Source organism: Canis lupus, chromosome 38, assembly GCF_011100685.1.
Source record: "Canis lupus familiaris isolate Mischka breed German Shepherd chromosome 38, alternate assembly UU_Cfam_GSD_1.0, whole genome shotgun sequence".
Taxonomy (NCBI): Eukaryota; Metazoa; Chordata; class Mammalia; order Carnivora; family Canidae; genus Canis; species Canis lupus.
Genome location: NC_049259.1, coordinates 16,845,333 through 16,989,511, shown reverse-complemented (window position 1 = coordinate 16,989,511; position 144,179 = coordinate 16,845,333). Strand labels below are relative to the sequence as shown.

General features: G+C 43.0%; 1 protein-coding gene and 2 long non-coding RNA genes across 4 annotated transcripts; 1 reads left to right on the top strand and 2 right to left on the bottom strand.

Moving 5' to 3' along the window:
* Positions 1-55,536: 55,536 nt before the first annotated feature.
* Positions 55,537-61,246, bottom strand: LOC119868049. The gene is made up of 3 exons (XR_005385727.1): positions 60,901-61,246; positions 59,970-60,098; positions 55,537-57,414 (listed from the first exon to the last, which is right to left on the bottom strand). It is a non-coding gene; the product is annotated as an uncharacterized LOC119868049 (long non-coding RNA).
* A 165-nt stretch (positions 61,247-61,411) lies between these two features.
* Positions 61,412-99,559, top strand: DUSP10 (dual specificity phosphatase 10). The gene is made up of 4 exons (XM_038586188.1): positions 61,412-61,570; positions 63,808-64,658; positions 94,178-94,549; positions 98,256-99,559. Exons 2-4 carry the CDS (start codon positions 63,848-63,850, stop codon positions 98,519-98,521), a joined length of 1,449 nt encoding a protein of 482 aa, XP_038442116.1. The 5' UTR covers positions 61,412-61,570; positions 63,808-63,847; the 3' UTR covers positions 98,522-99,559.
* Positions 96,348-105,428, bottom strand: LOC111094505. 2 transcript variants are annotated; one of them, XR_005385729.1, is made up of 3 exons: positions 105,170-105,428; positions 97,182-97,276; positions 96,348-96,552 (listed from the first exon to the last, which is right to left on the bottom strand). It is a non-coding gene; the product is annotated as an uncharacterized LOC111094505 (long non-coding RNA). The 2 variants fall into 2 exon arrangements; XR_005385728.1 differs by lacking the exons at positions 96,348-96,552; positions 97,182-97,276 and adding exons at positions 103,425-103,905; positions 104,282-104,355.
* Between the last annotated feature and the right edge of the window lie 38,751 nt (positions 105,429-144,179).

Sequence of the window (144,179 nt, the reverse complement as noted above, 5' to 3'; positions counted from 1 at the left end):
TGAAGCTTGTTAACACACTTAATCATTGTGTATCACCTCTCAATAGAAAAGCTTTTATTTGAAAGAAAGTTGATTTGATTATGACTTTTTTCTAGAGCAAGAGATAGAAAATTGAGCACTTAATGCCAATTTCTGTGTCTAATAATCAATTAAACTTAGCTAATATTCCAGCTCTGTTTCTTTGAATTTAAAGTATTAAATGGAATCATCCTAGTTATTTTTTGAGTATATCAATAAATCATTGAAAATTACTGGTGTTGGGGTATCTGGTGTCTTAGTCTGCTGAGCATCCGACTCTATCTCAGCTCAGCTCTTGATCTGAGAGTCATTATTTCAAGCCCCACCCAGTGTGAAACCTACTTAGAAAAGAAAGAAAAAAAGGAAGGAAGGAAGGAAGGAAGGAAGGAAGGAAGGAAGGAAGGAAGGAAGGAAGAAGGAAGGAAGGAAGGAAGGAAGGAAGGAAGGAAGGAAGGAAGGAAGGAAGGAAGGAAGGAAGGAAGGAAAGAAAGAAAGAGAAAGAAGAAAGAAAGAAAGAAAGAAAGAAAGAAAGAAAGAAAGAAAGAAAGAAAGAAAGAAAGAATCTACTAGTGTGCACATTTGTGTTTATCACTGAAGATCAGTGTAGGCAGCCTTTTTTAGCCCTTGGCCTTTTTAGCCAGACCAGACTTGTAACTTGACTTTCCAGCTGAAAATAATCGTAAACCAGCATTATCAAATAATGTTAGAGAATAGTTCACAACAACAAAGATGTTTTCCAATATTACCAGACTCTACCAATCATTATTGCATTCACTTCACATTTGAGGGATGGTTATTTCAGATACAGTGTTATCTCAATTATTCTTTGCTTAGTCCTCCCATGAAGTCAGGCCCTATAATACTTGGAAAGAAAGGCAGAGAACACAGAAAAGTGTCAGCAGTATGGGGGTTAGGGAATGGAGGGGAAAAAATCCCAGCAGTTTATTGCTGTTGCTACAAATTACCTGAGTCATCTTTTCTGAATCATTCCTACCTCCTGGGAAGAGGCTCTGGGAGTACCAAGCCCCAGCATCCAAAGACTGTTTACAGCCAGGCAGTTCTTAAATGAGACAGTGTTGGAACCATGTCACCCAAACCCTTAATTACAGGTGTCTGCAGTTAAAATTTGGAGCTCATCAATCTCAGAGATGTTATGAGTCTATGTTTACTAATTTCTGAATCAGTTTTGATACCCAGCAGCCTTCCTTCCTGAACACACAGTATTCTGCATTTAAATGGGCACCATTCACTTTCCTCCATACCAATACATTCTCCTCACTACACCCTCCTGCCACCTCCTCATTACTGCTGTCTTCTGCTCCTGCTCCCCATCTGGCCTGGCAAAATGAGCATAGTCTCTAAGGCATCATTAGCATTTTTTTTTTTTTTACAGAAGCAAATCCCTAGAACAACTAGAGAAAAAGGAAATGTCTATTTTTTCCCCAGATATTTGGATTGGGAAAGAGGCGAAACAGAGCTCTGTTATTGCATGCTTAAAAGATGTGAGCTCTGTGCTGGAAACTTTACTTTTATAATATTGTTTAACCAAAGCAACAATACTACATAGCATTCCGTGCTAACTCAGGAAACTGAGACTAAAGTAGGCTGAGCTGTGGTCCCAAGTCATAAACTAGTCAATGAAATAACAAGGAGGAATTTGTTAATCCAGGCCTGTCTGATTGGAAAGTTGGCCCACACAGCTCCAGACTCAGCATGAACAAATATGTGGCTGATGGAAGCCATGAGGATGAATTGCATGGTTATTATTATGCACCATGTACAGCAAATTAAGTAATGCATTTGGAAGGGTTGTGTTACCATAAAGTGCTGTACAGATGTTAGTACCATTATTATGGGCATATTTATTACCACTTTTCTAGGGGTGGGATATCCTCGAACAGCCAAAGATTCAGAATCATCAGTCCCCAGTGAAGTGGGGTTAAGATTGTGACAAGCTTCCTTCTCAATGGAACAGAGACATGCCCCAGAGCACAGTACAACTTCTTGAAGGTAAGTATGAGCTACATGTTAACTAGAATATTTATTTTTTTGTTGCCCCTCACATCTTTAATTTCTCCTCCTCTCTCCCACTTAGCTAAAGGAGGGCCACTGAATTTGATTCATAGTCCAGACTAGCAAGTCAGTTTAAGGGCAAATGCCATCAAAGAATATGACCGTTTATGGTAAAATGTTACTTTAAAATAACATCACACAACTTTAAAACTTAGAACTTTTTTTAAAGAAAAATGGAAACATTTAAATGATATATATGTTTGGATAAATCAGGGTGGTGCTATATACTATGAAACGTATACATACAGTTATGGAAAATTATCCAGAACTCATTGATATGTGAAAAAAAGCCACTTGCAAAATTAGAAGTATGATATAATCCTATTCATATATTTTAAATAATCCCCTCAAAAAATATATAGACTATATACATATGTACATACAAATGTATACTTATATACATGTAAAAAGAACAGTGATTGAAAGATGTACAGCTTAATCTTAGCTATAGTTCTTTTAGGGAGAGTAGGAATGTAGGCAGGAGGGAGGAAGACTTACAGCTTGTATATTTCTGTGTTGTTTAAAAGATGTGCAAGATGAAAAATGCATGTATTACTTATGTAATAAAAAATAGCAGTAAATTTTATTTTATTTTATTTTATTTCTTATTTATTTTATTTTTCAGCAGTAAATTTTAAAATCACAAACTTTCTAGTTATAAAAAATCTAATTAAAATATATGCTATATTCATTGTTCAAATTGGGAAAGATTTTTTAAACAAAAGGGAATAAATTACCAGAGATACACTATTAAAAAAAAAATCAAAACTAAAGAACATAGATTTCAATAATGAAAGGGCCCACCAAGTAACTAGCTAAATGAATGAATGAATTAATTAATTAATTAGTTAACAAACGTGTGAATTAATAGATAAATCACCATAAGGCAGGTTGTCATGAAATTTCAAAATGCCATCAATAAGGGAAAGATTCCAAAAACTTCCAAAGAAGGGAATAAATGTGACATGTGTAAATTCTGGGATTAGAATGGCATTGGAGTACTTAAAAGCAAAAAGAGAAGCTAGAAGACAGCGGAGCAACTTCTTAAAAGTCATGAAGGATTTTCAACATACAATGCTATACCCAGCTAAACTATCAATCATGCCAGTGATAAAAAAACCAAGACATCTCACATGTACCAAGGCTCAAAATTCTACCTTTCATTCACTTTTTCTCAGCAAGCTGCTGGAGGATATGCTTCCTCTAAACGAAGGAGTAAAACAAAAAAGAGTAAGTCATGGAAACCAAAAATAGATACATAAGTATATAAACACATAAATAAATACATAGGTAAAAAAATAAAAGTAAATAATAAGTAAACAAACAAGAGATAATAGAACACAAGAGAGGCAAAGGGCACTCCCAGGATGAGTGCAATGATAAATATCTTAATAACAGTTGGGCTCCTGGCCTATAAAGCAATCTGTGACATTAGAACAAGATAATAAAGGGCTCCAGGATGTTTTCAGGGGAAACAAACAGAACTCATAGAGTATTTGATGTATTTAACCGTGTTGGAAGTTGCAGGCAAGTTTGGGAAGAAAACATGATATGTCCATAGAAAATTGAGCAAACAACAAAACCAAAATACCTGATTAGCAAGCATATAAAAATAAAATATATATAGAAAAATTAAATTTAATCATAGTGTATTACTTGTCTCAGCAGAGAATAATATTTTTATAATCATAATATCCATGTTGACTCTTGATTTAAGCAAAAATTGTGATTTTATCCTAATGGGAAAATTGCAAGAGGAGAGATGGTGGAAGCCATGGCAGTAAGAGTGTTAAATCCTCAGCTGCCCTCATACATGTTCACCTATTTGGCCAAAAAGCTGATCAATCGAGAGTGAGTAAAGAAGCACATAATTTTGAAGCTTTGAGATCATCACATAAGAAAACAGTCAAAGGTCAGAAATGTGTCTAAACAGTAGGGCTCTAGAGTCAGGAAGGAAGGGAAGGGGTCTGCTGTCTTTTCCTAAAAGTTTAGTGTTTAACCTTTAATTTTTTATATATATGGTTGTATTAGTTTGATAAAAAATAGAAGTTAATTTGAAGCAATTGGCATCACAAATAACAACAATAAAATTCTACTCTAAAAATCATAGTACAAAGTATATTTGGCATATGGTCCCCACTAAAAAACAAAACAAAACAAAACAAAACAAAAAAACTGGAAAAGAATACATATAACCAGTGATTAGTTCTCAGGGTGGGATGATAAGCAATTATTATCTTATTGTCTACATTCTCCTTTATTTCCAAGTGTTTATACAACAAGCACATGTTTACGTTCATGAAGATTTAAGAGTTTTATTTTTTTTTAATTTTTTAAGAGTTTTCTTAAAGCATATTGTGACACATCATCATGTAAATGCCTATTCTGCCATAACTAGATCAACTATAACCAGTCTAAAGAAGTGAGTTCAAAGTGCAGGAGGGGAGATTCCAATTTGATATAAAAAAACCAAGTATCACAAAATTCTCTAATTGGCTAGCTGGCGAGGTCAGAACAAATATTTTAAAACAAGACAGGCAACTATCTTTCCTGCCGCTGGAGGGGAAACACCAAGATGACCACGCTAATTCTCTGTAGATGAGGGAATTGAATGTCATAGAGTTTATGTGGCTGACTGAATGTCACAAAGCTGCCCGGAGGCTGAAGCATGGGGGTGGGGGTGGGGGGTGGAACACCAGCCTGTGGACACAGCTCCATGTCCTTTCCAGTCCAACTATATGCCTGACCTCCACCAAACAGCTTCGATGTAATTTAAAGGTCTGGGACTGGGCTCTGTAAATCTTAGTTCTTCAAGCCTGTTTTTGTTTCATTTGTACCATAGCTCTTCTCTCCTTTCTTTCCTGGCCTCACCTTCGAATGCTATAGCATAAAAATACAGGACATTGTCTACTAGTGTGTCTTCATTATTTTATTTTATTTTGTTTTGTTTTATTTATTTCTTTGAAAGAGAAAGAGCATGAGTGTGAGGAAAGAGTAGAGGGAGAGGGAGAAACAGACTTCCCACTGAGCAAGGAGCCCAATGCAGGGCTCCATCCCAAGAGGTTGGGATCATGACCTGAGCCAAAGGCAGACGCTTAACCCACTGAGCCACCCAGGTGCCCCTAAGAGTGTGTCTTTTTTGCCTTCCTGTGCAGCTGTGTCTTGCAGTTGTCTTCTCTTTGCATGACATCTTCCTCAGGCAACCACTGCCAGCTTCTGCAAGCAGGGGGTGCTCAGCATATGCTGTGGACCAACGTTCTCTCTCTCCACACACACCTCACACGCTTTTAAAAATCAAATCAGTCAAACAAATTTTAATTCTGTTTTGCCTTATTCTGTTTGAATGATTGAATGTAAGTGCAAGTTTCCACCTATGTGCTTTCCACCTAACTAGTGATTCTGTTGGAACACAATCTGGTTTTTAGCTTTGTAAAACTGGCTCAGGTTTGGGAAAGGACATTAGAACAGCTCACTGGTCAAATGATATTTGGTCCAAGCAGTGGCTGGGGGAATTTATGAACAAAGTGCTGAATGAGTGGCTTTCCTTGCTCTTACTCCATTAGTTTGGTCTCAGGGAGCCCTGACCACAGACTTGGACTGGTGTGCAAATGGTAGAAGCAAGAGGCTCCTTAATATGGGCAGAGCCAAGCTGGTGTTAAAAGTCAAGTGTAAAAAAAAAAAAAAAAGTCAAGTGTATTGGCTCCTGAAGGTACACACCAAGGATCACATCTCCCTTCGTTCTCTTCCCTTCCTTAGTCCCTCTCATTCATCAGTAAAAAGCAATTTATTTCGTGTCTGCTGTACCAGACAGGACAATGCACTCAGGCAACAATGAAACACATACGCAGTGTATATAAGAAGACAATTCCCTTGTTCTTAGGGTGCTTCCATTCCTTTATGGTTCATTTCAGGACCCTAACCCTCTACATGGTAGGTGCCTGACAACGTAGTTAGTAGTAATGGTTTCCTGATCATATATATGTGTGTGTGTTTGTACATGTGTGCATATATGTGTGTGTGTATATATTCATATATGCACCTGTCCTATCCTGTTCTACCAGAACACAGGCAATCAGACCATAAATGTAAGACAGGGCACAACCAGCAGGCAAGCAGAGTGTGCAGTTGACAAGGTCTATGAGCAGAGACAGTGGGGGCTGTGGTAGGGAAGACAGTGGGGGCTAGAGTGCTGTAATAAAATTTTGGTGAGGCAAAAGATGACTTGATGAGGCATATATTTTTTAAAAAAGTACAAAGAACTAAAATATGGTAGCGTGACTATATTCTAAAAGTGAACTTCCCTTATTTTCTTAATTTCTATAATAATAAAAGTAGTTCTGCTATGACAGCCATCTTACATAAAACACAATATGGGCTAATAAAATATCATATTTTGATCTTTGAAGCAGAGCTGACGTCTGATACAAGACAGAATGGGGAAAAAGGAAGCCGGCTTCTGGGTGGCATGTGGGCGGACAAGGAGGTCATAATGCTTCTGGCTAAAAACTCTGATGTATTTATTTGTCACCAGATCACTGAAGAGTTTCTGAGAGGTTAGAGCTGAGGGCACTGTGGCTATGCTAACACCTCCTAGGAGGACGCAGGCTGGACCCTAGTAGTTTTTGCATGTGATATGATCTTTTTTTCATACATTTGTTTCTGGCATGAATCAAAAGTCACTGGTGATTTTGTTAAATAGCATCTCATTGGTGCTGACTCTTCATCCTGGAAAGGATTAGTTATTCCCCCTGGCAGAGGGAATAAGGGGTGCATTGATTGGATGGATACTGAGAAGATATCTTGACCCCTAAAAAATGCCAGCTTTAGCATCCCAGCCCCTTCCACATATAAGGCTAGGGAATGAAAAGTAACATATCAAAAGAACACCTAGTTTACAACGGGCAAATGGGGTCTCTGGAGGTCCTTTGAGCTGACAAGTCTCCTTTCCTGTGTTCCTAGATAGAATCTACAAAAGCATCTGTCACAGATAAGAAGCTGTGGAGACTGCGCATAACAGGACAAATAGTACTTCCTGCTCGAGTTTATGGAGTACTAGCAGGTAAGGATGTAAAGGTCCTGGAAGTATGCCTGGTAACTAGAAGGTGCCCAATAAATGACTCCTGCCAGAGTAGTAAAATTAAATGTGGCAACAATACTAATATTACTAGTAAGTACTAGTACCAGCAGCAGTAGTAGAAGTAACAGGGTTGGCATTATCTAATGCCAGATATACGACTTACTTATTTGCTAAGTTGATCAATGCTCAATGTAGTAATTAGGCAGCAAATCTATTTGTTTAAAACAACTCAAGTGGTTTCTTGACTGGATGAATGTGATATCTGACTTAGTCCAATGGGCCCTTTGAATAAAGGAGGATTCCTCCATCGCACATTGACTCCTTGTTTCCTTCCTACCAGCTGCGAGACTAAGAACCATAAATAACTTGCACGTGGGCAGCAGGGAGTGGAAGGCCTTTACTCCTCTTGGGGCACCTGCCCCGTGACATGCACAGCCAGCCCCCAGGAAGCCCTGCTCATCTGATTAACAGGCTGGTCCTCAGGACAACCTTCTTCCCCACGGCTTCAACCTACATGCCTTCCCTCTGCTCTCCCTCCTCTCCTCTCCTGCCGTCCAGAGCACAGCATCCCACCATCCAAGACCTCTCCTAGGCTCATCAGTGTCCCCCCTCTGAGCCTGGCTCTCTCATCCTATCTGCTCTGAGCAAGCACACTCTGCCCTGGGCTAGCCACTGCCTACCAGAGGTCCCCCTCTGGTTCTTCCCTAGGGTGAGATCTGTGCAGCCTGTCTCCTCACCCCCAACAGGACTCCCTAGTTCTACTCTCCTTATTGTAGGCCCCTCTGCCTCATGACTGCTATGCAGAATCATGTCTTCCCTCCAGCTTCCACCTGACTGCAGGGCCTAAGTGGCCCTGCCCCATCCCCACCCCTGCCCCTGTCCCTGCGGTTGGAAGGACCTGGGTTTGGAGCCTGGGAAGTATCAGTTGGAGCCCTGAATCTGCTGGGTGACCTTAGGGGAGTCTCTTGTGTGTCATCCTGGGTGGTTTTAACGATAGAAAGAAATAATGCCAATAGCGAGCACAGCTTTTGGTACAGAAGAGGCTAGTTTCCTTTCTGGTCCCACATAGTCCACGTCTCACTTTGGTCTCGAAGGCTTCACCACCACTGTTGCTTTTACCTCTTTTCTTCCATCCATAAACTTCTAACAGCTTCCTGGTGCTATTCTGTTTTCTGAACGAACTGTAAGATTTTGGTTGTATATGTAATCTATCCATTTTCCCTATCATTGTGTTTTGTTTCCTTGTCATCTAGTTTAACTTAGGAGTTCCAGAGGCAATTGTGTTTACTTCTTCAATATATACAATAGTTTATTTATTCTGTGTTTATCCTCTGCAAAATACTATGGGAGATAAAAGACTAAAGATAAAATCTCAACTAGCCCTGTGTCAATGAGCGGTTGAGTTCAGAAGTCGAGACCAATGTGTTCACATTTAATGGCCTTACAAGGAAGGATAAGTCCTATCTGGGTGCTGTAGGGAGTCAGGGGAGGGCAAGATAATCTGCTTTGGGGACAAGGTAACAGACCAGTGGTCCTGGAAATTTAGGGAAGCAGGAGTATCAGGATCTGAAGCTGGATTTTCTTTTTAAAAAGTCACAGGAATAAGTTGACATGAGACATGTTCAAAGAATAACTACTGATCCTTGATGGCCAGGGTAAAGGATTGTGGACCAGAGTGGTAGGAAATGTGTCTGGAAAGCTGGGCTGGGGGTAGGCTGTCAGTCATGGATGCCAACAGAAGCAGAAAGAGCTGTGTCCTGCAGGTGAGTGCAAGGATTATATGATGATACAAGATTTCCCCTTATGATAGTCAATCTCTCTGCCTTTAGCTGACAACTAGGATGGAAAAGGAGAGCTCCAGGCAGGGTGGAAACTATTTGGAACACAGCACTGGGGTTGGGGACCTGATAGCCTGCAGTTGAAAATGCTTCTGACTCCCCGAAAGCTTAAGCACCAATAGCCTACTATTGACCGGAAACCTTCTTGATGACAGAAAGAGTTGATGAACACATATTTTTGTACGTTGTATGTATTCTGTACTATTTTCTTATAATAAACTAAGCTAGAGAAAAGAAAATGTCTTTTAAGAAACTCATAAGGAAACTACGTTTACAGTATTGTACTGTATTTATCAAAAAATTGGTGCGTAAGTGGTTTCACTGTTCAAACCCGTGTTGTTCAAAGGTCAGCTGCACTGTGGAAATGGTCTCTTATTAGGGCGGTGGGAGCAGAACCAGGGCACCAGCAATGACATGGAAAGGAAGCGAAGGGAGGGATCATCTCAGACGTCGCTGTGGATGGACCAACAGAATTCAGCAACTGACTTGTTTGGGAGAAGGTGTGTTTGTATCATCCATGCAAGGTGTCTATAAACTTTCAGCTCAAGTCCCTTCCCTAACCCATTATTACTGAGTGGGGGTGGGGCTCAGTGCCAGGCATCCCCTCTGTCTCCACACATGTAAGTACCTGAAACAAAAACTTGTCACTTGATGTGACATGGTTAGCTCACAGCACGTGGGTTATTCCTCTGTCACTAGCATGGCATCAGACTTTTCTGAACGTGGTTATGATAGTGTGAAACTCCCCGCAAAGGACTCATGTTAAACACCCTGAACCCTGGCACGTTTCCTTGGAGCCAGGAACCTAGAGCCTAATCAGTGCAGCAAAGGGTTTGAACTGATAGACAGGCTTCCTGTCCTTTCTGCACCTGCTGGAGTATGCATGTGGTGGGAGGCAGGGGTGTGTGTGTGTGTGTGTGTGTGTGAATAACCAAAGAAAGCCTGGTAACCTTTTCCAGATGCAAGGTAGAACCCGTATTCCAGCCTGACACATTTGGGGAAGTGGTTCCTTGATGGTGCACGATAGAAAGCAGCCTCTACTCACTTTTCGGAGCTCCCCCCACTCCCCAGGCACAGATCCTGTGTGGGTTAGTGCTAGAAAGAAAGGACAGAAAATGACGTAACAGGGAGAGAAAAAGAGAGAAGAAAAGGAGGAAGATAGAGGCTTAGGGGGCCCAGGAGGAGGGATGGAGAAGACAGAGGGAGGGAAGACAAGCAGAGGAGGAAAAGGCAAAAATGCCTGCGTCACCAGCAGAGGAATGGACCATGTTTGGAGTAGAGAAGCTGCTTTGGAAGGAAAAGTCCTGAGACTTAGACCCGACCTTCAGATGACCTTAGTCCTGACCTTAGAGATGATCTTACACCTAACTTTAGAGATGGTCTTAGACCTGACCTTGGAGATGACCATTTCCTGTTACCCCCATGCCCTGGGTGGTGCGCCTCTGCCTTCTTTTGTATTTCCCCTCCATGACTGCTCTGTTCCTTTCTTATTTCTCCCTGTTCTCTTTGCCCTCTTCTGTTCTTTCTCTTTACCCATGATTTTGTCCTATGAATTCCAGGCCTTTTTTGCTTGATCTATGACTTGAGATTTGAAACAAAATTATTCCTGTTGCATGGGGATCCCTGGGTGGTTCAGCGGTTTAGCATCTGCCTTTGGCTCAGGGCACGATCCTGGAGTCCCGGGATCAAGTCCTATGTCAGGCTCCCGGCATGGGCCTGCTTCTCCCTCCTCCTGTGTCTCTGCCTCTCTCTCTCTCTCTCTATGTCTATCATAAATAAATAAATCTTTAAAAAAATTATTCCTGGACAATGTACTAATGGATGTGCCCAAAGAACATGCCCAACAGCCTGGGGGACACACACACACACACACACACACACACACACGAAGTATTTTTCTCCAGTGCTGATTCTCTTTGATACACGTGCCTTGAGACATACTGCTGGGAGGTAACCGCTGCCACCCCCCCACCCCCCCACCCCTGGCAAACATCAGAGCTACCTTGACTATTCTCTTACTTGCCTCTGACTCGCACACAGCCCCAGGCATCACTTCCCCCAAAAACGTCCCAGTATGGTCTCTCTGTCACTTCTAGACCTCTTTCTTCTGGTACAGCAACCAGTCTCTCAGGAAAAACACAATTCTTCTGCTGTCTTTACGGGTCAGGTTTAAGAAGTAACAGGCTCATGTTGGTGAGTGGGGGGACAGTGAACAGCAGGCTTTGAGCAGAGGACTCTCACTCATTTCCACATTTATTGTGAAGTCTATGTTTGCTCCACACACAAAGGTCTCCTGGAAGATAGTGTTAGCGGGAGTAAGGAGATAGGGAGGGTTTTGCTAGGAAGGAAAGTGCTTTACACCAATCCAACATACCTTTATGGCTCGTTTATTTGTTGAGCATCCAGTGAGTACCTGATATGTACCAGCCTATATGCCAGACCTGGTGAATATGAAAAGAAATTCAGGAGGGCCTGGGTGATACAGTTTGTCAAGAATCCAACTCTTAGTTTCAGCTCAGGTCACGATCTCATGGTTGTAAGATGGTCTCCATGCTCAGTGCAGACTTTGGTTGAGATTCTCTTTCTCCCTCTTCCTCTGCCCCTCCCACTTATGTTCTCTCTCTGTCTCTCTAGAATAAATAAATAAATAATCTTAAAAAAAAGAAATTTATATAGACTCTGCCTGTCCTCAAGAGATGTACAACCAGGATAGACAGATGTGAACACAAATCACTAAAATACAATGTAGGGGAAAGAGACAGCTATGAAGTCTAGAATATACAGGGGTTGGATCTTGAAGGAAGTTGGCTCCTCACTTCGTATGAAGAAGAGGACTCCAGGTAGAGAAAGCAGAATACAATGCACCAGTGTAAGAAAGAGCCCAGTCTATTTACAGATGAAGGATAAAGTCACTGTGGTTCTGTCACAAGTGTTTGTGTGTGGGTGGTGGGGAAGAGACAAGAGCAGAGGATGGAAATCCAGTTAGGGGTCAAGTTATGAAAGGCCCTGTATGATGAATTCCCCTGGGATGTGGACTGAAGACGAATGGCTGGCGAGTCACTGAAGAATTAAGAAATACTAGGTTGTAACATAAGCAAATCTCGAGTCTGGAAATCACAACTAAAGGAAACTATTTCTTTACTCCAATACTCCTGACACTAAATGGGGGAGATATTTTCCCCCCATATCAACCAATTTTCTGACCCTCCAGACACTGATGAAGTGTCTTAAAATTTAACTCATTTCTGGTAGCTAAGTATCAGTATTAGTGTTAAGATCCACAAGTTTAAAGACTCGGCCCCATAAGACCACCCTCCCTTCAGATGCCAGTCACAAGTAATGGGTCCCCAGGCTACCTGCACTTCTTTTCTTCTTGGCTACAAAGTCAAAGGCTCCCAAAACAGTCCCCATCTCCTTTAGATAATTTCCTAGAATGGCTCACAAAATCTGGGAAACATTTGCTTTTGCTTAGTAGTTTATAGAGGGTATTATAAAGAATATAGATGAACAACCAGATGAAAAGATACAGAAGATGAGATCCAGAAGGGTCTCACATATGGAAACTTCTGTCCCTATGAAGTTAGGGTGTGCCACACTCCCATCACATAGATGTATTCACCAACCTGGAAGCTCTGAATCTTATACTGTAGGGATTTTTGTGGGGGCTTCATCATGTAGACATGACTAATTAAGTTAATCACCAGCCCCTCTTCTCTTAATAGAGGATGGGAGGTGTAGCTACAAGTTCCAAGCTTTTAATCACAGCTTGGTCTTTCTGAAGCTCTTCAGAAGCCTATTAAGCATCTCTTCATTAGAACAAAGGATGTTCCTATTATTCAGAAAATTATAAGGGTTTTGGGAGTTTGGTGTCAGGAACTGGGGACAGAGACCAAACATATATTCCTTATAATGTCACAACAACAGTTCAAGCAACAGAAATAGAAAAAAGTAAGTTTATAGCTGGAGATAGCAACCTATGGCAATAAAGGGCCAGATCACAAAAATCCTAGATTTTGTGGGCCAGTTAGTGTCTATAATTATTACTCATATCTACCATTGTAGTGTGAAGGCAACTAGAGACAGACATACAAACAAAAGAGCATGGCTGTATTTCAATAAAACTTTACTTACAGAAACAGACTGTGGGCTGGATTTGACTTCTGGGCCATAGTTTGCTGACCCATGAAGTAGAGAAACCTTTCAAAACAAGAGTTATAAAGACTTACAGGTGTTGCCCTGGTATGTGAAGATGTAAGTGTTTTGAGCTCTTTCCCCAACCTGGATGGGAGTTTGTGTTATTGTCCTGGCCCTGGGGGACTTCCTCTGTGTTCCTGGCTTCCTCAGGGCTGTCAGAGTGGGGCCAGCCCTACTGTTGATTGGAGCAGACTTCTGAGACCTATTGCTGTTGACACGTATCCTCTCAAAGTAGAAATGTTGGAGACACAAGTATGTAATGGTGAATAGCATAGGCTCCCGAGTCAGAAGGACCCTGTCTTGGATCTGATGTGAATTTAGGGGAGTTACTTAACCTTTTTGACTTTCAGGTGCCTCATTTATAAATTGAAGATTTGGAAGGAACCTCCTCATGTGATATAAAGATGAAATGAGATGCTATTTGAAAATCGTCTAACACAGAATCCAACTTATATTAAGTGCTCCATAAACATGAGTAATTGGCATTACTTTTTACTAGGTTATGAGATCCCTGGCTCCTGGAGGTAAATGGGTTCTGGCACTCTCAGAAACCACGAATAAGACCAGGGAGACACTGCTAATAGCTCATAGGGCCTGATATCATTCTCGGGAAACCATCTGATCATGTCCATCTGGGGGCTTGGTACTTTATATGCCTTCTCTCACTTCATATTCAACAGAGTCCTAGGGAAAAAGGTGTTTTTTCCCTCCACTTCTACTTACGGGAACCCAGAGCTGAACTATGTTGGGGAACTTGCTGCGGTTCATGGCTCATCACGGCTACCCTGTGGCCCGAGTCTATGTCTGCTGCACAGAACAAGTTTCCTCTTGGTTTCTATTTCATCATGTAGTTGTCATTTTTTATGCACAGGGCCCAGTACAGTTACATCCTATTGGTACAAGTCATTCCCTAGAGTCTATAAAGCTACTAGAAGGCAGTGACCCTTGCAAACATTTCTCTATCTCTCATATATCCAGTAGAGTGCCTTAGGTATGGTAGAGATTCTTGTAGTTTTTTGAATAAATTAATCTGTATTCTACCCATTTCTCCTTACATTCTTCCTCCCTCCACACACAATCTCCTCCACTGTGGGATTCTGAAGAGGCCAATGGTAAGTTGAGGCATGATAGCTGTAGCCTCAATGGGTCCACAAGTAGGGTTGAGGGGATCCTGTGTGATGGGGGATCGAGAACTGGAACCCAAGTCTCAACTTCTACCTCTGCATCTGCCCTGCTGGGGAAGAGTATCCCAGCACCCGCTCTTTGCTTTTCCCTTTCTCTACTTTTTGGGAGAAAGGCTTCCTGGAATCACCAGAAATCCTTTTGCTCTAATTCTCTGGTCTGACATGAAGTGGGTGAATGGCTGTCACTGAGGAAAAATGGTATTTGTAGTCATGAGTGTCTGATGCTCTGTTCTCATGAGGTCCACTAATTGGGTTTCTTGATTAGGTCATCTGATAAAATTTTGATGAACTCTCAACATTTTTGCATGTTTATCCAGACCTCTGAACTATTACATCTTCTTTCATTGTAACTTACCACGAAGAAAGAAATATATGACTGTATAAGGAAGGTATTTTCACTTAGAAAATAAAGTTCAGTTAAGTGGCCATGATTTCCCTGAGCTCAGCTTCTATTTTAAAACAAACTATCTTTGGTAGAATAACAAGAAAAGCATGCTTAGATTTAACATACTCCCCCTTCCCCCTTCTCTTCCTTTGGTTACATTGGTTTAGCTACCACCCAAGTGGCCTGGGCAGAGCTTGAAGGCCTCAAGATGAATGCATCCAAATGATTCTCCTTGCAGTTTATCTGAGGCTGTGGTGAGGCCCCTTCACAGCAAAGGAGGTGCACAGGATATTTCCAGAGACTTTAAAGATAATGCCTTCAACTGTGAGCTTACAACTAGGGCCTCTTTTAGTTAGTGTTTGAAGGTGTTCTGGGGTTTCCCCTGTAGAAATGTGTGTGCAGGTAGGAGGCCACAAAGCAGTGCAGGGCTATATAGCAGTGGGGAGGCACTGAGCTCTAGTGGGATCTCCTGCAAGCAGGTTAAGAGTCAATGATCAATTATGGTGCTCCAGGATACACGCCTACATAAACAGACCAATGGAGAAAGTTTTCACAACAGTTAACATTTCAACATGGACAAATTCAGGTTTTTGTTTGTGTTTTTAGGGGTGCTGGAGGATGAGTTGGAGGGGCATCAGCTGGAGAGGGTAGTGGGTGGGTGGGTTTGAGAGCAAAAGTAAAGTAAGCTGTACATCCAGGTCTGGGGGATCTTTAGTTTTCCCAACATGCAAACAGTGCACAGAAGGCCCATTTCACCACCATTCCTATTTTGCTGTTGTTTATTTGTTGACTTGTCAACTTTTGGAGGCTCTTGTGTGGACTGGATCCTGATTTCTAGACCTCAATATACAGGAAAGAAAATGGCCTATCCTCTTTGTGAGTGCGTAACTCCTTATAAATAAGTCTCAATTAACTACCATTCCTGTGACCTATAGGAAGCCCCTGCTGATCCTGGCTCTGTTAATAGAGCATGTGCCTGCGCTGGAAGTAATTAACTGGGCTGAGTGCAATTGTCAGAGCTCCAAGGGCCAAAATGCTATCTTTTGCCAAGGCAAGAGTAATAGCTCCTTTGTTGGGAACATAATGAAAGAGACAAGTGGGAAGAAAACCCATTGTCAGCATCACAGATAACTTTGGTGTACCTGGGATTTGTCATAAATGTATTTTGATGGCTTATTATGTCTGAAAGAATGTTGCCTTATCTTCAGGACTATTCAGCAGAACAGAGGAAATAATCCCAGTGTGACATTTATTTATCTAGATGTGGGTCCCTAATAGGAAAGATGGGAGTTCCATGCATACCACAGTGTTTCATTTACACAATTTTCTTCATCACTTTTCTAGCCTTGCTGAACAATCTATAAGGGTGGCTAGATGAGTCTGGTCATCACTGGATATCTTGCAAAAAGGCAGACCTGAGGCCTATCATCGAATACTGATCCTTCTCAGTCCTGAGGCTTTTAAAATGACTTTCACTTCAAAATGAAAGGGACAACCCCCACCCCCACTTTCCACTTGAGATGTAATGACAGGTAATGGGAAAATAATCCTCATGATAAAAGAAACTCTAGGGGTTTTTTCATAATTTTTTTCAAAAGGATTTTATTTATTTATTTGAAAGAGAGAGCACGAGTTCAGGGGGAGGGGCAGAGGGAGAGGGAGAAGCCCACTGCCCATTGAGCAGGGAGCCCGATGCAGGACTCCATCCCAGGACCCTGGGATCATGACCTGAGCTGCAGGCAGATGCTTAACGGACTAAGCCACCCAGGCTTCCCAAAGAAACTCTAGGTTTAACCAAGCCAAAAACTTCGATATCTGATGTGTGCTATCACTCTGCAAGAGGCCAGAGCATGCATGTGAGGAGGCCCTTTCCCAGACTTACTTGACTATGAGCCCTTTTTAAGGATGGAACTTCTGGCAAGACTAGTGTCCCAGGAGATAACACTTTGAAAAATGATGTTTGATACCAATCTATTTTTCCCCCATTGGTCTTTGCACATTTTTCTCAAAGCTGAACTTCTACCTTGACCACTTTTCTTTAAAAGTGAATTTTTAGAACTATCCAGAGATAGCCATGTGGGTTAAATGCCTAGGTCTCCAAAAGATTCCACCCTCTCTGTTGGCTAAAGACTAAAGATGGTTCATATTAATCACTGGTTTCATTTTCCTGTTCCTACCATCCTCTCAGGCTGTGGGATGAGAAACCTGGCTTCATCAGATGTATGTTATCCTAGTGGGGCACTGGGGTCTCAATGGTTCCTGTCATCGCCACCCTCAGAAGCTGAGAGGTGGTCTTTATCATGCTGTTGTGGTTTTAGTTAGGAAAATAAGATGCATGGGGAACACCCCAGGAAAGAATCGGTCCATTCTTCTTATTCTTTTTGAATTAAAAATTTTTCTTCTCTTTCTCTCTCTCTACATTAGGCTAAGTGTCATACTTAATATACAAAACTGTCATCTCCATATTAGTTCCTGTAGCTCTAGGAGAAATGTTCTTTAGCAATTTTAGATTCCTTCAATTCTCATGGATACTTGCTACATCCATGGGGGTTACATTTACATAAATGTAAAAGACAGTGGTTTGCCCAATGAAATGAGCTTCTAATGATGACTTATTACAAACAGTGACAACCTGATTAAGAGTCTTGGGGAAAATTCCTGTCTTCTGAACATCCTCAGTAGAGATGTGATGAGCACTTTCTTACCTGTGCATAAGGCTAACTCTGCATGTTAAATATCTTTGGGCATATGAATTACTTACACAACTGTTTAAGGCTAAGTAACAAACCACTCCAAAATTAGTGGCTTCAAGTGACAGTAATGTATTATTTCCCATGATTCTGGGGGTTGCCTGGGCTCAGCTAGGCAGCTCTTTTGCCCTGTGTGGTGCTGGCTGGAGCATTCATATGGCTATACTTAGGTATGCACTTGATTGGAGCTAGAACATCCAAGATGGCTTCATCTACATGTCTTCAGCTGATATTGGCCATTAACTGAGGTGCTTCAATTCACCCTTTGATGGTCTCTCTTCTTCCAGGATTTTAAACTGACTTCCTAAGAGCGTGAAGGGTAGGTTCTAAGAAAGCCAAAAATTGGGTTGCTTCCACCATACTTTCTTGGTCAAACAAGTTGTGAGGTCAGCCCAGATTCAAAGAGAGGAGGAATATTCCACCTCTTGGATGAGAGGAGCAACTTGGCGAGAGTAATTGTTGATGGCATCATTGAAGACTCCACCACAATGCCTCACCACAGATACTTGAGTTAACTCAGTGACTAGTTCATTAGAACAGTTCACGTCTGTTGCACCAACTTTGCTGAATTCCAGGGACAAGACTCCAGAGGTCAGACCCACAATTTTATTCTTTTATGAGGTCCTAGCCTATGGGTGTCTTGGAATGGGGTTGAAAATGCTTCATTTGAGAAGAAATGAGTTTCATTTCTCAAAGAATGAGATGGAAGCTCTTTGAATTAGGGCTAGGTCCACAATATGATATCCCCAAAGTTTTGTTCTGCCAGAGGCTTGGTGCCCAACATCACAATGCTTTGTAACGTCGATGTTGACAGGCTTTTTTTTCACTCTCCAGATGTTTGGAGCCCAGTAAATCCCAACTTAAAGCTCTTAGTTGCACCTGTGGACAGACTTAGGAATCTCCTCAGTGTTTCCCTGAAGCCTCAAGAGGAATCAAAGCTTAGAGGTTATGGCTAAAGATGTTGAAAACAGACTTCCTTCTGCCAGACACTCCCTAGCTCGAGTGCCGTTGTTTCATAGACAGAGTGTTATAGATTTAAAAGTGACATTTTGAGTAAAAAAATATATTCCAATATCAGTACCACTCCCATCCCTTTTGTATATACAATGCTCAGAAGTCAAGGATAGTTGTGATCCACTATGCTGTCACATGGAGCAAGATCACCTCCATTATTAAAAAGGAGATTTCAAATAGATACTAGGAAGATTCCAGCTGTTAAACTTAAGGACCAATGACAGCTATCTGGTCCAATTAGCAGTCTTCAGGATATAGGGGGTGATAGTTACCTAAGTTGGCTTGGTTGATAGACTGGCAGCAGTCAGAGGGAAGTATCTGCTGACCTTCTCAAATCATGTTCTGCTCTCTGAGACAGTTTCTGCATATAGTTAGTACATGCTTTCCTCCCACAACTTTCCTTAATCTGTGAGAAATAAGATATTCATATTTATTTGCATTTAAATCGCTTTCCCTTTTGAGTCTCTGTAACACTTGGGGCTTTATTAGTGAGCTCATTAGGAGTGGCTTACACGTGGAAGTGAGACTAGAACCAGAGGCAGGTCGCTCTGTGCACACTCCAAGCCTGCCCAAACACGAACCTGAAAGAGAGGACAGGCTTGAGAGTCTGGGTGGCTTTCTTCGGGAGAGTTTGTCTCTTCCCTGAGACAAACCTGCATCTCAAGCAATATTTTTGTGCATGGTCATAAAGGTAGACCCAGTGCTGAATGACTATATTAAACAAAGAAGAACATTCTGAATACTCAGTTCATTGGATTAAAAAGCTTTCTTGCAAATGGAAGCTTGGCTTCCACTTTTTTTTTTTTTTTTTTTTTTTTGGCCAGTTTAATCAAAATAGTTTCACTCATTTCCACTTAATGATTTGGCTTGCACGATGCTAGTTGTAAAGTTGTTATTTCTTTTTTTTTAATATTTTATTCATTACTCATGAGAGACATACACAGAGAGGCAGAGACACAGGAGAGGGAGAAGTAGGCTCCCTGGGAGCCCGATGCATGACTCGATCCCAGGACCCTGAGATCATGACCCAAGCGAAAGGCAGACCCTCAACCACTGAGCCGCCCAGATGCCACTTGTAAAGTTTGAATGGATTTTCCAGTCCACATCTTTTTGTCATGGCTTATGGCTGACAAAGCCTACAAGGGGTTTGATTTGGAGGACTCGTGTGCCATCGGCATTTTAGAATACCTACCATTATTTACCTTCTGGAAGACACCAGGACTTCTTAGGGTCCAGTCTCTCTTGCATGATCAGTGACACCTTTGGGGTCCTGAGCATTGTTTGTGGTCACTGCAAGCACATGATGTTCACAAAGTAGTCTCTCTACTCAGCTTAGGTCACAGTAGCCCAAGGGAGAACCACTCCGGCCTTGCCACTTTTGCTCGGTATAATAAATAAGACTTGAACCCATTATTTCCCAGGTCTCCATGAGCCATAAGGGACTGCCCAGGTAGTTCTATATTTTCCATGTCAAATACAACCACTTCCCTCTCAGACTCCTCCCTCTTACTCTCTTCCTTCAAAACTCTGTGACCAGTTTCTCAAATCCCTCTTGTTTTAAATATTTGGAGTGGGTTCTGTTTTCCTGGTTGGACTCCGACTGAGACAGGTACCCTGGAAAACACGCCACCTAGACCCCATTCCTGCCCTGGGCTGGGAATAGCTTTGTGCAGAACACTCAGGTGGAGTCTGGATGGAGGCTCTTGTCCAGCCCAGGAGCAGAAGACCAATTAAGCCATCTGGAACTCAGAAAGGCTGGCATTTATCTATCCTGAGTCCATTTTTCATCCTAGATTGGGTAATGCTGTCATTCATTCATTCAGCATATTTTAGAGACTCCTTCTGTCTGCAGAAAACATTTTCAGAGACCCAATTAGGGGGAAGCAGGATGTGGGCTATGAAAAGCACAGAAGCCTCCTTGGAGTCTCATGTCAAAATTTCTTGCCCCAGCTGTGTGGAGAGGCGTGAGATCTGGAGGCCATCAGGAGCTGGGGCTCTTCAGTGTAGCCAGTTGACTACAAGGGGTCAATTGCTCTGCTCAGGGGGTCAGGTAGGTTGCTAAAATATCCACTCCAGTACAGGGCCGGGGGAAAAAAATAGCATTCCACATTTGTCTGCTGCAAAGGGATTTTGCTCCGTTATCAACTCAGACGTGGCCTCTCCAGTCAATCAGCTGTGACCTCTCCAGCCCTCAGCATAAAATGGCCAGATGGCAAGTCAATTGTGGTGCACGACTAAAAGATTTTAGAAATTCCTATTTCTGAAAATGAAATAGAGCGGGGTGGGGGGGGGAATGCACACTTCCCCACAGAACGAGAATCTTCTTTATTTTTTTTAAAGATTTTATTTATTTATTCATGATAGTCACACACACACACAGAGAGGCAGAGACACAGGCAGAGGGAGAAGCAGGCTCCATGCACCGGGAGCCCAATGTGGGACTCGATCCCAGGTCTCCAGGATCACGCCCTGGGCCAAAGGCAGACGCCAAACCGCTGCGCCACCCAGGGATCCCGAGAATCTTCTTTATTTATGTCTCGTTAGTTACTGCTAGTTTTCAGCGTCTGTCATGAAGCCAGTGCCAGGCCAGGAGCTTGACACCTGTGGTCTCACGGTGCCCCTGCGACTCTACTGGGTCAACTTTTGTGTATCCCCAATTTATAGATGACAAGTCTAAACCAAGATAATTTTCTGTAATTTGACCCAGGACGAGCAGCTTCCAGCTAGCAGAGCTCTGAGCCACACCTAAACCCATCAGATTCTCTGGCTTGGGGTTGCTTTTGTGCACATTTTGAATTTTCACGTTAGCATCCTGGGTTTCTGGGTCCCTTACACACAGAGGAAGCGGAGGTGCCAGAGGCCCAACAAATGAGGAATGAGAAAATCCCTGCTGGAGAAAAAAACAATCAGTAGTAACAGGCCAATGCTGTGGGGTCCTCTGGCTTTGGGGCCACCTGACGCTGCTGCTCCCTTTGTAGGGACAATTATGAGTTCATGATGTGCCTGAGGGGAGCAGCAGGAGACAGGAGTGGCCTGTGTGGCATCTCAAAGGTCTCCTTTGTGGGCCTTCACATGACTGGTGAGCCTGTGCTGCTGGGAATCCACGTAATGGCAGGGAGGGTGGACTCGAGCTGAGCCCCGGCTCCGCTGCTCACCAGCTGTGTGACATTAGTCAAGCTACTAAACTCTCTGGGCCCCAGCTTCCAGCCTGCAAATAAGGATAGCAAGGATTCTTCCAACCCAGATCTGTTGTGGGGATCACATGAGGCCACATTTGTGCAGTGCTGGCACAGTGAAGGCTGGTTAAGTGTTAGCGGTTGGCCTTCTCATTTCTTCTGCTCTCAGGAGGCCAGAGAGTAGAGGCAGCCCCTCCTGTGGACAAGCTGTGGGTTCTTCAAACATGGTGAATCCATGATGACCCATGTGGGTCATCACCAGCCAGGATGTGCTGGACCTCTGCTCCATGCTGCAGGACTTGAACCAACGCTGGACCCCCTGGAGGAGGTGTTCCCAAAGCTGGACAGTCTTTAGGCCAAACACCATGATGGGACCTGAATGCACCCAGGGCAGCTTCTGACTTTGAACTCAAAATTGATGTCCATATCATCTTGAAATACCATGGCATGGGTGCACTTCACACCCCGAGTTTCTCATTCAAACCCTAGGGAGAGAAGAAACCCGGTTCTGGGAAAGAAGCTAGTGACAAGGGTGAGGACAGGTGGGGTGAGAGCTCACTGTGCTCCGTAGCACTTTGCTGTCACCTCCCCTCAGGACAGGCCCTGCTGCACACAGGGGCACCTCCTAGGCTCCCTCATGTCTAACGCCAGTGGCCATCTTCTTTCCCTTCTCTGACTTGCCATCTTTTTGCAATGTCAGGTGGTATCCAGACTTTTCACTGCTTCAGTTTACCTCTTGCCTTGCTATTATTTAACTGTAGATTAGAGTCAGCTCAAGAGAGCATTTTGGCAGGGGGTGGGGGGGCGGGAGAAGGAACTGGAATGAGAAAAATGTCTTGATACAAAATCCATTTTTCCATAATGTTTGGGGCTTTGGAGCTTCCACCTGAGGTTGGTATTTTCAGCTGTGCCTATGAGAACACCAGTAAGGAAATTAATGATGACACTGCATTTCTGAAGCCCTTTCACAAGACGGCTGAGGAGACGATTTATCATATTTATTTATTCCAATCTGGCAGCTGATGTCGGGACCTGTGTCAGGGCACACACTCTGGAGCTTGGCTCTGATTTTGAGGCCTCTGCCTTGCTTGCCTTTTCCCCTGGCTCCTCCTCCTGTTCTAGGGCCTCCATCAGGTGATGATCCCTCTGAGACCAAGTAACCATGAGAGACGGGTGGTCTGCAGCTGGGCAGCAGCCAGATGACATCATGCGGTTTCACTTCACTCTTTCCCCAAAGCAAACTGGGTCAAGTGTATTGAGGCAAAAAGGCCACGTGTGGCTCAATACTAGGCTATGGCCCTTGAAGCAGAAAGTAAGATCCAAGAGCAGGTCAGTCAGCCAAAGGGTTGAGCCCTTCCATATACGAAGCCCAGGAGGGGCTCCCCCATGAGCCTCAGCTTCCTTCTCTATAAAATGGACACAAGGAATATCCGGAAAAGGCAATCCTTTTCTACCCGCAGAGTGAATCTGCAAAGGGACTGAAAACTAGAGCAAATCCACACTGGAGGGTTCTGGGTCCTGGAAGCTCCTCCTCCTTCATGAGTATCCTCTTCATGCCAATTTGGCTTTGCCCAAAGGGATCCTCCCTAGTTATAGTCTAATTTCAGAACTCACATGAAAGGCCAGCATTTTACTCACAGCAAGACAGAGTCATAGGAGGGACAGAAATAGCAATGAAGTGATCACTAGCACATGGCTGGGATGGGGAAGAGGCATAGGGTTGTGGATTGTCTGTGAAATAGCAGGGAGTTCAAGAGGTGGCCCGGAGCACTGCCCCCGGGGAACTAAAGAAGATGTTGTATTAGTTATTTACTGCTGTGTAACAAGTAGCTCCCGCACTTAATGGCTTCAAATAAAATTATTACTTGTTTATCTCTCATGGTTGCTGTGAAGCAGGAGTTCATGAGCAGCTTGGCTGGTAGTTCTGGCTTGAGGTCTGTCATGAGGTCAAGGTCACAATCAGATATGAGACAGGCCGCAGTCATACAAAGGCTTGACTGGACCCATGGAATCCAAGAAGGTTCACTTCCACACTGGCAAGCCCATGCTGGCTGTGGCCGGAAGCTCAAGCTCCCCCCGCCCCACTGGGTCCCTCAGGAGGCTGCTGGAGTGTCCTCATGGCAAGGCAGCTGGGTTTCCTGAGAGTGATAGATCCAAGAGTAAAGGCAGAAGCTGTGGCACCTGCTCTGGTCCAGCTCAGGAGTCACTTCAGCCACACTCCTCTGTGGTCACATAGGTCACCCCGATCCAACGTGGAGGAAAACTGCACAAGGGTATGACTGTCAGGAAGGAGGAAATCAGGGAGACCAGCGTGGAAACTGGCTGCCTGGGCTTGGGGGGGATGCTATTTAGAAATTTTGGCCAACTGGTCCTGAGGATGGGAGAGGCAGGGAAAGGACAAAAGAGAGAAGACAGCCAGCAGACCAGGAACTTGGGGACCAGGAGCCCCAGCCACAGGCCAGCTTCTTCCACATGGTGCACAGAGTATGAATCAGTGCAGAGGAGACTCATCACCACAGAGAGCCTGTAAAGGAGCTGCTGTGACTCAGGTTGCAGCAGGGGCTGGAGGCTGGTTAGGTTCACAGGTTAACTGAGGGGGTGTTTGGGGCCAGGCAGGGTCCCTGTGCTCTCCCCTGGGTCTGGCTCATATAAGAAGATACAGAAAGGTTGTGGCTCCATGCAGACCCAAGGACAGGGCTGGGCCCTTCCCTCCTCAGGTCAGCAGTGGTCTTGAAGTAGAGTGGGCATCATGCAGGGTGAAGAAAGAATACAGAGGCTGGGAGGAAGGGTAGGAGCTGGTTGGGAGTAGGATGAGTGGTGGGCTCTGCCCCATACCCTGAGGGGGCACAGGGCTGCCAATGGCCAGCTTTGGTTTTCAATCGTATGAACAGACACATTAGCCCAGAAAGAGAACAGTGAGGGGATGTAGAGCAAGCTCAGAACCAGTCACCCCACATAACTTTGGATGCACCTCTCCCCCTCAGCGCATGGAATTGGTCTCAAAAACTGCCCCCTCTTACATTTCTACCCAAATCTCAACTTTCTAGAACCCTTTCAACAACATCACTTCCTTCAATCATCAGGGCACAAGCCAAGGCCGGAGACAAGCTGGCGTACTTAGCATCATTGATGCAAAAACAGAGGTGACAAGAGGCAAGACGAATTGCGAGCACCACCTGGCCAACAGCAGCACTCTGCCCTTGGTCCACATACACTTGGAGCATGAGGTCCACAGAGCAACCCCACCGAAGTGCTGTTGCCACATACCCCTGAAAAGAAGGCTCCATCTGGGGCCTCAAACAATGGGGAAAGAGCCCAACTCTTGCAAAGCAGGCATCAGGACTTCCAACCCTAGGTGAGCACATTTTATGATTATTCAACATGAACCACATCGTCCCTATATTGATATGCATCCTATATACAAGCTCCCTCTGCTCCTGGGTCTCAACACCAAGGGTCTCTGAGTGAGTTCCCTCTTAGTCCCCTGAATGGACCATTCCTTGTTGTTGAATTAACTACTATGTGCCCTGGACTTTTCTAGCAGTCACAAAGGCAGACTGGGACATTTATTGGATCTTAGGTCTCTTATTAGCCAAGGTCCTTTTCAGCCTAAGCTGTTGAACAAATCAGGTTACTACCTCAGCCAGACAGAAATGGTGAGAGCTTAGTGCAGGCAGAAATGTTAGTAGAAGTGCATACATTTCTGCCCTTAGCAGGATAGCACCAGCCTTCTCTCTGGGATGTGAAGTTTAGGAGTAGACAGAGGAGGTGAGAGCTGCTTCCTCCACCCCTGCAGGGAGGGTTGGAGAGCAATGACTCTCTGGTACTTACTCTCCTTGCAACGGCCTTGGGCTTCCTGGCTTCCTTCTGGCTTGGTTGCAGGGAAGATCATATCAGGGGGAGAAGAGTTAGCCTTGTTAGAATGCCTACCGGGTGTCAGACATGAAAACAGGTGCTCCCTTCAGACCACTTTTGTGGGGTGGACTTTTAGCACTGTGTACGGATGATGGGATGAAGTCCCTTGGAGGCAATATCATTTGCTCAGGACCCCACAACTCACCAGCTGCTGGAACTGGGGTTTGCACCCAAGCGTCTCTGATAGCCCAGTTCACTTTCTCCTACCACGTTTGACTTTGGGAAGGAGATCTGAAGTCTTCAAATGAAAGAATAGTTTTCTCCATATAGAAATCAATACGACAGTGCAGCAATTGAATGCTCTGGAAAGGAAATTTTGTCTAGCCAAGTTGCCCTGATGCCAAGAGCAGGAGAGGGAAGGGGAGTCTCCTGGCAGTGGTGGCCATACAGCCATACAAGGGACGATGTTTGCTGAAGGCATCAGCCCCTCAAGGTGGTCTAGTATTTCTCAGAGAGTGGCCTGAGAGTTGGCCTTTGTGGTGTGTGTGGATTTTTTAAATTATGAAAATGTGAGTATGTCTGGTTTCAGACTGACTTAGTAATTTGCTTATATAACCTCTGTGTCTCTTCTTGGTGGCCCAAAGGGCCCGGATTAAGAGTTTTATGAACATCCTGCTCTGTTTAGTCTGTTATACGTGAGAGTATCTATTTCACCAACCCAGATGGTGCCGTTACCACACATATATCCTGCAATGGCAGGGAATTGCATTAAGTATAACCAGTAAAACCACAGCATTTTGCTGTAGCAAAAGGGACTAGAACAGGAAGCAGGTAAATCCCCTCCTGCCCACACACCTACCATTCTCTCCGGGAGGACTTTTATGAAGTTAGTCTCGGACTTTGTGGCCATTGCATCCTTCTCTGCCTATGGGGGCCAAGTTGGGTTCTGGGGGAAACCACAGGCCTCATATTTATCTCAAAACACCCCTGGGCTGTATGTGGGCTCTATCGCTTCCTTGATGGTGGGAGCAGCCATCATTGCTCACTACTCTTCCTCTTTCCATTTTTCTCTTCTGTTTCTCTGTTGCTTCCTCTTCTTCAGAGAATCGTAGTTTCCCTGGATCACTCTTCCTAAGTGGGCTTCTGATGGCCAATTCTAGAATACATTCTTCACTAGACCTACGTTATGTTTCTGATAGTCTCTACTATAGCTCATGTGGTCCATTGATTTCCCCCGAGGCCAGCATAGTATTTCAAGTTTTTCTGTACTTCTGGCCCACTTTCCATCAGCCTCTATAAGCATGTAGTTCCCTACTGAGCACATCACAATCCCTGAAAACTAATTGAATAACATGTCTTTTTATTTTAATTTTTTTTCTTTTTCTAGAGTAAGCCATCGTGGGCAAAATGATTCTTTTCCTCCCAAATAAGTTGTGTGTTGACAGAAAAACTTAAACAAGCACAACCTCAGAAAGTCACAATTAGTTCACATCTCTCCTTCATGGGAGATCTTTTTAGGCACCAGAGAGGGAGGCCTACCATATGGTTCTCCTCCCTATGCTCTGAGGAAGAGGTTGTTAGCTCACTAGTCACTGGTGATGTCAGTGATAGCTGAACGAGTGGTGATAATACGACAAGGAAAATCAGGCTCTTGAGACTATGTTTGTGCACTATTTTGCATTTAAAGATGCTTGGTTACTATCTTATTTGGCATTCACATATACACCGAAAAAAAAAAAAACCAACTGTGAATTCGATGTGGCAAACATTTGTGCTCTTTTTTTACAAATGTAATTCTGAGATGTTTGGTGATTTGCTAAAGGTTGCACAGGTAGTGGCTGATAAAGCTGGGTCTGGCACCAGGGTGTCTTCTTCAGTAGGTGGATATCCTTTCCAGGATCCTTGCATATCTGCTTTTCTCTTATGAGAAGCTACATCAGCCACTTGTTTGAGGATAAAAAAATGGTTCTAGTGAAAAAAAATCTGTCTACAACAAAACAAAACAACCTGCAAATGAATGTTCATAGCAGCTTTATCCATAATAACTGAAAATAGGAAATGCCCCAAGTGTCCATCAGTAGACGAATGGATGAACAAAATGAGATACATCATTATTTGGCCATCAAGGAGAACAAAATACTGATACATGCTTAAAAAGGGATACATTCTGGGTTGCCTGGATAGCTCAGTGGGTTAAGCGTCCACTCTTGATTTCAGCTCAGATCATGATCTCAGTGTCCTGAGATTGAGACCCGCATAGGCCCCATGCTGCGCATGGAGTCCACTTAGGATTCTCTTTCTCTTTCTCCCTCTGCCTTTCTCTCCCACTTGTGCACTATCTTTCTCTTTCTTAAAAGAAAATTTAAAAAAAAAAAAGTATAAGCCCTGAGAACATGCTCAGTGAAAGAAACCAATCACAAAAGGCCACATATTACATGATGCCCTTGATATGAAAGGTCAGAATGGGCAAATTCATAGAGATGAAAAGCGGATTAGTGTTTGTCTAGGGCTGGGGGCTGGGATAGGGGCATTGAGAGGGATCTGCTAATGGGTACAGAATTTTTTCAGGAATGATGATAATGTCTTAAAATTCATTGGGTGGTGGTCATACACCTCTTTGAATATACAGAACCTATTGAATGCTTCACTTTAAAAAGGTAAATTGTATGGTATATATATTATGTCTCAGTAAGTTGTTACTATAAAACAAGAAACCGGTTTTGAGCACTGACTGTCCTAATCTTCCCCGGCCATGGCTTCCCCCAGGTCTCCATTACCCAAACCTGGCTACTCTGACTTTGTCTTAGGGTGAGAAACACCTCTCACTCTATCTACTCCAAGCTGTGGGGGGATATCAGGTACCTCCCTATTACCAAATACAAACAGCTAGAAGTGAAGTTCTGTCCTCAAACATGAACCTGCATTTGAATCACCTGGCAATCTTGTTAATATGCAGATTTTGGTCAAAGAGGTCCAGGACACAGCTGGACTCTGCATACTCAGGGTAGAGACTGCTACATTTGAAGAATCTGCATTTCTAACAAGGTCCCAAGGGGTGTCCATGCTATATTCTTTTTACTACACTTGGGGAAGCAAGGGTGTAAAACACATAGCCAGTTAGTGGAATCGTCTACTTTCCAACTGATGGTTTTGATTCCAAAATGCCAGTTTGTGCAGTTGAATAAAATGTCAGGATTTTTTAAACATATACCCTCAAACATATTTTCCCTAAAGTCCATCCAATTATTAGGTGCTAATAATGGAAGATTACAAACCATTGCCACCATCCAACTTGGTGAAATCCTTTGGTGCACATTAATCTTTGTGGAAAACACTGAACAGCTTGTTTGAACATCTTTTCTTTGAACTAACTGGATTGGCCATCTGTTTTTGCATCGTAGCGAAAACTTGGGAGTTGTCCTAAGTCTGCGCCTCTTTAATCATGACTCTATATTTTTAAAATACAAGATTTATTCTGCCTTCAAAACACCAAATGAAGTTCAGAAGCCCTCCTCCCATGGAAATAAAAAGCCAAAGGATTGTGAACCTTTCAGTGAGTTCAGAGCTTAATTTTCAACTACTAAGCCTCCATGATATGGCTGCAACATACAATACATGATACCTGTCCCTCCAGAAGGAGGTATATAAAGATCAAGAGGATATGGTGCCCTCAGATGGACCTGCATCCTAAGGGGAAACTGAGAAGTTCAAGAAAAGCAAGGAAAGAAAGTCAATCTTCTCTCCAGATTTTGCTGATGTTGTGAGAACACTCAAGAATCCTGGACACTCTCCTTAACCCAAATAAAACTTCCATTGACACAGGATTTGCTAAGGTATACAGGGAAATGGTAGGCTTAGCATTGAGCTCATGCAGCAGTTCTCAAAAGCAGCCCTTCATGGCTCCTGGGCAGGCTCTGCTTTTTGCCTACATGGCCCATTGGTAGGCTTTTGATGAATGAAGGTGACTGAGTTCTGAACCTCAGAAGAGCATCACATGTGGTACAAAAAATTTCAAGCTCAAATTTCATTTCTGCCAAGGGTTAGATGTCTGGCAGTCTTGCTTTTTACACCTGCTGGGGCTCATTTTCTTCATCTCTAATATCAAGAAGATTATTCTGACTTTTTTCCAGGGATAAAGCTGGGAGGAAATGAGCTGAAGTACACAGAAGGGCTTTGTGAACTGTGCTGCACTCCAGGCTGTAAGAGATAATGGCTATTTTTCTTACCCATATACTCTAGGCCTCCCCTCAGGTCCATCCACCCTTACCTGTCATCTAGCCATTGCTTAGGTGTTGGCTCAGAATGGTGTTTGATGCTCTAACGTGGGATCTTCCTGAAGGGATTGCATTGTGACCATGATCAGGAGACTGGAGTCTAAGCCCTGGGTGAATTTTCTAGGACTCCATTTCTGTAGCTCAAAAGCCAAGTTGTTGTTGACACTTTGAGATTCTCTCTCTGTCATAGAAATTCCCATGCCATAGCAGGCATGCCTAATATTTGGGCACCGTGTCTGTTTTCCATTTGGAGAAGACTCCGCAGTTCAGGTTCTCTTCCCTGTACTTTAAGTGTCAGTCCTTATTTTCCACTAGTGAGGGAACCAAAAGCATGAAAACAGCATGATAACTCCTCTTGGTTAATTGTTATCCTCTTTGCCTCATCCCCATTGGGCATGGGAGTTTGAACCAACTGCAAAGGCTATTCTAAACCCTCTGCTTCCTAAGAATGGCAGGGGCCACTTATCGGCCCCAACTGTTGGGCTTTCAAGCTAATCAATGACAATATCCTTTTTATTTTTTATTTTTTTTATTTTTTTTGACAATATCCTTTTTAAAAGTTAAATTTAATTCATTAATTTAGAGACAGAGAGTGTGCACACAAGCAGGGGACAGGCAGAGGGAGAGAAAGAGAGAGAGAATCTCAAGCAGTCTCTACCCTGAGTATGCAGAGTCCAATGTGGGGATCAATCTCATGACCCTGAGATCATGACGTAAGCCAAAATCAACAGTCAGACACTTAACTGACTGAACCACCCAGGTGTCCCTCAATGCCCATTTTCTAATTCCCACTACCCCTGTCTGAATGATAAGCCAGATACAGAATAAAGTTTTGATAGGAAAAATATTGCTTTTAAATATGATTAATAAAATAATAGCTGAGCCAACAGAACTTTTACTAGTAAAAGTAAAATTAGGAAAAGGCTAATTAGCATTTCCAGCAGGGCTGCCATTGAGGGGTGTGTGTGTGTGTGTGTGTGTGTGTGTGCACGTGCACACACGGAGAGTGTATGTGTGTTTAAACTCCACCATAATTAATTCCCAAACTTTGTATATAAATTCTTACCTCCAGGAGATGGGACAAATATGCATTATACGATATGCATGCATCTGTATGTGCAAATTCTTTCCAGGTCTCATTTGATGTATATAGGCTATAAATCCACACTCGGGATGATGAAATATTAATAATTACTTCCATAATGTTTAATATTTGCAGAGTGACTTGTCGTTATTTATTACATGGTTACTTTACATAGAACAGTATTTTCCCTAGCTCAAAAGATCAGGAAATGAAGAATGGACTGTGATTAAGGTTTAGAAAGATGTCTTTGCCGTCTTCTGTTGTGTATCCATTTTGGAGCTGTCTCTGAAAGATACCATGTTGTAAAGCCATATTCCCTTGGGTATCTCCGGCCAGGCACTCATGAAATGGGTAGAACAAGCTAGTGCTAAGTTTTCACTGCATAGCTATGAGCAAACTTTTCTTTCTTGACATAAGGCTATAATCATTTCACAGATGTCTTCTTTTCTATAAGGATGTCCTTAATTTATTGGAGGGCACAGATTTGGATATGAGGAGACCTAGGTCCCAGCTCTACTGCCTTACTAACTTGATCTTGGTCAAACCGTGTTGCTCTTTTTGGTCTCTGAGTTCTTCATTTGTCACACTGGAATGACAGCATCTCATGCATCAGGGTATAAGAATGTTTGCCATGAGAATAAAATAATGGGTACAAAGCTCTTTGAATATATTGAAAGTACATAAGGTGATGTTATTATCACTGTTCTTCAAAAAAAAAGCTTCTTTCCTTCCCACCCTATCTGAAATTGTAATTCCTTGGTCAGCCTCCCTGATCTAGATTTTAATCATGCGCTTTTGTCTTCCCACACTGTTTATAGGTTTCAACTTCTTTTGCCTTATACTGGGAGGCAAAATAGCATGGGGTTGAGACGACTAATTCTGGATTCAAATGGACAAGGATTTACATTCAAGGATTTAATCTAATCAAGACATCTAACTCTGGCCAGTCACCATTACTGGCCTTGTCTTCCTCCCATAAGTAAATACTAAGCAGGACAAAATATGTGAGACATTTTTTCAGCCATCAAGCAGTAGATAGGACCAGACTGTGATCCCTGAGGAAAGGGAAACTCACAACCCAGCTCTCTTCTTGTGGAAATGTCTCCATTGCAGCACAGAGAGCTGGAGTAAAAGCAGAAAGCCCAGGAATCTCTCAGCTAAGAATCAGTGTCTAAAGCTATTAAAGGGGCTAGGATCTGTCAGACAAAACCCAGGAGAGAAGAGAGCTATGAAGAGAGGGTCATACTCTCTGTGAGAGTCTCCTATGAGTTCTTGAGTGAAGAAGAGGCTGAGTTTGCACAGAAAGAGAGAAAAGAAGACTTATTAGATAGTAGCTGATGGAGGACTGTAAGCAGGACAGGCATCCTTGAGGTCTAGCAGTGCCGGCAGGTGTTAAAGTACCAGGTTAGGCTTTCATAAATTTCCTAGATACCCAGCTAAGATACTAGCAAAAACACCAGGGTAAGGGACACATCCTAGAGGAAGAACTACTGATATCACCCACACACATCTTAAAACCAAGCCTTGACAAGATCTGCATGGGAAGCAGAGTTAGCAGTTTGAAACACACCAAATTCAAAAAGCTTGGGAAACATCTTGATCTCTTCATAGACTTTCTCTCATCAAGCCTAAAATAAAGTCTAAACAAGTTCAAAGTGATTACCTCGTTGTTGAATGCCTGCCAGAAAAAAGCTCAACACTTTGGAGAATAACAGAATCCAGAGTCTCTACAATAGATAATCAACCATGTCTGGTCTACAGTAAAAAGTACTAAACATGAAAGGAAACAGGAAAATGTGATCTATAGTCCAGAAAAGAAGTCAGTAGAAACAACCATTAGGATGGCCCAGATTGTTGGATTTGCCAGTCAAATACTTCAAAGCTTTTACTTAAAACATACCAAGAATTAAAGGAAAATGTCTTAATGAGTAAACAGAAAATATTAGCAGAGAAAAGAACTACAAAATAGAAGAAAATACATTCATTTAGAGCTGAAAAGTGAAATAATTTAAATAAAAAGATTACCTAAAGTTCTTAACAAGAAATTAGTGGTAACAGAGAAAAGGGACTGAGTGGAAGAAATACTCCTAACTCTGGGAAACGAACTAGGGGTGGTGGAAAGGGAGGAGGGTGGGGGGTGGGGGTGACTGGATGGCTAGCACTGAAGTGGGCACTTGACGGGATGAGCACTGGGTGTTATTCTGTATGTTGGCAAATTGTACACCAATAAAAAATAATTTTTTATTAAAAAAAAGAAATACAGATGTAAATTATCAATCAGCATAAAAAAAGAGAGAAACAGGGAAAGAAAAATGAACAGAGCCTAGAACTCATAAGACAATATTAAATACTATAAAAGACATGTAATTGCAATTTCAGAAGAAAGCCATGATAAGTAGCAGAAAAAGCATATTTTAAGAGAGTGACTGGAAAACGTGCAAATCTAAAGAGAAATATCACTTATAAATCTTAGAAGCTTGAGAAGACTTAAGCCAAATTAGTACAAGGAAAACCACATCCAGGTACATCATAGTTACACTGCTGCAAGCCAAACCTACAGAGAGAATCTTTAAAGCAAGCAGAAAAAGAGAAAAGAAAAAAGAAGAGAAAACTATCAAGCCCTGAAAAGAAATGGAGGAAACTTAATGCATAAAGCTGAGAGAAATCAGTCTGAAAAGGCTGCATACTGTATGATTGTGCTAGAAAAGTAAAATCATACAGACAGTAAAAAAGACAAGTGATTGTCAAGGGTTTGAGGGGAGATAAGAAAGGATGGATGGGTGGAACATGGGATTTTTAAGGCAATGAACGTATTCTATATGGTACTGTAACAGTGGATACAGGATATCAGCATTTGTCAAAACACATCGAAAGTACAAAACAAGTAGTGAACTCTAATGTCAACTATGGACTTTAGTTAATAATAACGTGTCAGCATTGATTCATCAACTGCAATAATGTGTCACACCAAGCAAGATAGCAATAATGGGGAAAGTGTGAGCAGGGGAGGGAAGAGGTATCTGGGAACTCTCTGCACTATCTGCTCATTTTTATGTAAACTAAAGACCACTCTAAAAATTAAAGTCCATTAAATAAAAAAAGAAGACATGTTATATGCAAGAGAAAATAAGAAATTTAGACTATTTCTCATTAGAAACAATGGAGACCAGAAGGTATGGGAATAATGCTTTTAACTTGCTACAAGGAAAATAAAAAGCCTGTCAGCCAAGATTTCTATATCCCTAAGAAAAGTATCTTTCAAAAGGGAGGATTAAAAAAAAACGAAGATATTTTGTTTAAATAAATAAAAGCTGACACGCATACTAAGAAATTAATGTTGGAAATGCAGTAGAGTGTTGAAATTACTCAATTAATCCAAAACAAGTTTAAAAAATAGAGAAACAGAAGAACAAAAAGCAGAAGGAAAAATGGAAATCAAACAGCAAAATGGTAGATTAAACTCAATCATATCAATAATTTCATTCAATGTAAATAGATTGAACACTCTAATTAAAAGAGTTATTTCCAGACTGAATAGAAAAAGCAATACCCAATTATATGCTATTTAAATGCAAAGAAGTGTACAGTACAAACAGGATGCACAAAGAATTGTGTGTCTGTATTAATAACCAGACAAAGTAGATTTCAGACCAAGCACTAATATTAAAGAGAAACACTGCACAATAATAAAAGAGAAATTCATCAGGAAGAGGTAACAATTTAAATATGAATGTAACTAATAACTGGGTCTTAAAGGTATATAAGGCAAAAACTGATAGATTTAAAGGAAAAAATAGACAAATCCATCACACTACAGATTTTAACATACCCTGCATCAGCCAAGAATCTTCAAAGAAATAAAATGTGTGTGTGTGTGCGTGTGTGTGTCTGTGTGTGTGAAGTTTATTTCAAGAAGTTGGCTTGTGCAGCTGTGGGGGCTGGCAAGTCTGAAATCTATAGACCGCCATCAGGCTGGAAACTCAAGTAGTACTTTTTTTTTTTTTCTCTTATAATTTTTTTTTTATTGGTGTTCAATTTACTAACATACAGAATAACCCCCAGTGCCCGTCACACATTCACTCCCACCCCCCGCCCTCCTCCCCTTCCAACACCCCTAGTTCGTTTCCCAGAGTTAGCAGTCTTTATGTTCTGTCTCCCTTTCTGATATTTCTCACACATTTCTTCCCCCTTCCCTTCTATTCCTTTTCACCATTATTTATATTCCCCAAATGAATGAGAACATATAATGTTTGTCCTTCTCCGACTGGCTTACTTCACTCAGCATAATACCCTCCAGTTCCATCCACGTTGAAGCAAATGGTGGGTATTTGTCATTTCTAATAGCTGAGTAATATTCCATTGTATACATAAACCACATCTTCTTTATCCATTCATCTTTCGTTGGACACCGAGGCTCCTTCCACAGTTTGGCTATCGTGGCCATTGCTGCTATAAACATCGGGGTGCAGGTGTCCCGGCGTTTCACTGCATCTGTATCTTTGGGGTAAATCCCCAGCAGTGCAATTGCTGGGTCGTAGGGCAGGTATATTTTTAACTGTTTGAGGAACCTCCACACAGTTTTCCAGAGTGGCTGCACACAAAAACAGACACATAGATCAGTGGAACAGAATAGAGAATCCAGAAGTGGACCCTGAACTTTATGGGCAACTAATATTCGATAAAGGAGGAAAGACTATCCATTGGAAGAAAGACAGTCTCTTCAATAAATGGTGCTGGGAAAATTGGACATCCACATGCAGAAGAATGAAACTAGACCACTCTCTTTCACCATACACAAAGATAAACTCAAAATGGATGAAAGATCTAAATGTGAGACAAGTAGTACTTGATGTTGGAGTCTTGCTCTTGAAGGTGTTCAGCTGATTGACAGAGGCCCACCCATATTATCGAGGAAAATCTCTTTTACTTAAAGTAAAAGATAATAATTAATTGTATTCATTGATAATAAATAATTGTAGATGTTAACCCCATCTGTAAAACATCTTTACAGCGATATCTAGATTAGTATGGGATTAATAGTGGGGATTCTGGAGCCTAGCCAAGTTGGCACATAAAGCTGGCAGTTAAGCACCCCCTCTCAGTAATTGATAGAACATGCACATAGAAATTCAGTAATGATATTGAAGATCTGGAAGGCAGCATCAACTATCTTGACCTAATCGACAACTATAGAGCAGGACAGCTAACATCTTCAGAATATGAATATTTCTCAAGTGCCGATGGAACATCAATATAGGCATATGTTGTGCCATAAAATAAGTCTCAGTAAATTTCAAGACTACTTGATCTCTTAGTGGCTTAACCACTTACTGACTATACGAACTTGGGTCAGTTAATAGCCTTTCATAACTCCATTTTCCTCATCTGTAACATGGTCACGACAATAGATGCCACCATTATGGTTGTGCTGTTATGAAGTTTATGAGGATTAATTGAGTTAATTTATGAAAAGCCCTTTGCAGAATATCTAGATAATGCTTAATAAATAACAGCATTAAAAAGGCAATGATGATGATGAACTGACTCAAATTAAACAAAAAATCCAATGAGAGCCAGCTTACGATCAATTATTAATTATGGTAATAATTCATTTAATTAGAAAATACTATTGAAGTTTTAGTATATGCCAATATCGCTGCAAGGGAAAAGCAAAGGTGGTAAAAAGCAGTCCCTATCCCTGCTTTCTTGAAGTTTATCATGTGGTGGGGGAAACAAATAGTAATCAAATAATCACTTTGAGATGAGCATGTGAAGAAAAGGTTGGGATCCAATGCGGAGCAAAGGAGACTTAACATCATTGGAGATTAGAGGGTTGCAGAATAGGACAGAATGTGCAAAGGCTCATCTGACACAGTGAAAGAAGCCTAGTATGGTGAGGTCACCATGCATGGTGAGGCCACAGTGCATGGACTGCATCCTGGAGTATTTGTATCCTCCTGTCCACTCCAAGTGAATAACTGGGTGAAATGACTGGTTTGGCAATGTTCAGGAATAGTTAATAATTTCCTGACAGCTAGGTTTAATCAACCAGTAGATTTTTGTTCTTGTTACTCAGTAACACACCAGGAATCACAGAGGGAGCAATGATTTTGCCAAAAAACCAAACCAAACAGACACAAAACTTTAACAGAATATTTGATAACAGGACACCCACCCTGGTTTTCCCAAGTGAAACATATGTTTCACTTGTTTGCATCTGCTCTAAGTTCAGGGTCTGTTACAGATGCTTCTACCCGGAGAGCAACACTTCAGACTGGAACCACACTCTAGCTTTACCTTAGAAACTTCTCCCACCATCCTCCCAGGACAATTTTATTTACTGTTATCCTCATGAGCACTGCAGGAAAAGGAAATAGACTTTTCTTTGGGGGATGATATTGAAAACATTGTATGTTTGCACAGACATGCATGCGCGCACACACACAAACACACACATTTCTAAAAAAATGAAATGAAAGAAGGTTAAGAACTATTACTATGGATTATAAAACCAACCAAACAAGCAGTAACGCATATGCAAATCTGCAAATTTGAGTATTAAACAGTGGAGTCTTAAAAAGTGATATGGTACAAATTCGAAGAGGTGATATTATCATGGAAATCTACTCCGTGCTGCCTCTCCTCAGCGAGGAACAAAAGCGCAGCCACTAGCAGGTCAACAGGAAAAGCTGCAGAAGGCAACAGGGCTGTGGTGCGACATTACCAGGTGGTTAGAAAGTGGCTCGCATTGTATGCTATGAGAAGCTATATCTATTTATTTTTGTTTTTTTCAAATCTTTCCAGAGGATGAGAAAATGAATTTAAAATTACTTTGGAGGGATGCCTGGGTGGCTCAGCAGTTGAGTGTCTGCCTTCGGCTTAGGTCATGATCCTGGGGTCCAGGATCGAGTCCCACATCAGGCTCCCAGTAAGGAGCCTGCTTCTCCCTCTGCCTGTTTCTCTGCCTCTTTCTCTCTCTCTCTCTCTTTCTGTGTGTGTGTGTGTGTGTGTGTGTTTCTCATGAATGAATAAATAAATCTTTTAAAAAATTAAATAAATAAAACTACTTTGGAGAACCTAATTCTGTTCCAGGAGGAAGAATATGACAGTGGGGGAAATGAAGGGACTTGTGTAGAGAGTAGATCTTATCTTTGTAATGATCTATAAAGGAAACTCTGAGAAAATGCCATGTACCAACCTTAGATATTTGGAAATCAGTTTTTGAGAAGTTCAAAGAAAAGATGATTGTGATGTTACTGCCAGAGAAACTAAAGGGAAATCACCAGGGTGAGAGCCTTGATTATTGACAGTAGAGTCCTGGTGATAAGGAATAGGTGCAAGGTAGTTAGAGAAGTAAACTGCACTCTGAGGGTAGGACAGAGCATGATCTGTTACCTACGAGGGGACAGCGGTAATAGGGTGGGGGGATGAGGGGATATGGATGGAGAGGAGCCCATGGAAGCCACCCAGGAACACGGGAGGTGACAGTGCTGCAGGTTTTCAGGATAAGTTATTATCCTGAAGTTACAAGCTATTACAACTTATTTCAAGATAAGTCCTGGAAGTCTCTACAGCATAATGTCTGTAGCTAATGATACACCATTGTCTACTGAGAACCTCCTAATAGGGTAGATCTTATATTGTGCTCTTATCACACACTTATCATGGAAAGTGATAATAACGTGGACAGGGAAACTTTGGGAGGTAATGGATATTTCTATAGCCTTGATGGTAGTGATGGTTTCATGCATGTTTATGTATCTCTAAATTCATTAAGTTGTATACATCAAATAAGTCCAGCTTTTTATTATCAATAATACCTCAATGCAGTGGTTAAAAAAAAAAAGAAGAAAGCATGATAATTTTTTTTAAAAAAAGAACAATGCAGTCTGGTATAAAAGAAGAATGCCCATGTGGTATGAGAAATACTGTATAGTAGTAGGAGTAAACAATTGCCAAAAGATAGAAGTTAAAGTTGCAGGTATCTGGAGATGGAAGGTTCTAGAAGGCAGAGAGGCAGTTGGCAAATGAGGAGTTGGGGCAGTCCCCCAACACCTGGGTTAAGGCTGTGGGCAGGCCCACTGACTGGGAATCAGGGTTGAGAGCAACAGCTCTGGAGTCAGATGGGGCACCTCCAGATTTGTGGGTCTTAAAACTTATACAATTTGGGGATTCAATTTAAGAACAACAGTACATAATTGCACACACGAAATACACAAGTGATTTCATTTAGAATGAGAAAACCACAATGCCTTACATAATTGGGAAAGTGGGTTGTTCACAGATTTCACAAAATACAGAAAAATAATGCAATTTCACAACTGAACTTGACTCAACTCTACGACCTCCAAAGCAAATTGCCTGAGATCCATAATCTCTAAAATGCTTTCTTTTTATGTGTTTTGGCTACATATTCTTTGATCACCTTTTCATATTACAAGGACTTTACAATATTAGTTTCTATAGAGTGGAAAGATAATTCAGTCTTTCCTCTAAGATGTCTGATCAGACATTTTTTAAAATAAACTTTGTTTTTTGGAACAATTTCAGATTTGCAAAAAAAACTTGTGAAGACAGTAAGTTGTTCCCATATACATGATACCCACATCCCTCTTTTGGGAGCCTCTTGCTTTAATATGGTACATTTGTAACAATTAATGAAAGGATATTAATGCCTTGTTGTTAACTAAAGTCAATATGTTGCTCAGATTTCTTTGGTTTTTGCCAAACATTCTTTTTCTGTTCCAGGATCCCTTTCAGGACACCACATTACATGTAGCTGTCAGGTCTCCTTAGGTCTTGGCTGTGACAGTTTCTCAGATTCCCCTTGCTTTTGAGGACCAGTTTTGAGGGGGACTGATCAGGGGTTTTGTAGACTGTCCTTTCATCGTGTTTTACCTAATGTTTGTCTCATAATTAGACTTGAGGTTATAGGTTTTGAGGAGGAAAACCACAGAGACCAAGTGTCATTTTCATCACGTATTGTCAAAGGTACATATCCTCCCCTTCCCTCCCTGTCCTCATTCTATCCTCTTTGAAAGAAAATCACTATGTGTGGCCCCCCACTTAAGAAGCAGAGAGTTATGGGGTACCTGGATGGCTCAGTTGGTTAAGCATCTGACTCGGGATCTTAGCTCAGGTCTTGATCTCAGGGTCATGAATTCAAGCCCCATGTTGGGCTCCATGCTAGGTGCAGAGCTTACTTAAAAAGAGAGAGAAAAAAAAAAAAAAAAGAAAAAAAAAAAGAAAAAAAAAAAAAAAAAAAAAAAAAAAAAAAAGAGAGAGAAGAAGCAGGGAGTTACCCTCTACCTTGAGGGCAGGGCATCTACATAAATCATTTTGAAACCTTCAACATGAAAGATTCATCTCTTCTCCCCCGACTTATGTATTTATTCAATCATTTATTTGTGTCATCATAGGTATATGGTATTTATTTCAGACTTTGGACTATAATCCAATGCCATTTAATTTATATTTAATTTTTTTTCTTGCTAAGATTGTTCCCACTTCAACCATTAGAAGCTCTTTCAATTGGCTCCTATGCCTCTTTGAAATACCCCTGTCTTTATGATTATGATTAAATACTTTGTTACTTTCCGACACTGCAGAATGCTCCAGGATCATCTTGTATACATCCTTCCCCAGTCCTAGAAGAAGCTCTGGCTCCTTTTTTTTTTTTTTTTTAGACTGGTATTAGAAACCAAGATCGTAAGTACCAAGTGTACTCATTATTGCTAAGATGCACTTGCTCTAGGCTCTCAACTAACAAAATAAGGAAATACAGATGTACACACTAGCCTATATATATATATATATATATATATATATTTTTTTTTTTTTTTTATATATAACCAACTGTATCTGTATTAAGCTGAACATTGGTTTGTACTTATGTCTCCAACCCTAAACTATTGTCTCATGAATCATCATTCTAACCTCTTCTCCATACTTATGTAACCTCCCACATCAATAGTGAGAAAGCTGGCATCCACTATCCACCATCTTTTGCTTGCCTAACCAGTTCCAGATATGCAGAGAATTGTTACCACTTACCCCTGTGGGATACAACTTTATCAGAAAGGGAGACAGAACATAAAGACTCCTAACTCTGGGAAATGAACTAGGGGTGGTGGAAGGGGAGGAGGGCGGGGGGTGGGGGTGAATGGGTGATGGGCACTGAGGGGGGCACTTGATGGGATGAGCACTGTATGTTGGTAAATTGAACACCAATAAAAAATAAATTTATTAAAAAAACAACTTTATCAACTAGAGTATAGTGCTTATGTACAGCTTGATCTGGCCATGAGTCCCTCACACTCCACTTATTCCCAAAGTTCCTTAGGTCAGCGCCTTTTTCTTCCATCCCTTTCAAGATGGTTGTTTCATGCATTTTTAATGCAGTTAGATTGTTTTGTCATGTTCTGCATTCCATCCTAAGATCTCCCAGCCTCCTAAATGGTTTTTACAAATTTGTGTGTGTTAAAGTTCACTCTTTGTGCTGTGAAATGCATAGAGCAATGGATCCATGATTACAGGAACTTTGTTTTTGCCTAATGATGGTGCAGAGAAGTTTCTTTCAGATTTGTTACTTATTCTTAGCAATGTCAAATACATTTTTAGGATCATCATCAAAATTGGGAAAACTCTATTGAGGTTTCATAAATGAGCTATAAGATTTGGAAGGACTTTCCACGACTTCCATCTGGTGCCGTGCATTTCAAGCCCGGTTTCTTCACACCCACATATTTCTGATGCCGCAGCCCTCCCTATTTGTGTCACAACAGCAAGTGAGCCCACATAGTGGGCAGTGGAAGTATTCTTGGAAATCAGTCTTGCTTTGGAATAGCTCATAGTGTCTTAACTATACATGTAAGTATTTGGAACCACAGAGAACACTTGTGGTGTTCAATACATAACTTTTGCAAATTTGTCAAAAATATTTGACCATGTGGACATAATCCTATGCCCCTTAAAAAATGAGGGGCCCCAGAAATTAAATTTATTGGCTTCATGGCAAATCTACCTCTGAGTCAGATAGACCATTCATTCATTCAACAGATATTGACTGAGCACCTAATATGTAAAAAGCTGTGCATTCAATGACAAATGAGACAGAGTCCCTGCCCTTGTGCCCTCATCAAAAACTCATGCCAGTAGAAAGAAACAGTACAGACTATCAACAAATGAACAAGTGATTTCAAAATCTTATTTGCCAAGAACACAATTAACAAGGTGCTCTGATACAGAACAAGAAGAGTACCCAGTCTAGAAAAAATTTCTAGTGAGGTGACACTTAAGCTCAGACGTGAAAGAAGAAATGGAGTCCGAAATGCAAAAAAGCTGGGGAAGAGCCTTCGGGAGGAGAAATGGCAAGCTGAAATATGGAAGACTGGAAGGAGGTCAGGCTCCTCTGGGAAATGACGGGGCTGGAATTTAATGACAGAAGAGGAAGGACTATGATTGAGACTGCGCAGTGAGATGGGCCAGACTTACAGCACCTTGCTGTAGACCAAGAAAGATCAAGTTGTCTTCAAAAGGCAGACAGCACTGAAGTTGTTTAAACATGGGAGTGACTGATTGAGACTCTCTCTCTCTTTTTTTAAATTTTTTATTTTTTTAGAGAGGGGGAGAGAAAGAGAGAGAGAGAGAAAGAATCTTAAGCAGGTTCCAGGTCCAGCACAGAGCCCCACATGGAGCTTGAGCACATGACCCCAAGATTATGACTCAATCAATTGAACCACCCAGACACCCCGAGACTCTCTTCTATCAAAGAAGAGTTCAGTATGGGAGATAGATCATAGATGCAGAGAGGAAGTAAGAAAGGAAGCAGGGAGACCGGTTTTCTGGGTTGAGAGGTGGCTTCACGGTTCCCAGACCCTGGGTAAATTCTTTAACCTGAGACTCAGTGTCCTAATCTGTGAAACGGAAACACACAGTTCTAATGCCTCTCAGGATTCTTGTGAAGACTGAATGAAGCCACGTGAGGACAACATTTATATAACACCGTGGCTGGCATACTGTAAATGCTCAAAAATTGTTAGCTATTATCACCCTTGGTATTGTTATTGTTAGGAGCAAAACACGGCGTCGTGCTGGGAGAGGACTGGAAGTTGACAGAGCAAGGATTGAGAGAGAGATAAGGGGTCAGAGCCAAAGCCCAGTTGCATAGATGCAGCCTCTGTGGGGGCAGGAGCTGGACCCACTGTTCTGAGCAGCGTAGGTGATCCGGGGTGTGAGCAGGGTGGTATCTCCTGCTCCCGGTCAGAATGATGCTGGAAACCAGACTCACAGTAACACAGCAGACGGCCCAGGGGCTGAGGGTGGGTGCAGCAAGAATCCGGGTCTCTCAGTCTGTCCTCTGCCTGCCTACGGTGTTTCCTGATGAGACGCACACCACCTGTGACACAAAAGAGTGACCGGAACTTGGAGACCTGAGAGGGGCCAGTCTCAGGCCTGTTTTCAGGTTTTTTCTCACCACGCCAGGCACACCATTGAGTGGGCAAATGAGCTAGAGTCTAACACCCAAAATGATCTGAAGTTGAGGAAAATAAACATTTAACTTTTATTTATTTCTACTGCTGTCGTGTTCACAGCAAGAGCAGCCAAGCAAGGAAGTAACCACTTGAACCTCTTCAATAATCATTTCTAAGTCAGGCATTTGGAGTCCCATCTTGGGCAGAAGATGCTAAGAGACCCCGGGGTTCTTTACCTGCTGTCGGGTGTCCTCTCCAGGAGAGACTATGCCCCATACTGGGATACACCAATGAGCAAGACCATAGAGTTGCTACCGACACAGAGTTTACAGCCCAGTGGTGACAAATTATAAAATTACAAAACAAGAGAAAGGCTGTATGTTCTCACAGTCTGAGGGACGGATCCTTATCCAGGGGATGAGGAGGGCTGGTCAGGAAAGTTGCTTAAGACAAGCAGACTTCCCCCAAGCTCTCTTTCCTGAGAAGCTTAGGGGACTCTCCTCCTTTTTCTCCTCCAGGACCTCCTCTCCTATTCCAATTCCTCGTCCTACCTCCCTCCAAACCTGGCCAAACCCTGTCCTCCCTTTGCCTCCATCTCATCCAGTCCAGCCCAATCCTGAACCCACCCCTAGAATCTGTCTCCTTCTCATACGGATTATCTGACCCTCCCTCAACTTCTCTAATTTGTATCACCATCTTCTGGAAATAACATTTATTTTTCCCCCTCTCGTACCATAAAAAAAATGTGTTGAGTATTTAAAATAGGTACCATGCGTTGAGCAATGTTTCACATTTACTTTTCACTTCTACCTTATGAGATACGTTCTGATGTCTTTCTGACTTTGCAAATAAGAAAACTGAGCTGTAGGGAAATTAAGTAACTTGCCCAAGGTTACACAGGAAGTTGAAGTTGCCAGACTTGACAAGGAGTCGGTTGATTCCCAAGGCCATGTTCTTAACTATTATGCCATCCTGTCTCCAAGCGATTGCGATTCGCCCTATAACTCTGGATGACCTTCACCCAGGTAGAGGGCATTTCTGACCTCATAGGGGCCCCGGAGAGGGCAGCTCTGTTCCCTGCCACCATGGAAGGGGTGTTTTTTACACCTTAGAGGTAAATGGAGACGTTCAGCAGAAAGAAGAACAACTCCAAGAAGACCTAGAAGATGGTCCCGGGAGCTAGACTCACCCATCTGACCTGCTGAACTGGCGGGCTGGTTGCTCAGGTCAGGAGAAGCACTAGGCAAAGCCAGGTTGTCTTTGGTGCCAGGACAGCAGGGCAAGGGTGGGTTGTAGTTGTGTAGCCACACTCCTCACAAGGAGAAGGAACATCTGTGGAGGTGGATATTGTGACAGAGGTGAGCCAAGGCTAGAAATTCCCTTTCTGAACATTAATTTATTTACTTAGTCATGAAATATATATTGTGCTCCTCCTGTGTTCCAGGCTGAGTCTAAGTACTGGGCATCCGGGACTGAACAAAATAGACAAATGCCCCTGCCCTGGAGAGGTTTGCTTTGTGTGCCTCTTGTGGCAAAGTGAATGACTCTGTGACCAAAATGCATGTGATATGGGACACCAGCCCTGGAGATCTGGTGTTGTCAAGAGCTGAGCTGTCAAAAGAATGGATCAAGCAGCAAACATTCACTGTAGGAAGCTTCTTTGCTTCGTAGCAAAAGTCTGGAGTCTTTTCAAAGAGGCACTAGAGAGAGATCTCTGAGTATGTCTGTGCAAAGTAGAATCTAAATCATTGAAAGGACACTTATGCCCAACTTTTCAGAAATTCACCTTACATAGAGAGCAGGATGTTCCAATGAGCAGGTACTAATAAGGTGGCCTCATTTCTATGTCTGATGCTTTAATACCTAGTGGAGTAACTGGTTCCACGAGTTTGTTAGTAAGGCTAGTCCAAACGTTGCAATTAACGAACCATCTACTAATGACAACCAGAAACGATCGTCTTTATTTTATTTTTATAAGATTTTATTTACTTATTCATGAGAGACACAGAGAGAGGCAGAGACACAGGCAGAGGGAGAAGCAGGCTCACCATGTGGAATCTGATGTGGGACTCGATCTCAGGACTCCCGGGATCACGACTTGAGCCGAAGGCAGACACTCAACCACTGAGCCACCCAGGCATCCCAGTGATGGTCTTTAATATTAACTTTGTGACTCATCTTTGTGTGTGTGTGTGTGACCTTGAATAAGTCATTTCACTTTTGCAAATTCCACATTCCTTTCCTGAATAAAAGGGGAGGGGGTGCATTAAACCATTTCTAAGATTCCTTCCCACCCCAACAGAGTATTTCTGTAAGGTTTCATGACAAAAATCATTCCAGGGGATTAGGATGAATGGATGAAAAGCATGCCAGATGCAGAAGGGAAAAGCACCAAATCCACCAGAGGGTCCGCTCTGAGAGCCTGGATCTGGGCATCCTTCTGGACCAGGAGCATTGGACGAGTGATTATGGAGACTGGAGGCATTGCTCACTCTGGGGAGGTTTTGTTTTCCTCCCCGAGGTCGACTGACATGCTGTTGGTGATCATTTCTATAAATGCCCGAGGTAAAGCAGCAGCACACGTATGGGGCCCTTAGAGAATGAGGTAGTCTGCTAGAGCGAGGTCCCAGGAAGCCCAAGCTTATTTCTGCAGGCACCAACACTCTCTTCTAGCATCTCACCTCTTTTCCGCAGGGCCGGGATGAGGAATACCTACTACTGTTCTGTGTTGAGCTACAGCAATACTCTGAAGCTCGTTCACAGGGGGTAGGTCTGGGCCCCAGACAACCAGGCACTATTTATCTTTAAGGCTATTATGAGTTTGTTTGTTTGCTTGCTTGCTTATTTGGTTTTGTTCTTTGCTCTGCAATCCACTCTCTCATCACCCTTGCTTTTTTGTTTTGCTTTGCATTTATGTGTTTATTTTCCACCTAACTGCTTAGTTGAGGTCCCTGAAGGCACCCTGTGCTTCCTGAATGTGTGTTACCTGAGCTTCATCGCAGCGTGTTTTTCTCAGAATGAGGCTTTTTAAGCTTTCTATCAGGATGATCTACAAGGCTGATCTTCATGTGGTTACAGGGTATAAAAAAGTCTGTGTTTAGAGATCAAGACTTAATTCATGAAATAAATAACTGTCTGCTTTAATGAGTCTTTCAAAGAGGGAGCCCTGGGTGCTGGGGGGCAAGAACAGGAGGGAAAATCAGATGTTGTCCAGCCAGGAAGAGTTCTTGCTCTGTGAAATGTGAAAGGCTGCCTCCTTCCTTGAGCTTCCTGCTTTCTTATCTGTGAAATGGGAATAGGAACATGCACCTCAGAGCTGTTGGGAAGTTCAAATGTGATAAAGTATCTGAGAGTACTTTGCAAAGGTCAGCACGAAATAAAATTGTAACCATTATTATGAGACAGCAGTGCACTGTAGTTACTCGTGGGCGTATCTCATCCTGTAAACTATAAGCTATTTTAGGACAGAAAGTTTGCCTTATAACCAAGGGTGACCTTCAAAATATTTAACCACTGGTACAGCATCAGCCAATTAGACGCTGCCCATAAACAGCCCGAATGCTTAGGCTAATGTTTGGATCAGGCCCTACTCGAACACGTGGGAATCCCACAAAGGGACTGGTATAGCGCCTTGGCATAAGGGATGCTCAGTGAATGGATTTAAAATATTATTTGCTTTGTGAGACATCTCTCTCTCTGTTTCCACAGGTTTCTTAGGAGCGTGTGATCTATCTCTGCCCTACTTGACTCTCCAATAGAATTTTTTTTTTCCCAAGTTCGGTTCCAGGTACTAATCCCTGAACACCTGAAGCCTCCTTTCTTTTACTTGAGTTACAGATTCATTAACCCAGACTTTTTAGAAATGTTATTATTAGAACTTTAATCACCCATGTCCTCCTTTTAAGGTCTTTCTAAAATTACTTTCTGGCAATAATAATTATGTCAATCAGGGGCCAGCCAAATATAGCTGTGGCCCTTGAGCCAAATCAAGACGGGAGTTTCCAGCTATAATCTATTATTTGGCTCTAAACGCTTGTGCTAGTTTGCCCCCACTCCTTCTCTGTCCTAACCATCCTTGTTTCGGCACAAAGTGACAACACAACAACGTACCAAGTGGAGTCCTATTCTACCAGGGTAGAACGTCGACCTGAGTCTTTCTTACCATCTACTGCTATGTTGGAATCTGGGGCCAGATTCTGCAAGTCATAAGTTACAGGAATGTAAAGGAAACTATGAGACTTTAAGTAATAGGGCAAAGGCCAAAATGTTAGTGGGGTTGGGGGGTTTGGGGAGGTAGTGATATTTGGGGCGGAAGAGAAAGAAACCAGGAAGCTTAGAAATAAAAAGTAGCTGACAATATGCACAGGTAGTAGGAGTTTCAATCTGAAAGATGGTCTTGGCCGAAGCCTCTTTTGATAGGATCCAGGAGACCTTTCCAGATTCGGTGAGAGAGGCCACAGCCCGTGGAAGCACTTTAAGGACTGGCCTTCCTCGTTCCAGTGCCCACCCCTGTTGCTGGAGTTCTGTGACCCCATCTCCAGGCAGTATTTTATGACCTTGCTTCATCACCTCTGCTCAGTACGAGGTCAACTAAGTTGTCCCTTTCTGCCTTGACATCATTCATTCATTTAGGAGAGAGTGAGGATGGAGAGAAGAGTGGATGGGAGAGCTATATGTAGAAGGGAATATCCACCAGGCTGATGAAAGAATGGTCAAGTTTGGAGAGCAGGATGGGAGATAAAACACCCTCCCTGACATTTCTGGCTTGGAAGACTGAAGGGAGACACAGACTCCCTGAGGAAGGCAGCAAAGGAGCAGAAGCAAGTTTGGGAGTAAAGGTGATGAATTCAGCATGGTGAGAGGTGTCTGTCTGTGGGGTATTGGAGAGTAGGAGACTGTACAGATCAGTGGTTACCCCCAAAGTGCCTTCTCTGTGTGCCATGATGAGGAAAGGAGTCCTGCCAGAGGTAAATTAATGCTCTCCCTCTTTCAGATGGAGGAAAAAATTCAGTGGAACTAAACAGCGTGCTTAGCAATGTTGTTTGTTTGCATTCGGACACCAGCTCTTTCTCTGAATTTAGATCATCAGCAGACAGTGTGTGGTCCAGCACTGGTCTTCCAGAAGCCTGGGTCTGGGTTGTAAGCTCAGGAGAGCCTGGGCTGGACATCCAGCAGAACACCCGCACATGATGCCCTCCTCGCTCTCCCAGGGGGGCCTGCCTCCTTCTTCACTCTCAAACCCCCTCAACACAGAACTGAATGTTTATCACATTCCCACTTAATCTCAGAAGCTAAAGTGCCCCACTTCACTTTCTTGAAGCTGCCGATCGCCCCTGTTCTGCTGACCCAGTCATCCATCCTCCTGCAGGACTTAGGGGTCACAGTGGCTCTCCTCCCCTCTTGTACTGCCTGCACCTCATTTCAACCAGCAAGTCAGCTCAGCCTCCACTGGCTCACGTCTTCTGTCCTAAAACAGAACAAAGGAAAAGCCCCCTGGTGCTACTGCTTCCTCCATGGAGCTCCTGGCTCCCTCCTCTTCTTCCTCTTAATCCCCTGAAAGACCCTCCTCTTAATCACCTGAAAGACCTGAAAGACGAGTCCTTGACATTGTGTCCACTGCCTCACCTCCACGGCCCCGTGGCCTCCACCTTGCTGCCTCTCTGCGATCTGGTCCCAGGTGGCCCCTCACTTCTCCGATTGCTTTTCCACAAGCTCTTCTCTGTCCACTGGTGCATAATAGACAGGACCAGTGTCTTCCTTTCCAGAGGGACTATTGACAGTGTGTTCCTGGGTAAGTTGCATCAGCTCCGGCTTCCAGCATCTTCTGCAAATGAAGAGGTTTGCGCTAGGGCTCTTGCAAGGTCTGTCCCAGGTACTGTTTGATTCCAGAAATGTTTCCTGAATGCTTTTTATGTGGAAAGTATTGATTTAGGAAGCATCAAGAAGTTTGAACTGCATGCAGAGTCGAAGTTTACCAACCACGGGCAACGTGACAACAATTGAACCAGTTTCTGCAAGTGCTTTGTGGAACAATGGCAGTGTGCTGGGGGGTTCTCCAGAGACACAGAACCGACAGGACGTATTTAGATATATAGAAGAGGAGATTTACCATAGGGTTGGCTCACGGGGTTATGGAGGCCGAGAAGCCCCACAAAGTGTGAGGTGGAGACCCAGGAAAGCTGGTAATGAAATAAAATTCAGTCCAACTTCAAAAGCCTAAGAACCCACCTCGTGGTGGGATGGGGAGGTGGAGAAGTCATCCCTGGTGTAAGTCCTGGAGTCAGGAGGCCAGAGAACCAGAAGCTCTGATGTTTCAGGGCAGGGGGAGAGAGAAATTAGCTCTTTTCCACCTTTTGATTCTTTTTGGATCCTCAACAGATTGGATAATACACACCCCTGAGGGCTTTTTTCCTAGCTGCTGATTCAAATGCTAATCTCTTCTGAAAACATTGGTCACAAACCACACCCAGAAATAATGTTTATCTGCTATCTGGGTGTCCTGTCCCAGTCAAGTTGACACATAAACTTACCCATCAAAGGGCAGCATATAAATAAGCCAACAAATAAATATGATCCGGGCTGCTCGTTCTTATTTAGCCGGTGGGCAGCTGTTCACTGAGCACCTACTCTGTCGGGCATAATGCTCGCTGCACAAATGTCATCATTCTTTCTAATCCTCACAAACCCCTGGAAGCAAGTGCTTTTATTCCCACTCCAAAAACCAAACCAAGGCTCAGAAGGGATCAGGAGTGTTCACACGTGAAAACAGGAGATGCTGGGATTGTACTTTGTGGTCTATTTATTCATGTACTTTCTGGCTTAATGTCTGTTTTTTAAACTTTAAGCTCTTTAGGGAAGGGAAGGTGTTAACTTTTGTTCACCACTGAATCCCTAGCACCTAAACGACACAGAGTAGTTTATGGATTAAGTAATCAACACATTGATCAAATTAAAATCCAGGGTCTCTTGGTTCTAAAGCCCATGCTCTTTTTGCCAAGAGACTTGGTCCCTTATGAAGAATCTCTGTATGTCACAGGCTTTTTGGGGAACACAAGGGAACCCCATCAGTGAATTTTTGAGAAGGTTTCTATGTCATTTCGGGCTAGGCCTTGCCAGACAGCACACACCCTGACTGATAGGACCCAAGATGGCCAGGTAGTCAGATGACCCATCTTTAAGGGGTGGAAAGAGGGATGCAGAAACAAACACTACAGCAATGAGAGCCGTGGAGCTGGATTCAGGGGCACCTGAGTGGCTCCGTACGTTGAGCATCTGACTCTTGATTTTGGCTCAGCTTATGATATTGGGGTCATGGGATCTACCCTGTGTCCAGCTCTGTGCTGGGTGTGGTGCCTGCTTGGGCTTCTCTCTCTCCCTCTGCACCTCCCCCCTTTCCTTACCACCCTTATCCCACTCCTGCATTTTCTCTTCCTCTAAAACAAACAAAAAGATGAATTCAATGCCCGGTGAAAAAGAACCAAAAGAGTAGAGAATTCAGTCCCTTACAAAAACGTCTAGGGCAGGCTCTGTTGACCTGGAGCAGCACTCTCCAACAGACACTTAATGTCAGCCACAAATGCAAACAATATATGTAATTGGAAATTTTCTGGTAACTCCATTTAAAGAAAGTAATTGTAAGTGAAGAAAGTGAAAGTAATTGTAACGTATTTCATTTAGCTCCATATTTCTAAAGTGTTATTTCAACATGTGATCAGATGAAATTATTCAATTATTTTATGCCTTTTGTCCTGCCGAAATCTTCAAAACCTGGTATGTATTTTATACTTAAGAGTCAATGTTAGGAATCCCTGGGTGGCTCAGTGGTTTAGCGCCTGCCTTCGGCCCCGGGCGTGATCCTGGAGTCCCAGGATCGAGTCCCGCATCAGGCTCCCTGCATGGAGCCTGCTTCTCCCTCTGTCTGGGTCTCTGCTTCTCTCTCTATATATATCTCTCATGAATAAATAAATAAAATCCATTAAAAAAAGAGTCAATGTTAATGCAAACTAGCTCCAGTTGAAATGCTCAAACAGCCACACGTGGCTGGCGGCTACTGAATTGGGCAGTCTGGGTCCAGATGTGCGATCTGTGGACCGGCTCCATCAAAATCCCAGGGAAGTGTGTAGAGTGGCAGGTCCCACCCCTGACCCAGTATTTTAACAAGAAGCCCTGGTGATCCGCATAAACTTAGAGTTGGAGAAGCTCTGGTCTAGAGAAAGGCTTCCCAGTCTACTAGAAACTGGGGAGGATGAAGCGGAGTTGGTAGATTTGAGATCAAGCTCCTCACACATTCCTGTAAAGAGCCAGGGAAACAGAAAACACGACGCAGCTGCAGAAATAGAGCACACTTTTGTCTTCCATGTGGTTTCGTGAGCTGTGACGTCTTCATTTTGAGAAGTCCACTCTTCACGCCCTTACGCTGAGATCTTATAATGATCCAATTGCGCTTGTATTACCTTGGAAGCGCAAAAGTAACAAGAATTAAGTAACTGCAATATTAATTCTGTGATTTAAGATGGCTCTTTCTTAGTACATGATAGAAAATTGGGAAAGCAATCTGTACTTACTATGGAAACTCCTGACAGGCTCCAATTTCAGGATGTTTGGATAAAGATTAAATATGCATCTGGGGGAAAGCAAACATATTCATATCTTTCTTCCTTCGGGCTAAATGGACGCAAATCAGGGGATCAGAAACATTAACTTGGAGTTATTTTTATCTTTCCAATCTCTAGATTGCTTTAGACTCCCAAAGCCAGAAGCCACACTGGATTTTCTACATTTTCCTAACAAATTGTGGAGGGTGGGGCAGGGTGGGGTGGGATATTTGTTTTCCCTCTGCATCAGTTATCCTATCTTAGATTATTTTTTTTTTTAATTTTATTACTTATTCGAGAGAAAGAGAGAGAGAGAGAGAGAGGCAGAGACACAGGCAGAGGGAGAAGCAGGCTCCATGCAAGGAGCCCCATTTGGGACTTGATCCCAGGTCTCCAGGATCACATCCTGGGCCCAAGGCAGGTGCTAAACCACTGAGCCACCCAGGGATCCCCTTAGAATAAAATTTTAAAAAAGATTTTCTATCTTAGATTTATTGAGGGTGTCCTTATTACTTTTTCACTAGTTTTAAACTCTTGGACATTAAGGTACTCAGATGAAGATGCACTCAATTGTGTCTTTAGTAATTCAGGATAGGAAAGGAGATGTGTTAACATGTGACAAAATGTTCATTTCCCAGGCTTTCCTCTTCTTTGTCCATAAAAGGAAAGAAAGGTATATTGATCAGGGATGTTCAGAGAAATAGAATCAAAAGGTATATGTTTATATATATAGAGAGATTTATTTTAAGGAATTGACTCATGTGGTTAGGAAGGCTGGCAAGTCCAAAATCTGCAGGATGGGTTGGCAGACTGGAGACCTAGGAAGAGCCAACATTGCAGTTGAAGTGTGAAGGCCAGCTGTTGGTAGAATGCTCTCTCGCCTGAGGGAGATAAATCTTCATTCCATTAATGCCTTCAACTGATTGGATGAGGCCCGCCCACCTGCATTATGGGGAATAATCTGCTTTACACAAAGTCCATCAGTTTAAGTGTCAGTCTTGTCCCATCCACATAGAAACATCCAGAATCATGTTTGACTATCTTGGCACCAGAGCCCAGCCGAGTTGACACATGGAATTAATCATCAGAGGTGAAGATCACAGTAGCTTAAACACCAGAGGGAAAAAGCCTTGCATCCTCGTAGGACAGAGGCACGATCTGCTCCCTATACTTGGGATCAGGGAAACTTGTCTTTGGAGTTGTCCTGGGTTCAAATACAGTGGCTCTGGGCATGCACTTGAACATCGCAAAATGTCCCTTGGGTCAGCTTTCCCAGAGGGCAGGGACTAGCTGCTTACATTTTCTAGGCCCCTGGGCCGGGCACAGGAGCTGTGTGCTGCTGCCTGAGTCAGAGCTGTCCCTCGGAGATACCTCGAGACCCAGAGCCCTACCGCTTGCTTCCCACCCCAGGTGGGAGGGGACCCTGTATTGGCCGGGGACTACCAGATTCCACGTCAGTGCTCCCATGTTTTGGCTGCAAAACATTCAAAACTGCTTGCTATGGCCAGATTCTCTTGCTCATGAAAACAAAAATGCCTGGAATCAGCAACATTTCCTCTCCTTGTCCACTCTTTGCTCTCTCTCTGCCCAAGCACACACTCCCCAAACCTGCAGTCAAAAATACAAGCAAAAAAATGATAAACAAGACAAAAATCTCCAGCCATCTCTGTCTTCCTTTTGCCTTCTCTCCTTCCTTCTTTTGGTCCTTTTCCTCTTCCTTCCACAACTAATTCTGATGATTGGAGGGCAGGAAGTGGGGAAGCAGAAGTTTGACCTTCAGGAAAGGAGTCCAAAATGCTGGGCTGGCTGGAAGCAACCATCAGTGGAATATGCTGGGTGATCTGGACAGGTAAAATGTCTAAGTCTCCAATTTTTTCATCGAGGTTCTGGAGAACTCATGTATTACACGAGGCTTGGGACGATGCATGGAAAAGGAAATCAGAATCTGCTGGCTCATTTCTGTTCCGTGAAGAATATAGAGAAAACACTTCATTGGACTAATCCAATTTAAAGTGATCCTAGTTCCTAGGAATAGGCAGTGCAAAAGGAAGCATTGGTGGTGGCTAAAAATCCCCTGTGAATTGTGCATCTCACTGTGCTCCTTAGAAAGGGGACTCAGTTGCTCAGCCACACATGCCTGCTATGTCGCAGGCTCCGTGTGTTGGCAGATGAATGAAGCACAGTGCCACCTCTGGTGGCCACCTTCTGATCCAATCTATTTATCTTCTTTAAATTGTAAATTTTTTTGTGAACTGGAAGTTTATGGCATCAATATATTTTTCTTCCCTAAGATTCCTACTTGAACTACAAATGTAGCCAACACCAAGAGGGATTTTACTCTTACTTGTGAATAACTTGCAGTGACTCGGCCTGACCTGACCTGACCTGCATTCATTTGAGCATCTACTACAAGCCTGGGTGTTCCAGTGGGCTTAGTTCTCAGCCCACGGTGGACACTTCAATTCACCCAGAAGGGGACCCTTCTACCACATTTGTAACATTCTTAGTCCTTGCAGACCTAGAATGTAATTCTGAAGTGGTTGCTTTATCCATCACATAAATCAGGGGCAAAACTGAACATCCCCCATGGGGCACCCAAGGGGACATGAGCCACCTTCGCAGAACACTAGAAACAGGATTCCTCAGGTCATTGGTCCCCATCTAGTCCAGAACCGGAGCAGCAAGTTTTTTTTTTTTTAATATTTTATTTATTTATTCATGAGAGACAGAGAGAGAGAGAGAGAGAGAGAGAGAGAGGCAGAGACACGGCAGAGGGAGAAGCAGGCTCCATGCAGGGAGTCTGATGTGGGATTCGATCCCGGGGCTCCAGGATCATGCCCTGGGTCGAAGGCAGGCACTAAACCACTGAGCCACCCAGGGATCCCCGGAGCAGCAAGTTTTTAAGACCACATCACCCATTCCTGGCAGGATGAAGGACTTGTGGGCTTCCAGACACAGGTCTGGATGAAATGCCTCTTTCTGGAAAAAAGCTATCCATCAGCATCAGTGATATGCCGGAAAACAAACACTGGCTGAGCTGCCCCTCCCGGAGAGGAGCACATGGAAACGGATGCTGTTGAATGCTACAAAAAGGAAGATGTTGAAAGAGAAAAGGAACATGCCTTCGTTCTGCTGAAACTTGGTGAACAAGAAGGGGGAAATTTTCCAGAGCCTGGAAGACGATCCCAGTGCACAGAGTGCTGACAGATACAAAATTCGAGCACGATATGGATCATAATGAGATGGATGGTAACGAGAAAGATGTTATTTGCATTGAAGCCAGAAGAAAAAGAAATTGGAGTTAAACCATGAATGGGAGAATATGGCCAGCAGAGGGATGCGCAAGCAATGGGGCTCCATGGGGCTCCATTTACTTGGTAAATATCTGCATTAGTAATTCAGAAGAGGGCTGGATTTAGGGACTTTGGAGGGGCCTTAACTTCTCCCTGTGGCAGGAGGCCCAGATCAGTAGCTTCAAAGGCATCAGATGAGCCCTGGTGTGCAGGGAGAAACATAAGAAAAATGCGTAAGAAAAATGCTCAGTTCGTTCCTCTGATCGTTTATTCATTCACCGGGCACTTGCTGAGCTCACTTGTCCCAGGCGCTGGGAAGGGATGGTGAACGAGTTGAGGTCTGGGTAATGCAGCTGCCCTAGGCTCTTCCATGCTGCCTGCAGCAGTGACCAAAACACGGACCAAGTTTAGAGCACTACCTGGGAGCATTCTGGAAACAGGGGAGGTTTTGATCCCATCCCAAACGTGGAAGATCCAGCAGGGAGGGAGGCCATGTGAGGACCTAAAGGACTCCGAGAAGTTTCAGGAGAAAGCAGAGGAGAAAACCCCAGCAAATTCTCACAAAGAGGCAATTAAAAATATGCTGGCAGTCTGGAGGCGGAGGGGGATATGATAAAAGTTTATAAAATCACAGAGAGAGTGAATTAAATCACACAGAATGGTTAAAAGCAGATGTTCTGGCGCCGGATTGTCTGGGTTCAAATGTTGCCTCTGCTGCTTTGTAGCTGTGTGACCCGGGGCAGATTCCTAACCCGTCTGTATTTCTGTTTCCTCATCTTTCAATTAAGGCTAATAAAAGGAGGCTTTCTTACAAGCGGGGATGTGGGTGTGAAGCTTTAGATGAGTTAATGTGCATAGATCACTCAGGGCAGTGCTGGGCACAGAGCAAAACAAAACCTGGTACCTGTTATTACCACTTTCCCAAATACCAGATTTGTAAAGGTGGTTCAGGCCCTATTTAATTGTTATTTATTTATTTATTACTTATTTATTTATTATTTATTTTTAACTTAATTTATTTCTTTTTTCAGGCCCTGTTTAATTGTAAAGATAAGCACGGCACATGATGACACAGGGGGCAATGAGAAGGAGCGTGCTCCATCTGGGAGCAGCACAGGCATAACCCGCTAAAGGGTCCTGAGGATGTTAGGCTAATTCCTGGGCTTAGGTGTGAGACCTGACCCACGTCGGAGGGGCTTTACCTCTTGTCTCCGCGGCCCACCAGGTACCTTCACAGCTCTCAGTCACAGCCTCCTGCGGTTGTGCCACTGTGGGTCTGACGGCATTTGCTAATGAGAAAAGGATTGCTCAGCCTGGCAAAGGGGGAGATGTTAAGTCTTTGATGTAGCAACACGTGGTAATAAGAGGCCATCCATCGAAGAGCAACACCTTGCTGGAAACCAATCGCCAGTGAATTCTTTGGTATTTTTATAAAGAAGAGAAGCTTGTGTCAACGATCCACACACTCGGGGCCTAGCCAGAGTTGCCTTTTGACAAAAAGCAGGAGGCATTTCTGAGGTCACAAATGGAGGGGACGAAGAGCTAACTGCTTGGAAAGGGGATTGGTTCCCCTCAGTTGAGACAGGGAGTTTATTGATTTCCCAATGGGTCAGTCACTTCCTCTTCTGTAGATGCTACGCTGGGCCTTGACGTGAAGTGGTCAAGTCCTGAGGTCAAGCATGGCTTCTTTGGCCAGGTCATCTCCATTCCCTAGGCCTCAGATGGACTTACCCGTAAAATGGTGCATCGGGGTTAAAACAAAACAAAATAAAACACCAACCAGAATCCTTTCTTCAAAGGAAATCTTACCTCAGGGTCTCAGGAATAGAAGAATACATCTCAAGTCGGGGGTGAGGGGTGGGAGCATGGTCTCAGAGCTCCTCTAGCTCACCACCAGGACTCTTGTTTTACTCGTCCCCTGGCAATGGTGTCTCCACTCCCTGTGGCTCATCCTAACACAGTTTGAAAACTATTGGCCTAGATAAGCTCTAAGTCCCGTTCAGGTCTAACATTCTGTGGTTCTGGTGCCTTTGGCACCAAAGTGACCTCAAATCAAAGGAGCTCTAGAACAGCACTGCTCACAAAAATATGTAAAGTGCAGAAGCCTTTTCAAAGTTCCTAAAAGCCATAGTCTAAAAAGAAAAAAGAAACAGGTAAGATTAATTTCATTAACATATTTACCGGGACATATCCAAACAATTCAACATGTAATTGATGTAAACATAATTGAGATATTTCACATTTTTTTACATGAGGTTTTTAAAATCTCGTGTGCAGATTAAACCGACAGCACATTTCAGTTCCTATTTGCCACATTTCCAGTGTTCAGTAGTCAACACATGGCAAATGGCTACTGCACTGGAAAACACAGATACAGACCTTACGTGGCTCAGAGCCTTTTCTAGTCACAGGTGCAACCTACTCATGGCTTTAATGAGAAACATCTGCAGGCCCCCTGTTTCCAAACTCATGGATAGTGAGACAAGCAGATGGCCGGCTTCTGTCTCCACCACCCCACTAAACAGGGCAGTGTCACCTCTTTTTTTTTTTTTAAGATTTTATTTATTTATTCATGAGACACAGAGAGAGAGAGAGAGAGAGAGAGAGGCAGAGACACAGGCAGAGGGAGAAGAAGGCTCCATGCAGGGAGCCCAACGCAGGTCTCATCTCCGGGATCAGGCCCTGGGCTGAAGGCGGCGCTAAACCACAGAGCCACCCGGGCTGCCCCAGTGGTCACCTTTTTTTAATTAATTAATTAATTAATTAATTAATTAATTAATTAATTTATTTTTGGTCACCTCTTTTAAGGGATCTTTCTCACTAGGCTTTCTCTGGGCCTGGAAAGTGCTTTGGGATGTTTCCCCAGGCTGGCCTCAATGACCTCAGGTGCTCCACACGTCACTGTTCTATCCCTCAGCTCATGCCCCACTTCTTGTGGATTTATTATCACCTTTACAACCTGTGGTTTATTATTTCTAAGTTTCCTTTCAGCCTTTCTCTGCCTTAATTCTAGTACCTCCAAGAATCCACCTTGACCTTGAGGATTATTTTGAAAACCCAGCTCCCCTAGCCATCCTACCTTCTGCCATCATGCACGTGAAGGAAGTCATTTAATTAATATATTTCTCAATTGTTGGCCTAAATTATATCTTATATGTTGGCCTAAATTATCTTCATCTTTTGGATTTAACACATAGTGCGTTGCATCAAAACAGTATTTTCCTTAGGATGTTTGTTGGAACAAAGTTATGGCTCAGCATAATCATGATAGAACACTCAGATACAATGAAGATGCTTTGCTGTTTCTTCGGGACTAAAATTGAACATTAAGGCTTTGCTGGCTATTTGTAGAGAGATCAGGTTCATAGCCATTGGCTGGCTGGTATTACAAATTTCAATCTAAGGGCAGTACTTCAGATAGTGTTTTCACATTTATGACTCAAAAAAACAAAACAAAACAAAACAAAATCACCTCTTTTTGTACAAAAAAAGCTCAGAAGTGTAGCAACTGAAAAAAATATCCATCTGTAATTTGTTTTCTACCACTCTATGATTTGAACATAAGTTATACCTTTAGAGATGCTTAATTAACAAAAAATTACATGTTTATATATGTTAATGATCTGGTAATTTTTCCATGTTTCACGTTTGATAAATGATGAGGAATGTTGCCATTTTTCCTAATTTTTCAGCTTGGATGGCTTCGACTCTTAGTCAACTAAATTATGATAACCCACTAGCTTGAAAGCATAATAAAATAATCATCTCATTAAATGAGTTAAATTTGTTTCTCAAGTGACATTCCCCTCCTGGGTCTGTGGGAAAGCTGTTATAAACTCTTCTGCAATTGTATAAATCCCTACTTTGTTTGGGCTTAGATAGTGAAGCATTAGCCATGAATTCATAATCTAGAGATCACAAGTGCTTTTACACAGAGGCACCCAGTTTCTGGAAGCAAGGACAATGCTTTTTGACTGAATGCCTTTTATCAGCAGCGTCATCATGGTGTCCCCTCCCGACCCCCCCCCCCCCCCCACACACACACACACCAGGACTTTTCCCTTTTTCTTCTGGGCTGGGTGTTACCATTTTGCAGATAAATGAACAATGTCTCTGGATGAACAGACACTACAGATGAGAGTCAGAATCAGGATTTATCTCCAGAATTTTCTAATCCCGAATTAGTGAACATTTTTTCGATAATTTTCTATGGTTAGGGAAAGGCAAGCTATTAAAGCTCCAAATAGACCCAGGGTACACCCTCTGGGAACTTCTTTTCTGGTTTCTATGAAATTACTCAGATTCCAAATTATTCCTTGGCCAGGGCCTACTGATGATCCGCAAGGCATTTGGACCAAAGGCTGTGTCCTAAGTACTCATTAGTTATCATTAAGGAAGGGAACGTGGATGTGCATTGGTGTGTGAACGCAGAAGGGGCTCCCCAAAACCCTTTCCTTTTTTAAAGATGATTGTATGCATTTCCTGCACGTGGAAAACACGGGTGCGGAAGCTGAACTGTGTATGTGCATGCACATGTGTAAAAAAGTATACATACCCCCTCCCTCCCCAACAGAAGGGGATTTCTCTTAGTAGCTCTTTGAGCGTGGCCATCCTTTGGCAACTCCTGATTTCAGATCTGCACTTAAAGCAATTATACGAATATGTCGCTGCCACTTAGCTTACTTACTCAGACAGGCGTGGAGCCCGAAGCATGTCTCCAAACACCTTCAATCTAGTAAGAGAGAAAACTCATAGCCGAGTATCCTATAGTGCTCCTCATGTAAGACTCTACTGTCCTTATCAAACTCCTTTGCGCCTGCAGGCGAGGGAAGAGGAAAAAGCTCTTATTTCTTTAGGGTCCTTTGATGCAGGCTCCCCGCAGGTAGCATCTCCACCCCTCTGCGTACCCCAAGACAACTTTCCCGCAGTTTCTCTGAGATTTTCCAGGCGCAAGCCAGCCTGCCTCGCCCCCACCCCCGCCCCACCCCCAGGCTCTTCCTCGGGAAAAAAAAGTCTGGAAAACCCAGAGCGGCGGCGCCGCCCCGTCGACCTGGGCGGGTGGTTTACCCTCCGCTCCGGCTGCTTCTCCGCCCGCGGCGGTGTCCCAGGAGCGCGGGGCCCGCGGGCCTGCGTTCGCCCCGGGGCCGCGCTGGGGGGCGGGGACCCTGCGCGCACGGCGAGCCCCGCGACCGCCCGGCTACTGCGCGCGCTCCCTGCAGCTTCTGGCCGGGCCCCAGGCCGCCGCCTCTGAGCAGCCCTCCGGGCGGCGGGCCGAGCCCCGGGAGGCCGGCGGGGTCGGCGGGGGCGTGACCGCGCGCAGCTGCAGGCGGGCCGGAGCGCGCCGCTGCCGCGCGGGGTGGCACCCGGAGGGGCAGCGACATCTGCGGGCGGAGGACGCGGGGAGCAGCGCGGCTGGGCGGGCCCGGCTTCCCGGCCCCCGGCGCCCCCAGCGCGTGGTGGGCGCTCGCGGGGCCCCGGTGCAGGAGCGGCTCCCGGGCTGCGCGCTCCCGCCGCTCCCGCCGCTCCCGCCGCTCCCGCCGCTCCCGCCGCTCCCGCCGCTCCCGCCGCAGGCTGCCCGGCGACGGCCGCGGATCTCGGGTTAGGGTCTGTCGAAGCACCTGGAGCGCCTGGGCGAGCCGGCTCCCCGCCGGGGACGGAGACTGCTCGCGGGGCCCGCCCTCGGAAAGTTACTCCGACTCTTCCGATCCTTGGTCCCGAGTAGGAGGGAAAGAGAAGACGCGATCCGCACCCCCGGGGCAGGGGCACGCGGGGGGCTCCGGGCCCAGGGACCCAGCCGGTTTGAGCCGGAGCAGCGATCCGGCCCATTGACACTTCGGCCCCGGAAAGGGTTAACTGCATCCAGCCGGTTCGGTTTACATGTAAATAGAGAGCAGCTGCTCCGCGCGGGCCCCGGCTGGCCCTTTTAAGTTTTTGATTGGTTGCCAATGACATCACCGCCCGCGTTCTAACACCGAGGACCCGGAGCGGCGTCGGATAAGCCCTCCTTAAAGAGACGAGGCCCCGCCCCCGGCCCCGCCCCGCCCGCTGCCCATTGGCCGCGGGCCGCGGCGAGGTAGCGGTCGGCTTTCTCCGGCTTCCTATTGGCCCGACGTGCCGTCGCTCGGCAGCCGGCCCGCCCCCTCAGAACCTTACATTTACAGTGTAGCAAAAGAGAAAGTAACTATGTTGCTGCTGGAGATCAATGAAGCCAAGTGAATGGGGGCTGAATGGGCGAATCCTTAGCTGAAGCGGAGCGCCAGATGGTGGAGGGCTACACTTATTTATGAAGTAAGTGGAAGTCAGCGCGGCTCCTCTGGAGAGCCTGGGAGTGTAAGGCGGTGTGAGTGTGAGTGTGAGTGTGAGTGTGTGTGTGTGTGTGATGCGATGCTCACGGGGGAGCCGCAGCAGGTGAGGGTATAGGGTTCCTGCTGTTGGCTCACGCTGCCCTGTGCGTTGACTCTCTCCGCAGTCGACTTGGATTTGGGGAGAAGAAAGAAAATGAGGTTTGTTGGGATGCTTTGCGGCAGTTTTAAATGCCAGGGGCTTGTTAGTGCGCTGTGTTGCGAAGGGGGATGAGCGCCCAGGAGTGGGGAAGTAGCATTCTCTAACGACTTAATTTTCTTTCCAGCCCCTGCCTAAGAGGTGGAAGGACGGCCAGCAAGGGAGAGGGGGCAGCTTAGTGTTTCTCTGGGAGGTTTCCTGGGCCGGTCTGGATGCTTTCATGGGCAATATAGACGCCCGACCCTCTGCTGCAGGGATGCAGATCTCTTTCTACACTCCGGCGTGTGTGTGTGTGTGTGTGTGTGTGTGTGTGTGTGTGTGTGTGTGTGAGCCGCGCACTCCGCGTAGAGGTGGGGGTCCCAGCCTGTGTCTCCATGAACACGCTTATGCGTCCCTCACCAAGGAAATGGGCTGTTGATCCTGGGACATACCCTACCTGGTAACACAATAGCAGAGACTTTCACCGCTTGGTCCAGCTGGGAAACAGTTCTAGCTTCTGGAATAGTACTTGCTCTTCAAAAAAAAAAAAAAAAAAAAATACTACGCAAAGGAGGGAGGGAGAGTGGGAGGGCCGGAGGGCCAGGGATGAACCCTTCTCTCCCATCCAAAAGTGGAGGAGAGAAACCTGAGTCGGTGGGGATCTGGGAACAAGTCGGGTGCGTGTCTCTGTGTGTCTGCGTGTGTGTGTGTGCGCGCCCGCGTGTGGACTCTGCCTGTGACACTTTGGCTCGGTGTCAGAGAATGGTGACGGTCGTGTGTAGACGGATGATAGATGACATTTTTCCAGACATCTCTTAAAGTTCCTTTAGACGAGCGGCTCTTGCATGGGGTTTGGTTTCTTTTCTCGGTGCGTGTCTAATAGAAAAGGAGCTGGTAGGGTCGGGTGGTAGAGTGCCCCTGTGCCTATGGAAGGAGGGAACTGGTCCTTTGCAGGCTCCCTCTCCTGAGGCAGGAGGTGGACCCTGTGGGCAACACTTCACTGCCCCCTTTAACAGGGACCGGCTCATTGGGAAGTCCTTTCTACGGAATTCATCCTCTTGGAGGGGCGGGGGTCTATCTGTGGGGGATTGAGATCTTATCCACGGGGCTGCCTCCCATCCCTCTGGGATGCCCGGCCTCTGTCAGCAGGGAAACGAAGGAGGTAGCAGAGTCGATGTGGTCCTTTCCTTAAAGGCAGGAGTGTGTGTATGTGTTTGTGTGTGTTTGGGGGGGGGGGGGGATGAGGTGGGCAGCAAAGGGCGATGGGTCTGCCAGGGTTGGGGGTTACCAGCCTGGCTCCTTAGCCTGAGGCTTTGTTTCAGGACATTTCGTTTGTAACAAAAGGGGAAATGCAGAATTAATTTATAAGAGACTAACAGGAAACACGGGAGGTTTTCATATGACTCTGTCGTGCTTTTCAAAGGAATGCAAAGCAAGAATAGCTCCCCGTTCAAGAGATTCACTTAGGGGGATACTCTCATTCTGATTTGCAGAAAGTTGCCATCCGCCCCTGATGTATATTTAGCTGCTGTATATTTTGGTGAGCCGGGCCAGCGCTCTTGGTCATTCCTTTGCCTTTGCAGTGAGTGAAGGAATTAAACGGAAAGTATGCACGGGTGGACAAGTGGGTCTTGCTCAGACGGTTGCACTATGCTTCTGCCCAGGAGGTGAGGCCCAGAATAGATGCCTCTTAGGAGCCTTCTTTTCTGTCTTCGGCTTTTCCCATTCTTTGTGCTTGTCCTTTCTCCAAGGCTGAGCTTCCACGTAGTACGTCCGTGAGAAGGTGGTTCATCAACTGTGTGGGCTGTACGTGTAACCTTGGACTTAGTGACCAAAGAGGAGGGGGGCCCTCGGGTTGACATCCTCTTGGAATCTGTAAAAAAAAAAAAAAAAAAAATGAGTTTCGGGCTTGGAGAGCGGCTTGATAAAGGGCCCTTAGGACAACTTCACTCAGAGGGATGCAAAGGCCTTTCCTAGGGTTTGGATCAGACTGCCTTGTGTGTCACATGACTTTATTCTTTCTTTCCCCCTCCCCTTCTTTACAGACTGTCTTGAGTTCTTCAGTTGCCAGTTTTCAGCCTCCTCATGCCTCCGTCTCCTTTAGACGACAGGGTAGTAGTGGCACTGTCTAGGCCCGTCCGACCTCAGGATCTCAACCTTTGTTTAGACTCTAGCTACCTTGGCTCGGCCACCCCGGGCAGTGACAGCCCCCCTCCCGTCATTGCGACCACCGTCGTATCCCTCAAGGCTGCGAATCTGACGTATATGCCCTCATCCAGCGGCTCTGCCCGCGCCCTGAATTGTGGATGCAGCACTGCCAGCTGCTGTACTGTGGCAACCTACGACAAGGACAATCAGGCCCAAACCCAAGCCATCGCCGCTGGCACCGCCACCACCGCCCTCGGAACCTCTGCCACCTGCCCTGCCAACCAGATGGTCAACAACACTGACAGTGCAGGCCCTTTAAGTCCATCAGGTGGGGTGGGCAGCCCCGTGGCAGGGACCCCCAAGCAGCTAGCCAGCATCAAAATAATCTACCCCAATGACTTGGCGAAGAAGATGACCAAATGCAGCAAGAGTCCCCTGCCGAGCCAGGGCCCTGTCATCATTGACTGCAGGCCCTTCATGGAGTATAACAAGAGTCACATCCAAGGAGCTGTCCACATTAATTGTGCCGATAAGATCAGCCGGCGGAGACTGCAGCAGGGCAAGATCACGGTTCTAGACTTGATTTCCTGTAGGGAAGGCAAGGACTCTTTCAAGAGGATCTTTTCCAAAGAAATTATAGTTTATGATGAGAATACCAATGAGCCGAGCCGAGTGATGCCCTCCCAGCCACTCCACATAGTCCTCGAGTCCCTGAAGAGAGAAGGCAAGGAACCTCTGGTGTTGAAAGGTAATGCCCCTGTTCCCTTCCCAAGCACAGTCCTGGTTAGCCCGGGTTCACTTTGGGTTCTGTTCTAGAAATGCCAGCGCTCTCCTTACCCTGGCGGCACGAGACCAGTCCAGAACTTTCTTCTTCTCGCCTTCCCTTCTTTGCCCTTAACTGTTTTTGCTGTAGTGAGAAAAAAACAGTCACGTTGAACCCAAAGCCGGAAGACCTGGGTTCTAGTCTCGAGTCAGCGTCTTGTTTGCCCTGCGCCAGCCTTCCACCTCTCTGAGACCGTTGTTGGGCCTTTTGGAGAGGCGGTGTACCGCCAGACGGTATCTCAAGCCATAGCTGGTCTGGTGGCTCTGTTCCAATCAATAACCGGTTGGAAAGTTATTGTGTCTCAGATTTCACCAAAGTTGATGGAGCGGAGGAAGCAGCAATTATGGTGAACGACAAGTAAACCTCCAGGTACCAGTGCTTTTTATGGGAAATCGTCTTTCGCACCTCTCTGACCAGCTTGGCTTTTATTTGGTTTGTAAAGTGACCGTCAAGGAGGGTGGAGATCCCTAGTGTAAGGCCCCACAAAAAGCGTTAAGTGTACATCTGTTCCTCTGCCAGAGCTCCAAGGGGACAGAGACATTTTTATGAAATACTCCGCAACCCGCTGTTCTTTCTGGCCTCATCTGACAACCACTGGGCATCATGGCTCCTCCCACGATGGGGTGGTAGGTCACTTGTCCCCCTACGATGAATGCAGAATAACTCTAATGTCAGTGTTCCTGAGCCCTGGGGGGAAGAATTAATTACCCCCGTTTTCAGAGCACCTTCCACACAGTGTTGCCTAACACAGCAGGGGAGCCTTCATCTGGTGTCTCTCAGACTTGCTCCTCTTTGTCCTCAGCTATTGTCCTTTGGAGCACTACACACCACTCTTTCTCTCTGCTCTCTTCTGTCCTTTGATGGTAGCTAGAGTCATCGTCTCTCTCTTCTTCTCTTGTGTTTTGAGCTAAGGTATGCAGCTTCCAGGCCACATCACCACCAAGTCTCCTAAAGCGTGTTGACCAAAGGTATGGCTGTGTTCCTTTGAACACCTTGCGTATTCAAATTAGAACAGGCCATTGGGCAGAGCAGGTCAGTCGTTTTGCCTTTGCATGACAGCTCTGCCATTCTCCTTCTTGTCTTCCCAGGGATGCAGTCTGCATTTTGTTAAGCAGCGTTCTTGGAAATATGGTTCTGAATGACTTCCATACGTTCCCTCTGTCCCATCCCCTCCTGCTCCCATTGGGCTCAACTGCCACAAACGCACACCTTTTCCTAGGGCTGGTAGGCTCTGGGGGGAAGGAGAACATGATGGAAGTCATATCTGAAGAGTTTCTGTAGGGTCTGGGCATTTTTGTTGCGATTGGTGAGTTTTCTTAGGGTTACAGGTACATTCAGATTTCCTCTGTGTAGCTCTGTATTTTATGGTTTTCTATTCTTGTTTGGTTGGCTCTGAGTGATTCCCAGTAGGCTTACCCAGCTAGTGTTCTCTCACCATGATCTCGGCTTGTCTTGTCTTTTTTTGGATGAGAAAATACAATCCACAAATTTCCCATTTGTCATAGTTCATCTTGGGGGAGCAAAGAGAGAGGGTGGCCAGTGGTCTTGCGGGTCATCTCTTTGCTCATGTGGAGAGTTGGTGTTAAGAAAAAGACCTTTTCTGTCTGTATGATCTGAGGACAGGCGTCAAAAAATACAAATTAAGATGACCCTGCACTTGAACATGAGGGTGATTAGGAGGAGTTGGAAATCTCACCCTCTCGTTTGCAGTGAACATGGTTGTGTTTGGGGGGTACCGGTCAATCGCTGGGAAATGAATCTACCGCTGAAGGTGGGGTTCCTCTCCTGCGGATGCAGCTGAGAGTCTGGGCAGCCTGGGTTTGTTCCTCAGTGTCAGTGAAGTGCGATTGCCTCAGTGGGGCGGGGCCGGACATGCTGCTGACCTCACCACTGGGCACCACTGGGCACCCCGGGCGGCCGCGGAGAGGGCTCGTCATTTTCGGGTTGGCGAGACGCAGCGGCGGTCGACCTGGAAGACGCGCTGGTGGTAGAGGTTGGATTATTTGTAGCTTTGGGGGCTTTTTCTTCAAATATCTGGGAATTTGACTGAAGATAGTTTAGGAGCCAAAGGGTCCGTAATCTAGTTTCTTTATTATTGTCATTATTATTTTGGTCTCTTTGGGGGGAATGGCTTAAAATTGGGACCAAGATGGGAAAGGCAGGAAAGTGAACATGATTAGAACACCCCCAGAAGACCCTTTCATCTGGGTACACCACAGGTTAATACCGTAGCACCATGGAGGTGAAGAATGAGGTGGGCATCTCTCTCTCTCAGAAGGCATGGCCAGTGACTTCTCCCAAGTTCTGGAGTGGGTCAGACCATTCTGGTCTAGCCTTGCTGCTGAGCTTAATTATACTAATACTAATCCCTTCCCTTGGTGATGCAAGCTTTTATTTTAGCAAAGTGGTTGTGATACCATTTTGGAATGAGTGATGTTTTCGCAGGGAAGCTATGGTGGCAAAGGTAGTTAGAGGTTTCTACCTTAGATCCTAAGGACCCCTTAATTTATTTTCAGAGATTTCAGTACAATCTTGGGTAATTTATGGCTGACCCAACTGATTCTGTGGTTTATGTTTGTAAACACTGGTTGCTACCCTCCCAGTCCAAGTTTTATGTCCCCCTGTTTCAATGCCATGTTCTCCATTTTTGGTGCTGCCTGTCAAGGAGAACGGCTGCTCAGTTACCATTTTAGTAATGCTGTGTCAGGTTGGGAAGAAACTGATCAGAGGCACAGAAGCCCCTGGGATTAAGTTACTGTTCTAATTTACAGTCCCCTCCCTGTCGTGACCTACGTCTGAATCTGTGTTTTATTCTCATCTTCCGAAGAATAAATGGCATCAGACCAGTGCTTATCCTCATCCTGGTGAAAAGGATCCAAACGAATAAATATTTGGGGATTTGCAAAGTCTTTGAAAGAATTACAATCTGTTTTTCCCAAAGTTGATTTTCAGTATGATTTCTAACCAAACTGAATAAGAAGGCTAGATAGTTTGGGGTCTTTCATGACGAGAGCTACCATCTTTGTTATGATGTTTATAGGGTACCTTTTCTTTTCGGGAAAGCTGGATTCAGGACAATAATTTATCATTTGCTCCAGTTGGAAAGGATAGTCTACACTCATCTGCTTCCTCCTTCAAGACATCTATGCCTTTAAAACTTTCATTATAAGAATTTTCAAGTATATGGAAAAATAAAAAATGAGTATCAAGAGCACCCTATACCAATCACTCAGATTAAACAGTTGTTCATAGTTTTTCCTATTGGCTTTCTCTTCCATTTTTGGTTGTTGAAATAGTTTATAGTATAGACAACATTTTAATGTATTCAAATATGTTTCAGGTTTAAAGTTAGTGTTTTAGAATTAATAAGGCTGCAAATATTTTATAGTATGGACATTTTTATACCTAAATACTTTAGTATCGTGTGCCCATTTTTTAGAGTTTTTTCACATTTAGGTTTCTACTGTGACTAGCTAGCTCTCAGGTCTGTGCAGAAGCATCTCTCTCTTGGAGTCGGAGGGTTCCAGGCTCCTCCGGGAGACTGTAGCTCCCCCTTCCATGGATATGTCAGGGCCTATATCTGTACTTGTTCTGTGCTGTCACAAAACCAAGACTGACTGGTTTCATCCCCCATGGACCTACTGCTCCACCAGGCGTGTTGAGTGGGGAACAGGGCAGGAGAGAGACTCACTTCAGGAAGCTGATCCATATGAAAGATCTGATAACACAGGGAGTTTGATTTTTATACTATATAAAACCTTCCGTCATGATTCCTGAGAAATGAACCACACAGAGCACACATTCTTCCATAATCACAAAAGATTCTGAAGTCACAGTTACAGGCAGTATTGAGTTTGATGACAAAGTGAACTACTTTAGCTCAATAATCAGAGATCCTACGAAAATAGTCTATTTCTGCTTCCTTTCGTGGGGGAAACAAAAGTCTACCCCTTGTCTCTCAGGATGTTAGGAGGAACTTTTATAAAGATACATGAAATAAAGACATACCTATATTCACAAACTTAGTGTTCTTATTCTGAGCCTCTGCTTAACATCCAAACATGCCAAACATTCGTCTTGTAGCAAATGGTGGAGAAATTCAGGCAGGATTTTGGATCTGGTCTGTCTGATTCTAGTCTTGGTCCTCTCTTAATAGCCATGCACCCCTGGGCAAATTGCTTCATACTTTACTTCCTTAATTTCCTCATTTATAAAAGAGGATATAACAGTAGCTATGTCACAGTGTTAATCTAGGAATCGAGTGAAGTCATGTGTGCAAAGTGCCTAGACCAGTTTTCATATGTAGTAAGCACTCAATAAATGTAGCTTAATAATAATATTATTATTATTGGTTGAGCAGAAATGATGGTGCTGGTAAAAAGGCAATCTGGGCTCTTCTTCTAAAGGAGCTAGGTATAGCAGTGTGTGTGTGTGTGTGTGTGTGTGTGTGTGTGTGTTGCTATGGCCTAAAAATAACTTGGTGACTGTTCACTAATTTAAGTAGCATACGGTTGGAGTGCCAAGTAATTATAAAAACACGTTGGGTCAAGAGGCCGAAGTTATTTGGGCAGATCCTAGAATTACTTATTTGTAGGGGAATTTGTAAAAATGAGATGACAAATCTGTCCAACTAGTGTCCCATAACTCAATAATGAAAGTAGAAAACTATTAAGCTTCACTTTTTCTGGCCTCTCATCAGGCTGGTTTATTTTTGGAATAAGGATTGTAGTCTGACTATAAAAGGGTAGGTGGAAGGGGGGGGGAGTGTGCTTCATTTTCAAAAGTTCTCGAAGCTTTGAGTTGTGACGAGATGGCGTGTGAAGGAAAAAGGAGGGAACCGTGGGAAGGCCCGCTCATTTCTGTAAGCGAGAGTTGACCCTTTTCTCTGAACTGGTTCATGGTTGCCTGTACTCTGAGTTTGTGGATATACTATCCTGCTTCCTAATTAAAAAGTAAGTGGAAAGATGTACGTGAGCTCTCCTCTATCCCTGTTCTTTCTCTGTTCCTCATTGACTGTGTGCTCAGCAAAGTGGGGTTTAGCCCACTTACACTTGAGTTCAAGTCTAGGCTTTTCTATCGATCAACTGTAGTTGCCCTTGGGGAGCTCAGGTCACCTCCCAGAACCCCACTTCTTTCTCCTTTGTAAAAGAGAGATAATTACAACATCACAGGATGGACTGAGACAATGGGAATCAGGTGCCTGGCACATAGCTCTCAATAAAGCAGCCACTGGGCCCTGTTCCCCTACCCCTGTCCCTGTGCCCTTTCGGATCCTCTTAGGTTAGACATTGGTCAGCGGGGAGGATGGCAGGTTGTTCTAAGCCTAGTACTATGGGAGCATGTTAAGTATCAACCACTTGTCCTTACCAATTCAGATCAGTTAAATTAACCACCTGGCTTGTCAAGGACAAGTTCAAGGAACTCCTTTCCTGACAGTAGTGGATAATGATTTTAGATTAGAAAAAAGAGGGTAAGGAAAGGGAGGTTTGACAAAAATCATGGGAGCTGAGAAGCTCCTGCACAGCCTGTGGCGCAAACACCGTCAGAAGCTAGGTGTGAGCCTTTGACCAGAAGCCAGGCCAACCCCACTTCCTCAGACTCGGCATTAGCAGCAGCCGGTTCCCTGTCCCAGCCTGGGGGGAGCTGTTTGGGCATAAAAATGTGTCGATTTGCAGTGCCGAGGCAATTGAATTCAAATAGGTAGCCAAGGGTATACTCTGCACTAGGGATAGAAATTCTGATCCCAGGAGAGGTCTTCTCCTGTTCTTTGAACTCAAGCATCCCCATTGTTAGAATAGAAAGGAACTTTAAAGGCCCCTTAGTCTAAGTTGTCCCTGCACAGTGCTCACTGGAATCGCTTGGGGCCATTTAAAAGCTATAATGCTCAGTTCCCACCTCCAGAGATTCTGATTAAATTGGTCTGGGGGTACAGCCTGTACATCAAGATTTTTTAAAAGTGTCCCTGTGACTGTGATGTGCAGCAAAATTTGAGAACCATTGATCTAGTCCAGTTTTCTCATTATGCAGTTATTGAAATGGGCCTAGAGAAATTTAACTTGCCCAAGGTCACATGCATGATTAATTTTAGAGCCTTGGTCCTCAGTGCTAAAATAAGTCTTGCCAGGTCAATAGAGAGAGAGAATGTGTGTGTGTGTATTAATGATAACAGGATCTAATGTATAAAATACAAATATGAAATGATATATTTAATCAATCACTTTTAGTACTGATAAATTTTTTTTTTTCTGAATTTTGAGATTTCAGTCCAGAACTATCGGGACCTAAGTCTAAGCTCTTTTGAAACCAGCAACTCATGGTCCCGATATTTGCCTGGGTCTCGGAAATAGAGGATGAATGTTAGCATTGATTTGAACTCATCTTCTGGGCAACTTAATGGTTTAAGAAAGAACTGGAAAACACAAATCTAAATGCACCCTTGTACCAAAATGTCTCAGGTTTCTAGGGACTTTTTGATATGTTGGACTCCACAGAGGTATAGCCTGTGAGTAGAGGAGATCCATTCATTTGTTCGACAAATAACTACTGAATGCATTCTGTGTGCTGGGTACTGGTTTTTGGGCTGGGGATCTGCCCCCTAATCCTTATAATCTAAATGCGTGGATGGAAGCCTTTGCAGAATAGGCCAGCATTCCAGATCTTTCTACCTTGGAGATCATGTACCTGTTTGTATTCTTCATCCTCTTGTCCTACACAAATCTTAGTTTACGGAGCAGTTTGTCTTCAGGAGTGCCATTCTCCTGGGAATGTTTGTGAGGGATTGGCCTTCCTCTCTTTTTCCCTTGCAAGATGAAGTCTGGCCTTTTCTAAGCATATCTTCGTGGACCAATAGAATTTCTTTCCAAAGACTTGATCTAAAAAGACATTTTTTTTTGTAAATTGTTGTTTTTTAATGGAAAAGGGAATATACATTCTCTTTCTGCCTTAGAAGCTCAGGGCTGACAGGCCTTCTCTGTGCATTAGAGTGGAACTTTGTAATTTGGACCTCCCTAATTTTGGACATGTTGCGGATAGGAACACGGCTGGTGTTTATTTTTTCCTGCATGCTATCTATGAAAAGAGGGCATGCTAAGCAAACAAGCAAGTAAATAATACTTCAAAGACAAGGTTTTAGCCTGCTCAGGGGAAAAAAAAAAAAAAAAGTTTGCAAGTACAATTAAAAACTACTCTAGCAGACAGGGGTGGGATAAAAACTTAAATCTGTCTTTTCAAAGTCTGAATTATTTCCCCCGAACCATACAGGTCGCTCTTGGGCAAAGTTTCTTTGGCCGCATTTCCTTATACTATATACTCTGCATTCACATTGTATAACCTTGCTAATTCGGAAAAATTGGAGGGAAGAGAAAACGATGAGTATGAATCACAGTCTGAATTTTACTGTACATTTAGGAATGTATGTTTTATATTGAAGTTGATGTGTCTTTTCTAACTATGAAGTCTCTGACTCTTGAGATGTTTTCATCCATAAGCCAGGAGGAAGATAGTAGAATCCTTTTTTTTTTTTTTCTAGTGTGTCTGTTTCATAAGTGTGAGGATTCACGTACACACACACACACACACACACACACATTCTACTCCCCCACTCCGTCAAGATCCCTATTTTGTGTGCAACTGAAAGGAAAAGGAACCTTGAGCCTTTGCTCTTGGATGAGGAAATGAGCCATGCAGCCTGGGACTTTTATAGAAGATAAAGGCTGTTACCCCAAGCCCTGCCTCTGGCAAAGTGGAAGATCACTAACAGGAAGCAAAGGGTTTGCAGATTCATCAAATTATCTGTATTGCCTTTATTTCATTTGCAGTGAAGGCCTAGGCATCTTTTTTTCCACCTTCTAAGACTCGGATTTCATGGAAAACAAAGCGAGGCCAAACTTCCTCAGGGCTCCACCAAAGGGTTTCATTTTCTTTGTCTCCCTGCTCCCTACCCCCCTGCACCCATGGGACCCCCCATGGGCATCTGTTGCCCAATTTCTCAACCAGGGAAATAGATAAAACTGCCTGATCCAGGGGTCACGCTGGGCTGCTGCCCCCTTTGAGGTGCATAAACCTCTCCTGTTATAACATGAGCTCAGCTGATCTTAGCTGGTGGCCCCAGGTGACAAGGCAGTCACCACTTTGTGTCAGAGCATTGTTCTCCAGTTCTTTTTTTTTTTTTTTTTTTAGTTTCTATCTGTCTATCTATCTATCTATCTATCTATCTATCTATCTATCTATTATCTATCTATCCATCCATCCATCCATGCATCCATCCATCTATTCACGAGAGACACAGGCAGAGGGAGAAGCAGGTTCCCTGCAGGGAGCCCGATGCGGGACTCGATCCCAGGACCCTGGGGTCATGACCTGAGCCCAAGACAGACGCTCAACCACTGAGCCACCCAGTGTCCCTCTCCAGTTCTTTAATGCTTTATAGTTATTCTATGGAGGGAATCATGCCACAGTTTGAATCCTGGCCCCAAGGTCTACAACCACTGGGCTAAATATTAGAAGCTGTTGCTACTGCAAATGAAGAGAAAACACAAGAGTGGGAGGAGCAGGGGCAGAGACAGTGGACTAGAGGAAACGGAACAGGGTGAGGGCAGAGGAGCCCCTCGGGGTCACAGTGATAGGATCTTCCATGTCTTGCACTTGAGTCCTGGGTTCTAATGTTCAAGACAGAGAGTTATTGGCATTAGCTATTAGAGTGTCTGCTTCCTTCTTAAAATAATATGTCTAGACACAGACTTCTAAGGGGAGGAGCCTTCCTTGGAGGGATGGGGGCATTTTCTTGGGTCTTATATTTCTAGTCTTATTAAAATAGCACATTTTTATAATAAGACTTTATAAGAATGGTTTCACGGTTCATCTTGAAGTGATATTTTAATTTGACAGCAGAACACCATTTAATCACATATGACTACTCTGGGTCTGGCCAACCTATCATCCCTGAGATTAAAAAATTATTTTCCAGGGGGATCCCTGGGTGGCTCAGCGGTTTAGCGCCTGCCTTCGGCCCAGGCTGTGATCCTGGAGACCCTGAATCGAGTCTCACGTTGGGCTCCCTGCATGGAACCTGCTTCTCCCTCTGCCTGTGTCTCTGCCTCTCTGTCTCTCAGTCTCTCTGTCTCTCATGAATAAATAAATAAAATCTTTAAAAAAATTATTTTCCAGATAGTTTTGGGAAAAAAATTGATAGCTATCGCATGCTCTCTGTATGTTGGGCATCAGGCTGTGATATCTGGGTCTTATTTTGTTCTCAGTGCAGCTTCATGAGAGAGGTTTCCAGATCCCTGGTTTTACAGATGCAGAATCTGAGGAACAGATTCAGTTTTACTCCCATGGTATTAACCAGTGAGTTGGTGAACGAGAATGGCAACGTAGTTCTCACGAGGTTGAGGCCCAACTTCCTTCAAAGGAAGGAAGGAATGCTTCCACATGCTTATTTATAAGTGAGCTATAGATCTCATTCCTTATGGTTGCTTTAACTGTGCTTTATCTCTGAGGTGCCCTAAGTTATAATACCTCCCCCTCCCTTCCATTTTCTCATATACCCTCAAAAATGCCACCGCTCAGAACGTTGGCCCACTCTGTGTCCTCAGAGAAGAGCTGTCTTCCCTATGACCTCTGCTCTGAATTATATCTCAGTTTTTGGCAACTTCAAAGTTTGGTGATGGCAGAGGCTTTTAAGGAGTCACGGGCTGATTAAAGAAACTTTGAAAACTGTAATAATTGTCTCCAACATTTGTGAAATGTTTATTATATGCCAGACTCGGTGCTCGGAGCCTTATATCTCTTGATAACACTGCAGCTCATAGATGAGTAACTGAGACTCCGAGAGATCCAGGCCGGTGTCCAAGGTCATTCAGCTGTTAGATCCTGGGCTCAGCACTGATACGCTTCTGCTCGTTGCATTTTCAATGTAGAGAACCTTTGGATGTATTCTCCTAGTAGCCTGTGGATGTGGGGGTGATGTTCCTTCTGCACATATTAAAATACTTTCTGGAGGGGCATATAGGTGAGTGGGAAGAAAGACAGGTACAACGTTAGATTTTATAGCAAGAAGAATATATGATGGAATATATGATATGATGGATGGTACGAGATGATGTGTGACGACATCTCAAAGACTCTAATACTCAAAGGCATTTGATTGCTTTATATTCATTATCCATTCTGTAAGCTGTTAGTGGATAATAACATTAACTATAGATTTTTTTCCCCCCGAATCATGTGAGGAAGGAATTTCTAATAGGGTTATCAGTATCCTTTGAGAAAGTTCATTCTCTAGGATAAGGGAACAGAAATCTTATCGAACTATTTATTATTTTTCACTTCGGCTTTCTTCCCCTTTCTCTTTTTTTTTTAAATTAATTTATTTACTCATGAGAGACACAAAGAGGGAGGCAGAGACATAACAGAGGGAGAAGCAAGTTCCTTGCGGAGAGCCCGATGTGGGACTCTATCCTAGGGCTCCGGGATCATGACCTAAGCCGAAGGCAGATGCTCAACCACCGAGCCACCCAGGTGCCCATTTCTTCTTTTTTTCTTATCTTTCTTCTTCCCTTCTACAACCTAAGCCTACAAATACAGCTAATCAGGGAGTATGGCAGAGACGGACCCTGGGAAAAGCCTCATGGGCACCCTTGAAGGCTAGCAGAACAGACCCCTGGGAACCTGGCCCAGAGGAAGCATTCATTCAGGCAGAATTAGTGAGCATTTGTTCCAACTGTCCCATTTTACAGATGTGAATGCTGATCACTTACCCAAGAACATCTAAGCAGCTAGTAGCAAAACTGGTATAGGATCCACGTTCCCTCACCCGTGATTCAGTAATCCATTACTTCCCAGTGGGAGTGCTATCCTTTGGTTTGTATCAGAGTCATTATCAAATAAGAGAATCTTGGGAGTCCACTTGTTTGGTCACATCGCTCCATGTTCATCCTTCCCTTTCCCTTTGTTGTGAGCTTGGTAAGTGACTTCTCAATGAATCAGTCTGCAAATTTGTATTTGTAGTCACTCTCCTTCAGAATTTAAATCTCTCCTATCACACCAAGTATAGTTGGGAGGTTAACTCCATGGATTCTAGAACCAGACTGCTGAGTTTGAATTCTCACTTGGCCGCTTATTAGAAGTGTGAACTTGTAGGCATTGAATTTAATGTGCCTCGGTTTTCTTATCCTTGAAATGGGGAGGGTATTGATACTTCTCTCATGGGATTAATTGAGGATTAAATTAGATAACACACGTACAAGTGCTTTGAACAGTGCCAGACATGTAACGACTAGCATTTATTAAAAATGTCCCATAATTATAATATGAAATAGCCATAAGAATACTTCATCATTATCTATTTATATCCAAAGGATATATGAGTGATATAATTTAGAAAAATGGATTGACATTGCCCCTGGTACAGCATAAATAGAAACAGCTCCTTGATATTTGGTAGATTTTGGTTCAAAGATTTGGAAAAACGCAGTGGCTTGGATAGATAACTACATCTGTACTTTTTTCTGAATCAGTGCCATACTGGAAAATTATATACTATTTCTCTTTAAGAAAATCTTATAAAATTAAGTCTTAGCAAAGACTTAATTATGTAGCCATTGTTGGAATATCAAGAAAATTTTAGAAAGGAGAAAACAGATGATACACTCATCCCCCTGCCTGGCCTAGTTTCATTTTTACATATTCTCTTCATTCTTTTCCCATATATGTGCATATTTTGCAGAGTTTCTCATATGGAAACTGAAATTCATTTTCGCTTTATATTGTATGTAGTTTTGCTTTCCTATATCGCCATCAGATTTTCTTTTAATGTTATAGCATGTCTTATTTTATGGATGCCTCACGTTTTACTTAACTAATCTGCCTATTAATGACATTAAGATTATTTCCAAGTTTTTGATATTATAAGAAAAACCTCTTGAGGGAATCCCTTCTCTGGAATCTTCTTTACAGTGTCCCCCCCAACCTGCTTCCCCATAACCACCACCTTGAGGAATGGAGGCTGGGGCCAGCTACCTTGGCTTTATATTCCTACCCCCACCCCCACCCCCATTCCCTTCCTGTACATTCCTGCTTTTCTCCTCAGAATATGAGGGCCAACTACCTAGCAAAGTTACTGATTTTTAGGGAAGTCTTTGTCCTTGATTATAGGTCTCTGCACACATTTCAGCTGTATGTGTGGCACATATACCCTGATAAGGCATGTGTGTAAATCTTGGGCTTTGGTGGGCAGACTGAGAAAGTGTGGAGGCCCCACTCAGTGCTATTAAAAAACAGAAGCCATCGTGGAAGTGGATGAGCTGACAGGGCCAACACCACCTCATTTCGTAAATATGAGTCACCCCCAGGACACTTTAAAAGGGACATCATGACGACAACAGCACGAAGTGTTAGACGTTGTGAGATGCTGAGTAATATGTGTTTGTGGGCTCCCCCTTTCCCCCCCTTCTCAAACCCTGGGGTTTTAGGGCAGTGTGGAAGCCTTCAGAGTGTTTCAGCAAATGCAGTCAAAAGAATACATCAGAATGGAAAGATAATTCCCATTAGTTCTTTTTGCCAAATTGAGGTAAAATGCCCTTTAAATAGGAGCTAATTCTCTGACAGATAATTAGCTTGTCTTCCTTGATAAGGTATGTGAATTGGATTGCATTTATTATAATTAATCCTGCATATTATGTAAAAATGCATTCGTCTGCCCTTATTAGGTGGATCTCTTTATTCCTACCTTGAGGGTGGCTGGCACCCCCCACCCCAACTCCAGTGAGAATTGAATGAATTGGATGAATGTCAGGATGTTAGGCAGCTCTCCCTCACCAAAGTTAGGACCCACAGCCGAATGTGGGGCGCCACCATTAAAGGAGACAGAGCTTTCATATTAATATCTGCATCATTTCAAAAAACAAACAAACCCTTGAGAATGTTTTGGGACTTGAGAACTGGATGCTACAGAGCTGCCTAAATAATTGCCTTAAAATCACTCCCCAAAGGGTGATATTCTTCTGGATTTACAGTGAAGAACTTTTTCCAGGGAGTGAAGAGTGGGGTTACTGGTTCAGTATACTTAGCTGGTGGCTGGGCAGTGACTCTGGGGGGTGGCCCAGGATGAGGAGGGACTCCTCAGTGACTCAAGGAGCCAATGCTCCTTGCTGTGGTTCCCCCCCTCAGCCCCGGCCATTCACAGCTCCTTGCCACATCCTCGTCTGGCTGCAAGGCGTTTTGGGGCATCTTGTCCCAGTGAAAGCTGTTGCTCATAGTCACTTGATTTTGCCCATTTTAAATATGTGTTGGGGAGATATGGGAGCATGGGAATAAAAGAGCAAAAGGATAATATGGATTATCTAACTGAGAGTCTCTAAGTTGAAATGTTTCTTTTCTTGAGAAGGTGGGGGCTGTTCCATGTTCTGTGGAGTGGAGCCAGGCTTCTGGCATCTTAGACTGTAGTCGTTTGCCACGGCTCCTACCTGTGTGTGAGCGTGTGCACGTACATATTTGAGTTCACATTTATAAAAGGGGGTGGTATGGCACTGAGCTTTAACTCCTTTAGTGGAAATAACAACAGCCATGATCTCTATCTGTGCTATGCAATATGGCAGCCGGGAGTCACATGTGGCTACCGAGCCTTTGAAATGGGGCTAGTCCAAATGGAGGTGTGCTACACGTGTAACATATATATTGGATTTCAAAGACTTTGTGCAAAAAGGGAATGTAAAATTAATAATTGTTTTAACATGGGGCACCTGGGTGGCTCAGTCAGTTAAGTGTCCGACTCTTGATTTTGACTCAGGGGCATGATCTCAGAATTTTAGCCCATTGGTAAGAAGTGTGGGTAGCCTGGGCCTCCTGAACTTGTGGCTGGCATCTGAAGGGAGGACAGTTTTGTTGGGGACTGTACCCTTAACTTGTGGAATCTGTGCTGAGTCTGTGTTGTTAGTATCAGGATTGCACTGTAGCCTTCCAAGAATACACACCTTTCATCTGGATATACAAGTTAGGGGCGCCGTGATTGGGAAAGTAAAGGACTGTACCTTAACTCGCTTGGCTCCCTAAGCCCCATATAATGGGCAACAATGGCTAGTTCCATTCTAGACGTGTGAAATGACTCAGCCTTTGAGTCATTAACCACTAGTCAACGCTTTTGACCACCAGGCTCAGCCTGGAGACAGGGAAGTTTCTGACACCACCACCACCAGTACCCTCCAGCCTGCAACTCTTAGGGTCCTCCCTGTGTCTTCATTACCCAGATAACACCCCATGGTGGTGACATACATGGGTACCAGCACTTCCCTGATACCAGAGATTCCTAAATAGTAATGTTGGGATGGAATTCCTTATAGGAAACTGATATAGGGTGATGCTATGAGTAAGGGGTGTTTTGTGGGTTTCTTCGTTTCTTCTTTTTTAACAGTGTTCATTGTCTAGAACCATACTTTTGTAGTATGTGTTCCATTACATCTCATAAACAATGTATTCAAATCAATTGTCTTTTCTTTGGAGGCTTTTGTTTGGATTTTTAAACCATGATCCCATGTGTTTTATCCATTTATTTTTGTTTGGTTTCTCCTTCCCTGCTTAAAATAGACACTGTCTCTTGCTTGTGGTCCTACGAACCATTACCCTTCTGCTCATACTCAGGCCTGGCCGTTGTCCTGCAAGGCCTCTTAGGTCACCAGCTCCTAGAAAGTGGAGTCTTGCAAGGGCATCTTGGGGCTGCCCTCGAAGGCACATTTCTAAGAAAAGACAAACTTAAACTCTGTAGTGATTGCAAGGGAAGATTCCTTTACCAGTGAAAGCTGGGAATGGGACAAAAAGGGTGCTAGAGTTCTAAAAGAGTCTTTTGAAATACCCAAGATGACTCGATTTCTATTTAACTTGGACCAGCCCGGAGCACTTCTCATACTGCCACTATGCCGGGCTTGATCTTCAGAGCTGTTCACGTTACCTCTTAGGCAGCTCTCCCCACCACCCTCAGTGATTGTGGGGTGTCCATCAGTCCCAGTTTCTAAAAGGGCAATTGGATCCTCAGAAACAACTAAAGAGGTCCAAAAAATTAGACATTCTATTCTCACTCATTGCCCCTCAGCCTCTCACCTTCTAGAGGACTAGAGGTTGTGAGGCCCCTTGTCTACCTTCCATAATGTTACTCCTGTGAGAGAGCAAGGGTTGTGACAGCTCTTTTTTAGAGAAGAGGAAACTCCTGTGTTTGAGGAAAAACCTCTGATGATGTGATCATGCTTTAGAATGACCATAAGATTAAGTCACTTAACCAGATGCACATGGTTAATGAGAGGGGTCAGAGGAACCCAGAATTCCTGATTTTTAGATCCAGCATTGTGTCCCTTCAACCTGAGGCAGAAGAAACAGCCCTCAGGGTGGTGAAGACCCTCTACCTGAATTGTCTATCTGCTCCTTCTCACCATGCGCAAGTGGGAGGGCAGTTAGTTCAGAGAGGGCCAGGTCAGAGCCTGTTGAGATTTGTATGCTGGGTACGGAGCCCCCGGCCCATATTCAGTGCTTGGTAAATGTGTGTGGAACTGAACTGGGGACCCCTTCCATGGTCCTGGATATCCTTCAGGTGAGGCATGCCCTCCTGAGCTGCCTTTTCTCCTTCATGGCTGCTTTCCATCTCTACTGCTCATCACTCATATAGCATGTCCAAGCGGGAGGCATGGGGAGGAGAGAAAACAAGTGGAGGGCCAGAGGAAGGGGAGGAAGAAGCAGACTCCTCTGCTGAGCGGAGCTCAATCCCAGGACCCTGAGACCATGACCTGAGCTGAAGGCAGATGCTTAACCGACTGAGCCACCCAGGGGTCCTCTCAGTAGGTTTTTAAAAGATTTCTGCCAATTTTTTTGTTAAGTTTCCTTTAAAGTTTCTTCATTTTTCCTTCTTTGTCTTGTTAATTTTCAGAATACACACACACACACATAATTTTTTTTTAATCTCTCAAATCCCCCAAATTATGCTGAACCACACATTATAGGTGCTTGTCAACTAACTGGCCTTTTCCCATGTCATTCATTTCAAAGGCTATGTAATCTAGAAATATTTCACGAGCACCTCCACAAATCAGGTATTGCTCCAGGGCGCCAAACAGTAAATACCTTTATAATTTCCCTTAAAAACTACCAGCAGCAGCTCATTAAATTCTTGCAATAACCCTATTGTTGCCTGTTGGCACTATTATTAGTCGCATTTTACAAATGAGGAGACCAGGGTACAAGAGGGGTAAGCAGCCTGGCCACGATCCTACTGCTGGAAAGTCGTGGAGGCAGCTCGGGCCCAGCACAGTGGATGGTCAGGCTCGGTTTCCTCGAAGACAAACAACGTGTCGACATTCTTGGGTGGGAGTGGGCTCGCCACCTTTATAATAACAGTACTCAAGTGAGGGAATAACCAGTAATTTCAGGTTGTGATAAGTGCCCTGAAGACAACAAAACCTTGAAACTTGATGCTGTAACAAAAGAGCGGCCTGAGAAGTTCCCTGTAAATTGGACATTGGGAAGAGCCTCCCGAGGAGATCACACCTGATTGAAGGCCTGAACCACCTACATGAGTGAGGATTGAGGGGAAGAGGGTTCCAAGAAGAGAGAGCAGCAGGCCCTCAGGCCCCCGATGAGGGGGGCAGACCACCCAGGCCTCGCAGCTCTGAGACAGCTTCTCTCTCCTTCTTGCCACCATCCCTCCATAGCTGGTTTATCCAAGCTGTGTTGAAGTTAGAGAGTGCTAGCATTTGGAGCACAGATGATCCAAACTCCTGATTTCATAGAAGTGGCAACAGAGGTCTCCGGACTAGAACCCAGGATCCCTTCAATGTGGAAAGAAGGGCTGTGCTTCAAGGGCTGGCTGTTTGGACATTTGTCACCCTGAGCGATGTGGGGCATTGGCATGGCATTCAATGTGGCCGGGACGTCCGATGGTGCCAGATGTGGGGTGCATCCCAGGCCAGCACCCCACGGCACATGTCCCAGGTTGAACTGACCACTCCTTGGCTGGCCCTCCCATGAGCCACAAGTCCGGGTCCGCAGTCTATCATCCCAGCCCCCCTCCCCAGGGATGCACTGGTCTCTTGGTTCTTTCCCCCTTAATTTCAGAAGGTGGCCCACTAAGTGGGGATGTGCTAGCTTTGACCTGAGGCCACTTCGTGTATCTCTGGGTACTCCCAGGCCTCCCCTGGCTTCCGGCCCACCTTTCCGAGCTCAGCCCTTCCTCCGTGGTCTGAGTGTGGGGCACGGTGGGCTGGGTGGAATCGGTTGCAAGTGGAGCTCACGCCTGCTCTTTCTGGCAGTTGATTGTTAAATGCTCGGGCTTGCTTAGTTATTCTTGCCAAATATAGAATTCAGCTCCGTGACTTGCGGAACTTGTTGCTATGCCTTTCGTGAACTGAAACATTGGTTCTGTAAAACAACTCAAATTTTGATGTTGACACTTGATCTTTCCCCCTGCCACTTCCTGAATTCCCTAAGCTACAGCCTTTGACCTCCAGATCATATGAAAACACGTTGCCAGAAAAGCTGTTTGCTTGGACGTGGGGCTCTCATTCAAAGCAAGCTAAGATGTGCACGGGACTGTCGGCGAGGTGCTGTCCTCCCCGATGGTAGTGAGGCCACTCGGACTTCACTTGTGTAACTTTGCCTTGCTTCCTGCTTCTCCTCCCCTCCTCTTGTCATGGATGTTTCTAGATGACCTTTGGTGAATGTAATTTCCAATGAGAATGTTTCACAGTAGAAATATGCTTTCCCTTGAGGCTTGCTCTTGATATTTCTAGAGATTTATTTAATTGGACTCTCCTTAAATCCCATTGGAAAACATACTTTTGCTGTGAAGTTGTGATGTGTTTAATTTGGGGTCTAAGACAAATGTCGGTCCTCAGGGGAGCTGGACTGTTAGCAGCAGGGCTCCTTTTGTACAGTGGGGTTGTTTAATGAATAGCTTCACTGGGCTTTCCTCTGTTTGTTTGTTTAGCAATGCTTCATTATTTAAACTTCTGCACTGAAAAGCAAAGAATGTTTTCCCTCTCTTCAGAGAATTAAACAATAATGGAGAGTATCTGGTTGAACTCTTGGGAAAAATATGGCTTTGTGTTTTATAGCACTCTCCTCCTGTTAACATTCTTCCCTCTGCAGCCTTCCAGTATGATCTCATGGATTTTTTTTTCCCCTCCCTTAATCCGCCTTGATGGATTAACCGGTATTGAGCTTTTTAGCGAACAGAGAAGGTGTAGCCCTAACATGGGAGAGAGTAGCCTCCCAAATATGCAGAAATTGTCCATCAAAAATGTTCTTCAGCCCAGAAAGGTGCTGCAGGGAGGCCCTGGGTCAATGCTGATCCACAAGGAGTGTGTAACCAATGACGTTCGTGTCTTTGGGAAGGGAGTGGGGTGTCTCTGCTTGTGGCTGGCTCGTGGAACTAAGGTTCTGGGTGGTTCCATGGACTTGATTCTGATGGCCATGCTGGTCCTGTAGGCAGCATCCTCATCTTGACCTTAGAATGTCTCAGGTTTCATTTTAAGATGTGATAAAACTTGGTTTGGCTCCCGGGGGCCAGGTTCCCAAATAATTCACAGGCTTGGGTGTGGCTCTTCGAAAGTAGGAATTATAATTTATATTTTTAAAAAGTAAGCTATATTGGTGGTTAAAAGTGGAACCATATTAGTCTGCAAAATATCATAGGCAGGTGCATTTAAATGCTTTACTCTCTCACAGTTCTGGAGGCTGGAAGTCTGAAATCTAGGGGCCAGGATGGTCAGGTTGTGGTGAGAGCCCTCTTCCTGGCTCGCAGACAGCCACCTTCTCGCTGTGTCCCCCCCCCCCGCCCCCCCATCATCGTGGATGGAAAGTCACCAAGCTCTCTGTCTCTTTTTACAAGGGCACTAGTCTCATCATGAGAACTCCACCCCCATGACCTCATCTAAAACTAATTACCTCTCAAAGGCCCTATCTCCAAATACCACCACACTGGGTGTGGAGGGAGCCCTGGGGGGTCTGACTTCAACATGTGAATTTGGGGGCGTGGGGTGGGGGACACGGTTCAGTCCATAGCAGGTACAAAAGATGTATTTTGGGAAAGAAACGGTGTGATTTTTGCCCAGGTTTTGGAGTATAGGTAAATTGCACCATCTGGTAAGTTCATTTTTTCCCCCCTTTCTCTCTTGATGCCTTTTTCTTTTCAAACACATAATAATCCCGTATTATGGACTTCTGAACAATCAAGAGCTTCCTGCTGAACTTAGAATAAAATCCTCACTGCATAATGTCCCTAAGAGGCCCTCTGCAGAGTTCTTTGACTTCCGCTGGTCACTCCCTCCCCTTGCCTGCTCATTAGGCTCCAACCATTGGGCTCCCTGGAGTCACCACTGGGCTAGGGAGTGTCCTGCCCTTGCCAATGGTGTGGCCTCTCTGCCCTTTACCCGTTCCCCAAGCTAGCCCTTCCCTTCTCATCCCCAGAGAGGCCCTCCTGGAACCCCATCTAATTAGTTCCCTCTCACAGCACCCAGAAACTGGAGGCCACCTCATGGCCCTTATCATAATTAATCATTACCTTTTTCTTTGTGTGTTTATATGTTTATCATCCATCTCCTCCCTTGGACCCTGACCTGTGGGGAGGGTGAGAGGTGGAGAGAGGGAAGGGGCATCCACCGCATGTCACTCAAATCCCAAAATGTTCTACAGGGCTTGCTCTTAGATAAAAGAGATTATAAAATGGAAATGTGCTAATATCTCTGGCTTGTCTGCTAAGGAAACCCAGAGACTTGAGCTGAGTGTTTCCATCTGGTGTGTCTTTCTCCCTGGGAGCTGGTGGGTCTGTGCTGAGACTTGGGGACGGTTTAGATGTGGAGGGTTAGAGGAACCAGAAGGAAATCTGACCTTGCAAGTCTCCACTAGGAACATAGGGCTGGAACTCGGCTGTCCTTGGGCCACATCTTAGGCCCCACACATCGAGCCTGTGTTTTGACAGGCACACTTATTCGTGGAAAGCCACTCACCTGATGGACTCCCAAAGCCCTGTCGTGGAAAGAAAACAATTCCTTTCCCTCTGGTTCATTGGCATGTTTGTTAGTGGGAGTGAAGTTCGTTCTAGAGGCAGGTGGACTCCCTGTGAAAATGAGATTCCGCAGGGGGGCCCTTCGGACGGAGTGGGAGGCTGCAGGGGGCGACTGGACCCACCAGGGCTGGTGGGCCGCTCTGTCCAGTCTGGGCCAGGCTGAAAGGCTGACTCCCAGCAGACGGTGACACCCACCCCTGCCTTCCAGGTGGTTCTTCTCAAACCATTCTGACAAGATGGGGAGAGTGGGTGTCAAGGTGGGGTTCTCACTAGGTGCGGGGAGAAGGGGCCGGACCTACCCTGGATTCTTTGAGCATAGGTTTCAAAAATAATCTGCGGATTCCTTGGCAGGCCAGGCATCACAGATGTTCCAGGTAGACTCTTCCCTCCTTCTGGTCTTCCTCCCTTATTCTCCTGTTGGGTTTCTGAGAGAGGGAAGGGGTGGGGGCGGAGGAGGCGGGGTAGGGGGGATGCAGAGGGAGCCAACAGATGCTGGCGGTGCAGAAGAGGGGCCGAAGGTGGCCCTTCCTAGTCCCAGTGACTCCTGCAAAAACCTGAGGGGGGTTCCGGGGCTGTGGGAACTCTGACATCTTACAGTTTGAATCCCACTCACATGAAAGTCATCTGCTCATTAAGAGAACATGAAGCTGTTTAATTGTTGTCTTTGTGGAAAATTACATGACTGTCATCAGCTGTTGCTTCTGGCAGCCCTTTCTGTTCTAATGTAAATACATGAGGTCACAAATTTAAGGAAACAGGCTGTATTTATGTCCTTGTGAAGTAGCCTCCCAAACAATCCGCTCCTGTTATTCAAATATGCACAAATTAGACTTTGAGGTATCCTAAACCCTGGTTGCCTGTGAAAGCCTTAAAGTGGGGGTGGCAGGAAGGGGACATTAGAAGTGCACCTCCCGTGGTGGGAGAAGGTGCTTTTTTAGCACCCTGGAGCTCTGGAAGCAGCCAGTAAGAAGGTAACCTAATCCCTGGCCCTGTTCTGACCCATCCTGCAGTGAGGGCATTTGGATGCCTTCCCCCCCCCCCCCCCCCCCCCCGACAACCCCTAAGGCAACTTCTGAGCTGGGAAGTGTGGAGACAGAGATGGGGACAACTGGGGACAGAAGTGTGGCGACAACTTCTGAACTGTCCTCTGGTGGGGACAGAGGGAGAATCTTTGCAATTTGGACAGAACCGTGCCAGGAGCAGCGTTTCCTGGAAGGTGTGTGATCAGAGCTTCATTTTCAACTTTTTAAAAACACGGTTCCTCAGTCCTTGGATCCTTCCGACTCGGTTCTCGTTTTTGAGATAACTATTTAGGCAGGCATTTATACAAAATTCTCTTCCACTGAGGACATCGCAAAGATCTTATATATCAAAGAAGGAAGCAATGCATTTTAAAACATAGGAAGGAAGAGCCCCCAAACAAGTGAATGATTGCAAATAGCCGTAGAAGTCTATAGAGACAGAAATTAAGCTGAGAGCTCGTTGCAAATTATACAAAGACTGGGAAGGAGCAAGTTCTTGGTATACATTATAGTCAAATGTTAGCTTATTTCCAGAATGCTAGATTTTATAATCTACCAAATTGTGGGAGCGATGGCACAGAATCTGAAGGACACACAAATACGTAAGTTACTTGTGTTACAGTGACTATACCAGCAATGTTTATTTGGGGTAAGCATCAGTGATCTAAATTATGATTTCTGTCCAGCAGAAAATCCAATGAAAGGACTATATTGTTCACTCAAATTTTGAGTAAATTCTAGTAGAAACTTTTCAGGAATTTTCTTCAAAACATAACTAAATACCACGTGGTTAGGTTAAATAATATCGAATATAAGAACAAGAGTGACCTTCAGTCTGTTATAGGAAGATGGTTTTGTGAGGGGCATTCTTGAAATAATTTCTACCTACAATTTGTCAGTAGGTAAAGTTGACACCAGGAAGCTCCTTTTTTATCTTTTAATGTTCGTAAGTTATTTCCAAAAAGGAATTGATCATTTATCTCAATATCTCTTCCCTACAGTGTTTGGTGTCAAACATATCAACAAACCGCCTGCCCTCCTGTGACATTTGGTGAAACCTTATGTACGGAGGGATTTAAATAAGACTATCCCTGTTCTCCAAGAACTGAAAATCTATGAAAGCTATTCATTTAGGTATGCATAGGAAGAAAAAAATGAAAAAAAGTAAATATTCAAAGTGCAGTTTTAGTTGTGAAGTGAGACTGCATGTGTACATATTACAAATGCTTAAACTAAGATTTTATACAGTGACCCTGAGCAAAATTTTGAACATCTCAACTAATTGAGGAATTATAAATAGAGAAAAGTTATACATCCATGCAACACAATTTTTCAAGATCTCTGTTTCTAAAATTTCTAGAAATCTCTATATATGTGTATGTATATATGTATCTCCAGAAAATTTGCCAGGAATGCCTTTAGCCCATTTGGATAACCCTATTTATTTTCGCTCTCCATTCTATCGAAAACTTAGAACATGAATAACTAGATATAATGCAGTTTCCAGTGGAGACCACCAACCACCAGACCCTGTTCTGTGTGCCATCTTCACCTGTGTTAGTGAAGTCTGAGCTGAGACCCAACAGCACAGCATATGACCTTTACGAGGGCAGAGCTGCAGGCAGTGTGCCCTGTGGTCTGTGCTTTGGCACCCTTTCCCTTGCTCAGGACTGGCTCTGACAGATGTTCTTTTCCCCGTGTCTCTAAACCAACTGTACCTTCCTTCAAGGTCCCACCTCTAGCTCAACCCACTCCTTTGCACTAGAGCACAGTCATCCTCCTGCACCTGACCACCTGGGTGCTCCTTATCTTTGCGGCCCCACTGACAATCCTTATCCAGATAGCTACAGGGTTTGAATACCTTCTTAAAGACCAGGATGGATGTTTTACTAGCAGTTTCACCAAATCATTACAAGCTAGTAGTTATTCCTGTTTTAAACTTAAGGAAAACGAGTCCAGAAACACCCAGTAACTTTCACAAAGCCACACAGCTGGCATGGGGCAGAGCCAGTATTCTGAATCAAGGCAAAGCTTTCCCCCTGCTGCCTTATATATCATAGACCGCCTTCTAGAGTTGGCTTTTAAAATATATCTGTAGAAAACTTATATCTCCTATCAAAGACACCAGACCAGGAAAAAAACAAAACAAAACAAAACAGGTCATGAGGCAACGTAAATATATCTTCCTGGAACATTTAACAATATTTGTCCAAATCATCAATATGTCCTCAGCTGGATTCAAGATCCTGATGTTGTTAAGAATGTTAAGCTTAATGATACCTCTTTGTTTATGTCTTTTCACACATTGGACATTTCACATGTAAGTGATGAAATGTCGTGATTGTAGAGATCACAGGGAGACTCCTCACTGACTCATGGTCCCACCGACCAAACTTCTGGACCCAGCGTCCCAGCTCTGTCTCTTCCCTGGATAACAAAAGTGTTTCTTAATCCCTTTGTTTCTTTGTATACCTACTTACATAGGGCTCTCACTTGACTCATCCTCGCGCTTTTCTATAGCCGCCCCATGTTGCCCCGGGGACAGGATCATAAGGCGGTTTAGAGGACACCACCTGGTGTCATTGAACTTGAAATCATTCCTACTATAATATACAGTCTGTGGACTAAAAAGACAATTCCATGTAAAACAAACAGTAACAGTTTCCTGGGTGGATCTAGCTGGTACCCCAAATATTTCTAATATTTCTCCTATTAAGGTGGGTGATTTTCTGCCTTGAGTATGAAGTCACCATGACCCTGTCTTTGAGAGTTTCAGTGCAAGAAGCCTAACATCCACTCCAGTTTACCCAGGCTTTGTTTCTTCCACAAGGATCCTTGAGTATGTACAATCTTGAGAGTCTGCTTTGATGTACTGCGGTCTCCATGGAGGACCCACCAAATGGCCCTGTGAGGACCCATTTTACATTAATCTCTCTCCCAGTTGTAGTAATGATATATAACTCATGTAGCACTTTATCCATGTGAAGAGACCTATGAGGTAGATACCAGGGTGAACTATATATTTTGGATGTAGAGACAAAAGGGCAGAGAGATACTAAATAATTCGCCCAAGGTAACACAGCTAGGTAGCGATGGCAGCCTGGATTTTAAACCCCAATCGTCTGGCTCCAGAGTCTGTGTTCTTAACCACTATCATCAAAGTACCATTTTACTTCATATAAGACTATTCAGGGGCAGCCTGGGTGGCTCAGTGGTTTAGCACCTGCCTTCGGCCCGGGGCCTGATCCCGGGGACCTGGGATCCAGTCCCATGTTGGGCTTCCTGCGTGGGGCCTGCTTCTCCCTCTGCCTGTGTCTCTGCGTCTCTCTCACTCTCTCTGTGTCTCTCATGAATAAATAAATAAAATCTTAAAAAAAAAAAAAAAAAGACTATTCACCCAGGCTCAGTCGGTTGAGTGTTCAACTCTTGATTTCAGCTCAGGTCACAATCTATCTCAGAGTGGTAAGATCGAGTCCCACGTACAGCCCCGTGCTCAGCACAGAGTCTGCTGGAGATTCTCTCTCTCTGCCCTTCCCCTTGCTCGCACTCTGTCTCTCTAAAATAAATAAATACATCTTTTTTAAAAATTAAAAAAAAAATAAAAGACTAGTCACCCACTAAGAAAAAGTAGACCAAAAAAGGGGGTGATCAGTATGCTCTCAGCAAACTTGTAGAAGAGCTCCTTTTTATCCCCCCTCCCACCTCTCTTTGGGTTTTTGGGTAATTCCATTTGCTGACCTTCAGTGAGAGTTCTCCTTACATTTCTGTAAGGAGAACATTCTGGAAAGTTCACTTTCCAGCTTAGCATGAAACCAAAAAGCATGTGTGTGTGAAAGTGCTGTCCATCTTCAGAATATGGAAATCTCTTGCTCATAGATTTTGCATTTGGATGCGGTTCCTTAATTTGCCGCCCAGAGCACTGCTCCCGGTCGCATTACAGAAGGCTCTTCTGTTCCTAGGACTGCAATAGCCAAAACAGCACCAGGAGCTGAAACCAATCTACAAAGAGCTTTCCCGCTAAGACTAGCCTCCGTTGCTTCAGTGGGACCGCGGCCTTGCTGTTGGAAGAACCTGGGACTTGTGTGTCTACAGATTTTTCTTTAGGGGTGGAATATTCTGTGTTGTCCCTGTTCAGAATCAAAGTGCTGACCATGCTCCCGTTGGCAGAGAACCTAGGTTTCAGATAAGGTTTGAAATGTTTGCCCCCGGCGATGTGGCTCATGCCTTGAAAATATTTGCACAGTAACTGCAAGCAATCGTGTGCGTAAGAAGATCGCCCTGCCTGGTGGGGACGGGGGTGTGGGGGGAAGGGATGGGCCAAGACCAGTTTTATTTAAAACACACTCCTCCTCTGGAAAACAACAAAACAAAAAAAACCAAAAAAAAAAAAAAAAAAAAAAAACCCACCCCACACAGGAATTCAAAAAATATGCAGTTTTTATTGGGAAAGCCAAGGCAAAACAAATGAAATCAGATCTATTTGCTTAGGAAGGAGAGGGTGCTATTGTTTTCTTTATGATAAAAGTATATTTTTTAGATGTTAAAACTGCTCAGAAAAAAAAAAAAAAAAAAAAAAAAAAAAAAAAAAACTGCTCAGATACATTGTCCCTACTTCTTTTTAAATTTTAAAAGTAAAAACTCTAGAACATTAGCTTACTGATCATTTAGAGGCTTTATTAAGCAAAGGAATTTTTTTTTAAAGATCTTTCAAATGACAGTTTCCAAAAAAATAAAAAATAAATAAAAATAAAATGGCAGTTTCCCGAAGTAATGCAAACCAAAAAGTGCTCACTATGGATAGATGTTTCAAAATACTTTATTTTTACTAACCGGTCTGATCCTCAAAACAGTCGTGTGAGGTAGGGATGACTATTCTCCCTGTTTTATATCTGGGGAAACTGAGGAACCAGGAGGTAGGAGATTTGCTCAGGGTCTAGCAGCTAGTGTCGCCCGTGCTGGGACTCAGACCCAAGCCGTGTGGCCTGAGAACCACTGCATAGCACTTCGGGTTCTCACGGACCGCAGTGGGGACCAACTAAAGGGAGACAAGGACAAGGATGGTGAGGAGAGCAGGGAAAGAAGACTTTATTTATCAAATGCCTAGTTCTACATCAGTGTGTTCACATAGGCTGCCCACACCGCAACTCGAAGGGTGGGTGACATTATGCCCACTTTGCAGATCAGTAAACTGAGGCTCAATGAGAGATGGTGATTTGCACCAGGACTCAACAGCTCTTATGGGGCAGAAGGAACATTGCAGCCTGGACCTGTCTGCCTCTAACATGTATGCTCTTAACCACCAGCTACCCTGTCTCCACCTCACTTGTTAGTTATCCCATGAGAATGTTCTTATACAATAATAAGGAACAAGACGTAATCAAAGCCCCTTGTCAAGTGACCAGGCAGTTTGGCATATGGTGGGGGAAGGTGGGGCGCAGGTGGTTGGAAGAGACAACCACATTAGCCTTAGGGTTCCCTCCTGGCCTTCCCCAGCTTCCAGTTCCAATCCCCCAGGAGAAGGAATCCATCCTCCCTGCAGACATCTCTATTAGGAAAAAAAAAAAAAGAAAGCCACCATGGTGAGACTTGCCAGGTTGATTTTGCTGGAAGCACCATCCCGGGAGCCTTGTGTACCTGCTGGTTGTGGATGGTGCGACCCTTACTGAGAACTGATGCCCACGCTGGTCAGCGGACCGACAAGTGAACTGGCCCCTATTTCTTCCTGCCCCTCAAGGAGAATTGCCTGGTGCAAGCTCATGCATTCGAGTCACAATATTTCCTTTTCTCTCCTCCCTGTCTCTGAATATTCTATGAGCAGAGTTCCCGCGTGGCTTAAACACGCAATATACATGTACTTCTGCACGTGAGCACCCCCTGGGACCCGGAGCATTCTGTGTCTGTCTGTCTCAGATTCCTTCCTCCCCTCCCCCAAGGGCTTTTTTCCCCCATTAGGCAAATGGAAGGCCCATGCCACCTGTTAGCATTACATCATTGGCTCCCCAGAACACAGTTGCACCAAGGGCCTTAAACAAAGTAGTTCTTCTTGTATTGTTTGTACTCAAAGAGCTGATATCATGCCAACTGATGTCATTGTATGTCTTTGTGTAACTGCTATGGCAACTGGGCAGGTGGGGAGCCTCCAGCTGATGTCATTGGGAAAGGAGGTGTAGAGACAGAATTTTAAAAAGCTGTATGCTGCTTTTTTCTGTGTGTGGGTTTTTTTGGCATGCACTTTTTTTTTTTTTTAAACTAGCTGCTTTTAAGACAAATTACAGCTTGAGTACCCTAAATAAGAACGGACAAAAGTCCCCCCCCAACCCCTTTGAGACTTCTTTTGAGTTTATTTTGTTGTTCTTTCCTCTCATCTTATATGAAAAAGTGTAACCACTGCCTTTTTTTAAGGGAAAAAAAAAAAAAAAAAAAAAAGCAAACGAGGCTCCCGTCACAGAGTTGGTGTGAATTGTTTACTTGGATTTTATGGGGGCAAGGCTGAGCAGATTTTAAAGTAACGCTTTGAAGTCTCTTTCGTGGAGTTTGTAATGGGGACAGTGGGTAATTTCAATTTTCTTAAAAAGTAGTCACTACTGAAGTCTTTCTGGTTTTCCATTTCTTTTGTCTACTTTAAAAATAACCTCTTAGGGCCCAGACAAACTTTTCAATCATGATTTCATAGAAGAGTGAGCTAATACTATGTAGAGGCAGAGTGTAATTCTAGAAATCCCTGAAAATGAACTTATAGCTCTTGTTTTTCTTCTCAAGAAGCAAAAATAGGGTTTGACACTCACAGATGAAGTGGCCATAATATTACCCTCTTTGAATGATCTTTGTGTCATCTCTGGGTCTTAATGAAAATATGAACTACCTGGTCTTCATGCCTAGCTGGATGTGTCATGGGTGAGCACAGCCCTGAGACTCGGTCTAGGCTATAGTCTGGAGCTTCCTGCCTGTAGATGCCAAAGATGAGGCTTGAAATGGGGAAGAGCATGTGCTAATGTTCAGAATCTAGTGGACAGATAGACTTCCTGTCTTTATTTCAACACAACCGTATCCTGTCCACACTTTGTGTTTCCGGCCTTATCTCCTAAAACTATCAAGACAGATATCAGGCGTCTCTCAGACGGCATGAATGTGGTCTTCTGGAGGCTTTCAGCTTACGGGAGGTCACTAACTTCCCTCTCCTTTCAAAAGAAAGGCAAGAGTATGTAGTTGTTTGATGAGAATTAGAGCCCACTTGGTAGGAATAGTATCAACTCAGATCTCCTAGCCCTTACGTGTACATTGTGTCATTTGACCCTTGTGATAATCCTTTAGACTTATCCATGTGTGCAGTGCATCCATGCATCTAGCAAATATTAAAGGAAAAATTGAAACCATAAAATGTGATTCATCAATTTCCCAACTTAAGCAAGTGTTCTTTTTCGCACGGTCCTTGAGCTTTGGATCTTGTGTATGATGAATGTTTTTGAGTTGGCTTTGTTTCATTTCACATTAAACAGAAACATTTTCTTTGTTTTCACATCCCTCTCACAACTTTTAATGGCTACTTAATATTCCATGGGAGGAATGCAATAACTTTTACTTTTTTAAAAGTCGTTTTTTGTTCTTGGCCTTTTGTATAAAACAGGTAATGTTGTAGTAAACCTCTTTACGCATCTAGCTGGGTATCTTTGGCCAGATCACTTTCTTAAGCTATATTCCCAAAAGTGATGTTGCACTTGTTGATGGGGAGGTTTGCTTACTTTGCCTGCATTCATTCATGCCAGACTCCCAACTGCACTAAGAGGTAGATGCTATTACCCTCATTTTACAGATGGGGAACCAAAAGCACAGACAGAGAAATTAACTTGCCTAAGTCACAGAGCCAAGAAGTTGTGTTACTGGGACTATAGCCAAGGTAATCTGGGTCTTCCAAGGTCCCTGTCCATAGCTGCCCTGCTGTACCGGGAGCAAACTTGTCTTTCTGGGTGAGGTAAGCTTATGGGAGAGTGCAGGACACATGCCTGTAGTGCCTGAGGAGGCCGGCCATGCCTTCCCTGGCCCCCAAAGCACAAGGTTCTATGTAGGCCACTGAGCATATGGCTCTTGGAGGCAGATCAGATCTGCTGTTGATGAAATTGCCTGATGCTGCAAACGAACTCTTTCCAGGGGAAGGAACATGCCACGGTTTGCGGAAAGAGCACATTTCCAGTGTACTGCATGCAGCTAGAGCCTCTGAAGCTTGTCCTGGATCCCCAAGTGGCCTTGCATTTTTGTTCTGATCTTATTTTTAAAAATGTGCATCTGCAACAGTGCACACTTACTTCTATGGGGACAGTGGCAATTTCTGCTGGCTCTGAAGTTCGAGGGATGGTCATTCTCACTCTCTTTTGTGTTTGCTCCAGGTGGACTTAGCAGTTTTAAGCAGAACCATGAAAACCTCTGTGACAACTCCCTCCAGCTCCAGGAGTGCCGGGAGGTGGGGGGCGGTGCGTCTGCAGCCTCGAGCATGCTACCTCAGTCCATCCCCACCACCCCTGACATCGAGAATGCAGAGCTGACGCCCATCTTGCCCTTCCTGTTCCTTGGCAACGAGCAGGATGCTCAGGACCTGGACACGATGCAGCGGCTGAACATAGGCTACGTCATCAACGTCACCACTCACCTGCCCCTCTACCACTACGAGAAAGGCCTGTTCAACTACAAACGGCTGCCGGCCACCGACAGCAACAAGCAGAACCTGCGGCAGTACTTCGAGGAGGCTTTTGAGTTCATCGGTAACTATCTCCCATGGGGGCCTCTCATCCTCCACCTTCCTTTCCCCTCCAGCTTTTGCTTTGAGATCAAGGCCAGGGTTTATGCTGGCCTTGCAGAAAGCCTGCCCTGGGGTGTTTCCAGGCTCTTCGGAGTCACAGCCCACTGAATGCATGGGAGCCACTGGGATGGGTGTAGAGGAACAGTGATTCGGTTTGGTGCTGAAACCCATGTCCCTCTAGCTCTCATGAGAAGGCGGGAAGGGATGAGTGTGGATGTGTTATGTCTCGGAATTTCAAAAGAAGTGATAGAGAGGAAGGCACTGGAGGCCAGAGCTGGCGCTGGGGCTATCTGGTCTATTCCATGTGTGTCGGAGCCTTGCAAGAAGTAAACTGCAGTGAAGACACCACCTCCAAACTCACCCACGCCTCCTCCTCCTTGGGTTGAATTAATTTGCGGTTGGTATGGCTTCTTTACACGAGGTTGAAGCCAAGGTGGCATTTGCTGGAAGGCTGCCCCTGAAGAAGGTTTTTCAGTAAAACGGTGCTTAGTGAACATCGTGACCTGTCACATCAGCACAGAGGAGGCAGGAGTGGAGGGCTGAGTTGTTTTTCGCTTCCACCTGCTTTGTGTCCGGTCTTCAACATTGGGTAGCAGAAGGGCACGAGTGTGAGCATTAGCGAGGTGGTACTAGATTTCCTAAGACTTGCCCCAAACTCGCTGAAGTAGGAAAGGTCAGGTTGTATAGCCTGAGCAGTTCCCAGGGAGGGGAATCCTAAAAACAGCAGACTTTAATCTCCGGGAGGAAGGAGCCACCAGCCGAGCCCTAAACCTAATGCCAACTTTTGCTGCTTCTATATAGCCTTGGACTGTTTTAAGGCTCAAGTTATCATTTAAGGGAACACCTGGCACTTAGCAGACACTCAACAATTTTTTCAAGTGACTCCAACCTTTGTTACCACAAGAAGGTGATCCAGTACTTTTCCTAAATATTGTAGCAGGTCGTTACTGGCCTCTGTCCCAGGAAGAATGCACTCATGTTTGGTGTTCCTTTATCCGAAAAACGCCTTGGGTCTGATAGATTTGCTGTAGAGTTGGCAGTTCTGGTCATGTCACCTGGCTGTTTTCCTTGCTAATTAATTGTGCCTTCAGTGCGGGATCATGGACTATTACTATTCAATCTGGAAGGAAATTCTGAGTGGTCTCTGAACTCGGAAAAATAAAATGACTCCTCCAAGATTGTAAGAATTTTAGTGTCAAAGAAGGGAGCAAGAGTGAAATAAGTCAATCGGAGAAGGACAAATATTATATGGTCTCATTCATTTGGGGAATATAAAAAATAGTGAAAGGGAATAAAGGAGAAAGGAGAAAAAATGAGTGGGAAATATCAGAAAGGGAGACAGAACATGAGAGACTCCTAACTCTGGGAAACGAATTAGGGGTGGTGGAAGGGGAGGTGGGCGGGGGGTGGGGGTGACTGGGTGCCGGGCACTGAGGGGGGCACTTGATGGGATGAGCACTGGGTGTTATTCTATATGTTGGCAAATTGAACACCAGTAAAAAATAAATTTATAAATAAATACATACATACATACATACATACATATATACCAAAAAAACAAAACAAAACAAAACAAAACAAAACAAAAAAAACAAAGAAGGGAGCTCAAAACCCAAAGAATCCAAGGCTCTTGACTCTGAGGCCTCTCTACAACATGTTGGGCTAACGTTTCCAATGCTCTGATAGTTCCCGAATGGCAATGCTTGTGGATTCAAAGACACTTTAGATTCTTTATTAATAATATTTGAATCAAACCTTGGGCCCCGAAGAAGAAATATTTGTCACCAGGTAGATGAGGAACTTTCTGGTTGATATATGATGTTATAACTGCAATTTTATCTGACTTGATTCCAGCTGGGGGAAGTTCAGAGATTGTTTTCCATTTAATGAGTAGCATCAGACATGCTTGTCCCAACAGGATTTCAAGCAAGGCACCTGCATTCCTTGTAGGTTATTCAGGCTTATCTGATTTTTTAAAAGGAAAAGCAAACAAATAACAAATAGCAGTTAACCTGAAGAACAATTCGGCATCACAGCCTGCATAGGTGCAATTTGATTTTTGTTGTTTTCTTATTAGATAAACTGAAATCGTATAGTCTGACTTTAGGGGAGACAGCAGCTTTTGGAACCATAATGATGTTCACTGAGGGTCTAATATAAACTAAGCAGAGCGTATGTTTAGGGCCTAAATGTGCCAATGTATTTATTCCCGAATTGGATGATATTATTCCCATGTTCCCTGAGCCTTGTTAGTGAGTATTACTCCCATTGTGCAGACAGGGGGGTTGAAGCTCGGGGGAGTTGGGTGACTCACATGGAGTTACTCATCTAGCGTGTAGTAGAAGCAATAGTCAAACCTAGCACTTTGCAGCTCATCTTTCTGCCACCATGCCTGCCAGTCTTGGTGTGGAGGTCAATAAATAGTGTGTGCTGAAGAGAAGAAATTGCAAAAGGGAAACACTTCCTTCAAATACTATTATCTATGAGAAGTAAGCTTAATTCATAGATTTTTAAGATGGAATTTTGCATGATGCTTCTTTTCTTGGTCCACTGCTGGGTAGCCAATAGAAGTAGTTTAAGTTAGGGGCACCTACCTGGCTCAGTTGGAAAAGCGTGCAACTCTTGATCTCGAGACTATGAGTTCAAGCCCCACATTGGGTGTAGAGATTACTTAAAATAAATAAATAAACTAAAAAAAAAAAAAAAGGTTTAAGTTAGATCACTCCTCCTTACTCCCCTTCTCTATTCTTTGTCTAATTGGCATTTTTTCAGGACTGCTTTCTTAGGATGCCTTTGAGTCTAGAAGTGTCATTAAGAATCCATTTAGGCAGTGCCCACAAGCTACTCTCCTGAGCTTCTAATATATCTGAAAAGTATATCCAGGGTTGCTTCTTTCAATGGCTCTGATTTCTGGGCCATCACTAGAATTCCTCCTTCTTTGTCATCATCACCATGTTGGAACAGCATTCATGGATACGGGGTGCAGGTGGGGGGGGTTGGACAGTTCAGATGTAGGTGATGCCTTCTGCCTGAGCACTGCACGTCTGTAGCTACATTTGCAACAGTAGGCTTTTCTGGTGAGAAGCCAAACATAGCAACTTTCTGGTTGGGTTCTGTTTCTTTAACCTGAGAGTTTAGTAAGACTGAAATCCTTATCCATTTAATACCAGTTCCTGATACAGAGAAATTCTATAATAGAAAGGAAGAAATGTTTGTTTCTCTATCCCAGCTGGGACAGACATTGTTAACAACACTAGTTTTGATAAGCTGCACAATTTAGGATTTGGAATTATCATCCTTAATCAAAAAGGTCTACTTCATCGGTGGCTCGCTTAACATGCAACGTAACTGTGTTGTAGCTCTGGCTGCAGTTAGTTGCCATCACCTGTTAACTGTTAACTGTGGTTTCTTCACCTCGTCCTCTCTTTAAAGGTAGAAATGTAAACTCTTATTCATGTTAATATTGCTTTTAGCCAGTTCTGGAGGTTGGTTGCAGCATAGATCTACACAATTAACTTGTCAATTATACTTCATTGTAAAGCCATTTGAATTTATTTATTTTTTTCTCTCTACAAAATATAGTGTTGTCAAGTCGGGGTCAAAGCTAATCGCTCTTTTTCCATGTCTTTCTTCTTTCCTGCACCTCTTGGCTTTCTCCCTTTTCCCAGAGGAAGCTCACCAGTGTGGGAAAGGGCTTCTCATTCATTGCCAGGCCGGGGTGTCCCGCTCTGCCACCATCGTCATCGCGTACTTGATGAAGCACACTCGGATGACCATGACTGATGCTTATAAATTTGTCAAAGGCAAACGACCAATTATTTCCCCAAACCTTAACTTCATGGGGCAATTACTGGAGTTTGAGGAAGACCTGAACAACGGTGTGACACCGCGAATCCTTACACCAAAGCTGATGGGCGTGGAAACGGTCGTCTGACAAAAGTCTGGATGGAAAGGATTACTGGTCTCCATTAAGAGATGAAGAGAAAGAAGGATGGATTCTTTCTTTTCTTTTTCTTTCTTTCTTTTCTTTTTTTTTTTAGATGGGGGTAAAGTTTGTGAATGGAAACAAAACTTGTTTAAAAAAACTTTTTAACAAGTGTGAGAAGAATTTATCTTTTGATGCCATTGAGATTTACTTCCCATGAACTGATAAAGCAGGGAGGCTAAAAGAATAATTTTTTTAAGCCAACAATAAAAATATAACAAAACTTGTTTCTTCCCCCTTTTCCTTTTAAGCTATTTGTAGAGTTTATGATTAAATAGTCTGTGCAGGTTCATAGACCGAAGATACTACAACTTAAACAAATTAAAAAGAACCAAAAGTAAGAGACAGAAAAGGCATTGAATCACGAAGGCCCGAGAGCTGCCTGGGCCATCCACACAGGAAACAAAAACCCAACCAAACCAAGCCCTGTTGTGCTCACTGGTGCAAAGAGAAAATCAGGGCAGCTTAAGTGGTCTAAGAACCCTTCGCATTCTTTAAAGAGACAAAAGATACTGTTGATTTTGTGTGTTTCATACTCTGGATTATTTTTCCCCCCTCTTTGGGTTTAAGAGATTTTTTTTTTTTTTGAAATAGCAAGGAACTGACCATTATACCATATGCCTTCACTGGCTTCTTGTGCAATAATACAGTGTTTTGAGTGTGCAAACAAGTTAGAGCTGGCAGCCAGATAATAGACAAGTAGTGCAAATTTGCCAGCTTGGAGATTGAAAGGAATTCAATAAAAAATCAATTACTTTCCTTCCCACCTTTTTTCCTTTTTTTTTTTTTTTTTTTTTTGGTTTTGATTCTGGTTACAGTGCCATAAACCTTGTTACGTATGTATATCAGAATGTAAAAAAAAAAAAAAAAAAAAAAAGACAAAAATTTATTTAAAAATATTTTTCGCAAAAAAACAAAAACAACAACAACTTGACGTGTTTCTGTTGATTGTGTAAAAATTTATTTTCATTATATAAATGAAACTCATTTTGGGATGTGTCTTTTTTCCTCCTCTTTTCTTCAGTCCAGGGACAAGCATCTCTTACCTCTGGTAACTTGTATATGTAACATAATATACACATGTTTTTATGGGGGGAAAGAGAAAATACATATTTTGAGAAAGGGAAAATATTCTCTGTTCCCAGTGTGAAGCAGAGAGAATTAGCAAGGAAACCAAATTGCTCCGGTTATCAATCTGCCCAATCATCATCCCCTCTGCTCTCACAGCCCTCTACTCTCTCCTGCAAATGGAATTCCTTCTGCCTCAGGAGAACCTCAGGTGAAGTCACCTTAGAGGTAGGAGGGAGGTTCTAGCCCAGCCTTTGGGCCCTGGGGAACAGGTCACTGCCAGACTGATTGGTTAGAATTCCGTGGACTTTCCAGCAGCCCTCTAATAATTATTTGTGACCATCTGCCATTTAAATGGGTCTTGACGATCCCTTCCCTGCCCCCTTGCCACTCCCCTTGCCACTTGCTCACTTGACATCTTTGGGAACGTGTACCACGGAGAGTGCAAGGCAGCACATTGCTATTTCCTACTCTTTTGCCAGCAAATTGAACTCAGCTCCAGTTCCTACCACACTTGGTTAATATATAGCTAGTGTTTCATGGGTTCCCAATCCACAGAAAAGAGGGCGTGGGGATAGGGGAGGAACATGATCTCAATGTTTTCTACGTTTTATTAAAATACATCTCTCGAGGGACTTGGCCATAGGGAAGAGTCACAGCAAACTGAAATTTGCCTGGGGTGAGTAACAGAATTGATGAGTTTGGGCACGTCCAGTTCTAGATGACTACGTTTGACATATTTTTGTGAACATTGCTTAGAAATATATGACAAAATATTTCTGACATTTATGTTTTTAAATAGCTTTTCTACTGGAAGTGAAAAAGAAAAATGAAGACTGAATTTTCACAGGAATTAACTGAGAGCTGTTTGAATTATTTTTATGACAATTAATCAGGTGAAAAGTTAATTTCTCTTACAGTGTTTTCTATTCTTCAGACTAACAAGTTCCTTGGTGCTAGAGTATTTTAAGAACTCAGGTTGTTATATAATTAGTGATTTAAAATACATGGTGATTTACTAGGCATTTCTTTTCATTTATTCTAGATCCAAACGTTAAATTTCTGATAGAGCGTAAGACTTTTCCTTTCCTTTCCTTTCCTTTCCTTTCCTTTCCTTTCCTTTCCTTTCCTTTCCTTTCCTTTCCTTTCCTTTCATCTTTCCTTCTCTCTTTCTCTCTCTCTCTCTCTCTTTTAACAAAGCAAGGAGAGGAATCAGGACAGTTTCTGTTCTTTAGCTACATGGAAATGATTTATGCTTTTTGAACTTGATGATTTTGAGAGAAACACTGTCCTGGGGCAGACAGGAATCCTGCCAACCCGCATACCAAGAATTCTGAGAGAGACTCTGGTCTTTTTTGCTAATCTGTTTTGAGTCACTTAGCCTCTATTTCTTCATGAGGAATGTGAACCACTTCATGAAAATAAAATGGATTAACCAAGCTATTGCTCTAAAAACCACACTCCCCAGGTTTCTGGGCCTTGCTAGGTGCCTTGGCTAACTGGGATATAATTGAATGTTGTCTACCTGAGAAAGCAGAGTGTCTAACTGACCATGCATCATTCCCAGCATCCAGCAGGGGTTGTTTTGTGCTGAATGAATGTAATGATTCAATAGAGTTAATCTGTTATATATAGATTCAGCAGATACAGCCAACACTGTTACCTTAAGTTGAACAGAACAACAGTTCCAGCTCCTCTCTATACATTTATTTCAACAGTTAATACTTTTCTACTCAGTGCATGTTAACCAGGATATGGAGCTCGCATTTCATTGAAGAGCTTGTGCTAGCTGCTTTTGGGTCAGGACAAGCAGGCGGGAGGTGGGGTAGGAAAGCTGACCAGTGGAGGAATGGACCAGGGGAAATATGAAAGAAGAGACATACACAAGCCAGCAATCACACGGTGACAGTAAATGAGGAAAGACGGCCTTCTGGAAAGGTAATAAAGTATGAGAAAGAGAAAATTGGAGGTTACAGTAAAACAAAAATGAAAAGCTCTATTAGAATAAAGAACCAGGACCTGAATCACACTTCAGAGGTGGACTAAGATAGAACACTGATAAATTGCTCTAAGTAGATCTTCTGGAACGAGCCAAATTGGCTAGAGATAAGCAATATGGCTTTCACCCTGCTTGTGAATGGGCTTTTTGTGGATAAACCACAACATATTATATTTATATTTTAGTTCCCCAACATATAATACCCAATCTCAGGAAATACATGTGGGTTGACGTTTGGTTTCAAGCTCTAATTGGAGGCAGTCATTATAGATGGATGTGAGCAGAAAATGAGTATTAAGCACTGGTTCCCAGAAGAATTGGCAAGAGTAAAGCATTTAGAAAAAACTGCCAAATTAAACGTGTCTTAGAAGACTTTCTGCCCCTCCAGAGGCGGCAGACTGTGCACGCCAGGCCTTTCTTTTGCCATCTCTGCGACAACACTCCAGTGTTTGGTGGAAGACACACGTATTGAGGTTTGATCAGAAGCAGAGGCACTGAGGGAGAGAAAATGAGTTTATTCTAGGGGTTAGACAAGTGTGGGTCTAGTGAAGTCATCGGGAGTATGTAGCCTCCATGTCTGACAATGGGCTGAAATCCCTGTAGGTCAGTGGAGTCAACAGTCAGGGAGAAACACTGGCCATTGAAGTGGAGGAAGGCAAAGAAGACGTGGAATTCGGAGGAAGATCTAGAACCTACATTTACCTTTTACCAACCTCAGGGATACAGGTGACTTTGGGGAAGGATCTAGTGCCCTTTGCCAGAACAAAGCTGTACTTGATGCAGGACTTGTGGCGCTGAAGGAGGAGTAATGCAGGAATCAGAGCCACTGCCGTAAGCCAAGGTGAGCCATCAGATCAATGAAACTGCGTGCTGGCTACCATATTGCCTGGTGCCCTCTTCACAGCATCGTGGTGGCTGTTTCACTTCCACCTGCCAAATCTCATATAAATTTCTCTTAAGGCTGACCTTAACCCAGTGTGAAACACCAAAGGGAAATGCAGTTTGCCATTTAGCTAAGTTGATACTGTATGAAACCACCGCACTCCATCCTTGCCAACTTGGCATCCACCCACACTTCTGTTAGCCATACATAACTACCAGGCAAAGACATCAGCAAGGGATGATTTGTCTCATAAGATGCAACTGTCACTTCTAGGTTGAAAACACACTGACCCTGTCTTTAAAAGAGGATACATAGCCCCATGCGTTGTGACTTTATCCATCTTTGGGTGAAGTTCTTTTATCCTCTGGTTGAGATCCACTCTGTCTTTGCTATCCTATAATTTAAATACTGAGATAAGGACATTATACATTGGATTAGGTTTGCCAAGAAGATGCGCTTTGGAAATTTTATTTACTTATTTATTTATTATTTATTTTTTATTTTTTTATTTTTTAGTCTCTGTGGTATTCCTTTTATTTTTTATTTTTTTATTGGAGTTCAATATTCCAACAATAACACCCAGTGCTCATCCCATCAAGTGCCCCCCTCAGTGCCCGTCACCCAGTCACCCCCACCCCCTGCCCACCTCCCCTTCCACCACCCCTAGTTCATTTCCCAGAGTTAGGAGTATCTCATGTTCTGTCTCCCTTTCTGATATTTCCCACTCATTTTTCTCCTTTCCCCTTTATTCCCTTTCACTATTTTTTATATTCCCCAAATGAATGAGACCATATAATGTTTGTCCTTCTCCGATTGACTTATTTCACTCAGCATAATACCCTCCAGTTCCATCCACGTCGAAGCAAATGGTGGGTATTTGTCGTTTCTAATGGCTGAGGGATATTCCAGTGCATACATAGACCACATCTTCTTTATCCATTCAACCTCAGACCCCTTGTAAATGTGATCTTATTTGGAAATAGGATCTTTGCAGATGGAGTCAAGTTTTAAAGAGGTCGTATTGGGTTAGGCTAATCCAATTACTGCTGTCCTCACAAAAAGGGAAATTTGGACACACAAAAAGGAAAAAATGCCACAAGATGAGGGTGGTCGAGCTTGGAGAGAGTCATCCCAAACCAAGGAACACCAAAGCTTGCTGGGTTGTACCAGAAACTGAGAGAGGTTTGGAACAGATTGTTACCCAGAGCTTCCCAAAGGAGCTAAACCCGCTGATACCTTGACTTTGGACTTCTAGCCTTGACACTGTAAGAGGATAAATTCCTGTTGTTTTAAGCCACCCAGTTTGTGGGACTTTATTATGGTGGCCCAATGAAACTAAAAGAAATGGTAATCACCATTACCACAATTTATGTTCAATGGTACCTAGAAGAGGAAAAAAAAGGGGGGGGATTAACTAATATATAATCAAATATATTTTTATAGAAGAAATACTTATAACTCTTATCACCTTTCTACAACTGATCATGTGGTCATAGCTGGTTTTTTAAAAAGATTTTATGTACTTATTTCTCAGAGAGCAAGGGAGAGAGCGCACAAGCAGAGGGAGAGGTCGGGAGAGGGGGAAGTAGGCTCCCCACTGAGCAAGGAGCCTGATGCAGGGCTCAATCCCAGTGGCCTCATGACCTGAGTTGAAAGGAGTTTACTGACTGAGGCACCCAGGCATCCCACAGCTGATGTTTATAACTGCCTTCTTTCACTACCCATTCCATATACCCATTGTCCTCAGTAAGTACGTTACCTGGTCATGGTTTCTTTCCTATTAGGGTGACCTACATCTTCATCGTTGAAGATCTGAGCTTTTGGCAGTCCCACCTGCATAGAATTATTTTCCATTTGCTTCTGTTTCAGGACAGGAGAGTGGAAAATGTGCCCTTCATCCAGATACACTTCTTACTCCTATAGTCTATTAGTAATCCAGTTTCCCTCTGAGGGTCACAATTACCCCAGCCAGTTCAGTAACCCATGTCTGTTTGTTGGTGCTTTAGTATGAGGAGCCCAAGGCGATCAGCACAGTACCAACTTTCAGTTTAATGGAGCTATTGCTGGATCTTAGAGCAGAAACACCTGTCCCTTGGGAACTAAGCCTTCTAAACCAGCAGAACCCAAAGTTGCAAGGCAGGTAAAATAAATGTGGCAAGTGGATCATGAGAGGTAATGGTAAGAGGCACTTTTCCCATTTCCAGCCCTTGGTTTTGGGACCCATAATCCTGGATAAGGGAGGCACAGCAACGTATATTGGTTGATGATTTAGAGAATTTGCTGCACCTTGCAGGAACATTACCCCATTCCAAAAGAGTCTATTCATATAACACAGAAAGTGAATTGTCAAAAGGACCATTCCCCCACTTCAGAGTGAGGGATAACACAGCATGACTAGTGAATTCCATGAGCATGAGCTTGTTGCCACACTTCATTTGCTGCAAAATAAGTTCCTTGGCCAGCAGCAAAGCATTATGAAATACCATGATGGTAAATAAGACATAAGAATTCTCTAAGTCCACAGATACTGATTTTGACAAAAGGACTGCAGGCCAGGAAGGCAAATCCATATGAAGAGTAAGTTTCTATGGGGTGAGAATAAGAGTTCCCCTTCCATGATAGAAGTGGTCCAATGTAATTAACTCACCATCAGAGGCTGCCTGATTCTCTAGAAATGGTGCTATTTCAGGGGCTCAGTGTGGAGCTCTGCTGTCAGTGGGTTGGATACTCGGCAGTAGCTATCACCAGATCAGCCATGAGTAGGAATTCATATTGCTGAGTCTACACTTACTGTCCATCTTTGCCACCATGGCTACTTTGTTCATGATCCCATTGGTCAAAGACAGTCACTAAAGAAAGGGACTGACAGAGATCCACAGAATGTGTCATCTTGACCACCATCAAGATCCTTCTGTGCTGAGTTTGAGCTTTATTGAGTATTCACATGGAACATTCTGTGCCCACTAAGACAGTTCCATTCCATCTACTTCTTCCCTAGACTTTATCACCAATGTTCCAGTCATGTTTCTTCTAAGTCCCTGATCATCCATCTGAACTTTTAGCCACTGCCCATGAAGCAATATGGATTCATACCTCTGGCTATCTTTTCTTTTAGACACAATGAACAACCAGAGGCATTTCTAGAATTTCTGCCCACTATGGAAATTCTCCTTCATTACTGTCCTCCTGGGCCACCCTGAAGTATAGTGGTAGTGATATAGCCATTCATTTTTGGATGATACGAAGATACTACATGAAACTTTCAAATCTTTTCTTTTGGGTCCACTGGTCACAGAGAATATCCCATGAGGCCATAAATGTGACTTCCTGCAATAGAGGCCACAGGGATCTGGATCACTGGCTCATTTAAGTTACCTGATCTCATAGATCCCACATCAACTTGATAATGAAACATTGTTATGCATACCCAGCTTAGAGGGTTAGTGGATTGACAACAGTGTTCCATGGTCAGTTCCGGTTGCAAGATAACTTGATGGTCCATGATCAAACCTCCAGTCTCAAACCACAGTTCAAAAGAAGAATAATTTTTCTGAAGAAACTGTCACAGTTTGGCTCCAAGGTGCAAAATATGTGCTCTGTGATTTATCTAACAAGTGAATGACTCTATATAGGATCCCTGTCTAATACACACACCTCCAACACCATGAGATATACTAGATCTAGATAGAAGAGCAGCTTACATGACAGTCTTGAACTATTGCAGAGACTTTTCCTGTTCTGTACCCCATGAAAAATGATCTTTCATGGTACTTGTAAATGGATTGGACTAGCATGAGTTATATGTATCCTCAAAAATCCCAAAAGCCCGTCAGACATTGTGCCTTTTTCTTAGTGCTAGAAGGAATCAGGTGCAGCAACTTCTCCTTCACATTGAAGTGATATCTTGGCATGTTCCAAATCACTAGACCTCCAGAAATTTTACTTGATGTTTGCCTCTGAATTTTGTGAGATTTCTTACCCTCTGGTATGTAAGTATATTAACAACATATCTAGAATAGTTACCTCATCCTCACCACCAGGTATAGTTAGAATGATATCATTAACATAAGGTACCTGCATGATGTCTTGTGGAGTGGATAATCATTTATAGCCCCTATGGACTAGATTATGACATATTACAGTTACAGTTACAGCAGAATTACACTACTTCTGAGCTGGGACAGTGAGACACTATTACTGACCATGCCAGCTGAAAGCAAATTGCTTCTGATGGTCTTTACCAGGGGTTAGCAAACATTTTTATTTCATTTAAAATAAATATTTTCAGCTTTGCAAGGCATATCGTTTCTGCCATAACTACTCAACTCTGTTTTTGTAGCACAAAAAGTCCAGAGATATTACATACATGAATGCATATAGCTGTGTTCTAATAAAACTTAATTTACAACAAGCTCTGTAGGCTGGATTTTATCCATGGGCTATAATTTGTCAACTCCTGGTCTTTATTAACAAGTATGCGGAAATAAGCATCTGTCGGATCAATAGTACTTACCTGGTTCCAGGAGCTGTGTTGATTTCTTCCATCAATAAAATCACATGTGGAACAGCAGCTTTAATTGCAGTCAATAGCTGACTGGGATCTTAAAAACCCACTATCATTCTTCAAAATTCATTTGTTTCTGCATAGAGAATATGTGAGAAATAAATGGGGACATAGCTGGAATCACCATCCTTGGATTTTTGGTTTTCTTTCTGTTTTTTAGTCCTTGTTAGTGGCCTTAATCTCCACAATCACTTTGAGAGCGCAATATTGGTTTTTGTTTACTATGTTGGAAGGTAGTCTATTGCTGTATAACAAAGAGCTCCAAAACTTAGTGACTTAAAACATTAACAATAATTTGTTGTATTCATTAATGTGAAATTCAGTTAGGTTCAACAGAGACAGCTCATCAGGATAAGAAATGTCCTCTGGGGCTGGAGTATATACTTTCAAGATGTCTTGCTCAAGTACTTCTCATATTTGGCTTGGATCTCAGCTATGGCTGTCCACTGGATATCTTGGCTCCTCTTCACATAGGCCTCTCCATGGGAATGCTTGGGCTTCCTGAAAACATGGCAGCTCTTTTTCAAGAAGTCTGGAGGAAAGCTGCAAAACTTTCTAAATCACCTAGACTCAGAAGTCCTGTTATCAAGCGAGTCACTAAGATGAACTCAGATTCAAGGACAGGGACATTATACTCTCACCTCTCAATGACAAGAATGACAAAGAATTTGTAGCCATCTGTAATCCGTCACAGTTCCTTGTACAACAAAGCCAATATGTGAAAAAGTAAAGAAGCACTAATGCGATAATGATGGTAAAGAAAGGAATGACATTAATTTCCTTCATAAAGTACCTCAAATAGTGTTGTTTAAGGATAACTTGAGAACTCCACTCTTGACTCAAAGATTATCTTTTTCCATCCTCCAAATCCAAGCCCTGAGGAATGGAGATAAAAGACACCAGAGGAGAGTTATATCTGTTTTATGGTTGCTTGCACATCTTGTTCCAATAGGAGTGTCAGTTTCCTAAGAACCAAACCACCCATCTCATCTCATTCAGATCAGACTTGTACAACATAATAGATTTTTGAAGTGATCGGTTTGAGAGGCATTTTATATTCCATAACTCATGGCTAATTCTCTGAACTGCCTTTTCCTCCCTTTGGCTTGATATATTATGAAGACAAACCTGAATGTTCCTCAAGGGAAAAAAAAAACAAACAAACATCCACAGATCTGTTGTATCTCTGTGTGCTATTAGACAGTGTCTAAAGAATCAGTAACCAAACTACCACCCTGGTATCAGAACTTGGAATGATCCCTCACCATTGGGAGGTTGGGTACCCTACTTGGGTCCCTACAGCACAAATTTTTAGTCTTTGTGCCTTGGTGTTTGGATTCTTATTGGCCAACTGTGGGATCTTGGAAACAGTCTCTGCTTTATCTTTGGTTTATTCAGAGGCAGATCGTGAGGATGGATTCCAGAACAAGTAGTTGATCAGATGATCTCTGCTAAAGCCAGTAAGTGAGAGGGGAATTGACACAGGGCAGGGAAAGTAGCCAATAAAGAGTAATTTATCAACAGTTACCATCATGAACAACTGGAGCTTAATTCCAGCATAGAACATGAAACTCAGAATTATCCTCCCAAGGAGTGAAGGACCTGAGGAATTTAGATGAAGGTTAATTGGGTAGGAGAGAAGACATCAATTCCCTGGCACTTCTAGTCTTTGAAGATAGGCAGAGTGACCAGAGAAAGTCCTTAGGCAAAGAGGTACAGTTCCTGACTTTTAAAAGACAGGCTGGCCTGTCCTTGAAATGGTTAGTGACAGGGAATAAGGAAGAGCACTGACTGTGTATATCTCCTCTAGGTCCCACACTGATGGAGCAGCCCAGTGGTTTCTTGGAGGTCCTTGCCCTTTCGATCAGCTACTGAATCCCAATGAAAATAGACATATTTAAGGAAGAATAGGAAACCTTCCCATATTCATTCAGAAATCCAAAATGTCTACTTGTCTCCTGTCTTATTCCATTCACCAAAATATATTATTATTATTATTATTTTACTAATTAGACCCTATATCCTTTATTCTTATCTCATATCTCTCTCATCCTTTTTACTAAGATTTGAACTTGTTAAATCACAGTCTATCTCCAAAGGATACTTATTCTGTGAACATTGGCTCTGTACATATTTAGGCCCAAGGCCCTGGACACTCGATTTTTCTCTTTCCTTCACTCTTCATTCAGTCAGCACATGAACGATGTAGCACTTTATTTCCAATGTTTATTTGTTCATTAGTGCCAGTGCTCCTTTGTGATGGAGTGTATTGGGGGGGGGGAGGGGGAGGGCAATTGGGAGAGGTAGTTAAAGATAATTCTCTAAAAGCCAGCTGTCTTTGGTGCCAGGATAAAGTGGAGGTGTTTATCATGATACGGGGTGAGCCCTCCCCAAACATATCTGCTATATAATCCCTTTAGGAAATGTTTAAACGGTAATTATTTCCCTCTGAATCATTTTATGAGTAGATAAATCTCAAGTTCAAAGGAGAAGTGAGTGCTTAAACCATCTTTTACTTTATCACCACTGTTTTCATCTTAGAGGGCGTTTCTTCTTCAGAACAAATATCAACTGAAATGTCCTAGAACATCAAACACTACACTTTTTCTTAAAGATTCCATTTGTATAGTAAAAATTATGTAGGCCTAGGACTCATAAATTCTGTATGATACCAACCAACTCATTCAACCTCTCTGAGTCTTAGTTTCCTACTTTACATGGTTGTGAGGATTAAATGAATGAATGTGGGTAAAGCAGTTAGCATAGTGATGAATACAAAGCTAGGAGATGGAAAAAGTGTTACTTCTGCAGATGAGAGTTTTTGTAAGAAAATGATTTCAATTTTCCCAGATGTGCCACTTAATAATATTTAAAAATTTTTTAATTGAAATGTATTTGACATACAATGTTATATTAGTTTCAGGTGTACAACATAGTGATTGGACATTTTTTTTTTAAACGTTTGTTTGTTTGGGAGGGGAAGAGCAGAAGGAAAGGGAGAGAGAGGCTCCCTAAGCAGACTCCCCACTGAGCAGGGAGCCCATTGCGGGGCTCCATCTCATGACCCATAGACCACAACCTGAGCAGAAATCAAGAATAAGACATTTAACTGACAGAGCCACCCAGTTAATGGTGATTGGACAATTCTAATACATTACTCAACACTCACCAAAAAAGTGTAGTCACCATACAATGTTAGAATATTATTGACTATATTCCCTATGCTGTACTTTTCATCTCTATGACTTATTCATTTTATAACTGAAAGTTTGTACCTCTTAATCTCCTTTATCTATCTCCCTTATCTCCCACTCCTCCCCTCTGGCAACCACCAGCTTGATCTCTGTATTGAAGAGTCTATTTGTCTTTGGTTTGTTCATTTGTTTTGTTTTTTAGATTCCACCTATAGTGAAATCGTGTGGTATAGAGTCCAGAAATAAACCCACAGCTATAAGGCCAAATTAATCTATGATGAAGGAGGCAAGAAAATACATTGAGCAATATTTTACATGACTTAAGTTCTAGCCAATTAAGAGAAGAAGCTAGAGAGACAGAGGCAAAGGTTAAAAGAAGAGAAGAAAACACAACTATTGATGTGTTACTTACCTCTTGTTCCTTCTATTTCAGTCCCCAAAGGTCATCACAGAGACATGTCCTTTCCCCTAATCTGGATATGAACAGTTGGAATTCTCATGAAAGTGATCTTCCCAAGCTAGGAAGCACTGTGCCTTAACATTTATCCAGTATATGTTCATTCAACAAATACTTGCTTCATGATTATCTTGCAGTGGCCCAAGGTATGACAAGTGCTTATTTATTTAGGGAGGTCCAAAGCCTTTCTGATAGTCTGTTCAGACTAATATGTTTATGTAGAACAAAAAGGCATTTGGCTTGCCCAATAGCATCCAGTTCTATGTCTTCTTTATAGTAAGAACCCAGTAAAAAATCAGAACATTTTTATCCCATTGATTTTTGTCATCTAAAACAGTTGTCAGCTCACAAAATTCCAGAATATCCAAAAATCAGCTTTCAGGAGCTGGTGTGTATTGTATTTATGTGAGATAATATTCAAAAGCCATACTCAACCTCATAAAGCTGTCATGGCAGGCAGCACCTCAAAGATCTATTTTTCTGTCTTCAGCTAACGTAAAGCTGTCTTTTCCTTGTTTGGGATGGCAAGCAGAAAATTGCTGGGTGGTAGTGGTAGAAGGGACACTGTCAGAATCAGTGATAGAATAGCAGCAAAATAATTTGTTATAATTGTAATGTGCTGCATATAAATGGCACTTTCTTTCCAAAGGTCTCGCAATGCTTTTCTAAATATCTCTTTTGGATTCAAAAGTATTTGCTGAAGAAGGCAGAGCAAAATATAATTATATTAGAATTTTACTGTGAAATACAATTCAGTTCATATAAAGTGGACTTCTTGGAAGCTGAATCATTGATATACACATATGGACATTTTTTTATGGCATATTTTTGACAAAGGAAGTTCCAGGGTCTTTGAGGGGAGCATTAAACAGAGGTGCAAACACATTTCCATGTAATGGGGGGGACAACTGCCAGGAAGCAGATTGAGAGGAAAAACAAGAACCAGCATCTCTCTACTCTCAGCCCCACATTCTTTGCTAGAGGTATTTTAAATGACACGGCTCCAGGACTCCAATAAAGGATGAAACTTTTAGTTCCTGGAATAGCAGGAGAGGCTAAAAGTATCTTTGTAAGATGGCAGGTGTATAAGAGGAATTCAATCCAAGTAAGTACCTAAGACAGAAAGCAGGCAACAGGTGAGTGGGGTGTGTGTAGGGGGGAAGGTATAGCCTACAGGGGTTCTTCTCCTTCAGTCTTTGGACTACTACCGAGATCAGAAATAGACTTCAGGTGTCTGAACCCTCAGAACCACATGTAAATTGTGTAGGTGTACGAACACATTCATTACAATGAGGGTGTCTATACTTTACATCAGAGTTCTCAACAGTCTTTTAACCAGATGAGTTAAGAACTCTTAGCCTAGAGAGGTGTTTTGAGAACATGGACTTGACATTGCTCCTAGAAGTGATCCCCAATTTTCACCAGCGTCAATATAATTTGGACCTTGCCTACCCCTCCAGGCTCCTAGCAGCCATAGGACTTGAGTAACTATGTAGGGCGAAAAGATGACACATGTCTACCATCTAGGTTTGGAGAAATGCAGCCTCTCCCCTTATTATAGCTGTTATTGGTTATCTGGATAGCTTTAGAGCTCTCAGAGATGCCTCTATGTGTATGCCGCTTTGCTGGCCACACTGGCAGCACATTTCAGATGGGTCTAAGTGGTTGCAAAACTGCTGTGATCAGGGGCTCTAGGATGGTGCTGTGTCTGTCACCCCTTGGTACTTTGCAGCTAACAGAGGGCATCCCATGGATGATTTGTATTGCCTGAAGCTTATCAGTTGAGAAAGTCTACCAAAAAGACATCCCATAATGCTTATCAAAATGGAGAAACCAGGCCAGACACACCAGCTGAGCTTCGGTGGCCTTAGGGCCTGGGTCTCAGTGCCTGTGAGTCCTAGCAGTGAGCTTCATGGCCTGCAAGGCCCCTGAAGCACGTGAACAGTCAGCAATTTCTTGGCCTATCTGAGGCAGTTGACCTCTGGTGAGGCCAGCTTCCACCGGAAATGGACTCCCGTGGCTGGGCCTGTGGTAAAGAGTTGCCTGCTACCAAGCAGGGGCTGCATGAGGCCAGGCCAACTTGGCATGAAGGAAAAGTGGGCTCAGTAAAGACAAGGTATGCACCTTCAGGAACACACCGATCTACTTCTCCATCTCGAAGATGCCCATCGCTGAGCCATGGGTGAATGGAAAGGGAGCCCCTAGAATATCCAGTAACCACAAGCACCACAGAATCTCCCAAATCAATCAGAAGAGTGGCCCTCCCCACCCAGAACGATTGAATCCTTGTTAGGTTGATGGGGTGAACAGGATTTGGCCCAGAAACTCCCTTGGGACCCTCAGATGTACTCATCTCAGGGCAGTGCCCAGAGGTCAAGTTGCAGACAATCAAGAACTTCCAGACTGGATATTAGATGAGCTGAGTTTACACAGCTACTATCCCGGGAGGCTGAGAAGTTGTAAAATGTCCTGATTGTCAGGCATCAGGAAACCCAAACCAACAAACAAGCAAAGAAACAAAGGAACAAACAAACAGATGGTTTGGCGTGGTGGCAAGTGACCTCTCAGCTTCTCCAAACTGGCTGAACTTATCTAGAAAGTTCATGCACATTCATCTATCCTGCTCCCAGATACAAGGCAGTTAGCCTTCTGGGAATTGCTCAAGCTCTATTATTCCTACAAATGTGCTGAGCACGTTGTCCAAAAGTAGGTTCTGATTGGCTAGATGAGAGATGAGGCCTGAAATCCCACATTCCCACCTGGCTTCCCAAGGTTCCAGACCTGCTGATCCAAGGACCATGCTTTGGATAGCAGGCCTCAGCGGGCACATTCTGCAAAGAGGTCATCACTGTGGAGACGAATGGCCACAGGGGCTCAGGATGGCTCTGTTTGGGACCTATTTCTGGCTCCGCTGCCAGGTGTGATTGGACTCTCCACACTCCAATTTCTAGAAAATAGAGATAAAAAGAAAATCTGTGAAATGGAGTTAATGATATTTGCTCTTTCTCAGCCCCTCATCAATATCATGGGAATAGAACTTTCTCAGCCCCTCATCAATATCATGGGAATAGAACTTAATGGTCGCTAAGGATTTTCAAATCCAGAGTACCTCAGCTCCTACTTAAGAGTAACTTTTCACAAGGATGGGGACAAATGGCTTATGATGAATGACCCCACAAAACTGTTTGGAGTTAGAGTGTGTCATTGTAGTTGCATGCCATGGCATCCCTCCTCGCCCCCCTGTTAGTTATTTGCTTGTTTGTTTTCTGTGTTCTTGTTCAAATATATGATTGACAGACACGCTGCTTGCCCTCAGACCCTCAGTCTCAGCTGAGTTATTCTTTATAATGGGCTGGTGGCAAACCTGTGGCTTGGCTCATCAGGGCTCCTAAATGTTGGGATGCTTTCCTGGGGTTTGATGTGGTTTTTCACTCCTGCGTTGTATCTGACAGCCCGTTTTGGCTCAAAGTCCAGGGCATTTTTGACTTGAGTTAAGCAACACCCAAATCCTCCAGGTTGCAGTTAAATTCCCTCTCACTGTTCTCAGAGTGCTAGCTAAGGGCACAGTGTATCCTCAGTGCCAGAGGCGCCAGCACAGATGGGGCGGCTCTGGGCTGATTCTCCTATATTTAACACGGCCCTAATTACCCACAGGTCTCTGAGTGAGGAGGGCTGATGAGCAGTTCAAGTTCCCCGCATAGAAATAGCCCTAGAATAGTTCCAGTGTTGTTTCTAATTGCAATGGATGAGCAGACGGGCTCATTAATCCTGCCCTATCAGCATGCAAACTGGCCGCCCCAGAATAGCCCTGATCTCAGCCAGCCCACAGGCAGCTTGGGGGCTGGTGGTTTTGTATATATTTGGAGTGGGAAGGATCTCCTCCCCAGGGATGGGTGTGTATTTGGGGGTGAGGAGCAGTCTGTGGATTCTGGAATCTCAGGTTAACGTAGGAACAGGATGTGGAAAAGTGAAGAATGCCACATTCTTCGGGTTCGGAGGAGCTGTGAAAGAGCTGAAAGATGACCTTCCCATGTCCCCATCTTGCTCTTGTGCACTCACCTCTCTGTTCAATTCTCCTTCCTCTGCCCTTTTGGTCTCTGCTCAGTGTAAAATCTGTCATCAGTCATGTACACCTTAGTATGAATGTGCTATAAAAGGTTCCCTCAGGTTTATAGCTTTACCATCTATGAAGGTTCTTCCTTCCTTTCTTTCTTTCTTTCTTTCTTTCTTTCTTTCTTTCTTAGTGTGAGGGATGTCGGTCGTGATGAGGCGTGTCGGGTGTCTTTTTATTGCTTTTTTTTCTTTCTGTTCTTAGTATTGAGGAGTTCTTTTCTTTTTTCTTTCTTTCTTTCTTTCTTTCTTCTTTCTTTCTTTCTTCTTTCTCTTTCTTTCTTTCTCTTTCTTTCTTCTTCTTTTTTTTTTTCCATATCCGTTCTATTAGACCTGCACAGCAATCTTGGGGGGCGGGGGCTGGTGACATCAGGCATTTAAAATTCTCATTATACAAAAGAAATGGAGGTGTGGCAAAGACCAGTCTGTGAGGAGCCCAAATCACACAGCAAATGACAGGTCTTGGACAAGAAATCAGATCTTTTCTCTGATAGTTCTAGGAGATACTTGTTCCCTTGTGAGGGAAATAGGATCTCTTAGTCATAGTTGGGATGATATATGGAAAGAGAAGCCTCTGGAATCAGCCAGACTGGGATTTCAATCTCTGTGACTTTTGGCATAATGTGAGGATTAAATAAGGCAGTGCACATAAAGAACCTCTAGTCAGCAAAGTGCAATTAAAAACCCCTTAATTCCACCATACTAAGCTATCTTCTACTTTCGCTTGAGGAGAAGGAGATGATAGACCTGGCAAAGCACAGGTTCATAAAGTTGCATGTGGACCGATCTTCCTTCCTTCTTTCCCTCCCTCCCTCCCTTCCTCTCTCTCTCTTCCCCCTTCCACCATCACTCCCTCTCTTCCCTCCCCAACCATTCATGAAGCCCATGTATGTGCTAGGCTCTGTGGGAGACAACAGTAATTTGGAAGTCAAGTTGCCCTCAAGTTCCAGACCATTAAACCCAATCAACTGTCTTTTATACCCAACTGCCTCTGTGGTGTAAAGGCAAAGGAAAAAGAGCTAAATAGAAAAGAAGAGGATTGCAAGTGAAACTTTGAGCACCTATTAGGCTCCAGGCTCTGTCACTTATTTCTATGTTTATACACACGCTCACACACAGACACACACACACGTATATATAATACATACATGTTTATAGGTATATGTATGTGTGCATAAATTTAATTTTCACACACACACACACACACACACACACACACACACCCATGAGGTATTCTTTACATTGTAGAGGAAAAGCAAAATTCAGAAAGGATAAATAACTTTGCTAAAAATGTTAAGTTATTGTCTCAACTTCTCAACCAATATCAGGAAGGAAAAAATACAGATGAAAACACAATATAATTGGCTAAATGTTTAAAATATCTATAGAAGGTTTAGAGGTGTTTGTAGAATAAGTCAAGAATTGTCACTTTAGGAATGCTGAATATCAGGGGAAGATAAAGAGTGGGTAGCAGCTAGTGTGCTGAGAATTGTGTAAAACTCACAACTTCTGAATCCTATAACAAAATAGAAAAAACATTAGGCTTCCCTTGCTGATTTTGTCCTTGTCACTATTTTCTGTAAATTTCGTTTTCTGGCAGTTAGTTGTTAGAATTGGAAAGACAGTTGGTAAATATGCACCTTCAGATTTATATGGCAGATAACACTTCAGTTGCAAGTGGGCGCAAGGATGTTTTGATGAAGTGACTTTAGGAAGGTTTATCTTATCACTTTCCAGCAATAGATTTTTCTAAGTTTTTTTTTTCTTTTCTCCTAATAAAAGCAGTTGGAATGTTAAAAAAAATCTTAAAAAAAAAAAAAAACTAAAGTCATCTACAATTCTTTATCAATAGCCAACATGAACAATTTATCCCATTTAAGCTATAATTCTGTATCTATTAATTTCTTATGCATGGCTCTTCTTTTGATTAAAAATAAAACTGAAAATATTCTAAAAAAAAAAGAAAAAAGAAAAAAGAATACGCAATATAACAGACATGCCCAAGAACACATCAGTTGATGCAAATGAGTGTGTCCATGCCACCTACAAACACAGACCCGCAAGGACACTTGCAACTATGTTCTCTTCCACATGACCTTTGAGGTCCATCTTTGAAATCACTACCCCTTTAAAGCCTTCCCAGAACCTCCTCTTCCTCTCTGCTTCCTCTCACTTGACTTTCAAGTGTATTTGTCATTTCCAAATTTGTGTGACCATCCTGCCCTGTATACACAGCCATCCTGCACTGCATACATAGAATCTTGTACTGCACACATGGCCATCCTGAGCTACACACACATCCATCCTACACTGTACCATGTAGCCATCCTATACTACACGCATAGATGTCCTACACTGCACACACATTACCTGAGCTACACACATAACCATATTGAGCTGCACACACAGCCATCCTGAGCTGCACACATGACCATCCTACACTGCACACACAGCCATCCTGCACTGCACACATGGCCATTCCTACACTGCACACACATAGCCATCCTGAGCTGCACACACGGATATCCAGTGCTGCATCACTGGATTGTAATTTAACAGTTCCATATCTGCAATCTACCTCCTGTGAACTCCTTCAGAGGGGTGACACCTGCAATGTCTGATAAATCAACTAAGAAACAAATGGAAAGGGCCTATTTCTAGATGACAGGAGGTACTCTTTGGTAACAGTTGGAAGCTACCAAGTACTCCATCTGCCCCAGACACTGTCTCCAGCCCTTTACCATCTCATCTCATTCAGCCCTCATCACCTCCCTGAAGGTAGACAGGATCATCACTATGTTTTTGAGAAGGGGAGGCTTTGCACAATCTAGCACCCCACTCGGTCAGGAATATGGAGAATAGCAGGGGATAGGACTGAAAGCTCTGTCTACATTTCTCAAAGCCTTGTTCTTGACTTTCAGTGTTCAGCCTTCTCCAATGTCAACAGATGTTGGCTTCTTCTGCTACTTGAACAACTGGAGTCAAAGGAGAAACCAATGGATGGAGGATTGGTATGGAAATGGAAGGGTTTATCAATTACTCCAACTCTTATACTCTCTCAGTTTAAAATCCTGAATTCCATCAATGATGGTTGGTACTGATCTTCTGAGGCTTTGAACAGCCTTCCCAGTAAGGTGGACCCTCTGGAGTACTGGCGTGGTCCAGAACATCACCCCCGACAACCAGAGGGCTGTGGCCTTCTGGGATGCCTAGGGTTTTATTGTTAGGGCTTATTAAAGTGCAGATTCCCATGAGAAGAGCTGTATATTTATCCATTTTTGGCCATTAATCTCAACATCTCTCCTCCACAAATGTTTACGAAGTATTGGTTTCCTGTGGTTACTGTAACAAATTAGTAAAATTGTGGTGGCTTAAAGCAACAGAAATTTATTTTCCCACAGTTCTGGAGGCTAGAAATCCAAAATCAGGGAGTCCATAGGACCACACAGCCTGGGAAGTCCCTCAGGGGAAATCCATCCCTCGCCTTTTCCAGCCTTTGGTGGCTGTCGGCATTCCTTGGCTTGTGGCTATGTCATTCTTAGGTCTCCTCATCACCTTCTCTTCCATGTGAGTCTAATTTCCTTCTACCTCTCTCTTATAAAAACTCTGTGAAGGCATTTAGGCCTGCGTGGACAATCCAGAAAAATCTCCTCATCGCAAGAGCCTTAAATTAATCACATCTACAAACACTTTACCCTATGACACAACATTCACAGTTTCCAGAGGTTAGGTCTTGCTATCTTTGTAGGGAGGCACCATTCAGGTCACTGTAGGACACAGCTTCTGGGAGGAGACAAGCAAACAGTGCCTCCTGAAGAGTTACTTACCAGTATGACTATTCCAGGATGACTTCCCAGCATGAATAGTCCAGTGCTTTGGAGACCACAGTCTAGGTTTCCAAAGCCTCAGGAAGAAGAAAAAGAGGAAACACCAGTGAAGGCAAAGGGATCTTTGGGCAGATTTCAAACCCCACTTTTCCCTGAAGAGAGGAGCTGTCAATGAGCAGCCACCAAGGAGAGGCAATGAGTGGAAGACAGGATATTCAGCACAGGAGACTAAAATGTTCTGTAGGACGGTAAAGGGGTGATTAAGCAGAAGCCAATTGCCTGCATCAAGTGAATTACCTCAAAGTTTCAATTTATGTGTTTTATGAGGTGAGCTATAATCTAAAGTAAAATATACCAGAATTTAAATCCCATCAGTTCCTGTGACTTCTATCAAGTGACATGGTCTTTCTTTCTTAATTGCTAAGGTAGCAGGGAGACTACTTACCTCAGGGAGTTACTACAAAGAATAGGCGGTATATATAAAATAACTTGTAGATGCAACGTGTTACATGGTAGACATACGGGAGACATTGGCTTTCCCTCTAATCTTGAATACTATATCCTCATGAAGCCCCTTATATCGGTGGGTCTAGATTTGGCAGTTTAGGAACTCTAGTAATGCTGAGGTGTAGCTTTCAAAATTCCATTTCAAATGGTCTTATGCTCACCAGTAATGGGAAAAATTGACTTCGCCCATGTGCCTTCCGTTGTGAGGCAGAGAAAAACACATCTGTTTTATCTACCAAAAATGTATATCCTATTGATATATTGATTGATATATTGATCCTATTGATCAATCAATCCTGAAAATGCCACATAAACCCAACTTGAGGGACATCCTACAAAATAGTTATCCTATATGCTTCAAGTGTATGAAGACATAAAAAACAAAGAGAAAGGTTGAGAAGCTCTTTCTGATTAAAGAAAACTAAAATATGATGACTAAGTGCAATGTATAATCCTGGGTTAGATCATTTACTAGGAAAAATAGAATGACAGATATTTTTGGGGATAGTTGGCAAAATCCGAAGGTGGATTGTATATATAAGGTTTTTTTTTTTTAAAGATTTTATTTCTAAGTAATCTCTATACCAAACCTGGGACTCAATCATGAAATCAAGAGTTGCATACTCTATCAACTGAGCCAGCAGACATCACAAGATAAGAGTCTTAAATTTTTAAAAATTTTGATAATTGCACTGTGATTATGTGTGAATACTCTAAGGAAATACACGTGAAAGTACGTAGAGGTAAAGGGGAAGGATATATTTAACTTACTCTCAAATGGTTCAGAGAATACTATATACACACAAATGTATACATAATGACATATATAACATGCGAAGCAATAATACATATGTATATGTATTATAAATATATATGTAATTATATATATATAGTTTGTAAAACTATATACACAACACTATATTATATATATGGGTAAAATTTTAATAAATGGTGAATCTGGGAAAGATATATGAAAGTACTTGCAACTTTCCTGTAAATTTGAAACTATTTCAAAAAAAAAAAAAAAGGAAACTATTTCACAATAAAATTTTTAAAAGTAAAAAATAAGAGATGTCTCATGGAAGCAAGAAATCTGCATTTCTCCCAAGAGCTCCAGATGGCTCGCTCGGGGGTTGAGGAGGGTGGTGTACTGTCACGGTGATCCTCCTGGTCTCCACTGCTGGCCACACCCCAATTGACAGCCTTCCCCTGGGCCTCCTCCCTTTCAGATCAGGAAACATGCTCATTCTAGGCCTGAAGCTCCACTCTGAGTCCAAGCTGAGACGTCATACCTCCATTCTACTCCCTAAAGGGTTAACAAGAATCCAAGAATCCAAAATTGAATGGTGTGTTCAAAAAAAAAAAAAAAAAAAAGAACCCTTAGAAAAAGAGTGTTACATCATCACACCTGTACAGTACTGATTGCCCTTAAGATGGAGAATGTTCCTGGGGAGGGCTGGGGGCCATGCCTACAATCCTAACGGGGTGCACAGGTGCACATACCTGACTCAGGTCAGGGTTTGAGAAATTTCTAAAAGGGCGTTCATTGCTGGGAACCCGAAGAAGCCAATATTCATGATCCAGTATCTGATTTTCCCTTTTTATTTCTTGCTCCATTTCTTGTCTTCACCTTCCCACCCCAACCTCCTTTCCTGCCCCATCCATGCTCATCAGAGCCCACCCCATACTAGCTCTGTTACTTATCTTTACCCCCAATTTTCCCTCCTATTGGAACCCTCTTTTCCATTTTCTCTTTGTCTTTCAGGTTTCAATTCAGGTGTCTCTTCCTCCAGGAAGCCCTCCCTGGTCTTCCGAAATCTGTATTGTAAGCCTCTCTAATATCCTCACATTGTACTTACAGTGTTATCACTCTGCTTTCTAATTGCCTCTTTGCTTGTCTACATCCCCCAGTCGACTGTATGATCTGTGAGGCTTGTTCACAGGTTATCCCCGGCACCTGGCATATTTCCTTGCTTATAGTACATTACCCATAAGTATGTGCTGAATAAATTCATTGATTACCTAGATTACTATAACCTGGAAGATAAAGATATGTCGTTGTCTGTTTGTGAATTTTCCTTAGCGTGACCCGTCACAATTAATAGAAATTTGTTTACATATCTTTAGGGGGTTTGGGGGCCATTCATCCAAAAGAGCCATTTACAGAATCCTAGAAAATCCAAGAATGGGTTTGGGAATGGGAAGGAGAAGGCAGGCAAGTCAGAGCCCAGAATGCTGTCTGGTGCCCTGGAGAGCTGAATGTTTCCTCAACTTGTCTTGAAGGAGCTTCCCACCCAGGAGATGAGAAGGCAACGTGGGCCAAAGTGCAAGGATTCTTCCTGTTGCAGAGGTGGAAGGGGCAGCCGTTTGGCATTTTTCTCTACACTGGTATTTAAAGTCAGCAAGCCATTCACATGAACACATATTGAAAGAGCATTGAATTCCAAAGAAGAGCTTCCCACTTTTTCTCCATCTTTTTCTAATAACAACATTTAGACATTAAGGAATTTCTCATTTTTATGGAATGTAAGATTTCTACAGCAGAGCTCCTTTTTCTCTCTATGATTTCTGTCCATTGAATGCTACAAAGAGAAACCCACCTCCCTAATTATTGATTACTTGGGCATCTCATTCATTCATTCAAAAAGCACTTAGTGGCTGCTATGTGCCAGGTACTGCTCTGGGATGATGAAGAGACTGCGATACACTATAATTATACTTAGGATATTATAATGACACTTACTATGATTTATTTAAACCACTACATTTAATTTCTTGCTTTCAATACCTTCTTCCTGCTTTTGCTCTCCCTCTGTCTCCATGTTCTCATACAAAGAAAATGTGAGAAGCACATACACCACACAGGGACACACATGATTTGATCAGGATGCATTTTGAGGGCAATAGCGTCACTCAAGAGAAGACTTTAATCCAGCGTGGAGCTGCCTTGTGGATTCTGTTCGGGGGATGATTTAGAAAATACAGCCATGATCCCTGGAGCCATGATCCCTGGAGCCATGATCCCTGGAGCAATTAAAGCCCACTGTCCTCAAATGGACTCTTACGTTTATAGGCAAAAAGTGGAGTCAATAAAGCCATCATGAAGAAGAGTACAAAGTTGCCCGTGTCTCTAGAGAGATATTTGATGGCATCAAATAAGATCCTGGGTTTTTTTACACTTCTCAGGTGTTGCTACCTTGAGAAGGAAGGAGAAGGCAAATGTCCCTGTCACCATTGCCCTCCATTCAGTCTCATCAACCCCTTGTTCCCCGCTCAAGTGCGCATGAGCCCTGAAAGTTAACAGTGAATACTTCTCACCAAGTAAGTTAAAGGGTGCTTATAAATTATTTTATCATTTGGGGGTCCATACTCACCTTTATAACAACCCTCTTAATAATGTGGGACAATGGAAACAATGTACCTTGTCCTTGCAAGCAAACCCAGCTTTTTCTATAAAAGACAATGGGCAGGCTTCAGCATAGCCAGTGGTGGGCTGGAGCGTGGGCTGCAGAACCGGGGCAGTTACTTAATAAAAAGCATTTCACAGTTCTTCCCAACAGTAAACTAGGAAGAATGGTACCGACAAGGGTAGGGCTCCCAGACGCGGGTTCCACCCCGCCAAAGGTTTTGAACCCAAAGCTCCTTTTGCCAGAAGAACCTTGAGAGTTTTGGGAGCAGGATGTCCAAAGCTGTTTGGCATTCCAAAGGAAAGCTTCCCTAGTTCATTTTCCCCTTAGATTTGTGGAGGGAGGATGGAATGTATTGGCTAGATGTAGACAGATTGAAAAATGGGGGATTAAGAGAAGGAAGGGACAGATGATCCACTGTCCTGCCTTCCAGCCAGTAGCTTTCCAAAGCCCTGTAATTGATTGGCATTCACCTCCTACTTTATTACCTGTGCGTTCTTCTAGCTTAATGAGGAAAAAGGATGCACAGTCGGAGATGTGAGAATGGCCCACGTGTGAATGCACACGAGACGCTTACAGGATAAACTGCCAGGCTGCTCTAGTCTGCAGGGGGTGTGTCACGGAAGGATATAGGAAATTTCTAGGCATTCTGGCTTCTGTACAAATGGGGGGGCCGGGGACCCAGGTTTTACTGATCTGAGGATTTCTCTTCCCATTATTGGGAATGCCATAAGATATCTCCACTGACACTAGAGCTTCCAAAGGTGATCGGGGCACCCAGCTAAAATAATAGCTTATCCCCAATGAAAAGAAAGCCCAATGTTACTCCAACAGGAGAGAAAAGGGTTCCTCTGATTTTATTCTTTTTAATTTTTTTAAAGATTTATTTATTTATTCATGAGACACACACACACACACACACACACACACACACACACAGAGAGGCAGAGACACAGGCAGAGGGAGAAGCAGGCTCCATGCAGGGAGCCCGACGTGGGACTCGATCCCTGGTCTCCAGGATCAGGCCCTGGGCTGAAGGCGGCGCTAAACCACTGAGCCACCCGGGCTGCCCTTCCTCTGATTTTAAGTCAAGAACTGGCAACCCATGGTTTGCCAAGTTTGCTGAAGCAAACCCCTGCTTCCTTAGCCACGTCTTTGACGGAGATTCTCTTCATGGGCTTGGTCAAATGTTAACTTTGGGTTCAGAGCCTGTGCTTGCTCGGCAGCACATATACTAAAATTTGGTTCGGAGCCTGAGCTCGAGAATCAGATGCAGGCAAACAAATATTCTGGATGGAACTGCAAAGGGCAAGGCTAGTAGGGGCACCTGGAGAAGGACTGAGAAAATCTCAGTGCTGCAACATCCAGATGAGAGCAGGAAAGACTTTCCCAACTGACCTGGCTAAAGGCCATCCCATGTTCCTTAGTGAGACGCAAGTGGACATAATTCCAAAATGGTATTTATAGTGTTACTGAGTGAGTATAATGATGCTGGAGTTACCTGGGCACAGAAGTGGCTCTAGAATTGAAATCTAGGAAGACTTAGCATTGGCAATCTGGATGGAGGTGGGTAGCTGGGACCCTTACACTGAGGCTATATTTCATTGTAAGCATAAGGCTTTTACTTAGATGGCACATCTTGTAGCTTGAGAGGGGCCGGAAGGCCACTACTGGTAAGCCTGTAAAGATTCTCCAAATCAAATTTTTGTTACCCACTCTTCTCTTAACACAGTGTGTTTTTAGTTATTTTTCTCATATCCTTCTGTTGCTGGCATAAAGTCCTGAACATAAACAACCTAGTGAGGTATCGACACAGGTAGATAATTGGTCCATGTGGACCACATTGACAACTGCAATTCAGATTACAGCATCCGGTGAGTGCAAACCAGTTAAGTGTCTTTCTGACCCAATGCCGCTTTCACAAGGCTGCTTTACACTCGGGACCGCTCTGTGTGCAAACAATAAATTCATAGTTGAAAGCAGTTGTGGTCTCATACCAGGTTGTTTTGCCTGGCCAGCAATCTGTCTTGCAAAACATGCACCGTCTTCTGGGCACCGCCTCTTCCTCCAGGAAGCATGTCACTGTGCTTTGGGTCACTGTTCACTGGATGAGGGGTGAGGACGAGAGCAAGGTGGGAATTTGGAGTCAGATCTGTAGGCATTTAGAGCTAGGTGAGAGATGGGCAGTTGGTTCCTCTCCAGGCAGCTGGACATGCACTGGGTGAATATGGGAGATGCTGGTGTCTACGACATGTGGGGGGAAAATAAAATGAAAGCAGGGATTCTGAAGGGAAAGAGCTGAGAGGGTGAGAGAGAGGCCAGCTCCCTGTTTTCACTCCTTCCCTCAGGCCAGGCTTCTCTTTCCTTGGCTTCTCCGAGCTATGAGTAAATCCTCACTATGCTAGTTTCTCCTTTTATGGCTTCAGCTTGGCCCGAGTGATTCTTGTTACTTGGAGCTTCAAGAGTCCTCACTTGGAAAATGCTCAAAAATGTTGTTTGTAAACCCAGGACTCTGGAGCACCTGGCACCTGAGAAAGAGATGTACTGTCCTAAGAATGTTCGCTTGCTTCTCTGCTGGATTGTGCCAGCATCTGTCTTGATGCCTCCGTAGATTTTGTGGGTAATCATGACTCGTAGTCAAATCCTCATTTTAGAGGGTAGATGTTGAAGAAGGAACAGACACATTCACCTTTAGACCATGAGGATTTGTTCAATAATTTTGTGCCACGAGAGAGGGGAATTTTTTTTTTTTTAGAGAGAGGAATGTTGATGCATAACTGAACACATATCATAAATGTTCAGAAGGGAGTTCTCAGTCTTTAGAGTTCACAAGAGATGGCCATTTGTGCCACTTTACTCATATCAATTTACTCCGACATCCATCCCATGAAGGTGTTAGGAGCAATTATCAAATTTCCCAAATAGAGAAGATGAGGCCTAGAGAGGTATGTGTTCAAGATCATTTTTTCCCCCCGAGGTCTGTTAAGAGAAGATATGAGTAAGCCCTTCTCCCCGAGAGCTGTATTCATCACGCACAGGACGCAGGAACTGTAGGGCTAAGCATATGGTCAAAAGAATTAAAAACTCTTGTTCACCAAAAACCTTGTTTGGAAATGGTCAGAGTATCATTATTCTTCATGGCCCCAAACTGGAAGCAATTTAACCATTCATCAAAAGATAATGAGCAAAGATTTATGGTAGAGCCACATACAGGATATTATTACTCAGGCACAGACAAGGAATGAGGGACTGTTAAAGGCAAAACTACATTCTAGCTGTTAAAAAGAATAGCATTTTAACATTCATGACACTTGTTAAAGCAAGATAAGGAAGAGCTGATCCAAGGAGGAACATGGTGCTGAGAATAGGGACCCCTGAACATGGTCTTTGCCTTGGGTGAGAGAGATTGGACGCAACTCCCAAGGCAGCATGCGCAAGTAGGAGTCTATAAGCAAGGGGCAGGGTGGGGATCATTGGAGAGAGAATACCTAGGAGGAAACATCAGAGTTAAGGGGAAATTCTGGTTCAACCAACCCAACAGGATTCCTGCAGAAGGCAGGCTGAGGGATCAGACACGGCTCGGAGAATGGTGAAAAATGAGGAGCTTGATCAGATACAGAGGGCGGGGTTCTTAGCAGGGTTCTTCTTAAAATCAGATGATGCTGGGACAGACACAAAGTCCCAAAGTCAAGGCCTTGCTGAAAAGTTCTGGGGGTGCTGAATTGAGTTTGGTCAAGGAGAGACTCCATCGGTCTGGATGCACGCCCCCACGTGGATGAGCCCCACAAGCGTTGTGCCCAGTGAAGGCAGCTAGACACCAAGGGCCGCACACCATAGGCTCCCATTTCCATGAAATAGTCAAAACAGGTGAATTCAGAAAGTGTGAAAATAGAAAAGTGGTTGATGGGGTCTGGTGGGAGGGGAATGCCTGTACTGAGTGATAACAGTTTCTTTTTGTGGTGAGGAGAATGTTCCGAAACTAGATAGTGGTGAGGGTTGCATGATTTGGTGAAGACACTAAAAAAAACCACTGAATCGTACAACGTAAAAAAGTTAATTTTCTATGGTGTGTGAATTACGTCTCAGTTTCATTTTGTTTTGCTTTTAAGATTTTATTTATTTATTTGAGAGCGAGCGAGAGTGAGAGAGAACAGAGGGAGAGGGAGAAGCAGACTCACCACCGAGCAGGGAGCCAGATGCGAGGCCCCATCTCAGGACCCCATGGTCATGACCCAGCTGAAGGCAGATACCCCACCAACTGGGCCACCCAGGCACCCCACGTCTCAGTCTTTAAAAAAGACTAACATGTGGGACGCCTGGGTGGCTCAGTGGTTGAGCATCTGCCTTTAGCTCAGGTGTGATCCTGGGGTCCTGGGATCGAGTCGCACATGGGGCTCCCTGCATGGAGCCTGCTTCGCCTTCTGCCTGTGTCTCTGCCTCTCTCTTTCTGTGTCTCTGATAAATAAACAAACAAACAAACTTTAAAAAAATAAAAAGAAATATAAAAAGTCAACACCCATCCTTCTTCTGACCTATGTGTGGAGAAGGCTGACTTTCTGCACTGGGGCAGGTGGGAAAGCAAGATTTCTGCTTTCCTTTGCAGTGTCCCCTAGTACGAGGGGGGGAGTGATGAGTAAAAGACACAGAAGCCACATTTCAGCTTATTGCCCGTGGAACTTGGTAAGAACAAGAGAGAACTCAAAGACCACCTCAGCAGGGGACATTTTCGGGAATGTAGCCCAGACCCAACATGAGCCCTGTGGTCTTAAGGAGAGGCCAGTGGCCTTGCCCTTCCCGGATCACTTAGTAAGAATCCTTAGTGAATACTCTTCGACAGGACTCCGTGAGCACTGAAACAGCAGGGAATCTTGTTAAAAATGCAGAATCTAGTCGGGCAGGACTGGGCCGGGGCCTGGAATCTGCATGTCTAGCCCTAACCCTCCCCGTGGGGGTGAGGCTGACCTGAATGATCCACAAATCACACTTTGAGTAGTAAGGTAACAAAGCAGCAGGACTTCTATGCCTGGACTAGAATAGAAGGGAAGGCTCCCTGGAAGAGGAGTTTAGACCAGGTTTGGGGGGAAGAAAACACAGATGCTTTACCAGGGCCGACAATACTATTCCAAGAGCTGGGATCAGATGGTTGGAAGGTGAAAGGATGTGAAGCTGGTATAATCGAATGATAAGCCGCCTGGCGTGGCTCTCTCTGGGAGATAGAGACATGCGGTGGGGGAAAAAAATCGAGGATCAAGAAACTCGCAGTGGTCCTCTTTTGACATCTGGATGTGTGACACTAGGCCAGGAGCTCCGAGGCCATGTTCTCTGGAGTGCCGTGGGTCTGCGAGCCTTTCATAGGCATTGATCCACCTGTGCAGTACAATTACGAGAGGAAATAAAGACTTTTCTTCCTTTCACTTCATTTTAAAAATGCTTCTCTTTCTCTTCTCAAGGCAGGGCACATGATTCCTGCTCTTTTAAAAATGGTTTCAGGGATCCCTGGGTGGCTCAGTGGTTTAGTGCCACCTTTGGCCCAGGGCCTGATCCTGGAGACGCGGGATCGAGTCCCACGTCGGGCTCCCTGCATGGAGCCTGCTTCTCCCTCTGCCTGTGTCTCTACCTCTCTCTTTCTTTCTGTGTCTCTCATGAATAAATAAATAAAATCTTAAAAAAAAATAAAAAATAGGGATCCCTGGGTGGCGCAGCGGTTTGGCGCCTGCCTTTGGCCCAGGGCGCGATCCTGGAGACCCCGGATCGAATCCCACATCGGGCTCCCTGCATGGAGCCTGCTTCTCCCTCTGCCTATGTCTCTGCCTCTCTCTCTCTCTGTGACTATCATGAATAAATAAATAAAATCTTTAAAAAAAAAATAAAAAATAAAAAATAAAAATGGTTTCATGTCACTAGGTCTTTTAAAAGGTGCCAGATGAACTAGGGGTGGTAGGACGGGAAGTGGGCGGGGGGTGGGGGTGACTGGGCACTGAGGGGGGCACTTGATGGGACGAGCCCTGGGTGTTATTCTATATGTTGGCAAATTGAACACCAATAAAAAATAAATTTATATAACAAAAATAAAAGATGCCAGATGTCATGTCTTTTTTTTCTTTCCCTTTGAAATGGTGATTTACAATCCTGACTGCACCTCTGAATAGTCTGAGGAGCTGCGTGGAACTGCCAGCGCTCAAGCCTCAGCTTGAGACCTTTTGATTTAGTGGCTCTGAGGTAGGGGCTCAGAGGTAGTATTTTTGGTAAAACTATCCAAGTAATCTGAATGTGCAGCCGCAGCTCTCTGACCTGATTCTATCTTCTTCTGAACACATAGCAGGGTCCATGCTGAGTTCCCTGGATTACCTGCTAATAGAAGGCCTAATAGAAGATTCCAAGGTTGGGGCAGTTTCATAAACTCTTTTTTAATTTTTTTATTTTATTATTATTTTTTTTTCATAAACTCTTTATAGAAAGCACAGCCTGACAGATTTCAGGCAGATGCGTCAGGAATTATGTAGCAGTGGTCGATAGTTGTCTCTGTGAGCCCACTTCTCAGAAAGAATATTAACTCAAGAAAGTCACACTTGCAATTTTTCAGGATGGATGTTGATGGTTTATGAGAAATGCCTAGGAAATAAATGGATCTAAAATTTTGGATGAGTAGAGGATTCCCTTATTTAAAAAAAAAAAATTGGATCAGTTGCTTGGAATCCATTTGGAAAGGAACTCAGCCTTAATAGTTATGAACAGTTTGGCAAGAATCAAAGACCAAAAATCACAAATTGTTTTGATGGCAGAGAGACTTCATTTGGGGCTTTATTCTATTTGTGCATTTTATTTTAAGAATCCATTTGTTTTCCTTATTCTTTTTTTTATTTCACTAAAACATGATTTACCTATAATGAAATAGACCTATTTTAAGAGTACAGTTTAATCAATGTGACAAATATATACAAATGTGTAAATCATCATCCCAGTCAAGATACAGGACATTTCCATCACCCCAAAAAGTATGTTTGTGAATTTTCCAGTCAATTCCTCCCCAGCCCCTAGCTAACTCCGCTGGCCTGATTTTATATAAATTGAACTTAAAATATGTACACTTTTATTTTTTTAATTTAATTTTTTATTTTTATTTTTTAAAAATGATTTATGTATTTATTCATGAGAGACACAAGGAGACAGAGGCAGAGACACAGGCAGAGGGAGAAGCAGGCTCCATGCAGGGAGCCAGACATGGGACTCGATCCCAGGACCCCGGGATCACTCCTTGAGCTGAAGGCAGATGCTCAACCACTGAGCCACCGAGGCATCCCTAGTTTTTAAATTTTAATTTGTAAAAAAAAAAATTAATTTGTTTTCAGTTTTATTGAGATATAACTGGTACACAGCACTGTGTAAGTTTAATGCATGTGATATAATGACTTGACCGGCATACACTGTGATCGGATTACCACCACAAGTCTAGTTAACATCTACCATCTCATATAGAAAACAAGGAAATGGAAACAATGGGGTTTTTTTCGTCATAGTGGGAATTTAGAGGATCTCCCCTCTTAACAACTTCCAAGTATCCCATACAGTCCTACTAAATATAGTCATTATGTTACACATTACATCTCCAGTATTCATCTTACAGCTGGAAGTTTATACCTTTTGTTACTTTCATATATGCACTTTTTATATCTGATTTCTTTACCCTGTAATGTTTTTTTGTGTAATAATAAATTTATTTTTTATTGGTGTTCAATTTGCCAACATACAGAATAACACCCAGTGCTCATCCCATTAAGTGCCCCCCTCAGTGCCTGCCACCAGGTCACCCCCAACCCCCGCCCACCTCCCCTTCCACCACCCCTAGTTCTTTTCCCAGAGTTAGGAGTCTTTATGTTCTGTCTCCCTTTCTGATATTTCCTACCCATTTCTTCTCCTTTCCCCTCTATTCCCTTTCACTATTATTTATATTCCCCAAATGAATGAGACCATATAATGTTTGTCCTTCTCCGATTGACTTATTTCACTCAGCATAATACCCTCCAGTTCCATCCACGTTGAAGCAAATGGTGGGTATTTGTCGTTTCTAATAGCTGAGTAATATTCCATTGTATACATAAACTACATCTTCTTTATCCATTCATCTTTCGATGGACACCGAGCCTCCTTCCACAGTTTGGCTATTGTGGACATTGCTGCTATGAACATCGGGGTGCAGGTGTCCCGGCGTTTCATTGCATCTGTATCTTTGGGATAAATACCCAGCAGTGCAATTGCTGGGTCGTCGGGCAGATCTATTTTTAACTCTTTGAGAAACCTCCACACAGTTTTCCAGAGTGGCTGCACCAGTTGCCATTCCCACCAACAGTGTAAGAGGGTTCCCCTTTCTCCACATCCTCTCCAACATTTGTGGCTTCCTGCCTTGTTAATTTTCCCCATTCTCACTGGTGTGAGGTGGGATCTCATTGTGGTTTTGATTTGTATTTCCTTGATGGCAAGTGATGCGGAGCATTTTCTCATGTGCTTGTTGGCCATGTCTATGTCTTCCTCTGTGAGATTTCTGTACATGTCTTTTGCCCATTTCATGATTGAACCCTGTAATGTTGTTGAGACTCATCCATGTTATTGCAAAAATCAGCAGCTCATTTAAATTATATGTACGTAGGGGCACCTGGGTGGCTCAGTTGGTTAAGTGACCAACTCTTGGTTTCAGTTCAGGTCCTGATCTCAGGGTCCTGAGGGTACGCTCTGCGCTCAGCATGGAGTCTGCTTAAGACTCTCTCTCCCTCCATTCCTACTCCCTGCACTCTCTCTCAAATAAATAAATAAATCTTAAAAAAATAAAACATATGTACATATGTATTATTGAGCAGTATCATGGACATACCAGTTTGTTTTTTTAATCCATTCGCTTGGTGATCAACATTTAGGTTAATTCCAGTTAGGGGCTATTATCAATAAAGCTGTATAAAGATTTATTCACAAGTCTTTGTGTGAATCTACGGTATTATTTCTTCTGTGTAAATAATTAGAAGTAGGATTGTTGTGTCACAGGGTAAGTGGGTCACATGGTAAATTTACACCAAACCGTCAAATTGCTTTCCAAAATGATTGTAAGATTTTACATTCCCACCAATAATTTATGAGGGTTTCAGTTGCTAAGTATCCATGACAACACTTAGATTGCCAGTCTGTTTAATTTTAGACATTCTGTTGGTTTGTGGTAGTCTCTCACTATGGTGTTAACTTCCATTTCCCTGATGACTACAGATTTTAAACATCTTGTGATGTTAGCCCCTACATCAAACCATACGCCAAAATTAACTAGGAATGAATTATAGCTGTAAACAAAAAGGAAAAACTGTAAAACATTTACAGGAAACATGGGAGAAAATCTATGTGACCCTGGAGGTAGGCAAATATTTTTTAGAGAACTCAGAGAAAGCACCTGAAGATGGAAGAGAAAAATTGATCATTTGAATTTTATCAAAACTTAAATCTTCTGTCCTTTAAATCACAGCATTAGTACAATTAAAAGACAAGCCACAGATTGGGAGACAAGATTTTTAATAAACACATTTGATGAAGGACTTACATCCAGAATATATAAATAGCCCTTAAATTCACAGATGAGAAAATCAATCTTTTAAAAAAAAGGAAAAACAAATATGAATAGATGCCTTAAATTTATTATCATTATACATAATTTTACACAAGTGAGTTAGTGTGATCATGCATATTTTTTTAAAGCGCAGGCTTTATTTTTTTTTTCTTGGTTTCCATTTCCTTCTCTTTATTTCACTCTTATCAGTACCCAGCCCTAATCTTCTGGGCACCCATGGTAGCAATCCAGAAATGTTTCTCTGCTAATATAATCATATAAAGATCTACACCCACAGCCATGTGCACACACAGCCATGTGCACACACAGGCACAGATACAACTTCTTTTTTATTTTATTTTTTTTTACCCAAATGGGATCATATTATTTTTATAGTTCTGCATCTTGTTTTTTTTTACAAGTCTATTATTGACACTGATCCAAGTCAACTGTCATAGCTCTCATTTTTCTATTTCCATGGCTGCATACTATTCTGTGATGTGCATTTACTATAAATTATTCAGCTATGTCCCTTCTCCCTACACCAATGGGGTTATCGATGTCCATGCACATATCCTTCCTTACTGTTGGGCATTTTTACTTTTAGGAGTGGAATTCCTGCTAGATTGCTTTCTGTGAGAAGGCTGTGATCCTTCCCCAACCAGCAATGGTGATGTGGGGAGAGGTAATAGAGTTTTGTTGTCAGGTGCAGAAAATCTGGCACCAGACTGCCTGGGTTCCATTCCTACTTGTTTACTGTGCCACCCTGTACCTCACATGCCACACCTGTAAAATAAGAATAATGGCATTTCCTCCATTAGGGGAATGGATGAAGATTGGATGAATCCCTACCTGCAAAGCTATGAGCATCTGGCACGTGGGACGCACAGTAGAATTGTTAGTTATGCCATTGCTCATTTCACAAATGTTGAAGAAGCACCCAGCATTTTTTTTTCAGAATCTACTGTAGACTCCAAGGATATGGCAGTGAATAAAACTGACAAAAATATCACTCTCCCAATAGAGCTTTCATTCGAGTGGGAAAATCTGCTACAGCATTCACAGTTTTAAAATATTTTTATTGTTCTGAGGGACATAAAGTACTCATTAGTCCTTCCAATTTGCATATTCTTGACTGATAGGGAGTTTAATCTTTTCACTTTCAAATCTGACACTTTTGCTGCATTTCTATGAATTGTCTTTTTATATATCTTTGTATATTTTTGGTCTACTTTTTACATTTTTTAAAGACTTTATTTATTTGAGAAAGAGCATGAGAGAAAGAGCATGAGCAGAGGGAGGGGCAGAGGGAGAAACAGACTCTTTGGCTCTGTCCCAGAACCCTAGGATCATGACCTGAGCTGAAGGCAGACCATTAACTGACTGACCCACCCAGGCACCCCTATTCTTTACATTTTTAGTTATTTTGTTTAATAGGCATATTTGTGCTTTTCTGTATTAAGAATTCTTTTCATCCAAACCTGTGGTGTGTCTCTTGACTCTCTGTATAGCATCTTTTGCTGTATACTTCTTTTTAATTTTTATATAGCTAATGATTTCCATCATGATTTTACAGCTTTTAGATGAAAAGACTTGGTTAAGTTCCATTGTACCTGTAATTTATAAAATATTCCTGACAAAAATTTCATTGCATTTTTCATATTTAAATCTTTACATGTAATTGATTCTTGATATACAGACTTCATGTTTTTCTTCTAGATGAAGAGCCAAATATGCTAACAGTTTTTAAAATATAACATCCTAAAAAAAAATAATAACATCCTTTTCCTACCAAATTGAAATGAAAATTTCACATCATATATACTGTATGTTCCATTTTGGGGTTATTTATTCTATTAACAAATCTGTTCTTTTACCAATGCCATATTGATGTGCTCACGCTTACTTTTTGGGGTGTGTTGATATCAAGTGAGCAAAACTCTCTCGCTCTTCTTTTTAGCTACATTGACTCTTGGACGTTTATTCACCTATATTGATTTTAGAATGATTTTATCTAATTTTAAGAAGTAGAAATTCTAATCAGAATTGAATTAAATTGATATGTTAATTTTAGGAGAATTTGCTCTTGTCTTTCCTCCAAGAACATGGTATTTTTCCTTTTAATTCAGATCTTATTTTTACATTTTTAATAACATCTTATAGTTCTTTCCAAATGGGTCTTGTGCCTTTCTTGTTAAATTTATTCCCAAGCATTTTATAGATTTTGCTGCCATTTCAAGTGAACTAAATGTCCTATTTCCACATGGAAGTGCTACTGTTAGAAAAAAGAAAATTGCTTGATGTTTTTATTTCCTCTTGCATTCAGTCTCTTTTCCAAAATTATCCCAGTCAGAGTAACTGGGTTTTGATTGTAAAAAGAGATAAAACTCTCTGTGTTTATACTAATTAATTCAATTTGGTCCCTTATTGTATGTGTTAAGATTATAGTAACCTGTCACGTCCTTCTCCTCTTTTCAATTGAAATCATCTTTCAGTTTTGCTATTTAGGATAATATATTGCTTTTTTTTAGGTATATAACATATAAATGTATTAACAAATAATACAATGTGTTTTTGTTCCTATCTTATAAAGTATTATAATAACAATGACTTGTGCATTTAAAATGCCTTTTCAGAATCAGTGAGTATGATTTTTCTACCAAAATATATTGGCAAGTGGTTTGCACTGATATATTTCTTGGTGTTGAAACCTTCTTGTGCTCTTACTGGTCGTGATACTCTGATTCTCCAGCCACACACACAGGCAGGTACCTGCTCCAGGCCCCTTTCTTGGAGGTTGTACCTCAAACACATTCTTGTGGGTTTTTTCTCCCCAATATACCTGACCACTAGCTAGCTATCATGCTGTTCAGAGAGATTGAAAAAAAAAAAAAAAACAGTAGAAAACTATCCATGACTTTCCTAACTTGACCACATACAAATTTCTAGTCAACCCATGTGAGATGGTAATGATATGAATGATATGAATAACTATTCCAGTCAATGCAATCATTCTGCTAGGGAAACCAATTGCATAAAATCTCCACCCATGTTGAAGTAATTCAAGTTTATAGGGCTTGGATATATGTACCCTGCTTATCCTATGTTTATTTGATCAGGGTTTGATCTCTTCACAGCCTGTTGGGATTATTGGACAATATTTAGGCTGTGGTGTCATAGAGTTAATTTCAGTAGTTGTTTGGATTTATCACCATAAAAAAATCAGAAGGCAAAAGAAAATAAAGAGATGAAAAAATAATTAAGAATTATAATAGAATATCCTGCCCCCAACTCCCATAAAAAGAAGAAATTCCTACAGAATATAATAACAATGGTTTTCACTTATTGAGTAACTACCATATGTCAGGTATTTTTTTTTTTTATGTCATTTTACTTAGTGTCCCATCATCTCCACAAAGCAAAAATTGGATTCCTTTATTGTCTGGAAAATCAAGCCTCAGAGATTGTCAGTTTCTTGTTCAAGTTCTCATAACTGCTAATTAGCAGAGTTGGGCTCATATCTGTATGTGTCTCCCTTTGAATTTCTTATGCTAATCTCTCCTTTGTGATACAATAATTCACCTTTAAAGATGAAAAAAATCCATAAATAACTAGAAAATAACCAACTCGTGAGCTATAAAAAATATTGTTTTATTCAAGAATAATGCTAAGCAAAGTTAATTATTGTTGTTTCTGATAGAATTTATGAGATTAATGCACAAGGGAGGCAGTGGATGCCATACATCTTTATATGAAAATGGAGCTCCCTATCATTTGTCATGTAATGAAATTCTTTCCGTTGATCTAAATTGGCTTTTTAGCTTCTCCAAGAAGCTCTTATTATTGACAGAATAAAAATCCAATTGCCTTAAGTGTCTGTTGCAGGAAGTTTACTTTGGACTGTGCTAGCTCTTCTCCAGGCAGGTCTGGCTGTCCCTTTTGGTGCTGGGCTTTGGGGAGAGAATTCCAGAGCCAGGGAAGGGGTCCTGCACAGCCTCTGCCCCAGTCCGGCCCATGTCCTCTTCACAAGCTCATTCTTGAGGCCTGACCCCTCCACCCTCCCCATTGTCTCTGTGTACTCGGCTCACCCTGTTTTCTCAATAAAACCTTGCTCAAAAATAATCCACCCCAAATAGCCCACATTGAGTTTCCCTTTTCCAAATTATTCAAGTGTGCACTGCAGGAATCATTGTTCTTGGCCTTTGGTCAGATGCTACCTTCTATTATTGTCCTTCGCGTTATACATTTTAACTCTACAATAAGACTTATAGGTCCTCACATGAGCAGGCTTCAGAGCCATGGTGAGTTTGAAGAATGTGTTAATAAACACTAGTCCAATAATGCAAGTTGACTTGACTTGAATTCCTGCCTATTCAGAAATAAGTCAGGACCTGATCTGAGAGGGACTTTGAAAGTCTGAGGAAATCTCTCTATTAGCTAAACTATGGTGGAGGGTTACAGCCAGAGGACCCAGGGTACTCTTTTAGTTTTTTCTGGAACATCATCGACATCTCAAGTTGACACTGGGTTTCAAGCCAGACCATGCATGTCCCCTGGCCTCAGCTTTTGCTGAGGATCTGGCTCAAGTGCAGATAATTCTACTTCTATCAGAAGCACAGTTCAAATACCCAGCAGCCTCCTACTTTATATGCCTCCACTGGTGTCCAGAATATTTCCAAGGCTCCTGTTGTAAAAGGATATGCCCTCTGAGAGAAGTAGAGCAGCACAATTTCCAATGTGCTGCGAAGAGAGAAGAAATGGAAGCAACATTGGACCACTGCCAGGAGCAGGTATGTTACCCATCTTGCCCTCAGGGGGATACGGTGTGTCTGAGCATGCTTAGCAGTAGGCTGCCATTTCGCAGACTTTCTAAAGCATCCTGTTCTCCTCCCTTCCTGTCACTGGCACCAAGGCAACCCTCAGCAGGGTGCAGGCCATCTTGAATTCTGGGGAGAAGCTCGCAGGGGATTGTTGTAATGAGGTGCTATTTCATAGAGGACTGTGTGAACCATAGCATATCATTTTGGGGATTAGCATTTCAGTGTCTTGGAAGATCATAAGTGGGGAAAAAAAAGACCACTGTGTAATAAAGCATACCATGTTTTGATTTCAGCCTTTGTAACAAAATGATTTCATGACCTTGGTCAATTTGCCTGCCTTGTCTGAGAAGGAATCCTGTCCATCCCTTCATAAATAGGGACTTAGAAGTCAGTGAGGAAAATTATTAGCTCCTCTGCATTATGGTTTCCACTGGGCTCATTATCTGGCTTCTCAATGTGCCAAGTGCACAGTAGCTGCTCCACAAAGAATTGTTTGATTTGCTCATTGACTTTGTGGCTTTAGCACTGACTGGAATCCTATAAACATCAGGCACTCCTCTCCTCAAAAGTCAATCTGGAAACTACCTGCTGGATTTGGGAGTAGCCCCCACAGCCTGCCCCAAATAATGGAGTGAGCAGGGCTGGAGTGAGAATAGAATTTGGGGGCCTGGTTTTGTGGGGACTGACCCAGAAGAAGATGTAGCCCCCAGGCCCACTGAGGGAGACAGGGACCCAGGTTGTTGACACAGTCCCCCTCCCTCCCATTCAGGCAGCAAGTTCAGAATCCATTTCCAACCCGCTCCAATCACAGAAACAGGCTGGAAAAGACCAAATGAAATGAGATCATCAAGTCCATTGCACAGCCAACAAAAGAGGCCATCCAAAATGCAGGAACAAATAAAATAAAAACCTCTGGCAGAGCTAAGAGAGAAAGGACTGCAATTCAAAAGGGAACTGAAATTACTTTTAATAGATCTTGGTAAAGCTGCCGAGAGACCTCAATCTCTCAGCTCTCCATATTATTTATTGATTGGGCTGCCATCCTCGCTGATTCATGAGTGCTTTATAGAATTACACAAGCTTTGGGTTGCAGAATGCAGCCCAGGAAAGAGAAACTTTCATTCTGGAGCTATTTCTTCTCCAGCTGTGTGGTTTTGTTGCTTTTTGCTCATACCTTAATTTCCTCATCTGGGAAATGGGGAGATACACAACAGGCATTTGTCAAGTCTTTCTTAGAACTCTTTAACTAGGCGGTCATTAAGCAGTGACAAGACTTTTCATCCTTTAGATTTAACAATGAGTTCTTCCAAACAACACTTACCCAGAGACTTTTTACCTGGAGTTCATAAATCAGTGAATCTGCAGAGAGAGAGAGAGAGACCCTAAGCATTCTCGAACTTTCCTGCACCCCAGTCTGTGACTATATGGCCAACTCACATGTCTCTGATAGATACCATTTGTTCCATAAAATGTTTTGGGCAGATTGGTTGCAAAAGGTCAGAACTTGGGTTCAATCCTGGCTTTGTCACCAGCTTGTTATAAAGTCTGGAACAAGTCAATTTATTTATTTTTTCTCATCTGTAAAATGAGAGGATTGGACTAGGTATCTTTTAATGTCTCTGGCAGGTCTTACAGTCTATATTATAGTAATGAAATTTGTGACATTGCTTCTTTTTCAAGAAGCAAAAAAAAAAAATTGGCTTTAAAGACACAGAAGAAAAATGGTAGCTTTCTTTCACTCCATTAAGAATAGCCCCCTGTTGCCAAATTAGTGACATGGTAAATTGGGGTTACAATATTCAGTGTCTCTCCTTGGCTGGCTTAGACTGCTAATCAATCCCAGCTCTGTGAAATAGAACATTCTCTTTAAAACAAAGACACCACCAGTAGTCTCAATAATAATGCAAATCTAGAAAAGATGGAAAAGGTTTTTCTTCTTTTATTTTTTTTGGTCTATATTTGTTGTTAAATAAGCAAGATTTCTATTTGAAGTTACTGTGAGAATATGTTTTACGTAGCAGCCAAAATATCTGCCTGGATGTCTACCTGCCTGTCTTTATCTCTCCACACCATCCCTCCTACATCTGGTCATGGATCTTCTTTACCTTTGGCAATAGTATTTTTTTCTACTCACTGTTGCATAGATTTGGGTGAAATGGCAAGGAGCAGGGACAAGCAGGGGCCAAGGCAGCATGGAATATGGAGAAGGCGTGGCACCATGGAGGGAGCTGAGGGTGTTCATCTGCATGGTGGGGAAAGCAAGCAATGTGCACAAAAAAAGAAATATGGCGCATGTGATGTTTGGCAGTAAATCTTCCTAACTAAGCCCATGAAAAATTCTGGCAAATAAAGCAATTATTTACATACAAAGTGAGGCTTTCTGTGTGCTTGGCATTCTGAGGATGGTGTCGAAACTACAGAAATCACGCCTGCATATTTTCAACTGAAGAATATTTCTTTGATGCTCAATAATGGATATTGGACATAAGGGAAAGCTCTGTGATGGGTAGAGGGGGAAATAGAGGATTAAAGTTGGAAGTGGACAGCACTACCAACAGTGTGATTTGGCCTGGGCCATCCTGAAGGGCTCCACTACCAGGGCCTCTACAGGATCTGCAATGGCTCTCCCCATTCTATTTCAAGGGTACAACCAAATGAACATGTCCCTTGCCATGCAGAAACTCCTTTTGCAAATGAAATCTTCTTTTCCCTAAATGAGTTTACATTCTTCTGTACTTCTGTTGTCATTTGTACAATGACTTTTACTTCATTCCCCTGGAAAACTTTTACTTACCCTTTAAGACTCATCTGTGCATCTTTTCCTATGATATTTAGTTAATTTTCTATCAGTTCAAACACCATTTACCCATTTTTCTATGCACACCTAATAACGTCTTTGAGGAACGCTTCATTCTTAGGTGTTGTTCTGTGGCTTATGACTAACTTTTTTTTTAAGATTTTATTTATTTATTCATGACAGACACAGGGAAAGAGAGAGAGAGAGGCAGAGACACAGGCAGAGGGAGAAGCAGGCTCCATGCAGGGAGCCCGACATGGGACTCGATCCCAGGTCTCCAGGATCATAACCCTGGTTGAAGACAGGGCTAAACTGCTGGGCCACCAGGGGTGCCCTATGACTATTATAGCAACTTTCAGCAAATAACAGTTATGAAGAGCACTGTAAAGTGTTTGCTGCTTTTATATCCTGTGCATATCATCTCAATCTCTTTATCACCTTTAGTATTTGCAGTACAATTCAAAGGCATGGCAAAGAATACTAGTGTTTCATGAGTATTTCTTATTTGAGCAAACTCATAGCTGTATTTTTTTTTTCTCACTTGAGTGGTATGTAACTAGAGTTTAAGCAGCTTCTGTTCAAAATCAGCAGGAAGTCTCGGTCAAATTGATATTTGATGCTCTGACAGTAGTTGCAAATTATGCATGTATGAGACATACTAGCTCTCATTGCTTTGAAATTTCTTCTATCCGTTCCAAGGGATTTGGCAGTTTCTACTTTCTTCAGCTGCTTTAAGTAGTATGAAGGGCAATCCTTTTTTACGCATCTCAGGAACAAAATGTAACACAGGTTCATCTACTTGGGAATGTATTCCTTTCTTAAATCTAGTATTCAGTAGGTGCTTTGCAAGAAAATACAGAGCTGTAGTTTTTTGTCTCATATCAACATGTATGTCACTAATTTAAGTGTGTGCCCTGTTGATATATTTCCCTGTCTTTCTGTATCCACAGTAACTTTATTTCATTGCCAAGTTACAGGGAAAACTTCTTGGAGACATTTTACATGGCAATCATCAATAATGCTCATATCTAAGTGAAATAGTAAAAATATGAACATGTATGGTAAAGAGTGGCAGTGACAACGACGCTGCAGCTGCTCCCAGGCCACTGTGATGGCACTGGTATTATGAGATAAGCTTCTATCTTGTAGATCTGAAAATGTGAAAAAAAAAAGTGGGTGTGTGTTAGAATTGATGAAATGTGGTGGAGATGTGGAATAACACCTAGAGCTTTTCTTTTAGGAAAATCCATAGCTCAGACACCTATATCATGAAACAATAAAGAAGAAAGCAAAGTGACCACTTAAGAGATGTGAAAAAGGTAAAAAAGAAGTTAAACCTAAGGAAGAGACTGTTCAAGCTGTATGGAGAAATGAACAAGTTAGAAAACCCAAAACAGGATCTTTTCTAACAGTTTCCTGTTTTCTCTTATCATTTTTATTGTATTTCCTGGGCATAGAATAAGAACATCAGCAAAAAAGTATTCTCTCCTTTCAATTTCTACGGTTTTTTTGTTTGTTTGTTTTTGTTTTTTTCTTTTTTTGTTCTCTCTTGTTTAATGGCATTGGCTTGCATGCCGCTGGCTGTTGGTTTGAGATGTGTATCTTTCCATCCTGTTAGTTTCCTAAGATTTTTTTTTTTCATGCTTGGAATAGATGGAGAACTGAGTCAGATGCCCTTTGCTCTCATCATTTGCTGAAATGATCATATGGTTCTTCCCTTTGATCTAATCATGGAGCACACATCAACTTTTTAATGTTGTGATATCCTTGAATTTATGGGCTTACCTGCATTTGTGTTTGCTTATCAATTTAGCAAAATATGCTTAGATACATTATATGAATTATATTATAATATATTATATTAATTACATCATATTATTTCATAAGGTAAATATTAAACTTTAAATGTCTCTGAGCGCATTCAACTTGGTTGCGCCTGGGGTGACTGTTGTCCTGGGTTCTGAGTTCCTACATTTCCTAAACGTTAACACCAACACTCCCACAACAAGAGGCAGCAGTCCTACTTAGTGGAATATATACTATAAGCTATAATATGGAAGATAGTAAGGGACTAGTGGAAGACTAAACAGAGCAATAGAACAGTCTAGAAGTAGACCTAAATAAATATGAAATTTTAGTATAATTTTTTAAAAAATGACTACCCAAATCAGTGAGGTGGGGATAGATTTTTAACCTATTATCCAAAGCTGTTATATTTTCTACTTCACTGAACTCCCCTTTGAAATATCCTCTGGCCTTCATCCTAGGTGTTGGCAGTATGGCTGGCAATAGCAGGAAGGGAGCCACCCTAGGATGTGGAAATCTGCAAAATAAGAGAAACAAGGCACTTTGCCGTGCCATATATATATCAATCTCCTCTGTTACAGGTAATTCTTAGGGAACATCTCTTTTGGGGGACGTATGACAATATCATGTAATAATATTTCTTTTCTTTTCATGGGAAATTGTAAAAGATTATAGATTATGGTCATTTGTTTATTATCTCAAGCAATTACCTATGTTCTTTCCCAGGAGATAAATTATGTATTTTCAACAAGGGATAACAAAAATATGCAATATTTGCAAAATATTTTTGAAGTATTCTAATGTTTAGAATTTTTCTGTTCATAATGTTTTTATTAAAGAGACTTTAAAAGTCTTTACCCTTCAGAGTTCCAAATGAGAAAGGAAAGTTGTGGATGAACATCCCATTACTGTGTCTGTTCTAAGTAAACTGTTAAAAAGTTCTGAAAACTTCTGTCATGGTGACAGGGGCTTTGCCATAGGTAGCAGTTACCTCTCTGTGTTATTTATTTTTCAGAGAAATTTAAAAAAATATTTATTTAAGTTCAATTAGCCAACATATAGTACATCATTAGTTTCAGATGTAGTGTTCAATAATTTATCAGTTGCATATAATACCCAGTGCTCATCACATCATGTGCCCTACTTAATGCCCATCACCCAGTTACCCATCCCTTCCAGCAGCCCTCAGTTTGTTTCCTAGACTTAAGAGTCTCTCGTGGTTGGGCAGCCTGGGTGGCTCAGTGGTTTCGCGCCGCCTTCAGCCCAGGGTGTGATCCTGGAGTCCAGGGATCAAGTCCCATGTCTGGCTCCCTGAATGGAGCCTGTTTCTTCCTCTGCCTCTCTCTCTCTCTCTCTCTCTCTCTAATGAATAAATAAATTAAATCTTAAAAAAAAAGTCTCCCATGGTATTTCTCCCTCTCTGATAACTTCTTCAATTTTTTCTCCCTTATCCTATGATCACTCTGTGTTATTTCCTATATTCCACGTATGAGTGAAACCATATGATAATTGTCTTTCTCTGTTGGGCTTACTTCGCTCGACATAAAATTTATCCTCAAAGATAAAATGTACTGTTCCAGCTCCAGTTCCTAAACTGTTCAAATATTTGGGATTCCCTTCAGGCCATTACAGGAGCAGGGCACCTAACACCAGGATATTTCCTGGCCCTAGAAATAAAGGAGCAATAAGAACCTTCAGGTGGATACTGATTTTTAGGTACTTGAAATTCCCATTTCATGCAAATGAAGAAAATCGGTGTAAGATCTGCACAGAGAGAAGAGGTGTTCCTAATTTTGAAAATCTAAAATGCCACAGAGGTGAGAGAGAGAACCAACCTGATGAACATCAAGCTGGATGGTGACTAGAGAAAGGCACATTTGTCAGAGCCTGAATAAATAGTGATTGGAGCTGTCCTTCCAGAGGGGTGTGGTGGTTCATTGTTGGAAGTATGGGCCACATGTTGCCTGGCCTGATGTTCTCTCACAGGTCCTCATGAATGAAGACTCACCCAAGCCTAGTGGGCTAATGTGATGGTCTCGTACCTTCTCTGGGCTCACACACCTGCTTTTTCAGAGAAGGTCCATTGAGACAGCTTCAGCGAATTGTTTTGCGAGGGAGATCCTGGTCACTGTTATATTAGAGTGGACTTTTTATGTGAACAGATTCCCTGAAGAAATAGTAGGAAATGAATATAAAATCATTTTAGTTCCAGATCACAGAAGAAGGGAAATTACAAAAAGAAGATAAAGTATCCAGCTTTCCAAAGGTCAGTAATTCTCAGTTAAAAATTCTGGTTGTCAATTCAGTCTCAGAGATCTCAGACTCTGCGTCACTGCCTTTCTCCATTATCAGATTGAGTCTGGCCAAGACTTTGCTGTGTTCCCCTTTAAGAAGGAGTCTGAGAATACTGACCATGGTTAGGGATGGGACATCCGGGTCAGGCTGGTGCCTAGGGCGGTGGGTCAGAACACAGAGAATCATGTGGACCTGCTCTCCATTCCATTTCCTCCTGGCCACTGAGGCTTGTCTACACAGACACATAAACCTGAAAGTCAGACTGGCAACTCAATGTTGCTATCAGTTCCTTG

Bases quoted from the DNA above. Each gene is read 5' to 3' on its own strand.
- DUSP10 (XM_038586188.1), top strand. From the start codon at position 63,848: ATGCCTCCGTCTCCTTTAGACGACAGGGTAGTAGTGGCACTGTCTAGG. The intron at 64,659-94,177 runs GTAATGCCCCTG...TGTTTGCTCCAG, and splicing joins GGAACCTCTGGTGTTGAAAG to GTGGACTTAGCAGTTTTAAG. The intron at 94,550-98,255 runs GTAACTATCTCC...CCCTTTTCCCAG, and splicing joins GGAGGCTTTTGAGTTCATCG to AGGAAGCTCACCAGTGTGGG.